The sequence below is a fragment of the Haemorhous mexicanus genome, chromosome 1, assembly GCF_027477595.1.
Source record: "Haemorhous mexicanus isolate bHaeMex1 chromosome 1, bHaeMex1.pri, whole genome shotgun sequence".
Classification (NCBI taxonomy): Eukaryota; Metazoa; Chordata; class Aves; order Passeriformes; family Fringillidae; genus Haemorhous; species Haemorhous mexicanus.
The window spans coordinates 158,818,419-158,955,227 of NC_082341.1; the positions used below are offsets into that span (position 1 = coordinate 158,818,419).

The following is a 136,809-nucleotide window of genomic DNA, read 5'->3' on the forward strand; positions in this document are numbered from 1 at the left end:
TCCACTCCAGCTCCCTTTCCCGGTACCGGCTCCGGTTCCTGGCACCTGCTCTGGTTCCCACTGGCTCCAGCTCCTGGTACCAGCTCCTGTTGCTGGCACCAGCTCCTGTTCCTGGTACCAGCTCCAGCTCCTGGTACCAGCTCCTGTTGCTGGCAGCTGCTCCTGTTCCTGGTTCCAGCTCCAACTCTCGGCACCAGCTCCGGCACCTGGCAGCTGCTCTGGTTCCCAGCACCAGCTCTGGATCAAGGCACCGGTTTTCAGAACCGGTCCCCGGCCCTGGCCCCAGCCCCAGTTCCCGGCCCTGACCCCCGTCCCCAATCCCATCTCCCCTCAGGGGATCCCCGGCTCCCCAGCCTCCCCAGCCGCCAGACCAGACGTTCTGCTGCAGCGCTGGTGGCTGGAGCCGTGCTCTGTTTCCCGGCCAGAAGAGAAGCTGGTGGCCGGCAGGGTGTGAGCACCGCGCCGGAGCCGTGCCAGAGCCGTGCCGGGGCCGTGCCAGGGCTCCCATCCCACCCCTCCGCCACCGCGCTCCCCTGGGCTCTGAATGCGGCAGCCGGCAGGGGCCCGTGCCACCGTCAGACGTGCCGGTGATGCGGCCGCGCTGGGCCGGTGCTGGGCCGGTGCTGGGCCGGTGCTGGGCCCACAAGGGAGCGCCCAGCCGGGGCGGGCAGTGCCGAGCGGCTGCGGGACTTCCCTGCGGGAGCGCGGGGCGGGACCGGCTGGGCTGGGAGCGCTGGGCGGGGTTCACCCTCTCCACACTGGTTGCAGTGGTGAGGATTAACCCTCTCCGTATTCGGTGTACTGGTTACAGCTACCCTCTCCGGACTGGGTGTACTGGGTGTACTGGTCAGTTAACCCCTGCCTGCTCGGTGTACTGGGAGCACTGGTCAGGGTTAACCCTCTCCATACTGGATGTACTGGAGAAAGTTAATCCTCTGCGGATTGGGTGTACAGGGGAGGGTTAACCTGCTCCGTACGGAGTGTACTGGGTGCGCTGGTCACAGTTAACCCGTGCCATGCTGGGTGTACTGGGAGCACTGGTCAGGGCTGGCCCCTGGTTCCGGCTGTACTGGGAGCACTGGTCAGGGCTGGCCCCTGGTTCCGGCTGTACTGGGAGCACTGGTCAGGGTTGGCCCCTGGTGCTGGCTGTACTGGGAGCACTGGTCAGGGTTGGCCCCTGGTTCCGGCTGTACTGGGAGCACTGGTCAGGGTTGGCCCCTGGTTCCGGCTGTACTGGGAGCACTGGTCAGGGTTGGCCCCTGGCTCTGGCTGGACTAGGAGCACTGTTCGGGGCTGGCCGCTGGTTCTGGCTGGACTGGGAGCACTGGTCAGGGCTGGCCCCTGGTGCCGGCTGTACTGGGAGCACTGGTCAGGGTTGGCCCCTGGCTCTGGCTGTACTGGGAGCACTGGTCGGCGTTAATCCTTCCCGCGCCGGGTGCCCGGGGGTGCCTCCCCCGCGGGGTGCGCCGGTTGTGGAGGGTGGGGCGGTGAGATAAGGCGCCCCCCGCTGCCCGCCCCCCGCCCCGCCCCTGCCGCGAAGCCGGAGCCGGTGCCGGTGCCGGTGCGGGCGGAGCCCCCGGGGCCATTTTCCCCCGGAGCCCCCGCAGTACCGGTGCCGGTGCTCCCCGCCGGTGCCGCATCCCCTCCGGAGCCCTCCCGGTGCCGGCGCCGTTTCTCCCCCCGGTCATGCCCCCCCGTCGCGTCTTGGCGGACATCGTGGCGCTCGGTGAGTCCCCGCGCGTGGGACCCCCCTCGCCCACCCTCCCGTGGAGCCGGGAGCGGCGGGGGTGGGGGCTTGGAGGACGCTGCGGGGCTGCCGCAGGGCTGGGGTGGGGGGGGCTGCGGCGTGGAGGGGTGGTGCGGGAGGGCTCTGCTGGGGGTGCAAGGGGTGTTTGGGTGCTGAGACCCGAGTCTGGGGGCAGGGGGGTCTCTGCGACCCCCCCGCTGTGGTGGGGGGAGGCGGTGTCAGGCCTGGGGTGGAGGGGCTGCTCGGGGGACGTGGGCGATGAAGTCGGTGACTCAGGCTTGGCACCGCGCTGTCCCCCACGCCCGCCCCCCGCCTGCTCCCCCTCACTTAGCCCCCCTACTCCCGCCCCCCAGCTGTTCCCCACGCCCACCCTCGCTGTCACCCCACTGCGGGGGGTGCCGGTGATGCCCGTGGGTCTGGGGGTGCCGGTGATGCCCGTGGGTCTGGGGGTGCCGGTGATGTCGGTGGGTCTGGGGGTGCCGGTGATGTCGGTCACGCCGGGGTCTAGGGCGCCGGGATGGCCGAGCGCTGTGGTTTCGGTGATGCCGGTGGGTCCCGGTGCCGGGCCCGGTGGTGCCGGGCCCGATGACTTTCCTGGGTTCGGAGCTTCTGCAAATGGCGCCTCGGCCGCGGCAAACGCCCGGTGCTGCCGGCTCCCCGGGGAACGAGCCCGAGCCCGTGTCAGGGCTGCGGTAGCGCCGGGGCGGAGGTGGGATGGCCGAGGTGCCGGGATCGCGGAGGTGTCGGGATGCTGGGGGCAGGATCACGGAGATGCCGGGAGAGCGGAGGCAGCGGGATGGCGGAGGTGCCGGGATGGCGGGGGCGGGATCACGGAGGTGCCGGGATGATGGAGGCGGGATGGCGGAGGTGCCGGGATGGAGGGGGCAGGATCACGGAGGTGCCGGCATCACAGAGTCATCGCTACCGGCAGCCTCCGTCCCACTCCCCTGGGAGCACTCCCGGCACCGAGGTGCTGCAACCGGCACCGACCCCGCGGGCCGCCCGAACCCCGGCCGAACCCCGCAGCCGCTCCGAGACACGGAGCAGCCTGACCGCTGCCCCGGTGCGGTTTTGTCTCCCACGCCTTCGGTCCGGCTGTTCTTCCCGTGCGCTCCCCGGCTGCGGCGGCACCGCGGGCGATCCCACGGGCTCGTTCCCGGTGCCGGACCAGCCATCATCGCGGCTCCCTGCCCATCCCTTCGCCGCGGTGGCCCCGTGGGGACCGTGTCCCTAGCGACACCGCCCTGCACGGCCCGGCCCGGCACGGACCCCGCTTCCCCGGGGCTGTTCCGCGGGGTTCCGGTACCTCCGGGCGCTCCGTGATTCCCCCGTGGGCTGCACCGGGCGGTGCCGGTGCTGCGGTCCCGGTGCCCGGTGTCCCTGGCACCGCCTCTGTGCCGCAGCAGACGGGGTCGGCGGTGCCGGGGGTCCCTGAAGAGAGAGGGGGGCAGTGGTTGTGCCGGGGCCCCTGGTGCCCCGATGCCTGGGGTCCTGAAGGGAGGGGGGGGGGGCAGTGGTGGTGCCGGGGGGTCCCCTGTGCCCTGGTACCGAGGGTCCCTGAGGTGAGAAGGAAGGAGGTGGCGATGCTGGGGGTCCCTGGTGCCCGGTGACGGGGATCCTTGAAGTGAGAGGGGGGGCAGTGGTGGTGCCGGGGGTCCCTGGTGCCCGGTGACGGGGATCCTTGAAGTGAGAGGGGGGGCAGTGGTGGTGCCGAGGGTCCCTGGTGCTCCGGTGCCGGGGGGTCCCTGAAGGGAGGGGGAGGGCAGTGGTAAAGCCGGGGGTCCCTGATGCCCGGGGCCGGGGGTCGCGGTTCCCGGTGCCGGGGTCCCTGAAGCGAGAAGGAAGGAGGTGGCGATGCCGGAGGTCTCTGGTGTCCGGTGCTGGGGGTCCCTGAAGCGAGAGGGGGGCAGTGGTGGTGCTGGGGGTCCCTGGTGCCCTGGTACCGGGCGTCCCTGAAGCGAGAGGGCGGGCAGTGATGGTGCCGGGGGTCCCTGGTGGCCAGTACCGGGGGTCCCTAGCGTTCGAATGCGATGATCCCGATACCGGGGGTCCCTGACGCCGTCCCTCTGTCGCAGGAGCCGGGGTCGGCGGCGATGGCGGAGGAGAGCTCGAGTGGCAGCAGCGGCTCGCCTGGCGCCGGGGACACGCTGCCCTGGAACCTGGGCAAACACCAGCGATCCCAGCGCGCCAAGGCGGCCGCGGGCAACGGGACGGTGCTGGACCCCGCCGAGAGAGCCGTCATCCGCATCGCAGGTACGGCCCGGGGGACGGGAAGGCGTCCGGGGAGCCGGGATGTGACAGGGGAGCCGGGGCCTGTCTGGGGGGCTCGGCATGAGCCGCTGTGGGGGGGTGGGGGTCGGGATGTGTCCGGGGGTCTGAGACGTGACCCGGGGGACTCGGCGTGCGCGGGAGGATGGAGGGGTCGGCCGTGTCTGGAGGCCCGTGGGGCGATGCCGTGGAAGTCCCACGGGGCACCGAGGGGTGACACAGCGCTGTGTCGAGGTCGGGGCAGTGAAGCCGCGATGAGGGCTGCCGAGCTGCGCCGTGCCGTGCCGTGCCGAGCCGTGCCGTGCTGATCCGTACAGCTGCCAGTTCGTCCCCATAAATTCTCAGCGTTCCCCCCCATAGAGCACTCAACCCCCCCGCGGCACAGAACCCTCCCCTCGGCTATTTCCGTTACACCTCCCTGTCCTTTCCCGCCTCCCTCCCTCCCTCCCCGCCCCCCTCACCCCCCCCGGCGCTATCCCCGCTCGAGTTTCGGGGCATTAATGTCTATTTTTAGGGATGACGATTCTCCGTCTCATGGGGCCGGTGTGTGTCCCCCCCCCCCAGCTCGCCCACGGCCGGGACTGGGTCCGAGGGGGGGTTGTTGGGGGCCGCGGTGGGGCCCCCTCTGTGCCCCTCAGGTGGCACCGGGAGACGGAGCAGTAAAAATCCCTCGGTGCTCGTGGGGCTGCCGGGGGAGTCCCGGGGGGCGCGACGTCCCTGTCCCCACCAGCCGGAGGGGACGAGGGGGTCTCTGTGAGGGGCTGAGCACTCACCAGGGGAGGGGGGCGTAGGGTCTGCCCCTCTAGCGAGGGTGGGGAAGTCGGGGTGCGAATTGGGGGGGGGTCACTGCGCCGGCTGTGGGATGCACCAAGGACCCCCCACCCCATCCTTTACCACCTGCGACCCCAGCCCCACACTGTCCCCTATCACCTACCACCCCTGTCCCTTATCACCCACCCCTCGCGCTCCTCTGGGCACCTGTGGGTGTCCCGCGGACAGGACCAGCGGTATCGGGGTTCGGGCAGTGCCACATCCCCAGCACCGAGTGACCACTTTGGGGGGCGTGGAGGACTTTCCTTGCTCCGTGCCCCACAGGGTGCCCTGACCCGTGGGGTGCCCTGCCCCACAGTGCCGTGCCCGTGGGTCGGGGCCGTGCCCGTGGGTCGGTGCCGTGCCCGTGGGTCGGTGCCGTGTCCGTGGGTGCCGTTTCCGCGCTTCGGGGCGGTGTCCGGCGGTTCCTTTAAAGGGCTGGGCGGGGGCACGTCCCGTCCCCAGTCCCGTCCCCTGTCCCGTCCCCTGTCCCGTCCCGTGCCCCTGCCCAGCCGCGGGGTGCGGGGCCGCCGAGACGCCGGACACGCCGGACACACCGGGCACGCCGGACCCCGGCCCCGGCCCCCGCCCTCCCCCCCCCAAATCCGCCCCCCGCCGCCATGGCCGCCGCCGGCCCCCCTCCCGAGCCCGAAGAGCAGGACTTCATCCAGGCCTACGAGGACGTGCGGGAGCGCTACAAGGGTACGGGACCCCCGCCCCAGCTCGGGCCGGCCGGGGGGCGCCGTGGGGCGCCGGCCGCGGGGGGGCCGCGGGGGAGCGCGGCCGCTCATTCCCATAATTGGGCACGACGGGCACCGCCAGCCCCGGCACGGCCGGGGGGGGGCGGGCCGGGGGGGCCGGGGGGGCCGGGGGACACGGCCCGGCACCGCCGACCCCGCGGGGAGCCCCCCGGGCCGCTGCCCTCGCCGGGGCTCGGTGCCCGCGGGCGGCTGGGGGGGGCTGTGCCCGCGCCCCCCGGAGCGACCGGAGGGGTCGGTGGCGGCGTGGTGGGGCGGGGGGTCCCTCCGAATGTTCTGGGGACAGAGGGGCTGCCGGGTGGCTGGGGGCAGCGCGGAGGGGGCACGGGCGGTGAGAGTGCGGCGGCGGGGGGGCGGTGGAGCGCCGGGGCTCGGCGGTGGCATTGGTGGCATCGGTGGCATTGGTGACATGGGTGGCATCTCGAGGCACGAGCCCCGCGCAGGGTGGTGGGTCTGGCCTCGGTGGTTCCCGCAGTGCCCCCGGTGCCTGCCCGTGGCCGAGGGCGCCCCGGTGTCGCGGAGTGGGGCGGCAGCGGCCGCGGCCATGCCCTTACATGGGAGCGGGTGCTGCCTGCGGGGGGAGCCCCCCCGGGCCCACGCCGGGGGTCCCAGCTGTCCCCGCTGCGGGGTCCCGGCCATCGGGGGGTCTGGCTGCTCCCACCAGAGAGGCACCCCGGTGTCGGCGTGGTGAGAACGGCCTGTGGTCCCGCCTTGTGCCACCAGCAGTTGTGGCACTGTCGCCGTGTCCCCCGGCTGAGGGACCCTGGGGCACTTGGTGCTTTCAGGAGCAGCTCGGCTCGTCTGAGCCTGGCAGATCTCGGCACGGCCCGGGTGCCACCGGCAGGGGTGGCACAGGGTTCGGCAGCTGCTGGCAGGGGTCCATTGTCACCGTGCTGTCCCACCTCCCTGGATGTTGGCAGGTGTTCATTGTCACCGTGCTGTCCCACCTCTCCAGGCACTGGCAAGTGTTCATTGTCACCGTGCTGTCCCATTTTGCCAGGTGCTGCCAGGTATTCGTTGACACCGTGCTGTCCCACCTCTCCAGGTGTTGGCAGGTGTTCATTGTCACCGTGCTGTCCCACCTCTCCAGGCACTGGCAGGTGTCCATTGTCACCGTGCTGTCCCATATTGCTAGGTGCTGCCAGGTGTTCATTGTCACCGTGCTGTCCCACCTCCCTGGGTGCCACCAGCAGGTATTCATTGTCACCGTGCTGTCCCACCTCACTGGGTGCTGGCAAGTGTTCATTGACACCGTGCTGTCCCACCTCACTGGGTGCTGCCAGGTGTCTATTGTCACCGTGCTGTCCCACCTCTCTGGGTGTTGGCAGGTGTTCATTGTCACCGTGCTGTCCCACCTCCCTGGATGTTGGCAGGTGTCCATTGTCACCGTGCTGTCCCACCTCTCCAGGTGCTGGCAGGAGTTCATTGTCACCGTGCTGTCCCACCTCCCTGGGTGCTGGCAGGTGTTCATTGTCACCGTGCTGTCCCACCTCTAGAGATGCTGCTGGGTTTGGTTTTGTGGCTCCTGATGTGGGAGTTTTTTGTGGCTCCTGATGTCATTCTGCTCCCACCTCACCATGTCCTGGCAGGTTCATTGTCACACTGTGGTCCCACCTCCCCAGGTGCTGGCAGTTTCAGTGCTGTAGGTCCTGGGCCAGGTGTTTGGCGTCACCGTGTCACCTCACCTCGCCAGGTGCTGGCAGTTTGGTACCACCTTGCTCCGTGCCAGGGTTTGGTGCTCTTGGACACGGGCTGGGCCTGGTGTCACTCCTCAGTGGGTGGCAGAGGGTTTGGTGTCACTGCACAGAGGGTTTGGTGTCACTGCACAGTCCCACTTCACTGGGTGGCCCTGGGTGGGGGACTGAGATTTGGGGTTCCTGTCACCCCTTGCCAGGTGCTGCCAGGTTTGGTATCACCGTGTGACTCCACCTTGCTCGGTGCCAGGGTTTGGACACAGGCTGGGCTTGGTGTCACTGCTCAGTGGGTGGCAGAGGGTTTGGTGTCACTGCACAGAGGGTTTGGTGTCACTGCACAGTCCCACCTCACGGGGTGCCCCTGGGTGGAGGACCGAGATTTGGGGTTCCTGTCACCCTTTGTCAGGTGCTGCCAGGTTTGGTATCACCGTGTGACCCCACCTGGCTCGGTGCCGGGGTTTGGACACAGGCTGGGCTCAGTGTCACTGCTCAGTGAGTGGCAGAGGGTTTGATGTCACTGCATAGAGGGTTTGGTGTCACTCTGCAGTCCCACCTCACTGGGTGCCAGCAGGGGACCAAGAGTGGGGGTTCCTGTCCCCCCTTGCCAGGTGCTGGCAGGTTTGGTATCACCGTGTGACCCCACCTGGTTCCGTGCCAGGGTTTGGTGCTGTTGGACACGGGCTGGGCTCGGTGTCACTGCTCAGTGAGTGGCAGAGGGTTTGGTGTCACTGCACAGTCCCACCTCACTGGGTGCCCCTGGGTGGGGGACTGAGATTTGGGGTTCCTGTCACCCCTTGTCAGGTGCTGGCAGGTTTGGTATCACCGTGTGACCCCACCTGGCTCCGTGCCGGGGTTTGGTGCTGTTGGACACGGGCTGGGCTCGGTGTCACTGCTCAGTGAGTGGCAGAGGGTTTGGTGTCACTGCACAGTGCCACCTCACTGCCTGCCACAGGGGCACCAAGTTTGGGGGTCCCTGTCCCCCCTTGCCAGGTGCTGCCAGGTGTGTTGCCCTGGCCACGGGCTGGGTGTGGATGCTCCGAGGGGCCGGAGGGCACTTTGTCTGGAGGGCTGGTGATGTCAGGGCTGAGCCAGCACAGCCGGGCAGGGTGACACAGTGGCGGTGGGCACAGAGCCCATCGGGGCTGGTGATCCCTGCCAGCACGGCTGGCACGTGCCATCCCTGCGGCTCAGAGCCCAGGGGACCCAACACCCGCTCTGCCAGGGACTCTGCCGCGCGTGGGGCAGGGCTGGAGGAGCCCGTGGTGGCCCGGGCGTGGGGCTGGGGACACCGAGGGGACTGGGATCCCCAAGTGAGATGGGTGCTGGGCACCTCGTGCCCTCTCTGTTCGAGCCATTCATGTGGCACAGGGCCTGGTGGGCACTGAAGCCAGGCTGGAGGACACCGTCACCACTGCCACCATCACCACTGTCATTGTCACTGTGGCAGCCAGGCCCCAGGCCTGGCACAGTGTTCATCTTCTGTCACCTGTGAGGGACAGCTGGGTCCCCAGGACACCCCAGCCCTTCACCAGGGTTGTGGGGTGGGGACCGTGCCAGGGTCCCTGCCAGGGTCCCTGGAAATGGCTGGGGGTCACAGTGGCCACAGTGCAGTGGGAGTGGAGAGTGGCCCAGTGGCTGCACTATGGTGACTATGCCACAGTCCCTCCTGGTGCCCCTGGGGCTAGGGGGCTGGCTGGTGTCCCTCCTGGTGTCCCTCCTGGTGTCCCTGGGCCTTGGATGGAGGCCAGCATCCTCAGCGTGGTGGCCAGCAGCTATGGTGACTACAGCGTGGTGGCCTCTTGGTGTCCCCAGGGCTGGCTGGTGGCCACAGTGTGGTGGCCATGCCACAGCCCTTCCTGATGTCCCCAGGGCTGGCTGGTGGCCACAGTACAGTGGCCATGCCACAGCCCCTCCTGATGTCCCCAGGGCTGGCTGGTGGCCACAATGTGGTGGCTGTTCTGGTTCCTTCTGGATGTCCCCAGGGTTGGATAGTGGCCACAGTGTGGTGGCTGTGCTGGGTCCTTCCTGACGTCCCCAGGGATGGCTGGTGGCTGTTCTACAATCTCTCCTCAGAGGCTGGATGGTGGCTGCAGTGGTCAGGGTGTGGTGGCAGTGTCAGGGTCCTTCTCAGTGTCCCCTGGGCTCGGGGGTGGCTGTGCTGTGGTGACCAGTGGCTGGTGGCTGTGCTGGGTCTCTGCTGGTGTCCCTGGGGCTCAGGTGGAGGGGCTGTGCTGTGTCCCACCCAATGTCCCCAGGGCTGGCCAGTGACGACAGCACGGTGGCCATGCCACAGTCCTTGGTGTCCCCAGGTCTGGCTGGTGACTGGTGGCCATAATGTGGTGGCCATGCCACAGTCCCTCCTGATGTCCCCAGGGCTGGCTGGTGGCCACAGTGTGGTGGCTCTGATGGGTCCCTCCTGATGTCCCCAGGGCTGCTGGTGACCACAGTGTGGTGGCCATGCCACAGCCCCACCTGATGTCCCCAGGGCTGGCTGGTGGCCACAGTGAGGTGGCTGTGCTGGGTCCCTCTTGGTGTCCTCAAATCTGGCTGGTGGCCACAGTGAGGTGGCCACTCCTGGCTGGCTTCGGGGTGGTGTGGCCATGCAGAGCTGAGCCTGAGGCCTGGCACCACTGGCTGGCAGCATGCTGGGGCTCCTGCCAGCCCCCCAGATGGTGGGGCCAGTGCCAGAGGGGCCAGCTGGGGGGGCCCCCTGCCCCCCTCAGGGACAGACACCCACCCAGCACTGCTGACAGGGCAGGACTGAGGCCCCACACCCTGGGGATCCACTGGGGGGGAACTGGGGGGGCTGTACTGGAATGGGGGGGTGGGGCTGGGCATGGGGAGCACTGTGTGTGCTGGGTGGGAGGGGGTCTGTGCTGGGGGGGGTCTGGGAGGTGGGAGCACACTGGTGGGGGGGCTGTGCCGTGCTCGTGGGGGGCAGGGGTCTGTGCTGGGGGGGGGGTTGTGCTGTTGTTGATGGGGAGGGGGTCTCTGCTGTGCCGGGGGTCGGGGAGGGCCACGCTGCCGGGACTCTGTGCCGTGCCCTGCCGGGGGGTCTGCGGGGCCGGTCCCATCCGCCGGGGGATGGGGGGGCGGTGTCGGTGCCGCAGGGGCGGGGGGCTGCGGCGGTGGGGCGGGGCGGGGCGGGGCCGCGGCCGGGGGGGCGGGACGGACCCGCCCCGGGGCTGCGGGACCGGCCGGCAGCGTGCGGGAGTGCGGGCGGCCATGGAGGGGGCGCGGGGCATCCACCACGAGATCGCCTCCCTCAAAGGTACCGGGGGAGGGGGCACCGGGAGGGCTCCCGGGGCCAGGCCCACGGGCACCGGCGGGAATTCCGCGTCCCGGGGAGGGCTCCGCGTCCCGCGGGGGGGGGACGCGTCCCGGGGAGCTCCAGCCGCGCCGCATCTCTCCTGTGCCAATGTCGCAGCGCAGGGAGGAGGGCGGGGGTCACCGGGGACGCCCCGGCATCACTCGGAGTTACTCGGTGCCGCCAGGCCCCTGGCAGGCTCCGCCGTGGCGGTGCCGAGTTACCGAGCCGCGCTGCAGAGCCGGAGCGCTGGGGCGTGAGTAACGGGCGCCGGCGGATGCCGGTCACGGGGCTGCTGGCGGCCACCGGCCCCTGTGTCACCGCAGCGGGCAGAGAGCCACGGCAGTGAGCCGCCGGGCCGGGGTCGGGCTGGAACGGAACCCGGCCAGGGTCGGCGTGGACCCGGCCAGAGATGGCGTGGACGCCGGGAAAGTCGGGATGGAGCCCGGGAGCCTCAGGGTGAAGTCAGAGAGGGTCGGGATGGGATGGACACCGGCGGGGGTCCTGATGGACCTCGGGCGGGTGGGGATGGGGTGGACCTCGGGCGGGTGGGGGTGATCCCGGCATGGTTCGGGATGGACCCCGGCAGGGCCAGGGCGCACAGCAGCTGCGGCGATGCCGCAGGCCCCAGCGAGGGGATCCCGGGTCGTGTCCCCTCCGGCAGAGCCCGGGCTGCGGCGAGGCTGATTTACGGTGAGAAACGTCCCAGGGACCTCGCCGGCGCCGGGACTCCCGCTGGCTCCGGGACCCCTGCCGACATCGGCCTCATTATGAGCCGGCCTCTGGCCGCGGTGCCCTCCGCAAACAGCCGCGGCTTTGTTCCGCTGGGCACGGGGAGCCCGGCGGCCCCTCCAGACCCCAGCACTGGCACCGGCACCGGCGCTGGCACCGGCACCGGGACGGCAGCGCCGGGCCCGTGGCCAGAAGCCGCTGCCGCAAGCGCTGCCCGCCCCACATTTGGGGGGCTGCCCGAAGGCTCCATGGGGTGAGGGGAGCATGGGGTGCGCAGGACCGGGATTCGGGGGGTGCCCCCAACCCCCCGTGCTGCTCCCGGCCCGCCCCGAGATGCGATGCGGCGAGCGGAGCTGCGGGGCCGGTGCGGGAGGGCTCTTCCCGGTGGGTGCGGGGAGGTGGCGGCGCCCTGCCCAGCGCGGGGCAGCGGCGGGACGCTGGCGGTGGCCCCGCTGTCACATCGCGTTGGATCACGGCGGGCGGCGGGCGCTGACGCGGCACTTCCCGGAGAGAGGGAGCCGCCGGCGCGGCCGTGACCCCGCTGCGGGCCGGGGGTGCGGGGCCGCGGCTGGGGGGGGACACGCTCCTGCTGTCCCCATCGGTACCGCGGTCGCTGCCCCCATCACTTCCCTATAGATGCCCCCAGTGCTTCCTCCATCGCAGGCACCATCACTCCCCCACGGCTGCTCCCCATTTCTCATCTCTGCCCCCCTTTGTCCCCATCCCTGCCCCCCATCACTCCCCCTCCCTCCACCCCCAGCCGCTGCCCCCCTCGCTCCTGCCCTCTATCCCACCTCTCTGGGGTTCTGGGGTGCTGTGGGGCTCTGACAGGCACGGATGCTCTCCCAAGGGGTTCCCTGTGAGGGGGTCTGGGCGCCCCAGTGCTCCCAGGGCTCCCAGGTTTGGGGCTCCCAGTGCCGCTGCACCAGCTGTGCTGGGGCCACAGTGCCGGGAGCTCTCGCAATGCCCCACTCTGCCACCGCGCTCTGCCCTCGGGGATGGGGAAGTTGTGCAAGTTCTGGTGGGGCCCCTGGAGACGCCAGTGCGTGCACATCAGCCCCCGCGGGTTCGGGATCCCCGGGGCCCGGCAGCTCTGGGGCGGGCACCCCGCAGGCAGCAGCCCCCCATGCCCGGGGCTGCTCCCCACCAGTAAATCCCAGTAAATCCCATCGGTAGGGACCAGGGGTGCTGTGGGGGTGTCTCTCCATTCCCCCAAGGCTGCCGGGGGGGCTCCTCCTGCAGCCTCGCAGCATCCCTGTGCCCCGACCTCACTGTGCCTGGCTCGGGGTGCTGAGAGATCCCTGGGGGGGTTCCTCCCCTTTTGGGGTCTGTGAGCCTGGGACGCCCCCGGCGTGGGGGACAGCCTGGCCCCCCAGCTCGTCCCACACAGTTCCTGCTGCTCTGTGATGGGGGTGCCACCCCCACAGCCCCTCATACGGGACCCGGAGAGCGGGGTCGCCGGTGCCGGGGCTCTCCCACCCCCACGGTTGTGCTGGGGGTCCCGCTGCTGTGCCGGGGGTCATGCGGGGGTCCCCGCGGTGCCGGTGCTGCTTGTTGGGCGGTGCTCGGTGCCGGGGGGCTCGGGGGAGTGGCAGCTGCCTCTCGTTCGTCCCCACCTGCCACCCGGAGGGCGTGGCGTGGCACAGCTGTGCCACCGCCGGGGCTGTGCCACTGCCGGGGGGTCCCCCTGGGGACGCCGGGACAAACAGGGGCAGGAGCAGAGCAAATATTGACGTGGCAGGATGTGGCTGCCAGCCCTGCCCGTGCCCCTGCCCCTGCCCGCACCCATGCCCGTGCACCTGCTCGTCCCCCTGGCCGTGGCTTTGCCTGCAGCCCGGGATGCCCGGCGAGCCGGGAGGGGCCGTGCCCGGCTCAGGGTCTCCCCCCTCCCGGGGACCCCAGGCTCACGGTCCTTTCCGAGTTCGGGGACAGCCGCGGCTCAGGGTCCCTCCCCAAGCTCAGGGTGCCCCTCCCACGCACAGAGACCCCCGCAGCTCGGTGTCCCCCTCCCGCTGGGCTCCAGGATCCCCGCCATTCAGGGACACCCCTCCGGCTCAGGGTCCCCCGGGGCACTCCACGGGGCCGGTCCCGGGGCGGGGCGGGACCCGCGGGGGTTCCCACGCAGGAACCGGCCGGGTGGGTCGGGGCGGGGGGTGGGGAAGGGGAAGGCGGGTCCGGCCGTGCACCCCCCGGGCGGGAGCCGGGGCCGGGGAGGGGCCGGTGGTGAGTCAGGGCTGGGCCTGGGGCCCCCCCTGACCCCCCCGGCCGGGGGTGGAGCCGCAGCCGCTCCCGCCGTGCCGGCAGCCAGCGCCGCTCCGTGTCGGATCGCGCCGGGACGTGCCGGGCCATACGGGGCTGTACTGGACCGCGCTGGGCTGTGCCAGGCCATACCGGGCCGAACTGGACCGTATTGGGCTGGGCTGGAGCACCCGAGCCGTGTGGGACCGTGCTGGGCTGTACTGGACCATAGTGAGCTGGGCTGTGCCGGGCCATACTGGGCTGTGCTGGGCCATACTGGGCGGTGCTGGAGCAGCCTGTGCTGTGCCATACGGAGCGGTGCTGGACTCTGCTGAGCTGTGACCGAGCCCTGCGGGCCGTGCCCTGCGCCGTGCTGCCCAGCCATGGTGGCGGGGATGCTGATGCCGCTGGAGCGGCTCCGCTCCATCCTGGAGCTGCTGTTTCGCGAGGGTGTCCTGGTCGGGGAGAGGGACGGCTGCCCCCGGCGCACCCACCCGCAGCTGCCTGGCGTGGCCAACGTGGAGGTGCGGCGCGCCATGGCCTCGCTGCGCTCCCGCGGCCTCGTGCGCCAAACGGCGGCCTGGAGACACCTCTACTGGTACCTGACGGACGCCGGGGTCGCCCACCTGCGCCAGTACCTGCGGCTGCCGCCGGACGTGGTGCCGCGCTCCCTGCAGCGCGTCCCGCGCCCCGCCGTCCCCCGGCCCGAGGCGCGGCGTGCCGCTGCCCCGGCCGGCGCTGGCACCCAGCGGGCGCGTCCTGCCGGCGGTGACCGCCTCTACCGAAGGAAGGACGAGGCCGAGGGGCACGTGGAAGCCGCCGCCGTCACCGCAGGGCAGAGGGTGTGCCAGCCGCCCCCCCAGCCCAGCCCGGCCGCAGGTACCAACCAGCGCCCCGGGCTGCTCTCGTGGGTGGGGGGCACCCGAGCCCCGCTGCTGCCAGGGGAGGTCTGGGACAAGGACAAGTCCTTAAGGTCCCCTAAACCCCCCACTTCCCAGCCAAGGATGGGTGGGGGGTACCTGCAGGCCCCTGCGCTGTCTGGGGAGGGAGGAGGGCGCTGGGGGCTCCTCGCCGTGCCCCCCTGACCCCGCGGGGATGCTCTGGGCTGGAGTGGTCGCTGGGGGATCACGGGGGCTCGGGGTGCAGTGAGGTGGCTTCCCGGAGTCCCGAGAGGCTGGTGCGGTGACAGGACCCGGGGAGCTGCAGGGGTGGCATTGCTGCCGCCCTCCCGGGCTCCACCGTGGTGGGGAGGCCACTGTGCCGGGTCGGGCTGTGCTGGAGGGTGATGAGCCGTGGGGTGTCCGTGCCGTGGGGAGCAGCGCTTCAGGAGGGCCATGGCGGGGGGGGTGGCCATTTTGCGCCCCGAGGTCCCCACGGGGCCTGGGGTGGGTCGGACAGACGGCGGCAGCTGGGGAGGGCAGTGCTGCTGGGTAGGGGGCTGCGTTTGCGGGGGGGGGGGGGGGTCCCCAACCCCGCCTCCCCGGCGACACGCGATCCCGACACACGATCGGCGGCAGCTGGACCCGGCGGGGGTGCGGGGCGTCCGGTGTCCCACCCCCCCGGGCGGGGCAGCTGTGGTGTCGCTCCGAGGCGGCGGTGAGGGCCCCCCCGATCCCCCCGGGCTGTGAGTCAGCCCGTGGCCGTGGGCAGCCGCCTCCGGTCCAAGTTTCCAGCCTGGAGGCGCCGAGCCCGGTCCCTGCCAGCGCCGTGAGTCACCGGCCGGCGGGGGGGCCGGGCCCGCGGCGCTGCTGCCCCGTGGGTGCGGGTCCTGCGCGGGCGGCACTCACGTCCCGTGGGGACGGGAGGGGTTCCCCCGAGCTCTGCTCGGGGGTCGCATCTCGCGCTGGGCTCCGGGGCTGCGATCTACCCCGACCATCCCGTGGGACGCGATCGCGGAGCCCCGGCCGTCCCGTCCAGTCCCGCCGTGCCAGGGTATCCGGCTCCAGGCTTTCCCTCCGCCCCGAGAGCCGCTGCCGGAAAACCCGGCCTGGAATATCGACTTGCGGGAACGGGGTCGCTCAGGCGGCGGGGGATTGCGGGGTCCTCGCGGGGCGGAGGGGGTCCCGGTACCCCCCAGCGGCCCCATTTTCCCCCTGTCTGGGGGGGCGGCCTCCTTCAGCCGCGGGGCCGTGCCGGAGCTCTTAATCTTGATGTCTAGGCGACCCCCGAGGTGACGGTCACCACCCGCCCCGGTGCCGTGGGGTCCGGGGGTCCTGGGGCGCCGCCGCGGTCGCCCCGTCCCGCCCCCGCCCGTGTCATGTTCTAACTCGGGCTCGGTGACGGGCCCCGGTTATTTATATCGACACCCGCTCCCTGCCCGCCCCCCCCCCAGCCCCCGCCGCCACCGGCGGAGCCGCGCTGCGCCCTCGCTCCGCGCTCCGCACCTGTCCGCACCCTGCCCGCACCTGCCCGCACCCTGCCTGCCCATGAAGGTCGTACCGGGTGGGTGAGACCGGTGGGGCTGCGGAAAGGACGGGAACGGGGCGGGGGGGGGCTGGCGCCACCGGGGCGCGTTGTCCCGGGATATAAAAAGCCGGGATGAAGGGGACACTCCGGGGGGGGGGACGACGACGCGGAATGGGGGGGACACGGGGGGGCCCTGCCGGTGCGGCGGGCAGGAGGCGTCTCCGCGGCGCGGTTCGGGAGGGGTTAAGGCGGAGAGGGCGCTGCCCCGTGGGGGCGGGCGCTGGTTCGTCCCTGACCCGCCGAGCCCGGCCGGTGCCGAGCCCGTCCCGTGCCCCTCATGGAGGACACCGGGTCCCTGTTCCCATCGCTGGTGGCGGCGGGGCACGCGGCATCCCTCGCCCTGGTCTGGTACTGGCGGCGGCAGCGGGACGAGCCGGGGGGCACCGGTGAGTTGGGCTCCGCTCGGCCCCCCCGCGCCGCGCTCGGCTCGGCCCCTCGCCCCGCCCACCGGCCCCGGGGAAGGGGGGAGCCACACGACACCTGCACCTCGCCGGGTCCCGAGTGGGTGGGTGGGGGTCCTGCGGGGATCTGGGGGGACCCACCCACGGTAGGGTGGGGGATAAGGGGAGAGACGTGCTGCCCTGGGGGGCGTCACCTGCCGTGGGGGAGCATCCCGGTGGGAGTGGTACCCAAACGGGGGGGGGGTGATGGTACCCAAGGGTGACTCAGCACGGACAGTGTGCCCCCCCCCGTGCCTCCGGCCCGTGCCCACCCCGTCCCCTCTGGCACTTTTTCTGGTGGGGGTCCCGCCAGGAGCTTCCCGGCACTGGGCTGGCTGCCCAAACCCTTCCGCAGCATCCCCATCCCGAGGCACGGAGGTGCCAAATGCTTTTGGGGACGGGTATCTGGTGACACAGGGGGCCGGGGAGGGCCGAGAGCGTGCCGATGTCTGGGGGTCCTGTGAGACCCCCACACGCACCCCCGCAGCCGCCTGCATCCGAGCTGCGGGGGCTCTGCCGGCGGCCCCTTCCCTCCCCCCCGGCGCTTTCCAGGGCGTTGGCCGCGGCTTCCGTCGGTCTGTGTGTGGCACCGGGCACCGTCACGCGGCCGCCGCCGCTTCGGGATGGCTCCGCTCCCGCGGCCGCCGCGCTGGGAATCCACCGCCGAGCCCGCGGCCGGTGCGAGCCGCGGCGGCCGCTGCCGGTGCCGGTGCCGGTGCAGGTGCCAGATAAGGCGGGCAGGGCACCTTGGCCGGGCCGGAGCCCCCGCCGGAGGGGACACCGGGGGTGGGCCGCTGTCCCTGGCGCGGGTCCAGCCCGAAGGACACCCCCAAGGTCGCACCTGCCGGGGCCCATCACGGCGCCGCGACCGCCCCGCGCTGGGAGCTCCCGGGGGGCTCCGGCAGCATCGGCTGCGCTGGGCGGTGCTGAGGGCCCCGGTCCTGCCGTCCCGCGGGGCTCGGGGGGTACTCCTGGTGCTCCCGGTGGTGCCCTGTGCCCCCGGTGGTGCCCACTCTCGGCTGCGCCAGGCCGGGGCAGGGGTTTTGGTTTAGAGCGCTGATCGTGAAACCCTTGTAGGGGGGAGAGGGGCGCTGCCCGGTGCCCACAAGGGGCTGCCCGGTGTCCGTGGTGGGTTTCTCGGTGCCCACAAAAGGGCTGCCCGGTACCAACAAGGGGCTTCCCGGTGCCCATGAAGAAGCTACCCAGTGCCCACGAAGGGGCTACCCGGGTTCCTCGAAGGGGCTGCCCGCAGGGGATTGCCCGGTGCCCGCGGTGGGTTTCCCGGTGCCCACAAAGGGAGTACCCGGTGCCCATAAAAGGGCTGCCCGGTGCCCGCGGTGTGTTTCCCGGTGCCCGCAAAGGGGCTGCCCGGTGCCCACGAAGGGGCTGCCCGGTGCCCACGAGGGGCTGTACCATCTGCCCTCGTGGCACAGTGCCAAGGCAGGTGTTTTCGGGGAACCGAAAAACTCAACCGGAACACCTGTCCGGGTGTGCATGCCCATGCCCGCGGGGCTGGGAGGCAGAGGGCTGCAGGGCAGAAGGCTGGGGAAGCTCGGGCGGGCGAGGCAGAGCTTGGCAGCCTGGTGGCGGCGCCGGCTGGTTTTGGCAGCAGGATGCCGCTGTTTGTTTGGCTCCGCTCCGGTTTCCAAGGCTGCCAGAGACGTGGCGGCAGTGGGCGGGTGGGGGCCCCAGAGGTTTGGGAACCCCCCCGTGTCCCCCTTTCCGCTCCACTCAGCTTTTCCACCGCGCTGGCGGCTCTGGCTGTGCCAGGCCGGGAGCGTTGCTGGATGTTGCTTCTGGCCGCAACAGTGACTCACCAGCCTCGAGGGGCCGTGGCTGGCAACCACCGGCATCCCCGGCGCGGCCCCCCCAGACACGGCCTCCGCCCCCCGGCACTGCCTCCGGCGGCCATGGGGAAGCTCTTCCCTCCGCTGTCCCACGTCCTCCGCGGTGCAGCCGTGGGAAGCGTCCCGGAGCCGTGGGAAGCGTCCCGAAGCCGTGGGAAGCGTGGCGGAGCCCTGGCAGCGTGCGGGAAGCGTGGCGGGCGTGGCGGGCGCATCCCACGGGACACGTGTCCCGTTCCAGGCGGTGTTCCCCGTTTGCAGGCTGCTATCGCCCCGGCTCGGCCCCCCCGCCCCCCCTGCTCCTTATCTCCGCAGCACAGATGCGACGCTGCCGCTGCCGTGGGGCTGTGCCGTGGCTCGGCACCGTGCCATGCCGTGCCGTGCCGTGCCGTGCCCAGCCCCCACTCCTGGGCCTTGCTTCTGGCCTGGTTCATCCTGGCCGGCTTGTGCCATGTTGGGTTTTAACGCTAGACCCCCCCCAGGTCCCCTGAGACCCCTCAAGACCCCCGTGCTCCCAGCAGCAGGGATGTGCCTTGCTCCCCCAGCCCCTTCAATACCCAGGGTGCTGGCACGGGCTGTAGTCGACCTCAAACCACTTCAGTGCCTCCCTGACCGAGGGTCTTGTGCCATGCCATGCCGTGCCATGCCATGGCATGCCATGCCTGTGCCCATGCCTGGTGGTTCCAGCCCCTCCAGCTGTGTGCCAGCTGCTTGCTGCGCTCTGCCCACAGCCCTGCGGGGCTGGGGGGATCCCAGCAGAGCGGCCGGGGCTGGGCTCCGCGCTGCCCAGGAGCAGGAGGAGCCGGGCTGGCGGAGGCCGTGGGCTGTGTGAGTCACTGGCCGCGCTCTGGCCGCGCTCCGGGCGCGGATTCCGCTACACTCCCACCAGACGCGGCCGGACGCCGAGCGGGGCGGGGGGCGCCGGGCCGGGACGCGCGATGGGCTTCTCGCTCTGCTGCTGTTGCTGCTGCGGGCCTGGAGAAGGTGACCTGCGGGCCGGGGGGTTGGGGGCATCGGGATGCCGTGGCATCCCCCAGGACCCCCGTCCCCGCCGCAGACCCCTTCCCAGCACAAAGAGGTCCGGCCCTGCGGTGCTGCCGGGCTCGTCCGACCGGGGGCGGGGGCACAGGGGGTCCCGGCAGCTTGGGGGGCGCAGGTGGTGAAAACCCCCCCGGAAAACACGGTGAGGGCTGCCCTTGGCACAGGGAGTCCTGCGGGGAGAGGAAGCCGGGAGGAATGGGTGCTGGAGTCAGTGGTTCGTGCCGGGGGGGGGCACAAGCTGCCCCCACCCCCGGGAGCTCTGTGTGGGGAGGGGTCGGGACGCGGGTGCTGGAGCTGTCGGGGTGCGCCATGACTGCGGTACCGGGTGGTCCTGGGGGCTCCGGGCGGGGGGAAAGGGGAGTGCAGGGCGCCGAGTGCGGGGTGCAGGGTCCCAGCACGGGGGTCCTGAGTGCGGGAGGGAGTGTCCCGTCCGGACATCACCCCGGGGTGTGCGATGGAGTTTTCCCCGGGTTGCAGGGACGGGGTGTTCCCCCCGGATCCCTCCGGTTTCCCCGGGTGCTGCGGGCGGTGGCGCAGCCGGGCCCGCTGAGGGGAGGGCGGGGCAGAGCGGGGCGGGTCCCGCCCGTTTCCCCCCCCCCCCCCGCCCGTCCCGTCCGCCCGGTGCCGCTGGTCGGTCCCGGCCGTGGGTCCGTCCGTCGGTCGGTGGATGGTGGGTCCCGTCCAGTCCCGTCCGGTGGAGCGGCGCGGCCATGTCTGGTCCCGGTGGGGACTGGCTGAGCGGCGGCTCCGGGCCCGAGCGGCGGCGGTACCTGAGCGCCCGGCTCTGCTGCACCGGTGACCGAGGGGAGCGGGGCCGGGGGGGCGCGGGGCAGCGAGCGGGGGGGTCCCGGAGCGGGAGGGGAGCGCGGGGGGGGGGGTTGCGGGAGCAGGGGTGCGGGAGCGGCGGGACGGGGGGACCCGGGAGCGGCGGGAGGGCGGGGGGACACGGGGAAGGGCGGGGAGTGCGCGGATCCCCCCCCTCGGGCAACGCCCCCTCTGTGACCCCGCCCTGAGGCCAGGCTGGGCTGCGCTGAGTTTGGGGCGGGCTCTGCTGGGAAAGGGTGATTGTGTAAATGTGTGTTTGTGTGTATGTGTGTGTGTGTGTGTGTGTCTCTGTGTGTGTGTGTGTGTGTGTGTGTGCACGCACATGGTGTCCTGGTGTGTGTGTGTACAGATGTGTCACATGCAGTGGCACACAGATGTATTGTCTGTGTGTGTGTGTCTGTGTGTGTGTGTGTGTGTGCGTGCGTGTGTGCGTCTCTGTGTGTGAGCACATGTGTCTGTGCCTGTGCACACGTGTGTGAGAGCATGTGCACACCTGTGCGGGCCACTGCGGGTGTGTCTCAGCATGCACGAGTGTGTGTGCGTGTGTGCACATGGTGTCCTGGTATGTGTGTACAGATGTGTCACAGGCAATGGCACACGGATGTATTGTGTGTGTGTGTGTGTGTGTGTGTGTGTGCGCACATGGTGTCCAGGTGTGTGTGTGTGTACAAATGTGTCACGCACAGTGTCACACAGATGTGTTCTGTGTGTTCTCTGTGTGTGTGTGCGTGCATGAGTGTCCTGGTGTGTGTGTGCACAGATGTGTCACATGCAGTGGCACACAGATGTATTGTCTGTGTGTGTGTGTCTCTGTGTGTGTGTGTGTGTGTGTGTGTATGCACACACTGGTGTCCTGGTGGGTGTGTGTGCACAGATGTGTCACACGCAGTGGCACACAGATGTATTGTCTGTGTGTATGTGTGCACATGGGTGTCCTCGTGTGTGTGTGTACAAATGTGTCACACACAGTGTCACACACAAGTGTGTCCTCTGTGGTGTGTGTGTCCCTGCACACCCACGTGTGTGCGTGTCTGCACCGGTGTGTGCACACCCTGTGTGCGTGTGCCGGTGTCTGTCTGTGTGTCTGTGTGTCTGTCTGTGTGTGCACGCCGTGTGTCCATGTGTCCGTGTCTCTACGTGTCCATGTGTCTGTGTGTCCGTGTGTCTGTGTGTCCGTGTGTCTGTGTGTCCATGTCTGTGTGTCTGTGTGTCTGTCTGTGTGTGCACGCCATGTGTCCATGTGTCCGTGTGTCGACGTGTCCATGTGTCTGTGTGTCTGTGTGTCTGTGTGTCTACGCGTCCATGTGTCTGTGTGTCTGTGTGTGCATGCTGTGTGTGTGTGTGTCCGTGTGTCTGTGTGTGCATGCTGTGTGTCTGTGTGTCTGTGTGTCTGTGTGTGCATGCCGCGTGTCCGTGTGTCTGTGTGTGCATGCTGTGTGTGTGTGTGTCCGTGTGTCTGTGTGTCGTGTGTCTGTGTGTCTGTGTGTCCATGTGTCTGTGTGTCTGTGTGTGCATGCTGCGTGTCCACCATGTGTCTGTGTGTCTGTGTGTGCATGCTGCGTGTCCATGTGTCTGTGTGTGCATGCTGTGTGTCTGTGTGTGTGTCTGTGTGTGCATGCCGCGTGTCCATGTGTCTGTGTGTGCATGCTGTGTGTGTGTGTGTCCGTGTGTCTGTGTGGCGTGTGTCTGTGTGTCTATGTGTCCATGTGTCTGTGTGTCTGTGTGTGCATGCTGCGTGTCCACCATGTGTCTGTGTGTCTACATGTCCACGTGTCTGTGTGTCTGTGTGTCTGTGTGTGCATGCCGTGTGTCCGTGTGTTTGTGTGTCAGCATGTCCATGTGTCTGTGTGTCTGTGTGTGCATGCCGCGTGTCCGTGTGTCTGTGGGTCCGTGTGTCTGTGTGCACACTGTGTGTTTGTGTGTCTGTGTATCCGTGTGTCTGTGTGTCTGCGTGTCCATGTGTCTGTATGTCTGTGTGTGCACGCTGTGTGTCCATGGGTCTGTGTGTCTGTGTGTCTGTGTGTCTGTGTGTGTGCATGCTGTGTGTCCATGGGTCTGTGTGTCTGTGTGTCTGTGTGTCTCTGTGTGCATGCCGTGTATCCGTGTGTCTGTGGGTCCGTGTGTCTGTGTACGCATGCTGTGTGTCTGTCTGTGTGTCCATGTGTGTATGCCGCGTGTCCGTGTGTCTGTGTATCTGTGTGTCCATGTGTGTATGCCGCGTGTCCGTGTGTCTGTGTGTCTGTGTGTCCATGTGTGCATGCCATGTATCTGTGTGTCCCTGTGTCTGTCTGTCCGTGGTGCAGGCCGTGTGTCTGTCCCAGCTCATGTCCCAGTGCCCACCCACCCTGCCGTGCTCCCTCGGTGCCCCATGTGCCCATCCTGCCGTGGCAGGTCCCCCTGTGTGTGTCACCACGGGGACCCCCTGGTGCTGACCCCCTCCCGGTGTTGTCCACTGGCGCTGACCCCCTCCCAGTGTTGTCCCCACGCCCCTGGGCCCTGACACACCCCTGGTACCAATCCCTGCCCGCTGCTGACCCCCTCAGACCCCGGGATGCCTCCTGGCACTCCCTGGCATGGAGCTCGAGGTCTCCCCCAGCCCCCGTGCTCTGCTGCCGCGTTGTCCCGGCCCGGTGCGTGGCAGTGTCACCCGGGTGTCACCACGGTGCTGCCTGCAGCCCCGGTGGCGGCAGCTCCCGTTCCGTGCCCACGGGTGCCGCAGGGTGCGGGTGCCTGGCGCGGTGTCGAGGTGGGGGCGGCTCGGCCGCTCCCGGGGGTTCCCCCGGAGCCCCGAGGGTGGGAGACGCCGTGGGAGGGAGCCGGGCCGGCCCGGTGGCGTCGGCACCCGCGGGCGAGACTGAGGCGCTCCTGCCCGGCCGGCCCGGCTGGCCCGGGAGCCGCCGGAGCCGGGAGCTGCCAGGGCCGGGAGCCGGGCGCCGCCTGCCCCGGGAGCCGCCGGGGACGGTGCCAGGAGCCGCCCCGTCAGGTCTTCAAAGCGCCCGCTCTGACGCCGCCGCCGCCGCGTCCTCCCGGCCGGTACCTGGCGGTGCCGGGGGGTGCCGGTGCTGGGGGTGCCGGTTCTGGGGGTGCCGGTGCTGGGGGTGCCGGTTCTGGGGGTGCCGTTCCGCCCCTCATCCCGCAGCGATCCTGTCGGAACCCAGGAAATTCCTCTGGCTGCCTTGAAGGTCTCCGAGCCCCCTGTCAGGGTCCGAGTCCTGCAGGGCAGCCAGAGGAATTTCCTGGGTTCCGACACGATCCCAGGCTCTCCGTCTCGGCTCAGAACCCTCTGGCCCTGGTGCCGAGGTTCGGCCCGTGTGAGCGCGGCGCCAGAGCGCAGCGGTGCCAGCCTTGTGACCGCCCTGGCAGTGTCACCGCGGTGTCCCTCTCTCTCTGCTCCGGTGGCACCTTCGGCCGTGTCGCGGTAGCCGCGGCTCCGGGGTGTCCCTGCCTCCCCCGACGTGCGTCAGCAGGGCTCCCACCGCGCTCCGGGCGCCAGATGTGCCTGTGCCAGATGTGTCTGTGCCAGATGTGCCTGTGCCAGATGCGCTCTCGGCGGAAAAATGTGCGTGCCGGGGCCGGGGCCGGGCCGGTGCCGCCCGCATTCCGCGGCGGCCGCGCTGGCTCCGTCCCAGCGGGCATCGGCCCGGCCGCGGCTGCCGCTCCCTGACGGGCCCCCGCTCCCGCAGGGTGTCACGGGTGGGTGTCGGGCTGCGTGTCACGGGTGGGCGGCGGCCGGCGGGGCTCCCCGGGGCGCCGTCGGTGCGCGGTTGGACCGTGAGTCAGGGCAGGACGATGCCACGGCCCCGCGTCCTTTGGACTCCGCACCGGGGACGGGCAGTGCCCGCCGCTGCAGAACGGGGGTGCAGACATGGATATTGGGGGGCAGACATGGATATTGGGGGGCAGACATGGATATTGGGGGCAGACATGGATATTGGGGTGCAGACATGGATATTGGGGGCAGACATGGATATTGGGGGGCAGACGGATATTGGGGTGAAGACACCGGTTTTGGTGTGCAGACATGGATAATGGGGTGCATACACGGGTTTTGGGGTGCAGACATGGATATTGGGGTGAAGACACTGGTTTTGGGGTGCAGACATGGATAATGGGGTGCAGACATGGGTTTTGGGGTGCAGACACGGGTATTGGGGTGCAGGAAGTGGGTCTTGTGCCACTGACGTGTGTGTTGGGGTGCAGACCTAGGTATTGGGGTGTTGGCTATGCCAGGCTGGCAGCGCCCAGGGCACCCACAGCTGCACTTTCCTCAGCAGCTGCCACCACCCCTGTCGTGGATGACGTGGGTGACGTTGGTGACGTTGGTGACATGGGTGCTGCCGTGGGCAGGACTGGCAGCTCCGTGTCACCCCCAGGGGCTGGGGATTCTCAGCCACCTGGGGGTCCCCGGGGATGGACATCTCGGGGGGTGCAGCACCCAGTGAGGCACAAGCCCTGAACTTACCCTATGGTCCCCTCAGCTGACGTTGTCACCCATTGGGGCAGGGTGGTGGGTGATGAATCCCTGGGGAGGGGGATTCCTACACTGCTGGCAATGCCCCCACCCCATGTGAGGGTCCGTGGGTGCTGTGGGGCACAGGGCAGGGTGTGGGGTGCTGTCCTGAGGTGTTGTTGGGAGGGGAGCTGCTGGTGGGGTTGGTGTGTGAGTGGGGGCACCCGGGGGAGTCTGTGGGGCTCAGTCCCCCATCCTGGGGATCCTCCAACCCAGAGGGTTGTGACCCTGAACCCCTCAAGAGGGGCCCCAGGGATATGAGCCCCTCAAATGTGGGACCTGGGACTGGGGCTGGTGAACCTGGGGGCTTGAGCCCCAGGATGGGGGAGGAGGGGTTCTACAGCTCCAGGGTGTGTGCTGGGGGTTCTGGGGTGGTCCCTGGGCTGTGGGACTGGGTGGTGCCAAAACCCCCGCAGGGACTGAAGGTCCCATCTGGGCCTGGGGTGCTGGGGAACTCCTGACCATGGGGCCAGGGGTCTCTGAGGACCCTCTGTGAGGGGCAAGGAGGGTCTTGACCTGGAAACCTGGGGGACCTGAGGCTCCAGAACTTGGAAACCTGGTGTTGCTGAGGTGTGGTGTCCAGGGGTCCAACAGCTCCAGGCTGTGGGTGCCACCCCCCACAGACTTGTGCTCCTGAGGGTCCCGAGGGCCTGAGGTGTGGGGCAGGGGATCTGGCCGCCCTGGGTGAGGGGTGAAGGGTTTCTGAGCCCCCCGATCTTCAGGAACGAGGGTCTCACTCCCCACGCTTGCAGATCCGGGGGTCTCGGGCCCCGTGTGTGGGGCTGGGGGTGCCAGTTCCCCGTGGAGCGTCCCATGGCCGCTCCGTGGGTCCCATCCCGCCTGCAGGCGCAGGGAGGGAAGGGTTAAAGCTCAGGAGTTTCCTGTGGGCAGGGTCGGGGCGTGGGGCGTGGGGCTTGGGGCGGGGGGAGAGAGCCCCGTCTCCTCCCCGGGCCGCCCCACTCGCGGCGGCACCGGCGTCGGAGCGGGAAGGGAGAGCAGCTGTGTCGGGGCTCAGCATGTCCCGGCCGCGCCGCAGCTCGGAGGAGGCTCCGGCCGTGGCCGCCCGAACGGGCTCAGAGGACAACCTGTACCTGGCCGTGCTGCGGGCGGCCGAGGGCCGCAAAGGTACCGAGCCTGGGGGGGCCTGGAGGGCCGCCCACCATCGCATCCCCACCCGGGGCGGTGCCCCCAGGGCAGGCTGCGGGGCAGACCCCCACACCAGCCCGGGGTCCCTGGGGTTCACCCCCATGCTGGGTCCGTGTTCCCGGGGCTGTGGGCCCCCAGGCAGGCCGTGGAGCCACCCCCCCCACCAGAGCGGTGTCCCCCATGCCGGGGCGGTGTCCCCAGGTTGGTGCACCCAGGGCGGGCTGTGCGGCAGACCCCCACGCCGGGGGATATCTCCGGCCGGGCTGTGGGGCAGAACCCCGCGCTGGGGCGGTGTCTGCGGGGCGGGCTGTGGGGCAGAGCGCTGCAGACCCCTCGCCGCCGCCCAGCTCCATCCCCGGTGCCCTCGGTCGCTTCCTGCCACGCCCTGCCCGGCCGCCCCGGCCTGGCCGCGGCTCTCCTTGTGCCGCCGCCGGGGGGTGGGCGCCGCTCCGGGGACCCCTTGGGTGTCAACGTTGTGGGCGCGGGTGCCGGGGAATGGTGTCGGTGCCCCCCGCTCGGCGCGCACTGTGCCCCACGTTTCCTTCCTTCCTTCCTTCCTTCCTTCCTTTCTTCCTCTCGTACTGTGGCCACTCCTGGCCCGGCACGCCCTGGCTGTGCCGCTGAGCGCCCGCGGGGCGATTCGGGCCGTGCAGCACCCCGGGGTGCTCTGCCGGCGGGGAGCGCTGGCTGTGGGGCGCTGGGTGCCGCGTGGGCAGATCCCGGCACGCTGCAGCAGGGCAAGACCCAGCACGCAGCGCCCGGCTCGCCACGGCGAGGGCAGGGGGGCGGTGCGCCTGCCGAGGCACCGGTGGCATCGCCCCGTGTGAATGGGGTGTCACTTGTGGCCTCCAACCCCTCTTGGGCATCGGGCTGGGTGTGGCGCTGGCGGTGACACTGGGGACGCAGGGGACAGGAGAACGGGTGCTGGCAGTGGGGTGCTGGGGGGTTAGCGGGGTTCTGGGGGGTTGAGGGGGTGCTGTGGGGTGGGTCCTGTGCCATCCCGGGTTCCCATCCCAGTGCGTCACCATTCCCATGCCATCCCCTAATGACAGGGCAGCGGTCAGGGAGCGCCGTGACTCACTGCAGCCCTGACTGGCCCTGTGCCCACAGAGAAGGGTGTCCTGGGGATGTGGGGGTGTCCTGGGGTGTCCCAGGGCTCTGGCTGTGCAGATGGTGCGTGGGCTCATCTCGATCCTGCACGTGTCCCACCAGGGCCCTGCCTCTGGGGCTGGAACGGTGCCAGGGTGGTGCCAGGACAAGCACCCCATGGCCCTGTGTCCGTGCCCTACCCAAACCTCTCAGTCAGTGCTCCCTGAGCCCAGGGCAGGGCTGGGGCTCCTCACAGCAGTGCAGAGAGCTCGGGGTTGGGTGGGCACCCCCAGCAGTCACAGAGGCACAGAGTATTCAGAGTAGAAAGGAGCTCCACTGGGATCACCAAGTCCAACTCTTAATTTGCCCGTACCGGGGTTGAACCTGCAACCTTGGCGTTATTAGCACCACGCTCTGGCCAACTGATCTAATCTCAGTGTTCACTTTGAGGCGCTGGTGGGTGCTGGCATGGTGCTGGCACGGTGCTGGCACGCCGGGGCCGGTCCCCGTTAGCTGTTTCCTCTCCCCACACCCCCGTGAGTCACCGTGGTTCCCCAGAGCAGTTGGATCATCGTTTCCTGTGCCAGCCGTGCCCTGCGGTGCCACCGGCGGGGCCTGGTTTTTGCTGTGCCCAGACCCGGCTGCCGCTGGCTCACCTGTGCCTCTCCTCTCTTGCAGATGAGCGAGATCGTGTCCAGAAGAAAACCTTCACCAAATGGGTCAACAAGCACCTTATCAAGGTATGGGCACTGCCAGTCCAGCAGGCACCAGTGCCCCAGCTGTCCCCTGCCCCAAATCACCCCCAGCCACAGCCCTGTGTGCTGCTATGGCCGAGGACATGGCCATGGAGGGTCCCCGGTGCCAGTGCTGGTGCTCCTGTGCCACACCTCTGGCCAAGGCCTCTCCGCTGCCTCCATGGTGGGGGTCTGCCCTCCAGGTGGGATCTGCCCTCCTGCTGCCCTCCCACTATGCCAGGAGGGAGCGGTGCCCTTGGCGCCTGGGGATGTGTCCTGTGCTCTGACGCCCTCAGTCCTGTCCCACCCCTCCAGTCCCCATTCCCTGCCACAGGCAGAGCCCCCCCTTGGTGCCTGGCACGCCCTGGGACATGGCCCAGCCCCCCCAATGTGTCTCCACGTGTCCCTGACCCTGCAGTGCCATCGTGGTGCCACCACGCTCTGCCCATCCTGGGTCCCCTCTCAGCTCTCTCCTAACTGCTCTCTTCTCTCTGCCCTGCGCAGCACTGGCGACCAGAGGTAGGTCCTTCCTCTCTTTCTGTCCGTCCCACTGCGCTCTTCCTCTTTGCACACCCTCCTTTCCCCTGGGGCTGCCACTGTGGTAGGCAGTGGGTCCAACCCCTTCACGGTGGGTGGGGGGTCTGACCCCTTCACAGTGGGTCTCTGCATGCCAGAGCGATGCCAGAGTGGTGCCAGAATGATGCCAGATCCATCCTGGCACAGGGGGAGCTGCTGTGTGTGTCTGGGGGGGGTCATGGCACTGGGGACACCAGCTGCACTTGGGGCTGTGTGTGTGAGCACCCACTGCACTGGGGGGGTCACAGGGCACCCACCCGGGTGTTGGCTGGCAGGGGTGGGGGGTGCTCAGCTGCCCCCCGGCCCCCCTGGCAGGGGTGGGGGGTGCTCAGCTGCCCTCAGTCCCCCTGGGAGGGGTGGGGGTGCTCAGCTGCCCTCAGTCCCCCTGGTAGGGGTGGGGGTGCTCAGCTGCCCTCAGTCCCCCTGGCAGGGGTGGGGGTGCTCAGCTGCCCTCAGTCCCCCTGGCAGGGGTGGGGGTGCTCAGCTGCCCCCAGCCCCCCTGGGAGGGGTGGGGCTGCTCAGCTGCCCCCCAGCCCCCCTGACACCGTCGCTGTCCCCACAGGCGCAGCGCCATGTCAACGACCTGTACGAGGACCTGCGGGACGGGCACAACCTCATCTCGCTGCTGGAGGTGCTGTCGGGTGACACACTGGTAGGTGCCACTCTGCCCTGCCACACGCTGTCCCCCAGTCCCCGCCAGGCGCCGGCACCCCTCCGCCGGCTGTCCTCGTCCTCATCCTGGTCCTCGTCCTCACCCTCGCTGCCTGCCTCTGTTCCCTCTCTTCCTGCTTGGCCGTCGGTCCGTCCCGGTGACCCCGGAGTGCCCGCGCCCCCCGCCCCCGCCTCTAACCTGTCTTTGCTTTGGTGCCCTCTCTGCTTCCTGGCGCCGGCCCCCGGCCCACCGCCGCCTTTGCCTCCTCCTCCTCCTTCCTCTCTCTGCTCCTCTCCGCTCGGCTCGGCTCGGCTCGGCTCGGCCGGGGCAGCCCCGGGAGCGCGACGTCCTGCGGACCTTGCGGTTGGTGAGTGGTTCAGCCGTCAGCTCTCGGCACGGCCCCGCACGGCCACCGGCGGCACCAGCGCTGTGACAGCGGCACGGAGCGGTGCCGAGCATGTCCCAGGACGGTCTGCATGCCGTGCGCCGCGTGCCGTGCCTGTGCCGGTGCCGCCCCAGTGCTCTCTGCTGCATGCTTTGCCTGTCCTGGTGCCCCCCGATGCCCAGAGCTGTGGGGGTGGGTTTCCCTGAGCCAGAACTCGGCGGCAGCAGCAAGAGAGAAAAGTCATCTTCCACCATCAGCATCCCTGGGAGCGATCCCACCCTGCTGGGTGTCAGGCAGGAGCTGGACTCTGGCTCCTGGCACTGCAGCTGGATGTGCTGCTGGCTCTGTGGGATGGCTGGCAAGGGGGGTGGCACGTGGGCACCAACTCCCAGGGTCTCACCCTAGGGTTGGCCCTGGCCCCGAGCGGCTGCGGGTCCATGGTGGCCCCTTTCTGTGGGACAGGAGCGACCCTGCTCCGTTCCTGAGTGGCACCAGGGGGTTCGTGGAGTCCCCAGCTCTGCCGGCAGCCAAAGCTGGGCTTAGCTGGTGGAATGTCGGCATTGCCGTGCGGCAGCAATGTGTGGGGCAGGACCCAGGGAACCCTGGACCTCGGGACCCACAGGTGTGGGGGGCTCACCCAGCTTGGCAGTTCCCGGTCCTGCTGAGGGGACACTGGAGCGTGCTGGGGAGCTGCATGGCGAGGGACCACGGTGGCCACAGGGGCCGCAGCGCTGTCAGGGCCGTGGCGCGCTGGCACTGAGGCCAGTCCTGCCCGGGCAGTGGCTGCTGTGCCACCGGGGCCCTCGGCTCCCCTCGGGACGGCTCTGATGGTCCCGGGCGGGGCGTGGGAACAGCCTGTGCCGCCGGGTTCGCGGGGGGAGCACGGGGAGCGTCCCCACCCCTGCAGGGGCAAAGTGCGAGGGCGGGTGCCATCGGCATGTGCGGCGCTGGGAGGGGCCGGATGGCGCCGGGGGTGGGGCGGCCGCGATGGCAGGACGGTGTGGTGGCATCGCGGCGCGGCCGGGGGCGTGTCGTGGCGTCACGGGGGGGCTGCGGTGGCAGGACACAGCAGGGCTGTGTCCGGCGTGGCCGCACTCACCGCCCTCCTCTCCTCTCCCCCAGCCCCGGGAGAAGGGCCGGATGCGCTTCCACAAGCTGCAGAATGTCCAGATTGCCCTCAACTACCTGAAGCATCGGCAGGTGAGAATGGGGAGGGACCCCCGGGATGCCCATAACCCCCGGGGCTGTGCCGGGCTGCCCCGTGCCTGAGCCGCGTGTGTCCCGTGCTGCAGGTGAAGCTGGTGAACATCCGGAACGATGACATCGCCGACGGCAACCCCAAACTGACACTGGGGCTCATCTGGACCATCATCCTCCACTTCCAGGTGAGCCTGGCAGGGTGGGGAGGGGACAGTGGGACCGAGGGGCCAGGATTCTGTGGGGCTGTGGGCCTCCCCGGGCCGGTCTGGTCCCCAGTGGGGCAGGAGTGGTGTCCCTGGCAGCTGCCATGCAGCGAGTGTCACTGTGCCAGTGCCAGTTTCCAGGTAACACCTGTGTCCTGGCAGATCTCAGACATCCAGGTGACGGGGCAGTCGGAGGACATGACAGCCAAGGAGAAGCTGCTGCTGTGGTCGCAGCGGATGGTGGAGGACTACCAGGGCCTCCGCTGCGACAACTTCACCACCAGCTGGCGGGACGGGCGCCTCTTCAACGCCATCATCCACCGGCACAGGTGGGTGCCGTGGTGGTGCCGTGTGATCCATGGGTGTGATCCACACCATGGGCAGGCGTGTGCTCATGGGGTGGCCGTGCTGACCCCATGCTCACCAGGGTGGCCGTGCTGATCCTGTGCTCGTGGGGCAGCCGTGCCTGTGCTCATGGGGCAGCTGTGCTGATCCTGTGCTCATGGAGCAGCTGTGCCTGTGCTCATGGGGCAGCCGTGCCTGTGCTCATGGGGTGGCTCTGCTGATCCTGTGCTCGTGGGGCAGCTGTGCCTGTGCTCATGGGGCAGTTGTGCTGATCCTGTGCTCATAGGGTGGCTCTGCTGATCCTGTGCTCATGGGGTGGGTGTGCCAATCCTGTGCTCATGGGGCAGCTGATCCTGTGCTTATGGGGCAGCCGTGCCTGTGCTCATGGGGTGGCTCTGTCAATCCTGTGCTCATGGGGCAGCTGTGCTGATCCTATGCTCATGGGGTGGCTCTGCTGATCCTGTGCTCACCAGGACAGATGTGCTGATCCCGTGCTCACCAGTACAGCTGTGCTGATCCTGTGCTCATGGGGCAGCCCTGCTGATCCTGTGCTCATGGGGCAGCCGTGGCTGTGCTCATGGGGCAGCTGTGCTGATCGTGTTTGGGGCAATGTGAGCACGTGCTCCTGACGAGTCCCGGCCCATCGGCCGTGCCGGCAGTGCCGTGCCCGCTGTTGGCGTGCCGGGGCCGTGGCAGGCAGGTCCCCACGGGTCCTGCTGGGACCTCTGCATGCTTTTGGGGAGAGCAAATATGTGCAGGCCTGTGCCAGATGGGGGGAGGCATCTGCACTGTGCCATGTGCCAGCTGTGCCATGTCACAGCTGTGCCGTGCTCTGCACCGCAGCACTGCCACCCTGAGGTTGGCCCCACCATGGAGCCCCAAGGGGGGCCCAAGGTGTCAGCCCCACAGGGGACAGGGGCGTCAGCCCCACGGGGGACTGGGGTGTCAGCCCCACAGGGGACAGGAGTGCCAGGCCCACAGGGGACAGGGGTGTCAGCCCCACGGGGGACTGGGGCATCAGCCCCACATGGGATTGGGGTGTCAGCCCCACGTGGGACAGGCGTGTCAGCCCCACATGGGATTGGGATGCAAGCCCCACATGGGACAGGGGTGTCAGCCCCATGTGGGGTCTGTAGTGCCAGCCCCACAGGGGACAGGAGTGCCAGCCCCACAGGGACTGGGGTGTCAGCCCCACAGGGTATTTAGGTGTCAGCCCCACATGGGATTGGGGTGTCAGCCCCACAGGGGACTGGGGTGCCAGCCCCACATGGGATTGGGGTGTCAGCCCCACGTGGGACAGGGGTGTCAGCCCCATGTGGGATTGGGGTGCCAGCCCCACAGGGGACTGGGGTGTCAGCCCCACGTGGGACTGGGGTGTCAGCTCCACGGGGGATTGGGGTGTCAGCCCCATGTGGGACGGGGGTGTCATAACATAAAAAACAAGAAAGTGAAAAAAGAAAACAGCCCCACAGGGGTCTGTGGTGCCAGCCCCACATGGGATTGGGGTGTCAGCCCCACAGGGGACAGGGGTGTCAGCCCCACAGGGGCCAGGGGTGTCAGCCCCACATGGGACAGGGGTGCCAGCCCCACAGGGGTCTGTGGTGTCAGCCCCACGGGGGACTGGGGTGTCAGGCCCACATGGGACAGGGGTGTCAGCCCCATGCAATGTTGGGGTGCTCAGTTCTCAGGGCATGTGGGCTCTGACTGTGCCAGGGTTCCCACTGGGGACTGTTTGTGTCCCCAGCCCCTCCTGTCCCTGTGCTGGCTCTGGGGGTCTCCCCTGCCACTAGTGCCCCTGGTGTGGGGTGTGGGATGGCCTGGCAGGATTACAGGCAGAGGAGGCAGGCCCCAGAAAGGGGGGACTTGCCCTCGTCGGGATTTTGGGGTCCCCACAGCCCCAGTGACCCCTGCTGCCCCCCACCCACAGGCCGATGCTGATCGACATGAGCCGGGTGTACCGCCAGAGCAACCTGGAGAACCTGGACCAGGCCTTCACCGTGGCCGAGCGGGATCTGGGGGTGACGCGGCTGCTGGACCCCGAAGGTACAGGCTGGGGTGACCTGGGGGGGTCCCTCTGCAGAGCCCCCTCCCTCCCCACCACGGGGTCCCCCACCTGACCCCCTCCCTCCCGCAGATGTGGATGTGGCACAGCCAGATGAGAAGTCCATCATCACCTACGTGTCCTCGCTGTACGACGCCATGCCGCGTGTGCCCGAGGTGCAGGACGGCGTCAAGGCCAACGTGAGTTTGGGGTGCTGGGGGTCACCGCTGCTGCCACCCCCTGCCGTGTCACACCCAGCCCCACACGTGTCCCCCTCCCCAGGAGCTGCAGCTGCGCTGGCAGGAGTACTACGAGGTGGTGACAGGGCTGCTGCAGTGGAGCAGGCAGCACTCGGCGCTCTTCGAGGAGCGTCGCCTCCCTGCCAGCTACGAGGAGATCGAGGTGAGGCCGCCGGGGACAGGAGCAGTGCTGCTGGCCTGGCATAGGCACGGGGATGGGCACAAAGACAGGGACAGGGACTGCCACAGGGGTGGCCGACCCTGGGAGCCACTGGTAGCTGATGCAGTGTGTGGCAGAATGCTACTGTGGCCCCACCGTGGGTGGCTCATGCCCACTGAGGGGTGCCAGCCGTCCACAGCCCCACTGTGGGTGGCTCATGCCCACTGAGGGGTGCCAGCCAGCCACAGCCCCACCAAGGGTAGCTCATGCCCACTGAGGGGTGCCAGCCAGCCACAGCCCCACTGTGGGTGGCTCATGCCCACTGAGGGGTGCCAGCCGGCCAGCAGCCCCACTGTGGGTGGCTCATACCCAGTGAGGGGTGCCAGCCAGCCACAGCCCCACTGTGAGTGGCTCATGCCCAGTGAGGGGTGCCAGCCAGCCAGCAGCCCCACTGTGGGTGGCTCATGCCCACTGAGGGGTGCCAGCCGGCCAGGAGCCCCACTGTGGGTGGCTCATGCCCAGTGAGGAGTGCCAGCCAGCCAGCAGCCCCACTGTGGGTAGCTCATACCCAGTGAGGGGTGCCAGCCATCCACAGCCCCACTGTGGGTAGCTCATACCCAGTGAGGGGTGCCAGCCGTCCACAGCCCCACTGTGGGTGGCTCATGCCCAGTGAGGGGTGCCAGCCGTCCACAGCCCCACCAAGGGTGGCTCATGCCCACTGAGGGGTGCCAGCCGGCCACAGCCCCACCAAGGGTGGCTCATGCCCAGTGTGGCAGCTCCCACGGCAGCACAGGGCCAGCTGTGCCATGCCATGAGTCACCACAAGAGCTGGGTGTGGCTGTGGCACTGAGCCCCCTCTGGTGCCAGTCTGGGGGTCTGCAGGGTTTGGGGACTCAGAGCTCTGACAGAGCCGGGTGTCCCATGAGGGGGGGGCCCAGTGACTCACCCTGCCTGGCTCTGCCGTGAGTCACCGCTGGCAAAGCCCCGCACGGCCACTTCCTTCCCGCCGGCCCTGCACACATGGAAAATTGCAGGCTGGGCAGGGCGGATGCTTGGGGAGGGGGCAGCAGCAGCTGGGGGTCCCCGCTCAGCTGCACCCTCCATCCCCCTCCTGTCAGATCCTCTGGCGCCAGTTCCTCAAGTTCAAGGAGACGGAGCTGCCGGCTCGGGAGGCCGACAAGAACCGCTCCAAAGCCATCTTCCAGGCGCTGGAGGTACCGGCCAAGGGCTGGGACGGGGCTTGGAGGGGCTGTGGGGTGGCCGTCCTTGGTGCTTGGGGTCCCAAGGAGTGGGGGGCCTGAGGGGGTGACCCTGGGGATCTCGGGTCCTGAGGGGTGGGGGTCCCGGTGGCCAGGGGTCTCAAGAAGCTGGGGATGTGTCCCAAGGGGATGATGGTCCTGCGGGGCTGGGGAGCTCTGGGTGGGTCCCAAGGGGATAATGGTCCTTCGGGTTGGGGGGCTCTGGGTGGGTCCCGAGAGGATGATGGTCCCAGGGGCTGTGGGTCCCGGGGTGTCAGGGGTCTTGGGGGTGTGGGGTGGGTCCCAAGGGGATGATGGTCCCAGGGTGCCGGGGGTCCCGCGGCAGTGCCCAGCACGCCCCCTCGGGCAGTGTGTGACATTCGGGGTGTGCAGGGCGCGGTGCAGTCGGGACAGCTGAAGGTGCCCCCCGGGTACCACCCACTGGACGTGGAGAAGGAGTGGGGGCGGCTGCACGTCGCTGTGCTGGAGCGGGAGAAGCTGCTGCGGGCAGAGTTCGAGAGGCGAGTTCGGGGGGGGGTTCTGGGGGCCGGGCAGGGCCGCGCTGGCATCCACACCCCCCTCCCGCTGCCAAACCACGGGGCTGGGCCGGGGTGGGGTGTCCCGGCCCCCCCGAGGGGGAACCACAGGGCTGTGAGTCACCGCTCCTGCTGGGAAAGCTCTGTGGCCTGGAGCACAGCACGGCACGGCACGGCACGGCAGCAGAGGGTTGGGGGCAGGACTGGGGACAGTGGGGATGGGGGGGATTGGGAATGGGATGGGGTAGGACGGGGATTGAAATGGAATGGGATGTGGGGGATTGGGGTTGAGGTTGGAAGTGGGATGGGGATGGGGAAAGGAGGATGGGGGTGTGGGGGGATCGGGAGCAGGACAGGGAGCAGGATGCAGCACAGGACAGGACCCATGCCGTGCACGGCCAGGACAGCTGTCCCTGGGCAGGACCCATCTGTGCTGACCGTGTCCCTCTGTGTCCCCCCGTGTCCCCGCAGGCTGGAGCGGCTGCAGCGTGTGGTCACCAAGCTGCAGATGGAGTCAGGGCTCTGTGAGGAGCAGCTGAACCAGGCGGATGCTCTGCTGCAGGCAGTGAGTGCCGGTGGCAGCGGGGCGGGGGGAACAACGCCGGCCATGCCCCTCCCCGTGGCCTTACTGTCCCTCCCCCGCAGGACGTGCGGCTGCTGGCGGCCGGGAAGGCACCACAGAAGGCGGCAGAGGTGGAGAGGGACCTGGACAAGGCGGATGCCATGATCCGGCTGCTCTTCAACGACGTCCAGACCCTCAAGGACGGGCGGCACCCCCAGGGCGAGCAGATGTACCGTCGGTACGGGCACCGTGGGTGTCCCCACGGCTTGTCCCCATGGCCCTGTGCCCCCAAAGCCCTCCACATCCTCCTTGTCCTCCCTGCTCCCCAAAGCCCTTCGTGTCCTCTGTGTCCCCCACGTCCCCTGTGTCCTCCATGCTGCCCATGCCCCATACCCCCCCATGCTCCCTGCACCCCCAGCCACCCCTATGCCCCCAAAACCCTGCAAAGCTTCCTTTGGCCCCCATGTCCCCCATGCTCCCTGCACCCCCAGCCACCCCCATGTCCCCTATGCCCCCCAAAACCCTGCAAAGCCTCCTGTGAACCCCGTGCCCCCCATGTCCCCCTCAAAGCCCCCCATACTCTCTGCAGCCCTTGCACCCCCAAAAGCCCCCTGTGACCCCTGTGCACCCCAAAGCTCCTCATGTCCCCAAAGCCTCCTGTGTCCCCAAGCTCCCCATGTTCCCTGTACCCCCTTACAACCCCTGTACACCCCAAAGCTCCTCATGACCCCAAAGCCTCCTGTGTCCCCGAACCCCCCATGTTCCCTGTACCCTGTCGCAACCCCTGTGCACCCCAAATCTTCTCATGCCCCCAAAGCCTCTCATATTCCCAAACTCCTCATGTTCCCTGTACACTCCTGCAACCCCTGTGCACCCCAAAGCTCCTCATGCCCCCAAAACACTCTCATGTCCCCAAACCCCCCATGTTTGCTGCATCCCCTTGCAACCACTGTACACCCCAAACTCCCCGTGTTCCCTGTACCCCGTTGCAACCCCTGTGCACCCCAAAGCTCCTCATGCCGCCAAAGCCTCCTGTGTCCCCAAACTCCCCATGTTCATTGCACCCCTTTCCAAACCCCAGCCACCCCATAACCTCTCATGTCTCCAAACTCCCCATGTTCCCTGTACCCCCTTACAACCCCTGTGCACCCCAAAGCTCCTCATGCCCCCAAAACACTCTCATGTCCCCAAACCCCCCATGTTTGCTGCACCCCCTTGCAACCACTGTGCACTCCAAATCTCCCCACGTTGTCAACGCCTCCCGTGTCCCCAGACTCCCCATGTTCCCTGCATCCCTTTACAACCCCTGCGCACCCCAAATCTTCTCATGCCCCCAAAGCCTCCTGTGTCCCCAAACTCCCCATGTTCTCTGTACCCCTTTACAACCCCTGTGCACCCCATAACCTCTCATGTCTCCAAACTCCCTATGTTCCCTGCACCCCTTTACAACCCCTCTTCACCCCAAAGCCTCCTGTGTCCCCAAACTCCCCATGTTCCCTGCACCCCTTTACAACCCCTCTGCACCCCAAAGCCTCCCGTGTCCCCAAACTCCCCATGTTCCCTGTACCCCTTTACAACCCCTGTGCACCCCAAATCTTCTCATGCCCCCAAAGCCTCCCGGGTCCCCAGACTCCCCAGGTTCCCTGCACCTCTTACAACCCCTGTGTGCCCCAAATCTCCGCCTGCCCCCAGAGCTCCCCACGGCCCCTGTGCCCTGCTGACAGCTCCCTCCCCGCAGCGTGTACCGCCTGCACGAGCGCCTGGTGTCCATCCGCACCGAGTACAACCTGCGGCTCAAGTCGGGGGCGCCGGTGACAGCGGTGACAGCCGTGTCGGTGACGTCGGCGCAGCGGCGGCCGGAGCCGGACGAGGCTCCCCTGCGCTACCTGCAGGAGCTGCTGGCCTGGGTGGAGGAGAACCAGCGGCGTGTGGCCACGGCCGAGTGGGGCGCCGACCTGCCCACCGTGGAGACCCACCTGGGTGCCCACCGCGGGCTGCACCGTGCCATCGAGGAGTTCCGTGCCAAGGTGGAGCGGGCACGGGCTGATGAGGTGAGACCCCTGGGTGCTGGGGACACGCCGGTCCTGGGGGTGACAGGGTGAGACCCCTGGGTGCTGGGGATCTCCAGGTCCTGGGGGTGACAGGGTGAGACCCCTGGGTGCTGGGGGCACCCTGGTCCTGGGGGTGACAGGGTGAGACCCCTGGGTGCTGGGGACACGCCGGTCCTGGGGGTGACAGGGAGACCCCTGGGTGCTGGGGACACCCTGGTTCTGGGGGTGACAGGGTGAGACCCCTGGGTGCTGGGGACACTCTGGTTCTGGGGGTGACAGGGTGAGACCCCGGGGTGCTGGGGACACCCTGGTTCTGGGGGTAACAGGGTGAGACCCCGGGGTGCTGCCGACACCCTGGTCCTGGGGGTGACAGGGTGAGACCCTGCAGGGTGCTGGGGATCCCCAGTCCTGGGGGTGACAGGGTGAGACCCCGGGGTGCTGGGGATCTCCAGGTCCTGGGGGTGACAGGGTGAGACCCTGCAGGGTGCTGGGGATCCCCAGTCCTGGGGGTGACAGGGTGAGACCCCGGGGTGCTGGGGACACCCTGGTTCTGGGGGTGACAGGGTGAGACCCTTGGGTGCTGGGGACACCCCGGTCCTGGGGGTGACAGGATGAGACCCTGCAGGGTGCTGGGGATCCCCAGGTCCTATGGGTCCTCTGGGGCTGTCCCCACCTCTGCTTCAAGGGGTCCCCCCAGTGCTGTCCCCTCCCCTGCTCCTGAGCATTTCCTGTGGGGCTGCCTTTGCTCTGTGCCTCGGGGTCCCTGAAGCACCATGGCCACCCCTCTTTCTGCTCTCCAAAGCCCCTAGGGCTCACCCACCTCTGCTCCTGGGGCTGTGCACAACCTGGTGGGGGGTGGTCTGGGGAGAGCGGCCCATCCTGGCCCCCACAGCCTCTGCCCCCAGCTGTGCCCTGGCTCTGGATCCCCCTGGGCCCCAGGGTACCCCGGGAGGGTGGGGGGCACAATGCCCTGAGGGCATCCCCCGCAGCCCCTGCCCCCCTGGTGCCCTGCCCTCCCCTTGAGTCCCCGCTGCTGCTCCCCTTGTGGGGTGCAGGGGGGTATCTGGGGTGGGGGTCCTGGGCTGATGGTGTCTCCTGCAGACCCAGCTGGCCCCTGGCCCCAGCGGCGCCTACCGGGAGTGCCTGGGCAAGCTGGAGCTGCAGTACGCCAAGCTGTTGGTGAGCCCAGAGGGGTGGGCGGGGATGGGGGCAGATGTGGGGGACATGTGACCTGGGGGGTCGGAGGGGTGTGACATGAGGGGACCTGCTGGGGACATGTGACCTGGGGGGGTCGGGTGGGTGTGTGACATGAGGGGACCTGCTGGGGACATGTGACCTGGGGGGTCAGGGGGGTGGCAGACATGAGGGGACCTGCTGGGGACGTGTGACCTGGGGGGTCAGGAGGGTGTGTGACATGAGGGGACCTGCTGGGGACGTGTGACCTGGGGGGTCAGAGGGTGGTGTGACATGAAGGGACCTGCTGGGGACGTGCGACCTGGGGGGTCAGGGGGGTGGCAGACATGAGGGGACCTGCTGGGGACATGTGGCCTGGGGGGTCAGGGGGGTGGCAGACATGAGGGGGCCTGCTGGGGAGGGGGTGTGTACCATATGGGGGCCCTGCTGCTGGGGTGTGAGATGGGGGGGACCTGGCATGAGTGTGTGACCTGATGGAGGAGAGTGTGACAGGAGGGGGGACAATGGTGGCGGGGTTGTGCTGGGGGTTGGTGTGGGGGGGCTGTGGGGAGGAAGATGCAGGACATGGGGGGAAGTGTGGAGGAGGATAAGAGGGGTCAGAGGTTGTGCAGGGGGCAGCCCTGTGGGGTGAGGCCGTGCAGGGTGAGGATGCAGCTGCAAACCATCCCCTGTGCCTCCCCAGAACTCCTCCAAGTCACGGCTGCGGCACCTGGAGAGTCTCCACGGCTTCGTCAGCGCTGCCACCAAAGAGCTGCTGTGGCTGAGCGAGCGCGAGGAGGAGGAGGTGGCCTTCGACTGGAGCCACAACAACCCTGCCATGGCTGCCAAGAAGGAGAGTTACTCGGTACGGGCATGGCGGGTGACACGTGGGCACCGGCACGGGCACGGATATGGGCACAAGGATGGGAATGGACACAGGGACGGACATGGGGATGGGCATGGACATGGACATGGGGATGGGCACAGACACAACATGGTGATGGGCGTGGCCATGGGGATGAGCATGGACATGGACACGGGGATGGACACGGACAGAACACGGACACAGGGACGGACATGGGGATGGGCATGGACACAGAGATGAACATAGGGATGGGCATGGACATGGGGATGGGCACAGACACAACATGGTGATGGGCATGGACATGGGGATAGGCATGGACATGGACAGAACATGGGCACAGGCAAGGACACGGGCATGGGGATGGGCACAGACATAGGCACAAGGATGGGCATGGACACAGGGACGGACACGGGGATGGGCATGGACATGGGCCCAGACACAACATGGTGATGGGCATGGCCATGGGGATGAGCATGGACATGGACATGGGGATGGACACGGACAGAACAAGGGCACAGGGATGGGCATGGACATGGACATGGGCATGGACATGGGCATGGACATGGACATGGAGATGGACACAGACAGAACACGGGCACAGGCATGGGGATGGACACGGGCAGAACACGGGCACAGGGATGGGCATGGACATGGACACGGAGATGTACACGGACAGAACATGGGCACAGGCATGGGCACGGACATGGGCATGGGGATGGGCACGGACATAGGCACAAAGATGGGCATGGACACGGACATAGGCATGGACACAGGGACAGACACGGGGATGGGCATGGACATGGAGATGGGCATGGACATGACGTGGGCACAGGGATGGGTGTGGACACGGACACAGGGATGGGTGTGGACATGGACATGACACGGACACAGGGATGGGCATGGACATGACATGGACACAGGGATGGGCAAAGGGATGACATGGGCATGGGGATGGACACAGGCACGGGTACAGGGATGGGCATGGCCATGGCCACAGACATGAGCATGGCCATGGCATGGATATGCACGTGAGCAGACACGCACGGAGGACACAGCTGCTCCACATGGACACACCCACGCACGCACACACACACACGTGCCATCCCCACACACAGACAAGCACACAGCTGTGTCCTGTGGTCCCTTCCTGCTCTGCAGCACTGAGCCCCCATATGCCCCCCACACCCAGAACCCCCATAACCCTCCAAGCACCCCCAGAGCCCCCCTTGCACACACAGCCCCAGATGTAACCATACACACAGAGCTGTGCACACGTGTGTGACCCCTGCCTCCCTGCCCCCTGGCCTTACACACGTGTGTGAGCCTTGACTGAACTCCCTGGCCTTGCACACGAGTGTGAGCCCTGACCCCTCCCCAGGCGCTGATGCGGGAGCTGGAGCTGCGGGAGCGGCGGATCCAGGAGCTGCAAACCTCGGGCGAGCGGCTGCTGCGTGAGGAGCACCCCGGGGCGCAGACACTGGAGGTGGGTGTGGGGCTGGGGCAAATGGTGGGGCATAAGAGGGACTGGGGGGCTGCAGGGGCTGGGGCAAATGGTGGGGCATGAGAAGGGCTGGGGGGGCTGCAGGGAAGGGGGGTTTTGGGGGTTGTAGGGAATCTGGAGGGGGCCTGGGGGGGTCTCAGTGACCTTAAGGGAACTGAAGGGGCTAGGAGAATCTGAGGGGCACCTTGGAGTCTTGGTGGGTTGTGGAGGGGGTTCAGGAGGGTCTGGGCATTGGAGGTCACTGGTGTGGGGTGCAGTGGGCACTGGGGATCAGCGGTGTGGGGTGAAGTGGGCACTGGTGTGGGGTGCAGCAAGCACTGGGGGTCACTGGTGTGGGGAGCAGTGGGCACTGGTGTGGGTGCAGTTGTCATTAGGGGTCAGCAGTGTGAGGTGCAGTGGTCACTGGGGGTCACTGGTGTGGGGTGCAGCAGGTACTGGGGGTCACTGGTGTGGGGTGCAGTGGTCACTGGGGGTCAGCGGTGTGGGGTGCAGTAGTCACTGGGGGTCAGCAGTGTGGGGTGCAGTGGTCACTGGGGGTCAGCAGTGTGGGGTGCAGTGGTCACTCGGAGTCAATGGTGTGGCTGCCTGTAGCAGTGTGAGTGCAGGTGTGGGTACAGGTCAGGTGTGGGCACAGGTGTGGGCGCAGGTGTGGGCGCAGGTCAGGTGAGGGTGCAGGCACCTGTGGTGGTGCAGGTGCCCTTGGTGCCAGCCCCGGTGTCCCCCCGCTCCCCCCAGGCGTTCCTGGCAGCGCTGCAGACCCAGTGGAGCTGGATGCTCCAGCTCTGCTGCTGCATCGAGACCCACCTGAAGGAGAACACCAACTACTTCCAGGTACGGGGGGTTGCCAGGGTGGGGCTGGGAGTGGGAGGGAGGGCGTGACCCCCAACACTGACCCCTGGCTCCCGTAGTTCTTTGCCGAGGTGCGGGAGGCCGAGGAGCTGCTGCGGAAGACGGAGGAGACGATGCGGCGCAAGTTCAGCTGCGACCGCGGCACCACGGCCACGCGCCTCGAGGACCTGCTGCAGGATCTCGCGGTGAGGGCACCCCCAAGAACCCCCAGGGAGACCCCCAGACCCTGGGGGGACCCCACAGTGACCCCCAGGGTGACCTCCCCAGATCTCCAGGGTGACCCTGCTGCATGACCTTGTAGCGAGGGAGGTGGGAGCCCAGGGGGACTGCCCAAGTGGATCCCCCCACGATCCTCAGGGTGACTCCTCCAGGGTGACCCCAGCCCCATTGCAACCCCAGGCTGATGCCACGTGCAGGGTGACCCCAGCCCCTGGCGACTCTGAGGTGGCAGCCCCCAGGATGGCCGCCAAAATCAGAGTCCCTCTGCAGCCCCTGGGGTGACCCCAACACGCCCATTGCTGCAACAGACCGGGGTGACCCCCCTGCCTCATATTCCTGACCCCTCCCCAAACTCCCGTGACCCCCCCCCCCAAAATCCCAAGAGCTCCCAAAACCTTTGGGACCTCCTGATATTTCTGAGCTCCCTCAAAATAGCTGGTACCTCCCTAAAGTTCTGATGCCCCTCAACACCACGGGTCACCCCAAATCCTGAGGTGTCCCAACCCTGCCCCCACAGGAGCAGAAGGAGCAGCTGGCGGAGTTGGGGGCGCAGCTGGGGGGTCTCTCCCGCCGTGCCAGGACCATCGTGCAGCTGAAGCCACGCAGCCCCTCGACACCCCTGCAGGGCCGCCCCCCGATCCAGGCCGTCTGCGACTACAAGCAAATGGAGGTGAGGGGTACACGAGGGTTGGATCGGGGTTGGTCCCCCTGGGGAGGCTCTGGGGGGATGTGGGGCAATATGGGGGGACATGGTGGGTCCAGCACCCTGGTCTGATGCTGCCTCAGCCCTGTGGGGGGGACACAGGAGGAGCCCCCTCTGGTCTGACACCACCTGGGGGGACAAGGGGACACAGGAGGAGCCCCCTCTGGTCTGACACCACCCTGGGTGACAAGGGGACATATGGGGGACCTCCCACCTCTCTCTCATGCTGCCCCAGCCCCATGGAGGGACACAAGGGGCCTCCCACCCAGACTGAGACCACACCAGGCCCATAGGGAAATGTGGGGGCACACTGGGGAATTTGGGGGCACACTGGGGAATATCAGGGGGGACACTGGGGAATATGGGGGCACACTGGGGAATATCGGGGGGGGACACTGGGGAATATGAGAGAGGCACAGGTGGACGCTAGGGCCCACATCCTACCCTGACCCTCTGCCCCTCAGGTGACAGTGCACAAGAACGACACCTGTGCCTTGGTGAACCACACGCAGCCACAGCAGTGGCGGGTGCTGAGCGCCGCTGGCAGCGAGGCCGTCGTCCCCTCCGTCTGCTTCCTCCTGCCACCCCCCAACAAGGAGGCTCTGGACGCCGTGCACAGGTGGGGACAGTGACCCTGCACCCCACCCAGGCTCCCCCCGTGTCCCCCCTCTAACTCCACGTCCCCACAGGCTGGAGACCACCCACCAGCAGCTGCTGGGGCTGTGGCAGCAGCTGCACCAGGACCTGCGCAGCCTCCGCGCCTGGCAGTACCTGACCCGGGACATCCAGCAGATCCACTCCTGGACACACATCACGGTGAGTTCCTGGGGGTCCCGGAGCCCCACAGGGGTCCCAGAGGTCCCAGCAGGGGCTGACGTGGCCATGCCCCCCCCCAGTTCCGCACGCTGCCGGCCGAGGAGGTGCGTCAGGTGCTGTCCAGCCTGGAGAGGCACTACCAGGAGTTCCTGCGGGACAGCCAGGACTCGCAGAGCTTCCAGCCCGACGACCGGCTGCAGGTGGAGCGTGACTACAACGCCTGCACTCACAAATACGAGCTGCTGCTGCGTAGCCAGGAGAAAGGTGGGTGTGCCCTCTCTGCCCCCTCTCAAGGCTGGGGGTCCCCAGGGCCTCCCCAGGTCCTTAGGGTGACCTGCAGGTCCTTGTGGTGTTCCTGGGGTATCACCATGGTGCTGAGCAGTCCCAGTCTCCCCCCTCCTCACATTGGCTCCTGGGGTGTCCCCAGGGTGCTGAGCCATCCCTGCATCCCCCCTTCCTACCATGGGTCCCCGTGTTGTCCCCACAGTCTGAGCCATCTCTGTGTCCCCTCTCACTGCCGTGGGTCCCCATGTTGTCCCCTCAGTCTGAGCCATCCCTGTGTCCCCTCTCCCTGCTGTGGGTCTCCAGGGTGTCCCCATGGTGCTGATCCATCCCTGTGTCCCCTCTCCCTGCTGTGGACCCCTGTGTTGTCCCCTCAGTCTGAGCCATCTCTGTGTCCCCTCTCCCTGCTGTGGGTCCCCATGTTGTCCCCACAGTCTGAGCCATCTCTGTGTCCCCTCTCCCTGCTGTGGATCCCCAGGGTGTCCCCAGGGTGCTGATCCATCCCTGTGTCCCCTCTCCCTGCTGTGGATCCCCAGGGTGTCCCCAGGGTGCTGATCCATCCCTGTGTCCCCTCTTCCTTCTGTGAGTCCCCAGGGTGGCCCCACAGTCTGATCCATCTCTGTGTCCCCTCTCCCTGCTGTGGATCCCCGTGTTGTCCCCTTAGTCTGATTCATCCCTGTGTCCCCTCTCACTGCTGTGGGTCCCCAGGGTGTCCCCATGGTGCTGATCCATCCCTGTGTCCCCTCTCCCTGCTGTGGGTCCCCATGGTGCTGATCCATCCTTGTGTCCCCTCTCCCTGCTGTGGGTCCCCAGAGTGCTGAACCATCCCGGTGTCACTGCGGGTCCCCACGGTGTCCCCGTGGTGTCCCAGGGCACTGAGCCGCCCCGCTGTCCCCACAGGAGAGCAGGACGAGTCTCTGTGCAAGAGCTACATCTCGCAGCTGAAGGACATCCGGCTGCAGCTGGAGAGCTGCGAGAACCGCACCGTGCACCGCCTGCGCCTGCCCCTCAAGGCCGACCCCCTGCGCGAGTGCGCCCAGCGCCAGGCGGAGCAGCAGGTGTGGGACACGCGTCCATCCCAGGGGACTGCCCTAGGGCATCCCCCCAAGATCCTCAGGGTGACACCTCCAGGGTGATCCCAGCCCCATGGCAACCCCAGGCTGACCCCAGCCCTGTGACACGCCTGTGACACGTGTAGTGTGCACAGATGGGGACCTCAGTGCCAGGATGGGCCTGAAGGAATGGTTTGGGTTGCAAAAGCCCTCAGAGCCCATTGAGTCCACCCAAGGCCACCCCTGAGCAAGTCCCCAAGTGATCCACACGGCTGTAAAATCTCCCCAGGTGTGGCACTCTGGCCCTGCCCTGGGCAGCTGTGCCAGGGCTGAACAACCCCTCCAGAAGGAGTTTTCCCAAAATCCCTCCTACATCTCCCCGTCCACTTGGCTGCAGAGCCTTCCCCTGCTTCTCTCCTCCTCGGATCCAAGAGAAGGGGAGCATTTGTTTGGGGTTTGGGACTGAGGGCCTCCTTCCCTGCAGCAAACACACCTGGAGCTAGAGGGCATCCAGAAGAACCTGGCCAAAGTCAGTGAGAAGACGGAGCAGGTGCTGGCGCAGCCGGAGCAGGCGGGCTCGGCCCCTGTGCTGCGCTCCGAGCTGGAGGTCACCCTGCGGAAGATGGAGCAGGTGTACAGCCTCTCCAGCATCTACCTGGAGAAGTGAGTCAGCCCTGGGACCCTCACTCAACAGCTCCTCGGCCCCTGGGCTGGAAACGAGCCTGGGCAGCTGGGAGGCCGTGGGGAGTCAGGGGACAGCCAGCATGCCTTTCCCTTTCTTTTCCTTCCCTCTTCTCTTCTTCCTTTTGTTTCTCTTTTCCTGTTTTTTCCTTTTTCCTTTTTTCCCCTTTTTTCTTTTTTCCCTGTTTCCCCTTTTTTCTTTTTCTCTTTTTTTTCCTTTTTCCTTTTTTCCCCTTTTTCTTCCTTTTTCCCCTTTTCCTTTTCCCTTTTTTCCTTTTTTTCCTCTTTTTCCTTTTTTCCTTTTCCCTTTTTTCCTTTTTTCCCTCTTTTTCCTTTTTTCTTTTTTCCCTTTTTTCCTTTTTCCCTTTTTTCCTATTCCCTTTTTTTCCTATTTCCTTTTTTCCTTTTTTCCTTTTTTTCTTTTTTCCTTTTTTTTCCTTTTTTTTCCTTTTTCCTTTTGTCCTTTTTTCCCTTTCCCCCTTTTTTTCCCCTTTTTTTCCCCTTTTTTCCCCTTTTTTCCCCTTTTTTCCCTTTTCCCCCCTTTTTTTCCTTTTTCTTCTTTTTCTCCTTTTCCCCTTTTTTCCCTTTCCCTTCCCTCCTGGGTCTGCGGCGCTGCTCTTGCTGAGCTGCCCACTCCCAGCCCGATCCCGACTAATTCATGCCGCTCCCATCCCACTCCCACCCCGCTCCCACCCCGATCCCGCTCCCCGCTGATCCCGGCTGATCGGTTCCGCTTCCGACTGATCCCGGTTAATCCATCCCACTCCCACCCCGATCCCGCTCCTGGCTGATCCCGGCTATTCCATCCCACTCCCACCCCGATCCCGCTCCCATCCCACTCCCACCCCTCTCCCGCTCCCTGCTGATCCCGGCTGATCGGTCTCGCTCCCGGCTGATCCCGGCTAATCCATCCCATTCCCATCCCGATCCCGCTCGCGGCTAAACCCGGCTAATCCATCCCATTCCCATCCTGCTCCCGTCCCGCTCCCGTCCCGCTTCCACCCCGCTCCCACCCCGCTCCCGTTCCCCGCTGATCCCGGTTGATCGGTCCCGCTCCTGGCTGATCCCGGCTAATCCATCCCACTCCCATCCTGCTCCTGTCCTGCTCCCGGCTGATCCCACCCCTCTGCCGCAGGCTGAAGACCATCGGGCTGGTGATCCGGAGCACGCAGGGGGCTGAGGAGCTGCTCCGCAAGTACGAGGAGCAGCTGAAGGACGTGCAGGCAGTGCCGGCCGACCTGGCTGAGCTGGAGGCCAGCAAGGCTGAGCTTAAGGTACCAGGGGGGCTCTGGGGGTGCCAAGGGGAGCTGGGGGGTGGCTGGGGACACCGCGGCTGGCCCTGACCAGTGCCCATCTGCCACAGCGGCTGCGGGCACAGGCCGAGGGGCACCAGCCCTTCTTCAGCACGCTGGAGACCGACCTGGGCAAGGCCAAGGACGTCAACGAGCGGATGGTCCGCGGCCACAGCGAGCGGGACGTGGACCTGGAGCGGTACCGGGAGCGGGTGCAGCAGCTGCTGGAGCGCTGGCAGGCCGTGCTGGGCCAGGCTGACCTGCGCCAGCGCGAGCTGGACCAGCTGGGCCGCCAGCTGGGCTACTACCGGCAGAGCTGCGATGCGCTGCGCCAGTGGATCCGCGACGCCCGGCAGCGCCAGGAGGCCATCCAGGCCGTGCCCATCACCGACAGCCAGACTGTGCGCGAGCAGCTGCTGCAGGAGAAGGTAGGGCTGGCTGTGGGGCAAGGGGGGCTCCCGGGCATCCCCAATGGGGTGAAAGGTGCTCCTGGGCATCCCCAATGGGGCAAGGGGTGCTCCTGGGCATCACCAGAATGGTGAGGGGTGCTCCTGGGCATCCCCAGCAGGGTGAGGGGTGCTCCTGAGCATCCCCAATGGGGCAAGGGGTGCTCCTGGGCATCACCAGAAGGGTGAGGGGTGTGCCTGACCATCCCCAGCAGGGTGAGGGATGCTCCTGGGCATCCCCAGCAGGGTGAGGGGTGCTCCTGGCCATCCCCAGTGGGGCAAGGTGTGTTCCTGGGCATCCCCAGTGGGGTGAAAGGTGCTCCTGGCCATCCCCAGCAGGGTGAGGGGTGTGCCTGGACCTCCCCAGCAGGGTGAGGGATGTGCCTGACCATCCCCAGCAGGGTGAGGGGTGCTCCTGGGCATCCCCAGCAGGATGAGGGGTGTGCCTGGCCATCCCCAATGGGGTGAGGGGTGCTCCTGGGCATTCCACAGCAGGATGAGGGGTGATCTCAGCTATCCCTGGCCATGGCATGGCAAGGGATTCACCTGGCCATCCCCAGCAGGGATTCACCTGGCCATCCCCAGACAGATCTGCCCATCTCTGTCTGTGGCACAGTGAGGGTAGTGCCCAGCTGTATCCAGCCATGGCACGTTGAGTGTTGTTCTTGGGTGGCTGCAGCAGGAGGGGGACCATCCCTGGCCATGGCACGTGGTGGGTGGGTGCTCTCAGCCATCCCCAGTAGGATGGAGGGGTGCTCCTAACCATTCTTGGCTGCAGCAGGCTGAGGGGTGCTCCCGGCCATTTCCAGCCATGGCAGGGCAAGGGGTGCTCTTGGCCATCCCTGGCCATGGTGGGGTGAGGTGTGCTCTTGGGTGGCCGTGGGGTGCCTGGGCTCACCCCCACATGTCTCCCCAGAAACTGCTGGAGGAGTGTGAGCAGCACAAGGAGAAGGTGGAGGAGTGCCAGCGCTATGCCAAGCAGTACATCGATGCCATCAAGGTGGGTCTGGGGGGCTGGGGAGGCAGCACAGTGTCCTGCAGGGGGGTGGGCTCACAGCACCGTGGCCAGGGGTAGCAGAGCTTTGATCACTCTCTCCTCATCAGGACTACGAGCTGCAGCTGGTGAGCTTCAAGGCACAGGTGGAGCCGGTGGCATCACCAGCCAAGAAGCCCAAAGTGCAGTCAGCATCTGACAGCATCATCCAGGAGGTGAGGGAGGGGTCTCTGCCACTGGCTGGGGATGTCCTGCAGCTCCTGGGGCGTGGCTGCTCACTGGGGTGACCTCGTGAGGAAGGGGTAGATTTGGGGGTGGGGCACGTGGTCATGCAGCCCCATCATTGCTGGGGTACCGGTGGGCTATGGGCAAGCCCCCTCTCTCGTGCTGACCCCCTGTCTCCACAGTACGTGGACCTGCGGACACAGTACAGTGAGCTGACCACGCTCACCACCCAGTACATCAAGTTCATCACCGAGACACTGCGGCGGCTGGAGGACGAGGAGGTAGGGAGCGGTGCAGGGCAGCATGGCCAGCTGTGTAACCAAAAGGAGTGCAGTTCATGGGGTCCCGGCCCCATCACTAACACCAGCCCACGGCCATGACTCCAGCCCTTTCACTGATGGTAGCTCACATCCATGACTCTGGCCCCATCACTAACGCCAGCCTATGGCCGTGACTCCAGCCCCATCACTAACACTGGCCCATGGCTGTGACTCCAGCCCCAGCCCCATCACTAACACTGGCCCCTGGCTGTGACTGCAGCCCCAGCCCCATCACTAACACTGGCCCATGGCTGTGACTGCAGCCCCAGCCCCATCACTAACACTGGCCCATGGCTGTGACTCCAGCCCTGGCCCCATCACTAACACTGGCCGGTGGCTGTGACTCCAGCCCTGGCCCCATCACTAACACTGGCCAATGGCTGTGACTCCAGCCCCAGCACCATCACTAACACTGGCCCCTGGCTGTGACTCCAGCCCTGGCCCCATCACTAACACTGGCCAATGGCTGTGACTCCAGCCCCAGCCCCATCACTAACACTGGCCCATGGCTGTGACTGCAGCCCTGGCCCCATCACTAACACTGGCCCCTGGCTGTGACTCCAGCCCCAGCCCCATCACTAACACTGGCCGGTGGCTGTGACTCCAGCCCTGGCCCCATCACTAACACTGGCCCCTGGCTGTGACTGCAGCCCCAGCCCCATCACTAACACTGGCCAATGTCTGTGACTCCAGCCCCAGCCCCATCACTAACACTGGCCCATGGCTGTGACTCCAGCCCTGGCCCCATCACTAACACTGGCCCCTGGCTGTGACTGCAGCCCCAGCCCCATCACTAACACTGGCCCATGGCTGTGACTCCAGCCCCAGCCCCATCACTAACACTGGCCCCTGGCTGTGACTCCAGCCCTGGCCCCATCACTAACACTGGCCAATGTCTGTGACTCCAGCCCCAGCCCCATCACTAACACTGGCCCCTGGCTGTGACTCCAGCCCCAGCCCCATCACTAACACTGGCCCATGGCTGTGACTGCAGCCCCGGCCCCATCACTAACACTGGCCCCTGGCTGTGACTCCAGCCCTGGCCCCATCACTAACACTGGCCCATGGCTGTGACTCCAGCCCTGGCCCCATCACTAACACTGGCCAATGGCTGTGACTCCAGCCCCAGCCCCATCACTAACACTGGCCCCTGGCTGTGACTCCAGCCCTGGCCCCATCACTAACACTGGCCCATGGCTGTGACTCCAGCCCTGGCCCCATCACTAACACTGGCCAATGGCTGTGACTCCAGCCCTGGCCCCATCCCTAACAGCAGCCCATGACTGTGACTCCAGCCTTGGCCCCATCACTAACACTGGCCCATGGCTGTGGTTCCAGACCCATGACTATTACTGGCCCACGGCCATGACTCCAGACCTATCACTAATACTGGCCCACGGCCTCTAACTCCTGCTCCCTGCTGGGCTCCTGGGAGCAAGGCTGCTGGCTCTGCGTACAGGGGGTCTCTGAGCCAAGCTGGCTCTGGGCACTGGGGGCTCTGGTGTGACTGGTGGTAAGAGGCACTTCCCAGATACACGTAGTGCAGTCAGCACCTGCCTGCGCATGCTGCTGTGCTGGGCGCTGGCCCGCGGGGTCTGGCGCAGGGTAACCTCTCTAACTCTTGGTTTCTGCCCTTGGAGCCACTTTGCCAGTGCTTTTTCTTGGGGAATATTTGTGTTGGTGGGGATCTAATGGAGGGTAATAAACCAGGATGACTCTGGCAGCCGTGCACCAGGTACTCACTCTGCGCATGCCCTCTCCCCGCGGCACCCTCCACCTGCCCCACGGCTCACCCTCTCCTCCTCACCCTCCTCCACGTCTGTGCTGCTCCAGGACCAGGGGTCCGGTGTGGGGTCTGGCTCCCCTGCATGTGCTGCCTGTGCCCGGGCCCTGCGGAGTGTGTGGCTGCCTTGCTCAAGGTGCATGTGGTGCGCCTGCTGCGGCATGGCCCCAAGCCAGGCACCAGCTGCATTGGCCCTTTGGCAGACCCTGCTCCCAGTTGCCTGGAGAGGGCTGGGAGGGGTTTGAACCAGCTGAACGGCTCTCTCCTGTTGAGGCTTTCCCAGCAGGGAAGGCTCTGCTGGCACCGCCCTCGCACCGCTCCCCTCTCTTCTGCTCCCAGTGCTCCGGCCGTCTCTCTCCTTTCCCCACGGCAGGGGCTGTCTCTGCCAGCCCCCTTGCAGGGGGAGCCAGGGTGGTGATGTGCACGCTGCTCGCATCGTCTTCATCGCTTGGGCTCCGCTCGCTCTCTGTCCCTTCTCTCTGGAGCGTGGCTTCCTGCGCTGCTCTCTGGCTCCTGTTGCCTGTCTGCCTGTGCTGTCGTGTGTCCCTTGTCGTGCCACACAACTTCTGGAAGCTGGCGTCACCGGCTCGTGTGGTGGCCCAGGGGCCGAAGCCATTCCACGCGCATCTGCCACCCCTCCGCTGTCTCGGCAGTGTGCGGCTGGGCCAGCATCGATTCCACGGCGCGATCGCATCCCTTGTGATTTGTCTCTCTCTCCCCTCTCTGTCCCCTGCACCCTCTTTCCCCTCCAGAAAGCCGCCGAGAAGCTGAAAGAGGAGGAGAGGAAGCGGCTGGCGGAGGTGGAGGCGCAGCTGGAGAAGCAGCGGCAGCTGGCCGAGGCCCACGCCAAAGCCAAGGCACAGGCGGAGGCGGAGGCACGGGAGCTGCAGCTCCGCATGCAGGAGGAGGTCACCCGGCGGGAGGTGGTGGCCGTGGATGCCGAGCAGCAGAAGCAGAACATCCAGCAGGAGCTGATGCAGCTGCGGCAGAACTCGGACCACCAGATCAAGTCCAAGGTGAAGCTGATCGAGGAGGCTGAGTACAACCGCAAGAAAGTGGAGGAGGAGATCCGCCTCATCCGCCTGCAGCTGGAGAGCACCGAGAAGCAGCGGGAGAGCGCAGAGACCGAGCTGCAGGAGCTGCGGGCACGTGCTGAAGATGCTGAGAGGCAGAAGCGGCAGGCACAGGAGGAGGCCGAGCGCCTGCGCCGGCAGGTGAAGGAGGAGAGCCAGAAGAAGCGGGAGGCGGAGGAGGAGCTGAAGCGCAAGGTGCAGGCTGAGCGCGAAGCAGCACGGGAGAAGCAGAAGGCAGTGGCAGACCTGGAGCAGCTGCGGCTGCAGGCAGAGGAGGCTGAGCGACGCATGCGGCAGGCGGAGGCTGAGAAGGATCGGCAGATCCAGGTGGCCCAGGAGGTGGCCCAGCGCAGCGCTGAGGCCGAGCTGCAGAGCAAGAGGCTCTCTTTTGCCGAGAAGACAGCGCAGCTGGAGCTGTCACTGCAGCAGGAGCATGATGTGGTGGCCCAGCTGCAGGAGGAGGCCGAGCGGCTGAAGAGGCAGCAGCTGGAGGCCGAGCGCTCACGGGAGGAGGCTGAGAAGGAGCTGGAGCGCTGGCGGCAGAAGGCCAACGAGGCGCTGCGCTTGCGGTTGCAGGCTGAAGAGGTGGCCCACAAGAAATCACTGGCGCAGGAGGAGGCCGAGAAGCAGAAGGAGGATGCAGAGCGCGAGGCCCGCAAGCGCGCCAAGGCAGAGGAGGTGGCCGTGCGGCAGAAGGAGCTGGCTGAGGAAGAGCTGGAAAAGCAGCGGGAGCTGGCAGAGGGCACAGCCCAGCAGAAGCTGGCGGCGGAGCAGGAGCTGATCCGGCTGAAGGCGGAGATGGAGAACGGGGAGCAGCAGCGCCTGCTCCTGGAAGAAGAGCTCTCACGGTTGAAGGGCGAGGTAAACGAGGCCATCCAGAGGAGGAAAGAGCTGGAGGAGGAGCTGGCCAAGCTGCGGGCAGAGATGGAGGTCCTGCTGGAGAGCAAGGCCAAGACAGAGGAGGAGTCGCGCTCCAGCAGCGAGAAGTCCAAGCAGCGGCTGGAGGCGGAGGCCAATAAGCTGCGGGAGCTGGCCGAGGAGGCCGCCCGCCTGCGCGCCCTCTCCGAGGAGGCCAAGCGGCAGCGGCAACTGGCAGAGGACGAGGCCACCCGGCAACGGGCCGAGGCCGAGCGCATCCTGAAGGAGAAGCTGGCGGCCATCAACGAGGCCTCACGGCTGAAAGCAGAGGCGGAGATCGCACTGAAGGAGAAGGAGGCTGAGAACGAGCGGCTGCGGCGGCTGGCAGAGGATGAGGCCTACCAGCGCAAGCTGCTGGAGGAGCAGGCAGCCCAACACAAACAGGACATCGAGGAGAAGATTGCCCTGCTGAAGCGCTCCTCAGAGAGCGAGCTGGAGAGGCAGAAGGGTCTTGTGGAGGATACGCTGCGGCAGCGGCGACAGGTGGAGGAGGAGATCCGTGCCCTCAAGGCCAGCTTCGAGAGGGCCTCAGCTGGCAAGAGCGAGCTGGAGCGGGAGCTGAACCGCATCCGTGGGGAGGCAGAGGAGGTGCAGCGCAGCCGGGAGCAGGCGGAGCGGGAGGCTGAGCGGCAGCGGGCACTGGCACTGGAGGAGGAGGGCCGCCGGCGCGAGGCCGAAGAGAAGGTGCAGGCCATCCTGGCAGCCGAGGAGGAGGCCGGGCGGCAGCGGCGACTGGCCCTGGAGGAGGTGGAGCGGCTGCGGGCCATGGTGGAGGAGGCACGGCGGCAGAAGGAACTGGCGGAGAAGGAGTCGGAGCGGCAGATCCAGCTGGCACGGGAGGCAGCGCAGAAGCGGATTGCAGCAGAGGAGAAGGCGCACCTGGCTGCCGTGCAGCAGAAGGAGCAGGAGCTGCTGCAGACGCGCCAGCAGGAGCAGAGCCTCCTGGACCGGCTGCGCGAGGAGGCTGAGCGGGCCCGGCGGGTGGCTGAGGAGGCTGAGTTTGCCCGTGGCAAGGCCGAGCAGGACGCCAGCTTGTCCCGGCAGCGCGTGGAGGAGGCTGAGCGGCTGAAGCAGCGGGCAGAGGAGGAGGCGCAGGCCAAGGCACAGGCACAGGCAGACGCAGAGAAGCTGCGGAAGGAGGCCGAGCTGGAGGCAGCAAAACGGGCACAGGCAGAGCAGGCGGCCCTGCGGCAGAAGCAGTTGGCCGATGCCGAGATGGAGAAGCACAAGAAGTTTGCCGAGCAGACACTGCGGCAGAAGGCACAGGTGGAGCAGGAGCTGACCAAGGTGAAGCTGCAGCTGGATGAGACAGACCACCAGAAGGGCATCCTGGATGAGGAGCTGCAGCGGCTTAAGGAGGAGGTGACAGACGCTGTCCGGCAGAAGGCCCAGGTGGAGGAGGAACTCTTCAAGGTGCGGGTGCAGATGGAGGAGCTGGCCAAGCTGAAGAGCCGCATCGAGGAGGAGAACAAGGCACTGATCCTCAAGGACAAGGACAACACGCAGAAGTTCCTGGCGGAGGAGGCAGAGAAGATGAAGCAGGTGGCTGAGGAGGTGGCCCGGCTGAGCGTGGAGGCGCAGGAGGCCGCCCGCATGCGGCAGCTGGCTGAGGATGACCTGGCGCAGCAGCGGGCCCTGGCAGAGAAGATGCTGAAGGAGAAGATGCAGGCGGTGCAGGAGGCCACGCGGCTGCGGGCCGAGGCTGAAATGCTGCAGAAGCAGAAGGATCTGGCACAGGAACACGCCAAGAAGCTGCAGGAGGACAAGGAGCAGATGCAGCAGCGCCTGGCTGAGGAGACTGAAGGCTTCCAGAAGACGCTGGAGGCCGAGCGCCGGCGGCAGCTGGACATCACAGCTGAGGCTGAGCGCCTCAAGCTGCAAGTGGCAGAGATGAGCATGGCCCAGGCCAAGGCTGAGGAGGAAGCCAAGCGGTTCAAAAAGCAGGCAGAGGAGATCAGTGAGAGGCTGCATGAGACTGAGCTGGCCACACAGGAGAAGATGACAATGGTGCACACCCTGGAGATCCAGCGGCACCAGAGCGATGAGGATGCCGAAAAGCTGCGGAAGGCCATCGCTGACCTGGAGAAGGAGAAGGAGAAGCTGAAACAGGAGGCAGCACTGCTGCAGCAGAAGGCAGAGGAGGTACTGGGCTGCGGGTCCCCCTTAGTGGTGGTGGTGGTACACAGGGAGGCTGCCCCTCTTCCCAGCCAGCCCATGCCATCCCTGGACCGGTCCCCAGGGACCATCACTGGGGATGGTGGGGCTGGACCCTCTGTGCAGGTCAGGGATGTGCATAGAGTTGTAGGCCGTGGAGCAAACCCCTCAGGCAGCGTCGGAGCAGGACCCCGAACCCCTGGAGCCATGGAGGTGGAATCCCCACCTCCTGGGCTGGCTCTTCCACCCTGTGGCACGTCCTGCCGTGATCCTCTCTGTGCCCAGCTCCCAGTCTTGGTGCTGGGGTTTCCCTTGTGTCCTTCCCCTGGTCATCCTGGCTCATGTTGTGTGTGGCTCCCTAACCCCAGCTCTGCTCCTTAGCTCTTACCTGTTGTAGAGATTGTGTGGGTAACTCTGTGCCTCCGTGCCACCCCTGCTGCCCGACCCCCTGCCTCAGCCCACCATCAGTTCGCCACTGCCCTCCTGAGTGTCTGACTGCACTGTTCTCTCTCCCACCCCAGATGCAGGTGGCCCAGCAGGCTCAGCTCCGTCAGGAGACCCAGCTCCTGCAGCAGAGCTTCCTGACGGAGAAAGATGCCCTGCTGCAGAAGGAGAAGTTCATTGAGGAGGAGAAATCGAAGCTGGAGAAACTCTTTAAGGATGAGGTGAACAAAGCCCAGAACCTGAAGGCAGAGCAGGAGCGGCAGCAGCGGGAGATGGAGCAGGAGAAGCAGCAGTTGAAAGCTATGTTAGACGAAGCCAAGAAGCATCAGAAGGAAGCTGAGGAAAACGTCCGGCACAAGCAGGAGGAGCTACAGCAGCTGGAGAGGCAGCGACAGCAGCAGGAGAAACTTCTGGAAGAAGAGAACCAGAAGCTGAGGGAGAGGCTCGAGCAGATGCAGGAGGAGTACAAGGCTGCCCTAGCCCAGAGACGGGAGATCATGATCCAGACAGATGACCTGCCTGGGGAGGCGGTTACGACAACGCAGCTGCTGGACGTCAAGGCTGTGCCCAACGGCCGGGATGCAATGGATGGCTTAGCCCAGAATGGGGAGCCGGAGTTCGCCTTTGACGGCATCCGGCAGAAGGTGTCAGCAGAGAAGCTGGCTGATGCTGGCATTCTGAGCAGGGAGAACTTGGACAAGTTGGCGAAGGGTGTTGTGAGTGTGGGCGAGCTCTCTCAGAGGGAGGATGTCAAGAAGTACCTGCAGGGCAAGAGCAGCATTGCTGGTTTGCTGATCAAACCCTCCAACCAGAAGATGAGCATCTATGAAGCCATGAAGAAGAAGCTTCTCAGCCCAGGCACAGCGCTGGTGCTCCTGGAGGCACAGGCTGCTTCTGGCTTCATCATTGACCCTGTGAGGAATGCAAGGCTCTCGGTGAACGAAGCGGTGCGAGAGGGAGTGATCGGGCCAGAGCTGCACAACAAGATGCTGTCGGCTGAGCGGGCTGTCACTGGCTATAAGGATCCGTACACAGGTGACAAGATCTCCCTGTTCCAGGCCATGCAGAAGGATCTCATTGTCAGGGACCACGGCATCCGCCTGCTCGAGGCCCAGATTGCCACTGGTGGCATCATCGATCCTGTCAACAGCCACCGTCTGCCTGTGGAAGCCGCCTACAAGCGCGGCTACTTTGATGAGGAGATGAATCAGGTCCTGTCTGACCCCACTGATGACACCAAGGGCTTCTTCGATCCCAACACTCAGGAGAACCTCACCTACCTGCAGCTCATGGAGCGCTGTGTGACTGACCCGGACACAGGGCTGTGCCTCCTGCCACTCACTGACCAAGCAGCCAAAGCCAGAGAGCTGGTCTACACCGACAAGGAAGCCAAGGATGTCTTCAAGAAGGCCACAGTGACAGCACCATTTGGCAAGTTCCAAGGGAAGACGATGACCATCTGGGAGCTCATCAACTCTGAATACTTCACTGAGGACCAAAGGCGGGACCTGATCCAGCAGTACAGGACTGGAAAGATCACAGTGGAGAAGATCATCAAGATCGTCATCACGGTTGTGGAGGAAAGTGAGAAGAAGAGCCAGATGTGCTTTGAGGGCCTGCGGGGCCCCGTGCCTGCTGCTGAGCTGCTGGAGAGCAAGATCATCAACAAGGACCTCTACAACCAGCTGCACCAGGGCAAGAAGTCCGTAAAGGATGTGGCAGAGATGGAGTCCGTACGGCAGTACCTGAAGGGCACAGATGCCATCGCTGGTGTCTTAGTGGAGTCTACGGGCCAGAAGCTCACCTTCTACGAGGCCCTGAAGAGAAACCTGCTGAAGCCAGAGGTTGCCCTGTCCCTGCTGGAGGCACAAGCTGCCACTGGCTACATCATTGACCCTGTGGGTAACAAGTTCTTCTCCGTGGATGAGGCAGTGAAGGCCGAGGTGGTGGGGCCAGAGTTCCATGAGAAGCTGCTGTCGGCAGAGAAGGCGGTGACTGGCTACAAGGATCCCTACACAGGTCAGACGGTTTCCCTCTACCAAGCACTCCAGAAGGGCCTCATCCCCAGCGACACTGGGCTCCGGCTGCTCGATGTCCAGCTTGCCACTGGTGGCATCATCGACCCTGTCAACAGCCACCGGCTCCCGCTTGAGGTTGCCTACAAGCGTGGCTACTTCGACTCAGAGATAAACAAGGCTCTGACTGAGTTCCAAGATGAAGCCAAGGCTTTCTACTGTCCCAACACCCAGGAGCACCTCACCTATGCTCAGCTGCAGAAGAGTTGCCACCGCGACAAGCAGACTGGCCTGTGCCTGCTGCCCCTGTCTGACAAGGCAATCCAGTCACAGCAGGAGGAGGTCTACACCGACAGCCAGGCCAAGGAGTGCTTCGACAAAGCAACCATCGAGGTCCCGGTGGGCAGCATGAAGGGCCGGACAATGACCATCTGGGAACTGATCCACTCTGAATACTTCACAGAGGAGCACAGGCGGGAGCTGCTCCGACAGTACAAGACTGGCAAAGTGACAATCGAGAAGATCATCAAGATTGTGATCACCATCATTGAAGAGGCAGAGACCAAAAAGCAGGAGAAACTGACATTCAGTGGTCTGCGGGCTCCGGTGCCAGCCAGCGAGCTGCTGGAGTCCTGCATCATCAGCAAAACCCAGTATGAGCAGTTGCAGGAAGGCAAGAAATCAGTGAAGGACCTCTCGGAGACAGATGCGGTGAGGAGATTCCTGCATGGCAGCGACTGCATTGCCGGTGTCTATGTGGAGGCCACCAAGGAGAAGCTGAACATCTATGAGGCCATGAGGAGGAACCTGCTGAGACCCAGCACTGCTGTGGTCCTCCTGGAGGCCCAGGCAGCCACTGGGTTCTTGATCGACCCCGTGAAGAACCGTAAACTGTACGTCAACGAGGCGGTGAAGGCTGGCATTGTCGGGCCTGAGCTGCATGAGAAGCTGCTGTCAGCTGAGAAGGCTGTCACGGGCTACAAGGATCCCTACTCAGGCGATACCATCTCCCTGTTCCAGGCCATGAAGAAGGGGCTTATTGTCAAGGAGCACGGCATCCGTCTGCTCGAGGCCCAGATCGCCACGGGCGGCATCATCGACCCTGTGCACAGCCACCGCCTGCCCGTGGAGGTGGCCTACAAGCGTGGCTACTTCGATGAGGAGATGAACCGGACCCTCTCCGACCCCACTGATGACACCAAGGGCTTCTTTGACCCCAACACTCAGGAGAACCTCACCTATGTGCAGCTGAAGGAGAGGTGCATCGAGGATCCCGAGACGGGCCTATACCTGCTGCCTCTGCGGGAGCCTGAGAAGCCAAAGGTGGTAGAAACCACTCACGTGTACACAGAAGCAGAGACACGGAAGGTGTTTGAGGAGACCCAAGTGGACATCCCTGTGGGCAGCCGGGCAGGCTCCTCCATGTCACTGTGGGATGTCATGCACTCGGACCTGCTGCCCGAGGAGCAGCGTAAGCATCTCATGGAGGAGTTCCAGTCGGGCCGCGTGTCCAAGGAGCGCATGATCATCATTATCATCGAGATCATCGAGAAGACTGAGATCATCCGGCAGCAGAATCTCACATCCTATGACTATGTCCGGCGCCGCATCACAGCCGAGGACCTCTTTGAGGCCAAGATCATCACACAGGACATCTACAACCTGCTGAAACAGGGCTCCAAAACCTTCCGGGAGCTCCTGGATGTGGAGACTGTCTGGAAGTACCTTTACGGGTCGGGCTGCGTGGCTGGCATCTACATCCCCTCCTCCAAGCAGACGCTCAGTGTCTACCAAGCGCTGAAGAAGGGGCTGATCAATTCCGAAGTGGCCCGCTCCCTCCTGGAGGCGCAGGCAGCCACCGGCTTCATGATCGACCCCACGAAGAACGAAATGTTGACTGTTGATGAGGCAGTCAGGAAGGGCGTGGTGGGGCCAGAGATCCACGACCGGCTCCTGTCTGCAGAGAGGGCTGTGACCGGCTACAGAGACCCCTACAGTGAACAGAAGATTTCCCTCTTCCAGGCCATGAAGAAGGATCTCATTCCCAGCGAAGAGGCCCTCAAGCTCCTAGACGCCCAGATCGCCACCGGCGGCATAATTGACCCTCACTTGGGCTTCCACCTGCCCCTGGAGGTGGCCCTGCAGCGGGGCTTCATCAACAAGGAGACGTACGACATGCTGTCGGAGCCCAGCGAGGTGCGCAGCTATGTGGACCCCTCCACAGATGAGAAGCTCAGCTACACGCAGCTGCTGAGGCGGTGCCGGAAGGACGAGAACTCCAGGCTCCTCCTGCTCCCGCTCTGCGACACACGGAAGCTCACCTTCCGGGGCCTGAGGAAGCAGATCACTGTGGAGGAGCTGGTCCTTTCGCAGGTGATGGACGAAGCCACAGCCCAGCGCCTCCAGGAGGGTCTCACCTCTGTCGAGGAGGTCTCTAAGAACCTGAAGAAGTTCCTGGAGGGCACCAGCTGCATCGCTGGTGTCTTTGTGGACTCCACAAAGGAGCGTCTGTCCATCTACCAGGCCATGAAGAAGGGGATCATCCGGCCTGGCACTGCCTTTGAGCTCTTGGAGGCACAGGCAGCCACGGGCTATGTGATTGACCCCATCAAGGGCCTGAAGCTGACAGTGGAGGAAGCTGTGCGCATGGGCATTGTGGGCCCCGAGTTCAAGGACAAGCTGCTCTCTGCCGAGCGAGCCGTCACCGGCTACCGGGACCCCTACACCGGAAAGCTCATCTCCCTCTTCCAGGCTATGAAGAAGGGTCTGATCCTGAAGGACCACGGGATCCGCCTGCTGGAGGCACAGATCGCCACAGGAGGCATCATTGACCCTGAGGAGAGCCACCGCCTGCCTGTGGAGGTGGCCTACAAAAGGGGCCTCTTTGACGAGGAGATGAACGAGATCCTGCTGGACCCTAGTGATGACACCAAGGGCTTCTTCGACCCCAACACAGAGGAGAACCTCACCTACCTGCAGCTCATGGAGCGGTGCATCACGGATCCAGAGACTGGCCTCTGCCTCCTGCCTCTGAAGGAGAAGAAGCGGGAGAGGAAGACCTCCTCCAAGTCCTCCGTCCGCAAGCGCCGGGTGGTGATCGTTGACCCAGAGACCGGCAAGGAGATGTCCGTGTATGAAGCCTATCGCAAGGGCCTCATTGACCACCAGACTTACCTGGAGCTGTCAGAGCAGGAGTGCGAGTGGGAGGAGATCACCACCTCCTCCTCCGATGGCGTGGTGAAGTCAATGATCATCGACAGGCGCTCAGGGCGCCAGTATGACATCGATGATGCCATTGGCAAGGGTCTGATTGACCAGTCAGCCCTGGACCAGTACCGCTCAGGCACCCTCTCCATCACCGAGTTTGCTGACATGCTCTCTGGCAATATGGGTGGCTTCCGGTCACGGTCGTCCTCAGTTGGATCCTCCTCCTCCTACACTGTCAGCCCAGCCCTGTCACGGACCCAGATCTCCATGTGGACTGACCCAACCGAAGAGACTGGGCCAGTGGCAGGCATCCTGGACACGGACACTCTGGAGAAGGTGTCCATCACGGAGGCGATGCGCCGCAACCTGGTGGACAACATCACAGGGCAGCGGCTGCTGGAAGCCCAGGCCTGCACCGGGGGCATCATTGACCCCAACACCGGTGACAAATGCACCGTTGCCGATGCGGTCACCAAGGGCCTGGTTGACAAGATCATGGTGGACCGCATCAACCTGGCGCAGAAGGCCTTCTACGGCTTTGAGGACCCGCGGACCAAGACAAAGATGTCGGCGGCGCAGGCCCTGAAGAAGGGCTGGCTGTACTACGAGGCCGGGCAGCGGTTCCTGGAGGTGCAGTACTTGACAGGGGGCCTGATCGAGCCCGATGCCCCAGGCCGTGTCTCCCTGGATGATGCGCTGCAGAAGGGCACCATTGATGCGCGGACTGCCCAGAAGCTGCGGGATGTTAACACCTATTCCAAGTACCTCACCTGCCCCAAGACCAAGCTCAAGATCTCCTACAAGGACGCCATGGACCGGAGCATGATCGAGGATGGGACCGGCCTGCGGCTGCTGGAGGCCTCCTCTCAGTCCAGCAAGGGCTACTACAGTCCCTACAACATCAGCAGCGCCGGCTCCACCTCCGGATCGCGCTCGGGCTCTCGCACCGGCTCCCGCTCAGGCTCCCGGCGCGGCAGTTTCGATGCCACTGGCTCCAGCTTCTCCATGACCTTCTCTTCCTCCTCCTACTCCTCCTCAAGTTTTGGGCGCAGATACACGGCGGGTACCCAGGGCATCGTGGAGGAGGCTGCCCTTGCCCTCGCCCTGGCCGCATCCAGAAGCTGCGGGTGGGAGGCGAGCAGGGAGTGCCCCGGGGTGTCTGGGCCCCTGCTCCACGTGGCCTGAGACCTGCCAGCCCCCCGAGGTGCCGCCTCACCCGCTCCGCATGTGGCAACGCTGCTGGCTAATCACTAGTATTTTTTTTAATTTTGAACCTCCACTCTTCTCCCAAAGCAGTGCCTCAAGTTTAACCAAAAAGACAAGACTAATAAATTAATATATGCGAATGTGCTGACAGTGTTTGTATATTAAGAGACAAGAGAGAATACACACTACCCTCCCCACCCTGCGCCCCAGGAGCCGGACACTGTTCCTGCTCCTGGCTGCGCCAATCCCGCCGCTGCTCGCACACGGCGCGGCCGAGCCGGACACCAAGAAAACAGTTCCCCGTTTGGATCTAACCACTTAGCACTCTTTTGTAATTAACCTGCCGGCTTCAGCCCCTGCACCCCAAAGGAGGAGACTGCCTTGGCCCTGTGGTGCACCCCATTGCAACCAATGTGCCAGAGGAGGACATCACCAGCTCCTCGGCACTGGACAGCCAGACACACCACACCAGCCCTGAAGCTGCTGCCTGGACCCCTTCCACGCGCCCTCAGTGCAGCGAGGAGGGGGCTCTGCACCCCAGCCCCCCGAGCTGCCCCATCTCCCTGCCTTGGCCTCCTGGCACGTCCCCACCACCCCGCCGCAGAGCCGGTGCCCTGACCGTAAGTGCCGCGCTGGCGCTGCCCGGTGCTTCCGCGCCGTGTGGGGGGACCTGCCTCCGCTCGCCACTTCGCCCGCCGAGGGGCTTCGCTGCGTGCCTGCCTCCGCCAGCCCACCCGCTCACCCGTCCTCCGGGACGCGCCCGCCGCGGTCGGCCGGTCTGTCAGTCTCTCCGTGTATCTGGGAAGTGCTTCTGCTCGAGGTTGATTTCCTCACACTCCTGTGGCTCCGTGACCCATTGGCAGGTGTCTGCCAGAGCCCGCACCCCAGCCTGGGTCTGCGCAGCTCCTGCCCCCAGAATGCCCCAGAGCCGTGGGGGTTTTCCTGACCCTCACTAAGGGTATGAGGGCCATGGGACCCCTGCAGCACAGGGTGGGCCATGGGATGCTGTAGCAGCCTGGCACACACTCTTGTTAGAAATAGGCAGATTTCTGTAAAAACAGCTTCCTTTTCCTTCTTCGCGGTAATTCCGTCTCCCTGGTTCATCCCCATGCCGGCGCTAACGCGCTCTCTCTCTGGCAGACGTCTTTTTCCAGTCCCAACAAAGACCTCCCAGTGCCGCTGGGTGAGCTCCTGAGCTGGGTCTCCGACATCAGCAGGTCGTGGATGGGCTCGAGGGGAGCCCCAGAGGCGGCAGCTGCTCGGCCGTGCCCACCTGCACAGGTAACGCTGACCTCCCTGGTCTGTCCCGGTCCCACAGCAGGCGCTGACAGCCGGGCTTGGTGGCTTCATTTCATGGATTGTTCTCCCAGTCTCATCCCATCTTTTCTGTTCGCTTTGTTGTAGTGTGGCTGGATGTCCATACCACTTCCCCTCATCGCCGCCATGGAGCCCGTCCCCCGCCCTGAGGCCGGTGGGACTGCACCTGAGGACACAGGGACGTTCTCCCTCACCCTTTGCACTTGCCAGAGTCCCCTGCCAGAGACTGAGGCCATGGTGCCCGAGCAGCCAATGGCCCAAGAAGCACCCACAGGGTCACCCGGCCCCCACTCGCCCCACACACTCCTTCCTCCCTGGGGATGGCCTCCTGGTGTGGTGTCGGGCTCACTGCGGATCTCCAAAACATCTCCTCCTCCTCCCCTGCTCTCATCTACCACCTGTAAATCCTGTCATGTTACCCTCTGCCTCTGGTGTCATTATTGCTCTCATGACCCCCTTTGGCTTTGCATGAGGTGCCACTGCACGCAGCTCCAGGACCGTCCCCACTCCCAGGGCCTCCCACACCCCGACCATCACTCATCGGGACAGTGGGGGTCCATGGATTACCCAAACACATCTCTTTTTGGGGGCAAAACACTAAACTTGTACATACCACGAAGTGTCTGTAAAAGGAGCAGTGCGGACCCAGGGCTCCCCTGCAAGGGCAGTAAAAGAGAATCCTCTGAAACCAGCCAGCAGCTCTGCGTGATCTGTTTGCCCCTTGGCCTTGCCACCCTGACGGTGGGCTCCCTTTGCCTCCTGCAGCTTCATGCCACGGGCTGTATGGGCTGCTGCAGGTCGTGGTGAAGTGTGTCAGGGTGCCAGGGGTCTGACCAGCTCCTGGGCCTGGGTGTACCCATGGTGCTGCCAGGCACAGAGCAGGGCCTCGGGGTCATCCCCAGAGCTGGTGGCACAGCTAAAATTGCTGGGAGGTCAACGTGGGTGCAGCTGGTGCTGTGGGGGCTTCTGAGCATGGCTTGTATGAGGACAGACATGTCCTTTCATCAGTGGGGCTCTGGATTGGGTAGGGACGCTGTCCTCCATGGCACTGTTCCCATGTGTGCTGCTACCACTGCCGGTGCCATGGCCTCTGCCCGGTGTGGGCTGTGCTGTGGGCACTCTCTTTGGGCAGTGGGGGCTGTTGGGGGTGGATGGCAGCGGCCAGCTATGGGGCTGAGGGGCTTTAGGGGGTTTAGGATGTGATGGCCTGGCAACTGTTGGTAGGACAGCAGCATTCAGAAGGGAAAGCCTGGCAAACCTGGAGACGTCAATGCAGCCACTGGCATGGGTGTCTCAGGGGGTCTGTCCAGCCCAGTGAGGCAGGTGCCACTGGACAGCTCAGACTGGGACTCCTTGAGCACCAGGGTCATCCCACAGCAGTGCCAGGAGCATCAGGCACTGTGCCAGGGCTGCCAGAGCTGTCAGGACCTTGCAGGGCCCCTGCAATGTCCGGGGGCTGGTGGGGTCTCAACTGTGCCAGGACCAGCCAAGCATGTCAGCAGCCCCGGGTGGGGCTGGCCAGGACAGATGGCGGTGGCTGGGCAGGACGTTAATTGCATTGTCCATCAGCAATTAACCGCAGCGTCCGTCTGTCCCCACCAGCAGTGGGATGAGGCCGTTAGGCACAACCAGGCCAGGGGGACTCAGGGGGGCTGCAGGCTGCTGCAGCCATTGGGGGGTTCAGGAAAGGCCCCAGAACAGCAAGGCATTGCCACAAGCTACTTGGGGCCCTGCCCCACCTCACTGGCCTCCCAGGTATTTCCTTGTGTCCCCCAAATATTCCCTGCTCCCCCAGATATTCCTTGCTTACTCCCCAACATCCTGACTCCTCTCCCATGGCTCAGTCTCATGTCATGGCCTGGAAGCCCCTCACGCCCCCCACCCCCGACACTGGTGGGGTCCAGCTCTGTTTCCTGGTGAGAAATACCCCAGCTCCCAGGCCCAGCTTTGGGACTCACATCCATGTGCCAAGGGAGGAACCCTTTCCCCCACACCCCTTCTACCACGTGCCAGGGACCCTCCCTGGCGTGCCTGAGGCAGTGGGATCCCCCTGCAGTGGCTGGCAAAGGAGGGTGAGGAGGGGCGATGCCCCGAGATCCAGGCTGCCTGCTCCTGGGGTGAGCCGCCCTCTTCCCCCACGCAGCACACTGTCCCCTGTCCACGGACACTCTTCATCACCTTGTGTTGCTCCATGTCACCTCCTGCCCCACCGATACTCCCTGTCCCTCCCACAGTCCCTTCAACACCGAGCGCCGGCAGTGACCCGGCCAAACTCGTCACCATGGAGAACTCCACGATATTCCCCATTTTAATGCCCTGCATGTCATCCTGCCCTGCTGCTGCGGAGGCTGGAGCTAACCCTCCCCGCCCCCCGGCTTAAACCATCCCTCAGCGCTGCGGTGGCACGGGAGGCACCCAGTGCCTCCCCGGCCCTGGTGGGGTCCCTCGCCCCGCTTTGGGCCGTGAGTGGCAGCACCGCCCCGTCCTGGCTGTGCTCCGTCGGGTGGGACCCGTGGCCGCTGTCCCGAGCGTGGCTGTGGCCACCGGCTCGGCCCTGCTGGCACGGAGCAGCTGCCAGCTCCCTGTGCCCACCGCCCCGGGCGCTGCTGGCTCGGCCCCCGCCGCGCCGGGAACGCTCTGTACAGCTTCTCCACAAAGACTGGCCGGCCTCTCCCACGCCCCCCCCCTCGCCGGGGCGCTGAACCTCCTCATGGCCAGGGACCCCCAGACCCCCCCGGCCGTGCCGCTGAGGCTCGGAGCCCGGCTGCGCCGGCCAAGGGCGGCTGTGCCCCGTGTGAAGCTCTGCCGCTCTGTGCCCCTGAGCCGGGGCCGCTGTTGGCTGGAGCGGAGACCCCCCTGTCCCCGGGGCAGCGGGGATGGTGCTGCCCCAGCGCTGCAGCCGCCACGTCCTGCCGGGCACCAGGCAGCCCCCAGACCCCAGGGCGGGTCGGACGCGGTGGTGCGGTGTGGGCAGCGCGGGGCGGGACCGGGAGCCGGTGCCAGGCAGCTCCAGAGCTGTTTGTTCCGGCTGTCACGCTCCCGGTGCTCGGGCGGCCCGCGGTGTCCGGTGTCCGAGCCGGGCCTGGGGGCCGCTCTGAACCAGCCCCCGCAGCCTGCCGAGGCTGGGGGCTGCTGTGGGACCCTCACAGGCGTGAGGGCACCCAGCAGGTCCCAGCACCCGTTTGGGGTTCGCTGCTCCTCGCAGTCCCGTGTCTCTTGGCACGTCCCGACTGGAGCAGCCGGTGCAGCCGTGCTGGCACCGTGTCTGGGGCAGGCTGGCAGTGATCATCAGAGCTCCAGCTCCAGCTCTAGCCCCAGTCCCAGCTGTCCCGGCTGAGTTTGGGCTGGAAGAGCTTTTCACAGTGCACACGCTGCTATCCTTTACCCACCTGAGGAGATAAAACTGATGCTGCTGAGGCAGCACCCTCCACCTGCCTGGTTCCCTGTGCCCAACCTCTGGCAGCAGGGCTGGCATTGTCACACTGCAGTCCTGCCCCGGCATGGGGGCACACAGGATCAGGGACCACCAGTGTGGAGCAGGAGGGCTGTGGGACCACCTGTGACTGCACTGGAGCTGGCACAACCCACGGTGGCCCCAGCTGTGCCATCCTGCTCCCTCCCTGGACACTGACCCTGGGCAGGGGGAAGCAGGGTGCTGCTGGTGGCTTCTCCAGCTGGTGGGTGGCACTGGTGCCCGTGCTGGGGCAGGTGCCACACTGCGGGTGTGTGGGTTGGTTGGGGCCCTGCTGATGGCATCGTGACAGCAGTGCCTGCTGTGAGCACACGTCCCCAGAGTGTACCCAATGGGACTGAGCCCTGCTGGCACTCCGACCACGAGGAGCAGCTGCAGCACCAGCACCCAGCACCTGTCTGATGCCTCTTCCCCTCATCCAGGGAATTCACAGCTGCTGCTGGTGGGGCTCCAGACCAGACCCTGGCTGAGGTTCCTCCTGCAGCAGACATATCCCAGGCCCTCCCAGCCCCTAGTGCTGCAGATCCTGCTCAGCTCCCTTATGTCACCTTCCCCAGGTCCATCCATGGCAGCAGTGCCACGTCCCTCCTGCACCACGGGGGTTTTATCTCCCGTTTATCCAGCCCACACTCCCTGTCTGTTTCCCCTGGTGCCTTATCTTGGAGATGTGGTCGTGTCCTTGCTGAGGTGTTGGGCCCATCACCATCTTCGTGGCATTGCTGTGGCTGTGCCCCGTTTCCCTCACAGTGGTGTCCCCCCCTCCTTGTGCTCAGCCAGGTGACCTGGCTTAATTAATCAGCGTTAGTGATCAGTTAATTACAGGGTTGTGGGAGCAGCATCACCCTCAGCCTTTGGGTCCAGGCTTGGTGTGATCCCTCCTGCCAGTCCCACTGGGCCATGAAGTAACTGCTGCCTGTTCACGCCCCGTGCCCATGCCAGGGCATTGCTGGTTTGCCAATTTCAGTGTTTGCCTGGCATCTTCTCCCGAGTGTTTTGGCAAAGTGGCTGGGCTGGCAGCACCTGAGGAGCATCTGGTCTGAGACAGCACTGCTCCGTGCCAGAGCAGGGGGTTTTCCATGGGCCAGTTGGTAATTCTTTGCTGGGGGTCAGTTTGCCATGGCTTGGTTTGGGCTCAGCCAGCAGCTCTGCAGTGCACAGAGCAGGTGAAGGGACACCAGGGACCAGATGTACTCCCAGAGGCCTCAGGGTGAGATCTGGGAGTGATCCCAGCTGAAAAAGGTTGGGAAAAGGAGGTGCACCACAGGAATTCAGAGGAGCTGGAGCCAAGCCAAAACCTGCAGGTACCGGTGATGGCTGGAGCACAGGACAGATGGGGGATCCTGGCCAGGGAGCTCTGTCCCAGCTGGTGGGGATGGGCTGTCCCTGGGGAGACACAGCAACACTCCAGACCTCCACAGTTGGAGCCTTGTCCCCTGCCAGGACCTGGTGCCCCGTGCCCACCGTCCCTCTGCTCTCCCTGCAGGTGCACCGCGCTGCGGGAGACACCGGAGATGGCGTGGAGGGCTCACCGTGGGACAGGGAGGAGGTGGAGAGGTACGGGCACCGCTGGGCGCTGCCAGGCGGGCCGTGCCGGGAGCTGCGGGCGTGCCCGCGTGTCTGCACCCTGACGGGGGAGCTGCTGAACCCTTCACGGGAGCCTGGGCCAGCGCTGCGGTGGGGAGGGCGTGGGCTGGCTGTGCTGGGGCCAGCAGGGTGGGAGCGAGCTCCGCCGTCAGCACAGGTGTGGCTGTGACGCATCTGGTGCAGGTGGGCAGCGAGCCCGGACTTCGGGGCGGTGCGGGGAGGGTGGGGAGGGGGGGACAGTGGCCATGTCCCCCGCAGCCCGGTGTGTCTGTGCTCTCTCCCCAGAGCCTGCCTGCGGTCCGAGCAGAGGCTGGAGGTGCAGGAGCAGCTGCTTGCCCTGCGGCACTGGCTGGACGCCGTGGAGAAGCGGCTGCTGGCGCTGCCAGAGCCCGGCACGGCCCTGCAGGTAACGCCTGGCCCTGGGTGTGACTGGGCCGTGCAGAGCCGGGCGGGACCAGCCCACGGCTGCACCGAGGCTGGTGAGGTCTTGGTCCTCGCAAGGGAGGAAGGCATCTGGCCACAGCTGGCTGGGAGACCCTTCAGCAGAGCCCTGCAGCTGTCCGGGGTCAGGTCCCCTGTGTCTGGCTCCCTCTCCCCAACCCAAGGGTGCTGCTGGCTTGGAGGGAGCCCCATGGCCCTGGCGGTGCTCAGGGTACCACTGCCTTGGAGCCCTGCTGGCCACAGGGCCACCACCTGCACTGGTGGCACAGCCACAGCTCGTGGCACTGTTACCTGGGCATGGGGAGAGTGGCCAAACACCAGGGGTGTACAGCTGGGCACAGGGGGTGTGAGGCTGTGTGAGGGGTGTACAGCCAGGCACAGGGGGTGTGAGGCTGTGTGAGGGGTGTACAGCCAGGCACAGGGGATGTGAGGCTGTGTGAGGGGTGTACAGCCGGGCACAGGGGGTGTGAGGCTGTGTGAGGGGTGTACAGCCAGGCACAGGGGGTGTGAGGCTGTGCACAGGGTGTACAGCCAGGCACAGGGGGTGTGAGGCTGTGTGACGGGTGTACATCCAGGCAGAGGGGGTGTGAGGCTGTGTGAGGGGTGTACAGCGAGGCACAGGGGGTGTGAGGCTGTGTGAGGGGTGTACAGCCGGGCACAGGGGCTGTGAGGCTGTGCACAGGGTGTACAGCCGGGCACAGGAGGTGTGCCCCTGTCAGGGCAGGGCAGGTCAGATGTGTGCCCACTCACTGGCTGCACAGCCGTGTGCTGCTGTGCCCCCTGCCCAGGCGTGGAGCCGCAGCGGGAGCAGCGCAGTGGGGGCTGCCGGCAGCCCCCTCCTCGCCGCCCCTCGCCGGCTCCTTTTGTTCGAGGCCTGGCCGGCACACGGGCTCCCTCGGCACACATGACGGCACAAACTGAAAGGGCCATTCATCCCGGCCCCGGCGCAGACAAAGCCGAGGCCGCACAGAAACCCACCCGGCTCCCGGGATCTGAGGCTGTGGATTCCAGCCGACCGCTCCCGCCCGGTGCCCCGCGCCGGGCTCCCCTGCCCGGGGCGCCCGTGCCACCCCGAGCCCGGTACCTGGGGCTGCGGAGCGTGCCGGGCGAGCTGCCGGCGGGCGCGTGGGACGGAGGTGGCGAGTGGCTCCGAGGGAAGAGCTGCATCCTCACCCCCTGCCCAGCTTCTGCCTGGCAGGTCCCGGCTGGGCTCTGCGGGCGCTGTGGGGTGCCCGGAGTACCGTGGGGCTCAGACCCCGCCGGCTGCCCAGCACGTCGGTGCCAGCAGCCGAAGGCTCCAGAGCCGCGTGGGGAGGATGATGCCGAGCTGCTGCAGGACGGTGCGGAGCCACCGAGGCCCTGGCAGATGCTAATTCCCGGCAGCGTCTCTGGCAGCAGACAAAGCCCCCGGCCCCGCCGCCCGCCGCTCCCAGGAGACCCCAGGGAGCCCCATCCATCAGCGTGGCCGACGCGCCTGCAGCGGCCCCCCTGCTCCCGGGGCCCAGCAAGGGGCACCCATGCGGCTCTGGGGGGCAGGATCCAGTCCTGGGGGGCTCTCAGCGGCTGGGAGGGCGAGCCAGGGCAGGATGGGGATGGCGCTCACACCACGGGCAGGAGCAGCCCCCGGCGGGGTACCTCCCACTGCCCCTGGTCCCTCCAGCACCCAGGGTGGCAGCGAGGGGGTTCTGGAGACCCAGGCCCGCAGCACCCTGGCTCTCAGGGTGGGATTCAGTTTAACATCTCAGGAGCCTGGCCTGCCCCCCCAGGCCCAGCCCTGCCCCACTGAGCCCCCCCAGGCCTCTGGCTGAGGGGTCCCCGCACCCTAAGAGCCCCAGAGAGCAGGGCCAAGCCCCTCAGTGACTGCAGCTGCCACTGCCTGAGGGGCTAGAGCCAGGGCGGGGGGCTGCTACCCCAGAGCGGGAGGGGCTGGGGGGCTGTGACAACGTGGGGCTGTGACACCGTGGGGCTGTGACACCGAGGGGCTATGCTGTCCTGGGGCTCACGGTGAGGCAGCACAGTCTGGCCCGGTTCCGGTGCAGGTGCCAGTGCCGGTGTCGGTGTGGTTGCCGGTACCGGAGCAGTTGCTGGTGCCGGTGCAGGTGCTGAGGCAGGTGCAGGGGCAGCAGCAGGTGCCGGTGAGAGTGCGGTGCCGGAGCAGGTGCCGGTGTTAGTGCTGGTGCCGGTGGCGATACAGGTGCCGGGGGCAGTGCGGGGTGCGGGCTCTCGCCCCCCCGGGCGGCGCGGGGCGGGCGGTGGGCCGGCACCGCCCCTCCCCCGCGGGATGGCTGCGGGGCCCCGGGGGTTTCCCCGGTAACGGCGGCGATCGGCTCCCGGAGGGTTAACGGGGGCGGCGGTGTGTCCGAGGTCAGACCAGCCCCGCCGAGCCCCGCCGCTGCCGGTGTGAGGGTCTCCGCCCGGTGCCCCCTGCGCCCCGCGCTCCCCCCGCGCCGCGGGCGCGGCGCACAAAGGCGGAGGGACCGGGGCGGCGGTAACGGGGACCGAGTCTCCCCCCGCCGCCTCCGCCCCGCTCCCCCGCACAGGCCGGGCCCCCCCGGAGCGGTAACGGCGGCGGCGGCGCCCCCGGCCCGGCCCCATGGACCCCCGAAGTCGCCGAGGGGTGAGTGCGGGGCGGGGGCTCCGGGGCTGCGGCGTGCGCGGGGCCGGGCGGGGTCCGTGTCCCGCCGCCCCACGGGGCGGGGGGCGCGGGTCGGGGTCTCCCCGGGTCACCCCGCGCCGTGGCCCACGCACCCGCTCAGTCCCCAGACACACGGGGTGGTGCGGTGGGGGGTGGGAGCGCGATGCCCCGCGGGGCTGCACCCACCGGGGTGGCGCCTCGGGACCCCGCCGTGGGTGTGTGTGCCGGGACCGCGCACGGGGGTCGTGCCCGTGGCGTGCCCCACGGGGGGGTTGGGACGAGCGGGGGGGCTCAGGGTACCCCGGTACCCACGCCGGGGGCACGGCCAGGGTGGGTATGTGTGGGCACACGTGTGCTCCCCACGCGTGTGCGGGGCTGCTACAGGTGTGTCTCATGTCACGGCTGATGCAGGCGTGGGGGTCCTGTCGCTAACCCCCCCACCCCGAGCAGGGGTGCGAGCGTGGGGTCTGCCTGTCGGGGGTGTGTGCACACCCGTGGGAGTGAGTGTGTGTGGGTGTGGGGTGAGCGTGTTCGCACACGCGGATGGTGTGGGTGCGTGTGTTTGCACACGTGTGTGGTGTGTGTGCGTGTGTTTGCACACGTGTGTTTGTGTGTACACACGTGCACAGGGGCGTGTGCCCAGGGCCGGGTGTGGGGCCGGGGGTAGCAGCACTGCGGCTGAGGCGGGGGGGCTGCCGGGGGAGGGTCTTGCCGGGTCACGCCGGGGATTTATGGCTGCGGCAGGGCTTGAAGGCTGGGGAGGCCACCTGCCTGTCCCCCGCTTGGTGCCCCCGCCGCCCCCAGCCCCCCGTTCCCCGGGCAGATGCTCCTCTCTCGCGGCTCCTCGTTAATCCAACGGCGCAGGGCGATGCCGGGCGGGAGCATCTGCCTCTCCCCAGCGCCTGGCGCTGCTGCCGCTGCCGCGTCCTCTGCCGAGACACCCAGGACAGGCACCCTGGGCACCGCCTCGGGGTCCCCTGCCTCCGCCAGGCCCTGGTGACAGCCAGTGTCCCATCTCCCTGCCCCGGTACCCTGGCTCTTGACAGCCCTTTGCTGAGGGCCCGGTACCCCCAAGACCGGAGGGCGAGGTCAGGCAGCTCCGGCAGCGCCGTGGAGTGAGGGGGTCGAGCCGAGCGCAGGCCGGCGGCATCTGGGGGTCCCGCGGTGGCCCCGGTAACGCGCATCCCCTGGCTCATTGCAGGCCGGGATTTGAGGCGGGGGCCCGGCGCCCGCGCCATGGGGAACTCGGTGAGCCGGCCCAGCTGCCTGGGCGAGAAGAGCCGGCGGCCGGAGGAGCTCCTGCGGGAGCCGGGGCTGGACGCGGGGCAGCCACCCGCCGGAGGCGTCACGGAGGCCTGGCCGGGGCTGCTGGAGAAGGCGCCGGTGCCGGTGGAGAATGGCTGGAGCCCGGTGCCCGGCGCCACCCGGAGCCGGCCGGGCAGCCCGGTGCTGAGGCGCAGCCAGTCCGAGGTGGCGGTGCAGAACGGGGGCGCGGCTGCGGTGAGGGGGCAGGCGGGGGGCGCAGCCTGGACCCCTCCCCGGGCCAGCGCTCCCCGCGGCACCTGGTCCTGGAAGCCCGTCACCACCCGGGAGGTGACGGAGGTGACGGAGGTGACTGAGACCATCGTGACAGAGATCGTGGAGGTGACCGAGTACCCGGCGGGTGAGAAGGGTGGCGAGCCCGTGGTCACCCGGACGGTCACCGTGCTGACGGAGTGCGTGGGGGAGCTCACTGCTGCTGGCTGCGCCGGACCCACGGATGCCACCGAGGTGACCGACGGACAGAGAGCCTTGCTGGGAGGACTCTGTGCCAAGCCCTGTGCTGCAGGGCTGCCCTCCAGCATGGTTTTCTCCACAGCGAGTCCTTACCTTGGGCTCGTGTGGAGTCGCTGTCTGTGCCCTGGTGTGGGCTGGGCTGGTGGCACCACTCATGCTGGGCACCCAGCCTGGTACTGTAGGACAGGGAGCTCCCTTCCCTCAGCTCTGGCTGGAGAGGGCCATGGGTCTGGAGGGATCCAAACAGCGCTGGGCACGCAGCCCCTGCCTTGGGGAGCCCTGCAAAGGATACCGAGGAGGACCCCACGGGCTGGACAGGGTCCCACTGCCACTGGTGTCACCTCGGGGAGAGGGCATGGTGTGGGGCTGCTGCCCAGCCCCATGGCTGCCCTCCACCTGCCCACACGGGCGGCTCAGCCACCTCTCCCCACAGGTGTCCTCACGGGCTGTGCCTGTCCCAGAGGAGGCAGCGGAGCGGGGCCAGGAGACGCTGGAGCGGCTGCTGGCCTGGGTGGCCGACATGGAGGAGCTGGTGAGCAACCAGAAGCCGCCGTCGGCGGAGGCGAAGGTGGTGAAGGCGCAGCTGGAGGAGCAGAAGGTCAGCAGGGCCAGCCGGCGTGTCCCGCCCACGCGTGCCCGTGCGGGGATTAGGGGGCCGGGGTTTGAGCCCAGGGCTGTGCCGGGGTGGGAGGGGTGCACAGGAGTCCCCAGCACAGCGTGGTGTCCCCCGTCCTGCAGCTCCTGAAGCGCCTGCTGGAGGAACGGAGGCCGCGTGTGGAGCTCGTCCTGCAGGACAGACTGACGGCGCAGGGCTCGGGCACGGCGGCGCCCGAGGGCAGTGCCGGCCTCTTCAGCCTCGGGGAGAGGTGGGACAAGCTGATGCAGGAGGCTGAAGCCAGGTGGGTCAGGGGCCAGGCCTTCCTCACTGGGCTGGCATCCCCATCCCGCTGGCACAGGCTCTGCCCTCTGGTGTCCCCCACACAGAGTCTCTGTGACACCCTGATGTCCCTGTGCTCTGCCCCACTGGCACTGGGCCACCACGATGGAGGGACTGTCCCTGTCACATGTGCTGGGGCTGCAGAGGAGCAGCTGCTCCAGGGCTGCATGGACAGTCTGTCACATAGCCCTTCCCCCTGGCCCCTCTGTGGGGACACTGGCCTTGCTGTGTCCCTCACTTCATGGCAGCACAGGGCGTGGGCACCCTGGTGTAGGAGAGAGGGGGCTTTGCTGGCCCAGGGACTGTCACTGCCCAGCTCACCAGCCCTCCTGGCACAGGTATGGCTGCCTGGAGCGGATCCTGCCGGCAGCCCAGGGCTTCCAGGAGGCCGTAGACGCCTTCCAGGAGTGGCTCGGTGCCACAGAGCGGCAGCTGGCCCAGCTCTGGCGTGCCGATGGCTGTGTCGGCCGCGTGCAGGACGCCCACCAGCAGACCCAGGTGGGCACAGCTTGGGCACAGGGTGGGCACAGGGTGGATACGGGCACCTGTGTCATCACTGGTTGCTGCTACAGGCCCTCTGTGAGGAGATCCGCGGGCGGCTGGGAGAGCTGGATGGCGCCCTGGAGAGCGGGCAGCGCGTCCTGGAGCTGGTGACAGGCGAGTGGCAATGGCTGGGAGTGGTGGCCACAGGGTCAGGACCAGGGGACTTGGGATGGGATGAGCACAGACAGCGGCTGCCCAGGCCAGCAAGGGGGCCCCTGGGCACTGGGGGTCTTTGGGGCATGGTGCTCCCCACCAGGAGCAGTGGCATGGTGTGAGGGGGCAGCAGCACCTCAGGGGATGCAGAGGGGACAGGGCAGAGCCTGTGGGTCAGAGCTGGGGTGGGACAGAGTTCAGTGGTGAGGTGGGTCTTGCTGGCAGAAGGATGAGAGGCCCCAGCTGGGTCTGGGAGCAGGAGGAGCAGAGGTAGGAGAGGGAAAAGGTCAGGATAGAGTGATTGTCATGTGGCTGGAAGTTTTCGGTGTGGCCAGTTCCATGTCCAGGGATGCCAGTGTGGTGGCACTGATGGTGGTGTCACGCTGCCACAGGGGAGGAGGCCCAGCTGACACAGGAGAAGATGGAGTCGCTGAGGATGCGGTACCTCATCGTGGGCCAGAGCAGTGCTGACACCGCTCACCGGCTGGGACAGACCCTGGAGGCCTCGTCTCGCCTGGGCACGGCCCCTGAGGACCTGGCACTGTGGCTGAGCCGCATGGAGAAGGAGCTGGGCGAGCAGGAGAGCCAGCAGGAAGGCCAGGAGCCCTCAGTCACTGCCAGTGACAGGGAGAAGGTGTGGAACGCTGGCCCTCAGGGTGGGATTCAGTTTAACATCTCACCCTGAGAGATGTTAAACTGGGCTCCCTGAGCCCCTCACCATTCCCAGCATTGGTCCTGGTGCATTCACACCGTCCCTGGCTGACATCTGTTCCCCTGCTGCAGTTTGAGCAGGTCCTGGAGTCCCAGCTCAGCCGTGTGGCTGGGCTGGGCGAGCGGCTGGAGGAGATCGGCCGCGTGCAGCTGGATGCTGAGGCTCTCCGCTCGCAGCTCTCCGAGCAGAAGGTGGGTCCATGGCAGTTCCCAGGAGCCACTGGGCTCGGCATCCCCAACCCACCAGCTCCTGCCAGGACCTGGCACCCACCTGTGGCTCCATTCCAGCTGCTCTCCGCTGAGATCCTGCATTGCCGGGGCCTGGTTGAGCGTCTGCTGGGGTTCTCGGAGCCGCTGCTGCGCTGCTGCCCCGAGCCCCTGCGGCAGCGCCTTCAGGTGAGCTGGGAGGGTGCCAAGGGACATTGCCAGCACCCAGAGATGGCTGTACCCTGGCCATGTGGTGACTCCCTGTCTCTGCAGCCGTCGGTGCAGGCGCTGCGGGAGCGCACGGAGCAGCTGTCCCTGCGCAGCGGCGCCTGTGCCGTGCAGCTGGAGCATGCCCAGTCCCTGCTCACCCAGTTCTCCGAGGCCCTCGAGGAGCTGCTGCCCTGGCTGGAGGAGACACAGGCCCTGGGGGTGCAGCTCTCGCCTAACGCCATCAGCTACGAGGCCTTCAAGGAGCAGCAGGCGCTGCTGCAGGTGTGGGCAGGGCAGGGGCAAAAGGGACTCGCTCTGCCACCCCGCAGGTGGGAGTGGAGAGGTGATGGGATGGGGGTGGCAACGCCATGGGGACCATCGGGCTGGGACACCCAGCGAACAGGAGTCCTCTGGGAGCAGCACTGGGTGCAGCAGCACATCCCTATGGCGTGAACCCCACGGAGCACATCCCACCCCAATGTACCCCCACGGCTCTTCCCCGCTGCCAGAGCCTGCGAGAGGCCATCGCCGAGCACCGGCCGCTGGTGGGGAAGCTGCAGCGCGTGTCAGCGCAGCTGCTGGAGCTGAGCCCAGAGCAGGGAGCCCCGTTCCAGCGGCGCTGGCAGGAGCTGGAGGAGCAGTACGGCCACATCCGCGAGCGCGTGCGCCAGGCGGCGGCTCTGCTGGAGGACGCCCTGCCGCGATACAGCCAGGTATGCACACCACTGCCCTGGTGGGGCACGTCCCTGGGGCTGTACCGTCGAGTCACTGGGCTGGTCTGCAGCTGTCGGAGCGCATGGACCTGATGCTGGAGTGCCTGGAGCGGCTGCAGAGCCGGCTGCAGAGCCAGCCCCCTGTCCGCGGCGACGCGGCCCACTTGAGGGAGCAGATCCGGGAGAACAGCCTGGCCCTGGGCGAGCTGGAGAAGCTCGGGGTGGCTCTGGAGGGCATCCGTGCACAGGGCGAGGAGCTGCTGGCCACCATGCAGGCGGTCAGCTCCGACGCCGCGGACAGAGGTACCAGCACGGAGGTGTGGGCACGGCCTGGCCGGCAGGAGATCCGTGTCCCTGTCAGGGCCGTGTGTGGGTGCTGGGGCCCTGGCAGCACCCCAATCCCCGACCCACTGTGCCCTGCAGGCATCCAGGAGCGCACGGCACAGCTGCTGTCACAGTGGGGCTGCCTGCGCGGCCGCTGCCAAGAGCAGGAGCGGTGGCTTCGGGAGCTGCTGGCACTGGCTGAGCGCTTCTGGCATGGCCTGTCTGAGCTGGCCGTGGCACTAAGTGACACCCAGCAGCTGGTGCTGGGGCTGGAGGAAGCTGGTGGCGAGCCCGAGGCCATCCGCACGCGGCTGCGCACCATGCAGGTGCGGCTGGGCGGGGGCTTGGTGGGCAGTGCCCTGGGCAGCCCCTGGTGTGGGCAGTGCCCTGGGCAGCCCCTGGTGTGGGCAGCCCTGAGCCCCGTGCCCCACACAGGCACTGCGGGAGGAGATCGACGCACTGCAGGGTGAGCTGGACACGCTGGGCAGCCTGGGCGTGGAGCTGATGGCGTCCTGCGGGGACCCCGACAAGCCCGATGTCACCAAGAGCCTGGACGATGTGAGTGTCCTTGGGGCTGGGTTCAGGGAGGGACACATCCTGGGGGTGTGGGGATGCTGCTTGTGGGGGTGGCGTGTCCCTGATCCCCAGCAGTGCCACTGACCCCCGCACCCCAGACTCCCACTCAGTGCCACTGACCCCCACAAAACTCCTGTGCCCCAGAACTCCCATGGTGTCTCCAGGCCTAGATGTCTGTGTGGTGCCACCCCTGTGCCCCGGCTGCCTCCCTGGCACTAGTGACCCCCACACCCTGTACCCCAGGGCACTGCTGACCCCTGTGCCCTGTCCACCCTGTGCCCCACGTCCCGTCCCCCTGTGCCCCGGCCCTGCTGTGGCACCATTGACCCCTCTGCCCTATCCACCCTGTCTCCCATGTCCCATCCCCCTGTGCCCCAGCCCTGCTCTGGCACCACTGACCCCCGTGCCCTGTCCACCCTGTCCCCCATGTCCCGTCCCCCTGTGCCCGAGCCCTGCTGTGGCACCTCTGACCCCTGTGCCCTGTCCACCTTGTCCCCCATGGCCTGTGCCCCTGTGCCCCTGCCCTGCTCTGGCACCTCTGACCCCTGTGCCCTCTCCACCTTGTCCCCCATGGCCTGTGCCCCTGTGCCCCGGCCCTGCTCTGGCACCACTGACCCCCATGCCCTGTCTACCCTGTCCCCCACGGCCTGTCCCCCTGTGCCCCTGCCCTGCTCTGGCACCTCTGACCCCCGTGCCCTGTCCACCCTGTCCCATGTGTCCCATCCCCCTGTGCCCCTGCCCTGCTGTGGCACCTCTGACTCCTGTGCCCTGTTCACCCTGTCCCCCATGTCCTGTCCCCCTGTGCCCCAGCCCTGCTGTGGCACCTCTGACCCCTGTGCCCTCTCCACCCTGTCCCATGTGTTCTGTCCCCCTGTGCCCCTGCCCTGCTGTGGCACCTCTGACCCCTGTGCCCTGTCCACCCTGTCCCATGTGTCCTGTCCCCCTGTGCCCCTGCCCTGCTGTGGCACCTCTGACCCCTGTGCCCTGTCCACCCTGTCCCCCACATCCCATCCCCCTGTGCCCCTGCCCTGCTGTGGCACCTCTGACCCCTGTGCCCGCCGCAGCTCTACTCCTCCTGGCACAGCCTGAGCCGCGTGTGGACGGAGCGGAACGGGCGCCTCGAGGAGCAGCTCCAGGCCGCCCTCAGCTACCAGGACACCATGCAGGTGGGTGTGGGGGCCTCAGGCAGATCCCCCACAGAAGATCACCCTCCTGTCCCCACTCAGGGGTCTGAGGGACCGTGGGGCCACCACGGGGTCCCCCAAGCCCGCGTGTTCCCTCTCCCCAGCGGCTGCTGGAGTGGCTGGATGCAGCCGAGCTGCGCATCGCCGAGGAGTTCCTGGTGGGCGGCGACCTGGACATGGTGCAGCAGCAGCTGGCGGAGCTCAAGGTGCCGAGATGTTCCACACCGGGCCGTGCTGTGCCGTGCCAAACTGTGCTGTGCCATGCCATGCCCTGATCCCTGGGGGCCGGCAGGGGCAGGGAGGGCAGTGGGTGCTCCAGGCGGAGGTGGGATGGATTGGGACGGCACCTTGGACAGTGCCAGTGCCCCAGTGCACTGGGTGGCCAAGTCCTGCCTGGGGTGGCCAGGTGCTGTCCCCCACGAGTCCCTGAGGTGGTTGGGCACCCCCACAGGAGCAGCTCAGGGCCCTGGTGCCTGTGCTGTGCCGTGTGGTGCCACGGGGTCGGGCAGACCCTGTCACCAACCGGTGCCACCTCCCAGGAGTTCAAGCGGGAGCTGTACCAGTGCAAGGTGGACGTGGAGAGCCTGCGGCACCAGGGGGGCACGGGGCAGGGGGAGACCCCGGCCACACTCAGCGACTTCCGCCAGCGCTGGGACCACCTGGAGGAGGAGATCGTCAGCCGACAGGTGGGGAGGGGCACAGGGGGCACAGGGCCGGGCTGGCAGGACAGGGGGTGTGCCATGAATGTGCTGGGTGGGCACATCCTGTGGGTGCTGGGTGTGTGGTGCTGGGTCAGTGGGGGGGGTTGCAAGCAGGCACTGTGTGGGTGCCCAGGGCTGTTTGGGGACTGGGTGGGCACTGGTTGGGCCTGGGTGGGTGCCCAGGGCCATGTGGGCACTGGGGGGGTGATGGGTGGGTGTCCAGGGCCATATGGGCACTGGGGGGGTGATGGGTGGGTGTCCAGGGCCATATGGGCACTGGCTGTGTGCTGGGTACTCTGTGGGTGTCCAGGGCCATATGGGCACTGGGGGGGTGATGGGTACTCTGTGGGTGTCCAGGGCCATGTGGGCACTGCTTGGGCACTGAATGGGTGTCCAGGGATGTGTGGGCGCTGGGTGGGCACTGGGTGGGTGTCCAGGGCCATGTGGGCATTAGGTGGGCACTGGGTGTGGGTGTGCAGGACTGGGTGGGTACGGGGTGGGTGCTCCAGGCCGTGTGGGCACTGGGTGGGTGCTGGGTGGATACTCAGGGCTGTGTGGGCACCGGGTGGGCACCAGGTGGGCACCCTGGGTGGGTGGCTGTCCAGGGCCATGTGGGCACTGCTTGGGCAGTGGGTCAGTGCTCAGGGCTGTGTGGGCACTTGGTGGGTGACCAGGGCCGTGTGGGCACTGGGTGGACGTTGGGTGGGTGCCCAGGGCTGGGTGGGCACTGGATGGGCACTGGGTGGGTGCCCAGGGCTGTGTGGGCATTGGTTGGGCACTAGGTGGGCACTGCATGGGCACTGGGTGGATGTCGAGGGCTGTGTGGGCACTGAGTTGGCACTGGGTGGGTGCCCAGGACTGGGTAGGTGCTGGGTGGGCACTGGGTGGGTGTCCAGGGCCATGTGGGCACAGATTGGGCACTGGGTGGGTGCTGGGTGCTCTGTGGGCACCCAGGGCCATGTCGGCTGCCCTTGCTTCCCCCAACATCGTGGCTCCCTCCTGGCAGCACCAGCTGGAGGCGGCGCTGCTGGGGCTGGGGCAGTTCCAGCACCAGCTGGCCGAGCTGCTGCAGTGGCTGAGCCGCACCGGGGAGCAGCTGCGCGGCCCTGCGCCCCTGCGCCCCGACCTGCAGAGCTGCGAGATCGAGCTGGCCAAGCACAAGGTGAGGCTGCACGGTGGCCCGAGGGACACGTGGCCACAGCCATAGTCACACTGTCAGGGTGTGTGTCCTGGGAGCCCTGGATGTGGTGGCACCCCCAGGGTGGGTGTCCTGGCTGTGGTGGCACCCCCAGGGTGGGTGTCCTGGCTGTGGTGGCACCCACAGGGTGGGTGTCCTGGCCCTGGTGGCACTCCAGGGTGGGTGTCCTGGTCAGGGTGGCACCCCAGGGTGGGTGTCCTGGCCGTGGTGGCACCCCCAGGGTGTGTGTCCTGGCTGTGGTGGCACCCCAGCGTGGGTGTCCTGGTCAGGGTGTGTGTCCTGGCCATGGTGGCATCCTAGGGTGTGTGTCCTGGCTGTGGGGGCACCCCAGGGTGGGTGTCCTGGCCGTGGTGGCACCCCCAGGGTGTGTGTCCTGGCTGTGGGGGCACCCCAGCGTGGGTGTCCTGGTCAGGGTGGGTGTCCTGGCCATGGTGGCATCCTAGGGTGTGTGTCCTGGCTGTGGGGGCACCCTCAAGATGAGTGTCCTGGTCAGGGTAGGAGTCCTGGTCATGGTGGCACCCCAGGGTGTGTGTTCTGGCTGTGATAGCACCCTCAGGGTGGGTGTCCTGGCTGTGATGGCACCCCCAGGGTGTGTGTCCTGGCTGTGGTTGCACCCCCAGGATGGGTGTCCTGGCTGTGGTTGCATCCCCAGGGTTGGTGTCCTGGCCGTGGTGGCACCCCCAGGATGGGTGTCCTGGTCAGGGTGGGTGTCCTGGCCATGGTGGCACCCCAGGGTGTGTGTCCTGGCTGTGATAGCACCCTCAGGGTGGGTGTCCTGGCTGTGGTTGCACCCCCAGCATGGGTGTCCTGGCTGTGGTTACATCCCCAGGGTTGGTGTCCTGGCCATGATGGCACCCCCAGGATGGGTGTCCTGGTCAGGGTGACACCTCAGGGTGTGTGTCCTGGCCGTGGTGGCACCCCCAGGATGGGTGTCCTGGTCAGGGTGGCACCCCCAGGATGGGTGTTCTGCTCAGGGTGGCACCTCAGGGTGTGTGTCCTGGCCATGGTGGCACACCCAGGATGGGTGTCCTGCTCAGGGTGGCACCTCAGGGTGTGCGTCCTGGCTGTGGTTGCACCCCCAGGATGGGTGTCCTGGTCAGGGTGGCACCCACAGGATGGGTGTCCTGCTCAGGGTGGTACCTCAGGGTGTGTGTCCTGGCTGTGGTTGCACCCCCAGGATGGGTGTCCTGGCTGTGGTTGCACCCCCAGGATGGGTGTCCTGGTCAGGGTGGCACCTCAGGGTGTGTGTCCTGGCTGTGGTTGCACCCCCAGGATGGGTGTCCTGGTCAGGGTGGCACCCCAGGATGGGTGTCCTGGCCCTGGTGGCACCCCAGGCTGGGTGTCCTCGCCACAGGGTACTGCCTGGCCCCTCCTCGGGTGCTGCGGCAGCAGGGCCGGGCAGGCTGCAGCGCAGGGACGCGTCCCCTCCCGCGGTGACACCACGGGAGGAATGAGCTGTCTCAGTGCCGGCCCCGTGCCACAGCCCCTTGCCCGGGCACGCTCCTGACGTGCCTGACGCGGGCGAGGCTGCGAGGGCCGGGCTGTCCCCGCACCGGGGGAGGGGGGCCGTGCAAGGGGTACCTGTCCCCTCTGCGCCTGTCTCGGCCACCCCGCTGCCACGGATCGGCAAATCGTGTGCCTCGGCCCTGCTCCGCACCCTGCTGAGATCAAGAGCCCTGGCACCACTTGGAGGCACCCATGGGTGCCATCCCTGCCCAGCGTGGCACCCCCAGTCCCCAGTGGTGTGGTGGCAGCGGTGCTGGGGGCAGCAGAGGTGTCTCGGGGCGAGGGGCTTTAGGAATGCAGAGTGTGGGTGCCCCCGCCCCGGTCCCAGCCGTGACCCCGCCGCTCCCTCCCCAGGTGCTGCGCACCGACGTGATGTCCCACGCCCGCACGGTGCAGTCGGTGACGGAGGCTGGCCAGGGGCTGCTGCTCTCCAGCCTGGGCGAGAGCGTGGAGGGGCTGCAGCGCAGCCTGCAGCAGCTGGAGCAGCACTGGGACCTGGTGCGCAGCGAGACCGAGAGCCGGCAGCTGGAGCTGGAGAACAACCTCAGCCAGGTACGGCCGCGGCACCGCGGCGCTGCCGGGCGGCGCGGCCGGCGCTGAGCCCCGCCTCGCCCCCAGGTGCAGGACATCACGCTGGAGATCACGGAGCTGCTGCAGTGGCTGGAGCAGGTGGAGCTGCAGCTCTTCTGCTCCAAGCCGGCCTGGGGCCATCCGGATGCCACCAAAGAGAAGCTCAACGCACACCTGGTGAGAGCCAGCGCCAGCCTGGGCCCTGCTGCAGGACCGGCCCCTGCGGTCTGTTGGTCTCTTGGGGGGATGTGTGATCCAGGTCCACCCTTCTCCACACTGCTGGGCCGGGATCCTTCTCTGCTGCCTCCTCCCCGAAGCCAGGCAGAGCCTGGTACCACTCCCTCAGCCACTCCAGCTCCTTAAGACAGAGCAGGAGCCATCCTTGTCCTTGTCCCTTGCCCTGAACCTGTTCCTGTCTCCATCCACTCCCTGTCTTCATCCCCTCTCCCTGTTCACTGTGGCTGTCCCCATTGTCCCCATCCTCTGTCCCCATCCTCATCCCTATCCCTTGTCTGCTTTACCTGACCTCTCTACATCCCCATCCCTGTTCCCATTCCCATCTCCATCCCTGTCTCCAGCCCTTTTGCCATCCCTGCTCCCAGCCCCGTTCCCATCCCTCTCCCTGTACCTGTCACTCTGCCTGCCCCATCCACATCCCCTTTCCCATTCCCATCCCTGCTCCCATTCCCGTTCCCATCCCCGTCCCTGTCCCCACCCCATCCCCGTTCCCATCCCCATCCCTGTTCCCATTCCCGTTCCCATCCCTGCTCCCATTCCCATTCCCATTCCCGTTCCCATCCCTGTTCCCATTCCCATCTCCATCCCTGTCCCCAGCCCTTTTCCCACCCGCACTCCCAGCCCCGTTCCCATCCCTCTCCCTGTACCTGTCACTCTGCCTGCCCCATCCACATCCCCATCCCTGTCCCCACCCCATCCCCATCCCAATTCCCATCCCTGCTCCCATTCCCATCCCTGTTCCCGTTCCCATCCCCGTCCCTGTCCCCATCCCCATTCCCATCCCCATGCCTGTCCCCTCCTCCCCCTGCCCGCTGTCCCGCTGTCCCGCCGCTGACGCCGCTGTCCCCCCGTCCCGGCAGGAGCTGTGCCGGGAGCTGGAGGCGCGGGCCGGGACCTACCGGGGGCTGCGGGAGCGGCTGCAGCGGCTGCTGGACTCGTGCCGCGCCGGCCGGCCCTGCAGCACCGAGCACAGCCTGCGCCTCCTGGAGCAGAAGTGGGAGAGCGTCCAGGCCGAGGCCCAGGAGAGGAAGGTGTGCGAGGGGCTGCGGGGGGCTGCGACCCCCGGGGGGCTCACGCTGACCGGGCCGGGTCAGGAGCAGGGGAGCCCGTGCCCACCGGTGCCCGTCACCACCCGCAGGAGCGCCTGGCCGAGGGGCTGACGGTCAGCACCGAGTTCCACGGCTCGGCGCAGGAGCTGCTGCGCTGGGTGGCCCACGCCGAGGAGCTGCTGGGGTCCCCCGCGCCGCCCAGCTTCGTCCTGGACACCGTCACCGCCCAGATCCAGGAGCACAAGGCAAGAGCGACACCCTCGGGGCCGGTTTGTGGGGCTGAGGTCTGCCCACCCCTGCGGGGTGCCTGGGGCGAGTGGCACGTGTGTCCCTGTCGCAATACGACAAGAAATGAACGATGCTTAGACGCTGAGATGTCTGAGGCAAAAAAAGGCGCGTTTATTTCCAGACCTCGATACTGACAGAATTCCAAAAGCGACCATGGATTGGAGGATGAAATTGCCTCCTCCTGGCAGTGCCATTATGGACCTGGGACAGGCCCTGGTGGTGCCCTTATGGATAGGGACAGGCCCTGCATGTCCTGGCAGTGCCACAATGGACAGGGACAGGTCCTGAGGGTCCTCTCCAACCACGCTGGTCAAGCCAACACTCCATCGATTCTCTCCTCCTCCAGAAAGGAGTTAACAAAACAATAATTATTTGCACAAAAAGTGCGTGAGCAACTCCATTAGAGGTGTGTAAACATCAGAAGGCTTAGAGGAGCTCTAGAAGAACAGGGTGCCATGTCCCCACCGCAGCAGAGCCAACGTGCTCTGTTATTGGAATTTACCAATATTGCAGATGGAACATGCCTTGGCTTGTCTGGCCCTTGCTGCTGAACCGAACATGGGCCACAGTGGGGTTTCACCCCAGAGACACTTTTGGCCATGGGTGTTTCACCCCAGAGACACTTTTGGCTGGCTGGGTGTGTGGTGTTTCACCCACAGACACTTTTGGCCATGGCTGTGTGGTGTTTCACCCCACAGACACTTTTGGCCATGGCTGTGTGGTGTTTCACCCCACAGACACTTTTGGCCATGGGTGTGTGGTGTTTCACCCCAGGGACACTTTTGGCCATGGCTGTGTGGTGTTTCACCCCAGGGACACTTTTGGCCATGGCTGTGTGGTGTTTCACCCCACAGACACCTTTGGCCATGGCTGTGTGGTGTTTCACCCCACAGACACTTTTGGCCATGGGTGTGTGGTGTTTCACCCCAGGGACACTTTTGGCCATGGCTGTGTGGTGTTTCACCCCACAGACACTTTTGGCCATGGCTGTGTGGTGTTTCACCCCACAGACACTTTTGGCCCTGGCTGTGTGGTGTTTCACCCCAGGGACACTTTTGGCCATGGCTGTGTGGTGTTTCACCCCAGGGACACTTTTGGCCATGGCTGTGTGGTGTTTCACCCCACAGACACTTTTGGCCATGGGTGTGTGGTGTTTCACCCCAGAAACACTTTTGGCCATGGCTGTGTGGTGTTTCACCCCACAGACACTTTTGGCTGGCTGGGTGCTGGCATGTGGGGACAAGTCCAGGCATGCCAGGGCTCCGGTGGTGGTGAGATGGAGCTTCCTCCTGTGGAGGGGCTGCTCCTCAGGTTTCCGTCTTTGGAGAAGCATTAAGGTGATGGGGAAGGAAAGGAGTCGGTTCTGATGGAGGGTTTGGATCAGAGCTTTGTTCTGGCCCACAGCCTCTGAACCCAGCCCCAGCTCCAGCAGAACTCCTGACCCCATGGGTGCTGCTCCTTTTAACCCCGGAGAGAGGGTAGGGAAGGGGTAGGGAGCCACCAGCCAGGTACAGGAGGGGAGGTCTCAAGGGACAAAGGACACCTGGATGGCCCAATGCCCCCCCCCAGGGGTAGAGAGCATCCTTTGAATCTGCCAATCACTCCACGCCCTTCTGGAATTCCAGGATTGACAGGCAGTGCTCAGCAGGGGTCAGGGAGGGGAAAGGAGAAGTGATGGACGCACCTGGGAGGGAATCTTCAGGGGAGGGAATCTTCAGATTCTGGGGTAATCCTTGAAATCACACCGCGACACTCTGTGCCCCGTCCCAGCCCGTGCTTGGTGCTCCACGTGCCATCCTGGCACGGGCTGCGTCCGGGGGCTCCTCACCCACCCCAGGACCCCCCACACTGAGCTGCCCCCTCCCCACAGGCCCTGGTGAAGGAGGCAAACGCCCACGGGGAGAAGCTGGGCGGCCTGGAGGCCGTGGCGGCGCGCCTGAAGGATTTCAGTCGGAAGCAGGACGGGGCCGTCATCCAGAACCTCGTGCTGGCGGCCCGGGAGCGGCTGGGCAAGGTCTTGCAGCGGGCAGCAGAGAGGGGGGCGGTGCTGGAGGAGGCTCGAAAACGCAGCAAGCAGGTACCAGGACACAGCCTGGGCTGGGGAGGGGGCTCTGCCCCTTGGTTGGCTTTGGTCATGGGCCTGGAGGAATAGGACAAGGGGGAATGGCTTCCCAGTGCCAGGGGGCGGGGATGGATGGGATCTTGGGAAGAAGTTCTTCCCTGGGAGGGAGGTCTCCCAGAGAAGCTGTGTCTGCCTCATCCTCGGACATGTCCAAGGCCATGTTGGACGGGACTTGGAACAGCCTGGTCCTGTGGAAGGTATCCCTGCCCATAGCACGGGGGTGGAACTGGATGGACCTTAAGGTCCTTCCAGCCCAAACCATCCCGGGACTGTTGATTCCATGCCATGGGTCCTGCTGGGAGCTGTGCCAGGAAGGGACCACGAGGCTCTGGTGCTGTCACTGTGCTGTCCTGGCCCGTGGTTTGTCCCGTGCTGGTGGCCAGGCCGTGCCGCTCCCTTGTGCGGCCCCATGGCTCCTGTTTGGGCGGCCCCAGATCCGCTTTGCCCCCGCGTCCCCCCCTCAGCCCCCTCAGCCCCCTCAGCCCTCCCCTCCACTGCAGTTCAGCGAGTCCCGGCGGCTGCTCCTGGACTGGATGGACGAGGTGGAGCAGAGCCTGGAGGTGCCTCAGGACACTGCCACCAGCCAGGAGGAGATCAAGTGCCAGCTGGCTGAGCACAAGGTGGGGCTGCCCCTCGTGCTCCTCGGCATGGGGGGGTGCAGAACCGGGCTTCTGGGGGCTCCCCAGCTCCCAGGGGGAACACCCAGCACCAGGAGGGTTGGACAACTCCCCAGGACCATCCTGCAGCGTTGGGAGAGCTGGGGGGGCGTGCTGGGCCGAGGGATGTTGGGCATGTAGGGCATCCCACCTGCCCCAGAGCCCTTGGGGGAGGAGGGAGTCTCTCCCCACATCTGGGGGACCCAGCACCCACCTGTGGGGTGCGTGGGGCCCCTGCAGGCATTCCAGAAGGTGCTGCGGGCAAAGCGTCCGGTGTACGAGGCGACGCTGCGGAGCGGGCGGGCGCTGCGGGAGGGGGCGCGGCTGCCCCAGGACCTGCAGCCGCTGGAGGAGCTGCTGGGGGAGCTGAAGGAGCGCTGGGATGCGCTGTGCAGCCACGCTGCAGAGAGGTGGGAGCGGCGCGGGAGGGACTGGGATGGGGTGGGGATGGGATAGGGATGGGATGGGGATGGGATAGGGAAGGCGTTGGGATGCAGGTGGGATGAGAATAGGCATAGAAATGGTCTGGGATGGCACAATCTGTTCTCTGCTTGCTCTGCGGGTCCCGGGCGGGCACATGGAACTGCCCTTCCTCCCTGAGCATCCTCCTCTGGGACCCCACTGCCGGCATGGCTGAGCCCCTGGGGTGCAGCTGGGCCCCATCTCTGTCCATAATGGCACTGCCAGGACCTCTTCCTGTCCATTATGGCACCACCAGGACCTGTCCATGTCCATAATGGCACTGCCAGGGCCTCTCCCTGTCCATTATGGCACCACCAGGACCTGTCCATGTCCATAAAGCCACTGCCAGGACCTGTCCCTGCCCATAATGGCATCGCCAGGAGCTGTTCCTGTCCATAATGATGCCACCAGGACCTGTCCCCGTCCATAATGGTGCCACCAGGACCTGTCCCCGTCCATAATGATGCCACCAGGACCTGTCCCTGTCCTTAATGGCCCTGCCAGCTCTGTGTGGTAACTCTGGGGTGACCCCACAGGATGCCCCCCAAGTGCCCACACTGCCCTGTGTGCATGGCAGGCAGCACAAGCTGGAGGAGAGCCTGCTCAGGATCCATCCCAGTCCATAACGGCACTGCTAGGACCCATCCATGTCCATAACGACACTGCCAGGACCTGTCCCGGTCCATAATGGCCCTGCCAGGACCTGTCCCTGCCCATGATGGCCCTGCCAGCTCTGTGTGGTGGCTCTGGGGTGCCCCCCAAGTGCCCACACTGCCCTGTGCCCTGGCAGGCAGCACAAGCTGGAGGAGAACCTGTTCAGGATCCATCCCAGTCCATAACAGCACTGCCAGGACCCATCCATGTCTATAAAGGAACTGCCAGGACCTGTCCCTGTCCATAATGGTGCTACCAGGACCTTTCCCAGTCCATAATGACACTGCCAGGACCCATCCATGCCCATTATGGCACTGCCAGGACCTGTCCCTGTCCATAATGGCACTGCCAGGACCTGTCCCTGTCCATAATGGTGCTACCAGGACCTTTCCCAGTCCATAATGGCCCTGCCAGGACCTGTCCCTGTCCATAATGGTGCTACCAGGACCTTTCCCAGTCCATAATGGCCCTGCCAGGACCTGTCCCTGTCCATAATGGTGCTACCAGGACCTTTCCCAGTCCATAATGACACTGCCAGGACCCATCCATGCCCATTATGGCACCACTAGGACCCATCCCAGTCCATAATGTCACTGCCAGGACCCATCCATGCCCATTATGGCACCACTAGGACCCATCCCTGTCCATTATGGCACTGCCAGGACCTGTCCCTGCCCATGATGGCCCTGCCAGCTGTGTGTGGTGGCTCTGGGGTGCCCCCCGAGTGCCCACACTGCCCTGTGCCCTGGCAGGCAGCACAAGCTGGAGGAGAACCTGTTCAGGATCCGTCCCAGTCCATAACAGCACTGCCAGGACCCATCCATGTCTATAAAGGAACTGTCAGGACCTGTCCCTGTCCATAATGGTGCTACCAGGACCTTTCCCAGTCCATAATGACACTGCCAGGACCCATCCATGCCCATTATGGCACCACTAGGACCCATCCATGTCCATTACAGCCCTGCCAGGACCCGTCCCAGTCCATAACAGCACTGCCAGGACCCATCCATGTCTATAAAGGAACTGCTCAGGATCCGTCCCTGTCCATAACTGTGCCACCAGGACCCATCCATGCCCATTACGGCCCTGCCAGGACCTGTCCCTGTCCATAATGGTGCTACCAGGACCTTTCCCAGTCCATAATGACACTGCCAGGACCCATCCATGCCCATTACGGCCCTGCCAGGACCTGTCCCTGTCCATAATGGTGCTACCAGGACCTTTCCCTGTCCATAATGACACTGCCAGGACCCGTCCATGCCCATTATGGCACTGCCAGGACCTGTCCCTGTCCATAATGGTGCTACCAGGACCTTTCCCAGTCCATAATGACACTGCCAGGACCCGTCCATGCCCATTATGGCACCACTAGGACCCATCCATGTCCATTACAGCCCTGCCAGGACCCGTCCCAGTCCATAATGGCCCTGCCAGGACCTGTCCCTGTCCATAATGGTGCTACCAGGACCTTTCCCAGTCCATAATGACACTGCCAGGACCCATCCATGCCCATTATGGCACCACTAGGACCCATCCCTGTCCATTATGGCCCTGCCAGGACCTGTCCCTGCCCATGATGGCCCTGCCAGCTGTGTGTGGTGGCTCTGGGGTGCCCCCCGAGTGCCCACACTGCCCCGTGCCCGGCAGGCAGCACAAGCTGGAGGAGAGCCTGCTCAGGATCCGTCCCAGTCCATTACGACCCTGCCAGGACCCATCCATGTCTATAAAGGCATTGTCAGGACCTGTCCCTGTCGATAATGGTGCTACCAGGACCCATCCATGTCCATTACGGCCCTGCCAGGACCCGTCCCGGTCCATAATGGCCCTGTCAGGACTTGTCCCTGTCCATAATGATGCCACCAGGACCCATCCATGTCCATAATGGCCCTGTCAGGACCTGTCCCTGTCCATAATGGTGCTACCAGGACCTTTCCCAGTCCATAATGGCCCTACCAGGACCTGTCCCTGTCCATAATGGTGCTACCAGGACCTTTCCCAGTCCATAATGGCCCTACCAGGACCTGTCCCTGTCCATAATGGTGCTACCAGGACCTTTCCCAGTCCATAATGGCCCTGCCAGGACCTGTCCCTGTCCATAATGGTGCTACCAGGAACCTGTCCCAGTCCATAATGGCCCTGTCAGGACCTGTCCCTGTCCATAATGGTGCTACCAGGACCTTTCCCAGTCCATAATGACACTGCCAGGACCCATCCATGCCCATTATGGCACCACTAGGACCCATCCCAGTCCATAATGTCACTGCCAGGACCCATCCATGCCCATTATGGCACCACTAGGACCCATCCCTGTCCATTATGGCCCTGCCAGGACCTGTCCCTGCCCATGATGGCCCTGCCAGCTGTGTGTGGTGGCTCTGGGGTGCCCCCCGAGTGCCCACACTGCCCCGTGCCCGGCAGGCAGCACAAGCTGGAGGAGAACCTGCTCAGGATTCATCCCAGTCCATAACAGCACTGCCAGGACCCATCCATGTCTATAAAGGAACAACTCAGGATCCGTCCCAGTCCATAACTGTGCCACCAGGACCCATCCATGCCCATTACGGCCCTGCCAGGACCTGTCCCTGTCCATAATGGTGCTACCAGGACCTTTCCCAGTCCATAATGACACTGCCAGGACCCATCCATGTCCATAATGGCCCTGTCAGGACCTGTCCCTGTCCATAATGGTGCTACCAGGACCTGTTCCAGTCCATAATGGCCCTGCCAGGACCTGTCCCTGCCCATAATGGTGCTACCAGGACCTTTCCCAGTCCATAATGGCCCTGCCAGGACCTTTCCCTGTCCATAATGACACTGCCAGGACCCATCCCTGTCCATTATGGCACCGCCAGGACCTGTCCCTGCCCATGATGGCCCTGCCAGCTGTGTGTGGTGGCTCTGGGGTGCCCCCCGAGTGCCCACACTGCCCCGTGCCCGGCAGGCAGCACAAGCTGGAGGAGAGCCTGCTCTTCTCGGGCAAGTTCACGGACGCGCTGCAGGCGCTCATGGACTGGCTGTACCGCGCCGAGCCGCAGCTCAGCGAGGACGCGCCCGTCGGCGGGGACCGCGACCTGGTCGGGGACCTCATGGACAAGCACAAGGTGGGTGGCCTTGGGGAGGGGGCTGCAGGGCCCCCCGGGAGCCCCGGGCTGTGCAGCATCTCCTTGTGGGGCAGCGCGGGGCATTGCCCGCTGGAGAGACCCCGGCTTGACCCAAGTTTGGGGTACCCTCACCCTGGTATTGGGGGGCACTGTGTGCCCCAGAGCTGGGAAGGGTTTGGGGTGTAGGAGAGTTCTCTTCCCATTTCTGTGAGAGTTTGGGGTGCACAGGAACCCTGTGAGGGTTTGGGGTGCAGGAGAGCACTGTGAGGGTTTGGGGTGCACAGGAACCCTGTGCTCACTTCTGTGAGGGTTTGGGGTGCAGGAGAACTCTGTGAGGGTTTGGGGTGCACAGGAACACTGTGCCTACTGAGCTGGGGGTTTGGGGTGCGGGAGAGCCCTGTGGGGATTTGGGGTGCACAGGAACTCTGTGAGGGTTTGGGGTGCGGGAGAGCCCTGTGAGGGTTTGGGGTGCACAGGAACCCTGTGCCTACTGAGCTGGGGGTTTGGGGTGCGGGAGAGCCCTGTGAGGGTTTGGGGTGCACAGGTTCAGTGAGGGTTTGGGGGACAGGAGAGCCCTGTGAGGGTTTGGGGTGCACAGGAACACTGTGCTCACTTCTGTGAGGGTTTGGGGTGCAGGAGAGCCCTGTGGGGGTTTGGGGTGCACAGGAACACTGTGCCCTCTTCTGTGAGGGTTTGGGGTGCAGGAGAGCCCTGTGCCCACTGCTGTGAGGATTTGGGGTGCGGAGGAACCCTATTCCCACTACTCTGAGGGTTTGGGGTGCAGGAGAACCCTGTGAGGGTTTGGGGTGCACAGGTTCTGTGAGGGTTTGGGGAGCAGGAGAGTCATGTGCCCACTGCTGTGAGGATTTGGGGTGCTGAGCAATGCTGTGAGGGTTTGGGGTACGGGAAACTCCGTGCCCGTTGCTGAGAGGGTTTGGGGTGCAGGGGAGCCATGTGCCCACTGCTGAGAGCGTTTGGGGTGCACAGGAACCCTGTGCCCACTGCTGCGAGGTTTTGGGGTGCAGGGCAACCCTGGGAGGGTTTGGGGTGCGCAGGAACACTGTGCCCACTGCTGTGAGGGTTTGGGGAGCAGGGCAACCCTGTGCACACTGCTGGGAGGGTTTGGGGTGCACAGGAACCCTGTGAGGGTTTGGGGTGCACAGGAACACTGTGCCCTCTTCTGTGAGGGTTTGGGGTGCAGGGCAACCCTGTGCACACTGCTGGGAGGGTTTGGGGTGCACAGGAACCCTGTGAGGGTTTGGGGTGCGCAGGAACCCTGTGCCCACTGCTGTGAGGTTTTGGGGTGCAGGGGAACCCTGTGGCGGTTTGGGGTGCACAGGAACACTGTGCCCTCTTCTGTGAGGGTTTGGGGTGCAGGGGAACCCTGTGAGGGTTTGGGGTGCGCAGGAACCCTGCTCCCACTGCCCTGAGGGTTTGGGGTGCAGGGCAACCCCGTGCCCACTGCTGTCAGGGTTTGGGGTGTAGGGAGCTCTGTGCACATTTCTGTGAGATTTTGGGGTGCAGGGGAACCCTGTGAGGGTTTGGGGTGCACAGGAACACCATTCCCACTGCTGTGAGGGTTTGGGGTGCAGGGGAACCCTGTGAGGGTTTGGGGTGCACAGGAACACCATTCCCACTGCTGTGAGGGTTTGTGGTTCAGGGCAACCCTGTTCTCTCTTCTGTGAGGTTTTGGGGTGCAGGGGAACCCTGTTCCCACTGCCCTGAGGGTTTGGGGTGCAGGGCACCCCTGCCCAGCAGTGGGGTCCCTGTCCCACCCTCCCTCCGGGCCCCCAGGTGTTCCAGAAGGAGCTGGGCAAGCGTGCCAGCTGCATCAAGACGCTGAAGCGCTCGGTGCGGGACCTGACGCGCGGCAGCAGCAGCGTGGACTCGCAGTGGCTGCAGCGGCAGGTGGAGGAGCTCAGCAGCCGCTGGGACCTGGTCTGCAAACTCTCCCTGTCCAAGCAGGCCCGGCTGGAGGCGGCGCTGCGGCAGGTGAGGGCTGGGGGCAACAGGGGGAGCCCACGGGGCTGGGGGCAACAGGGGGAGCCCACGGGGCTGGGGGCAGCGGGGGAGCCCACGGGGCTGGGGGCAGCGGGGCAGCCCACGGGGCTGGGGGCAGCGGGGGAGCCCACGGGGCTGGGGGGCAGCGGGGGAGCCCACGGGGCTGGGGGCAACAGGGGAGCCCACGGGGCTGGGGGCAGCGGGGCAGCCCACGGGGCTGGGGGGCAACAGGGGGAGCCCACGGGACTGGGGGGCAGCGGGGGAGCCCACGGGGCTGGGGGGCAGCGGGGGAGCCCACGGGGCTGGAGGGCAGCGGGGGAGCCCACGGGGCTGGGGGGCAGCGGGGGAGCCCACGGGGCTGGGGGCAGCGGGGGAGCCCACGGGGCTGAGGGGCAACGGGGGAGCCCACGGGGCTGGGGGGCAGCGGGGGAGCCCACGGGGCTGGGGGGCAACAGGGGGAGCCCACGGGGCTGGGGGCAGCGGGGGAGCCCACGGGGCTGGGGGGCAACAGGGGGAGCCCACGGGGCTGGGGGGCAACAGGGGGAGCCCACGGGGCTGGGGGGCAGCGGGGGAGCCCACGGGGCTGAGGGGCAGCGGGGGAGCCCACGGGGCTGGGGGGCAGCGGAGCAGCCCACGGGGCTGGGGGCAGCGGGGGAGCCCACGGGGCTGGGGGCAGCGGGGGAACCGCCGGGGTTGCAGCTGGAGCAGCTGTGTGGGGAGGCTGAGATGGACATGGGGGTGTGGGGTGCTCTGTGGGGTGGTGGGTGGCCATGTTTTGGGGGTGGTCTGTGGGGTGGTGGGCGGCTGTGTTTTGGGGGGTGCTCAGGTGGTGGATGGCTGTGTTTTGGGGGTGCTCTGTGGGGTGGTGGGTGGCCATGTTTTGGGGGTGGTCTGTGGGGTGGTGGGCGGCTGTGTTTTGGGGGTGCTCGGGGGATGGGTGGCCATGGGGGTGTGGGGCGCTCAGGTGGTGGGTGGCCGTGTTTTGGGGGGTGCTCTGTGGGGTGGTGGGTGGCTGTGTTTTGGGGGGTGTTTGAGTGGTGGGTGGCTGTGTTTTGGGGGGTGCTCGGGGGATGGGTGGCTGTGTTTTGGGGGGTGTTTGGGTGGTGGGTGGCTGTGTTTTGGGGGGTGTTTGGGTGGTGGGTGGCTGTGTTTTGGGGGGTGTTCAGGGGGTGGGTGGCTGTGTTTTGGGGGGTGTTTGGGTGGTGGGTGGCTGTGTTTTGGGGGGTGCTCGGGGGATGGATGGCTGTGTTTTGGGGGGTGCTCTGGTGCTGGCTGGCCGTGCTTTGGGGGGTGTTTGGGTGGTGGGTGGCTGTGTTTTGGGGGGTGCTCAGGTGGTGGATGGCTGTGTTTTGGGAGGTGTTTGGGTGGTGTCTGGCCGTGCTTTGTGGGGTGCTCAGGTGGTAGATGGCCGTGTTTTGGGAGTGGTCTGTGGGGTGGTGGATGGCTGTGTTTTGGGGGGTGCTCGGGGGATGGGTGGCTGTGTTTTGGGGGGTGCTCTGTGGGGTGGTGGGTGGCTGTGTTTTGGGGGGTGTTCATGGGGGTGGATGGCTGTGTTTTGGGGGTGTTTGAGTGGTGGGTGGCCATGTTTTGGGGGTGTTTGAGTGGTGGATGGCTGTGTTTTGGGGGGTGCTCAGGTGGTGGGCGGCTGTGTTTTGGGGGGTGTTTGGGTGGTGGGTGGCCGTGCTTTGTGGGGTGCTCTGGTGCTGGCTGGCCGTGCTTTGTGGGGTGCTCAGGTGGTGGATGGCCGTGTTTTGGGAGTGGTCTGTGGGGTGGTGGATGGCTGTGTTTTGGGGGGTGCTCAGGTGGTGGGCGGCTGTGTTTTGGGGGTGTTTGGGTGGTGGGTGGCTGTGTTTTGGGGGGTGCTCTGGTGCTGGCTGGCCGTGCTTTGGGGGGTGTTTGGGTGGTGGGTGGCCGTGTTTTGGGGGTGGTCTGTGGGGTGGTGGGTGGCTGTGTTTTGGGGGGTGCTCGGGGGATGGGCGGCTGTGTTTTGGGGGTGCTCGGGGGATGGGTGGCTGTGTTTTGGGGGTGCTCGGGGGATGGGTGGCTGTGTTTTGGGGGGTGCTCATGGGGGTGGGTGGCTGTGTTTTGGGGGGTGTTTTGGTGGTGGGTGGATGTGTTTTGGGGGGTGCTCTGTGGGGTGGGTGGCTGTGCTTTGGGGGGTGCTCTGGTGCTGGCTGGCCATGGGGGTGTGGGGTGCTCAGGTGGTGGATGGCTGTGTTTTGGGGGGTGCTCATGGGGGTGGGTGGATGTGTTTTGGGGGGTGCTCTGTGGGGTTGTGGGTGGCCATGTTTTGGGGGGTGTTCAGGGGGTGGGTGGCTGTGTTTTGGGGGGTGTTTGGGTGGTGGGTGGCTGTGTTTTGGGGGTGCTCTGTGGGGTGGTGGGTGGCTGTGCATTTGGGGGGTATTTGGCTGGTGGGTGGCTGTGTTTTTTTGGGGGTGTTTGGGTGGTGGGTGGCTGTGTTTTGGGGGTGCTCTGTGGGGTGGTGGGTGGCTGTGCATTTGGGGGGTGTTTGGGTGGTGGGTGGCCGTGCTTTGGGGGGTGCTCAGGTGGTGGGTGGCCATGGGGGTGTGGGGTGCTCGGGTGGTGGGTGGCCATGGGGGTGTGGGGTGCTCGGGTGGTGGGTGGCTGTGCATTTGGGGGGTGTTTGCGTGGTGGGTGGGTGTGCTTTGGGGGGTGCTCTGTGGGCTGCTTGGCTGGTGGGTGGCTGCACATCTGGGGAGGTCTCCCAGGCTACCTGGGTGGTGTTGGGGCTGTGCCTTTTGGGGTTCTCTGTGGGGTACCTGGGCTCGGGGTGTGGTGCTGCGTGGGGCTGTGAGGTTCTGTCGCAAGGTGCCATGGCCAGGTGCCAGGCTGGCTGCTGCCTGTTACAGGTGTGAGTGCATGCAGAGTGCCCGGGGCAGGTGGCTGGGTGGCACAGGGAGGCTCAGAGGAAATTGTGTCCCGGTGTAGAGCTGGCTGTGGGGTCTCCCCTCGATCCCACTGTGGGGTTGGAGCGGGGCTGACAGCAGCTCTCCCTTGGCACAGCGTGCAGCCAGTGCCTGTGCCAGGGGCTTCTCCACCCAGCAGGGCTCAGGGGCTGGCCAAGGGGTTCAGGGGGCTCAGGGGTGGGAGCTGGGGCTGCAGGGTGGGTGCTGAGCAGGTCCCCACTGTGGTGGCAGGCGGAGGAGTTCCACAGCCTGGTGCACTCCTTCCTGGGGCGCCTGACTGAGTCGGAGAAGACCCTCAAGTACGGAGTGTTCCCCGAGGAGGAGGCGGCTGTGCAGGAGTGCCAGGCCCAGCTGCAGGTGGGTGCCAGCCCCCACTGGCCCCCACCGGCCCCCACCGGCCCCCAGCAGCCCCCAGGCTGGCTCCAGCTTTGCCCCAGGACCTCCATCACTGGGGTCAGCCAGCCCCAGCTGGGCTGTGGGATCCCCACAGCAAGATGTGGGATGTTGGGTGCCACCACTGAGAGATTTGGGATGTTGGGTGCCACCACACCAAGCACACGGGGTTTGGCACCCCAAATGTCCTGAGGTGGGGAGATTTGGGCAGCCCCACCCTAATCCCCCAATCCCTGTGCTGCAGGGGGGTGTGGTGCTGTCTGGAGGGCTGGGGCCTGACAGTGCCGTGTCCCTGTTCCTCCAGGAGCTGATGCAGTCCTTGCAGTGCCAGCAGCTGGAGCTGGAGTGCATCACCTCGCTGGGGGAGGAGATCCTCACCACCTGCCACCCCGACTCTGTCATCACCATCAAATCCTGGGTCACGGTCACCAAGAGCCGCTTCCAGGAGGTGAGACAGGTGCCCCGTCCCCATCCCTGCCCGGGGGGGCAGAGTGGCACCCACACCTGGGGAAAGCACGGCCCCATACCTGTCCCACTGCCCCACACCTCTCCCACCACCAGGGACTGCCAGGTGCAGCCCCCCAGCCAGAGCATTGCAGGATCTGGGGGTGCTTGGCCCCAGGGGGTCTTGGCCTTGCCAGTTTCACCCCACAGTCCCCCACGCTGTGGCCTCACGGGGTCACCTGGGGCCTCCACAGCCCCCTTGGAGGGTGGTGGCTCATTCCTGTGCAATGGTGGCCACCACACTGAGGCAGGGAAGCGTGGGAGCAGTGTCCTGGGACCCTCACCCCAGACCAGGCTCCCACAGTGGCCCAGAGCCTCCCTGAGTTGCTCTGGATTTGCAGGTAAGAGGCTCCTGGCGCTCCTGGGACTGGTCTGGCGAGTTCAGCCGATCCCACACAAAGCCCTTGTTGAGCAGAGAGCTGCAGGATCCGCTCTGGATCTGCTCTGGGGCTGCCCCCTCACCCCACGCACCCCAAAACGGGAGAGCAGCCGGCATGGCCACACAGCACAGACCTGGGGACCCTCGGCACGTGGGGGCAGCACCCCCAGCCCTGCCTCAGCTGCCCAGCAGGAGCATGGTGCTGCCCAGTGTCCCTGCCCAGTGTCCCTGCCCAGTGTCCCTGCCCCATATCCCTGCCCCGTGTCCCTGCCTGGGGTCCCTGCCCCCTATCCCTGCCTGGGGTCCCAGCCCCATGTCCCTGCCCCGTGTCCCTGCCCAATATCCCTGCCCAGTGTCCCCGCCTGGTGTCCCTGCCCCGTGTCCCTGCCCAATATCCCTGTCCCATGTCCCTGCCTGGTGTCCCTGCTCAGTGTCCCAGCCTGGGGTCCCAGCCCCATGTCCCTGCCCCATATCCATGTCTCTGTCCCATGTCCCAGCCCAGCGTCCCTGCCTGGGGTCCCAGCCCCGTGTCCCAGCCCCATATCTGTGTCCCTGCCCCATGTCCCAGCCCAGTGTCCCTGCCTGGGGTCCCTGCCCCATGTCCCAGCCCCATATCCTTGCCCCCATATCCATAACCCATGTCCCTGCCCCATCATCACTGGGGCTGTTGGGGCAGGGGAAGGTCCCTGGGGGTCCCCAGGGCAGCCCTGGCTCCTGGGGCTGGCTTGTTCCCCCCAAAGCAATGGCCCAGTGGCACCTGCCCCTGGCAGGAGACCTTGGGGTGTGCAGCAGGTTGCCATCCCTGCCCCATATCCCTGCCCCACACTCACTACAGCTGCTGGCCGGGGATCCGTGTCCCTGCCCCACAGTCCTGGCGGGCTGTGAGCTCCCCACATCCCTCCCTATCATCACTGGGGCTGTTGGGGGGTCCCTGGGGGTCCCCAGGGTGGCTGTGGCCCCAGTGCCAGCTTGTTCCCCCCAAAGCCATGGCCCTGTGGCACCTGCTGCAGGCAGAGGACCTTGGGGTGTGTAGTGGGGTGCCATCCTTGCCCAGTGTCCCTGCCCCATGTCCCTGCCCCATATCCCTGCCCCATGTCCCAGCCCAGTGTCCCTGCCCCATATATGTGTCCCTGCCCCATGTCCCTCCCCCATATCTGTGTCCCAGCCCCATATCTGTGTCCCTGCCCCATGTCCCAGCCCCATGTCCCTGCCCTATATACCAGGCCGGGGGACCTTGGGGTGCTCAGTGGGGTGCCCTCCCTGTCCCCATCTCCCAGCCCAGTGTCCCAGTCCCACGTCCCAGCCGGGGGACCTTGGGGTGCTCAGCGGGGTGCCATCCCCGTGTCCCCCGAGCCCCACCGGCCCCGGCCGCCCCGCAGGTGCTGAGCTGGGCGCAGCAGCAGGGTGAGTGGCTGCGGGCGCAGGCGGCCGCGCTGGCGGCCGAGCGGGAGGACACGGAGCAGCTGCTGGACTGGATCACGGCGGCCGAGGAGGCGCTGGGGCTGCGGGACCAGGAGCCGCTGCCCGAGGAGGCCGAGCAGCTGGAGGAGCTCAGCGCCCAGCACGCGGTGAGGGACCCCGAGCCCGGCTGGCCACGGGGACAGCGGGACCCCCCTGGCACACCCTGACTGACCATGGGGACAGCAGGACCTCCCTGACACACCCCGGCTGGCCTTGGGGACTGCGGGACCCTTCTGACACACCCTGACTGACCGTGGGGATGGCAGCACCCCCCGGGCACACCCCGGCTGGCCTTGGGGATGGCAGGACTCCCCGGGCACACCCTGGGTGGCCATGGGGACAGCGGGACCCCCCTGGCACACCCTGACTGACCATGGGGACAGCAGCACCCCTCTGACACACCCCGGCTGGCCATGGGGACCGCGGGACCCCCCTGGCACACCCCGGGTGGCCTTGGGGACAGCAGGACCTCCCTGACACACCCCAGCTGGCCACAGGGACCCCGGAACCCCCCTGACACACCCCGACCAGCCCTGAGCCAGCAGCTGGCCTGACCGAGGGCTTTGGGGGGCACGGGGCTCGTGGGTGGTGCTGCTTGGGCACAGGGGGGCTGTGGATTATGGGGGGCTGGGGATTATGGGGGGCTGTGGAATATGGGGGGCTGTGGAGCTCGGGGGGCTGTAGAGCATGGAGGGGCTGTGGAATATGGGGGGCTGGGGAGCACGGGGGGATGTGGAGCACGGGGGGCTGGGGGGCTCTGGAGCACGGGGGGCTGTGGAATATGGGTGGCTCTGGAGCACGAGGGGCTGTGCCGGCCCGCGCTCAGCGCCAGCGCCCCTCCCCAGGTGTTCATGGAGGAGCTGAACCGCAAGCAGCCCGACGTGGAGAAGGTCACCAAGAGCTGCAAGCGGAAGCTGGCGGTGGATCTGGGCCCCCCGGCCACCCGCCGACTGGCCACACGTAAGGAAGCCCATCATCACCCCCCTCCCACGCCCCGGACCCCCGGCCGCCCCCTCACCCCACTCTCCGCAGGTCGCCGCAGCGGCGGGAAGGCGCAGGGCACGGCGGCAGTGCCGCTCGGGGCGCTGGAGCCCCAGACGCCCCTGATGGCCCAGCTCCTGCACCGCTGGCAGCAGCTCTGGCTGCTGGCCCTGGACCGCCAGTACCGGCTGGAGACGGCCCTGCAGCGCCTGCGGGAGGTAGGGCTGGCACCCGGGGGTGCCCCTGCCCTGGGGGTCCTGAGTAGCTCCTCTCATCTCCTGCCCGTGGGCCCCCCCCCGGCCAAGTCAGATGCAGGTGGGGTCAGCAGCCCCAGACCCTGTCCCTGTCCCTCCTTTCACTGTCCCTGTCCCTCCCATGGGTGCACCTTGACATCCCAGAGGGGCTGCTGGAGCCCCGTGCACCACAGGGGGGGGTCCTGGGCAGAGACCCCCCCCCGTGCAGCCCTGTCGGGGCCAGGGCTGGGAGCAGCCAGGCTGTGGAGCTGAGGCTGACCGCGGGCACAGCGTGGTGACCCGGGGGGTGTCAGGGGGGCGTGAGGGGGTCCTGCTGTCCTGTTCATCCCCTCTGTGCCCCTCCCAGCTGGAGGAGTTCGCGCACTTTGACTTCGGGGTCTGGAGGAAGCGCTACATGCAGTGGATCAGCCAGATGAAGTCCCGCGTCCTGGACGTGTTCCGCGGCATCGACAGGGACCAGGACGGGCGCATCAGCCAGCGGGAATTCATCGAGAGCGTCCTCGCCTCCAGTGCGTGCCTGGGGAAGGCTGGAGGAGGCTGAGGGGCTGGCACGGGGGGCTGATGGTCTCTGTACCCCCCCAGAGTTCCCCACCAACATCCTGGAGATGAACGCCGTGGCCACCATCTTCGACATGAACGGCGACGGCTTCATCGACTACTACGAGTTCGTCAGCGCCCTGCACCCCAACCGGGACCCACTGCGCCGCTCCGCTGACGCCGATCAGATCCAGGATGAGGTGTGGGGCGGGGCAGCGCAGGTGGGGGGCGGCTGGAAGGGTGGGGACCCCGCCTGGGGCTGAGCTGAGCGTGGTCCTGCAGGTGAACCGGCAAGTAGCCCAGTGCAACTGCGCCAAGCGCTTCCAGGTGGAGCAGATCAGCGCCAACAGGTACCGGGTAAGTGCCGAGCCGGGCTTCCGGCTTGCTCTGACACCTGTGCCCAGCCCTGCGCCCCGCACAGGTGTCCTGCAGTGCCCGTGTGCCAGGGCAGGGAGGGGGCACATCCCTGTGCCCCGCACAGGTGTCCTGCAGTGCCCGTGTGCCACGGCAGGGAGGGGGCACATCCCTGTGCCCTGTGCGGGGGTCCTGCAGTGCCCGTGTGCCAGGGCAGGGAGGGGGCACATCCCTGTGCCCCGTGCGGGGGTCCTGCAGTGCCCGTGTGCCAGGGCAGGGAGGGGGCACATCCCCGTGCCCCGTGCGGGGGTCCTGCAGTGCCCATGTGCTGGGGCAGGGAGGGGGCACATCCCCGTGCCCCGTGCGGGGGTCCTGCAGTGCCCGTGTGCCAGGGCAGGGAGGGGGCACATCCCCGTGCCCCGTGCGGGGGTCCTGCAGTGCCCGTGTGCCAGGGCAGGGAGGGGGCACATCCCCGTGCTCCATGCAGGTGTCCTGCAGTGCCCGTGTGCCAGGGCAACGAGGGGGCACATCCCCGTGCCCCAAGCAGCCTGGCCCCAGTGGGAGGGCAGTGCCAGTGGGGCCGGAGGGGCCGCAGGGAGGGGCAGGTCTGGGTGCTGCCACCTGCTCTGGCGCCCCTTCCCAACGCCCAGCCCTGCCAGAGCCCCCACCTTGCCCCAGCGTCCCTCTCCCCGCAGTTCGGGGAGTCCCAGCAGCTGCGGATGGTGCGGATCCTGCGCAGCACCCTCATGGTGCGGGTGGGCGGCGGCTGGATCGCCCTGGACGAGTTCCTGGTGAAGAACGACCCCTGCAGAGGTGGGTGTGGGGGTCCCACAGTGGGCATTCGTGCAGCGGGGTCCCCCCGTGCCTGGGGCGGTGCCTGCGGGGCAGTGGGGGCCGTGGGGGGCACAGCACTCCCCAGGGTCTCGCACTGCTGGCACCCCATCACTCGCCTCCGCCGTTGTCCCCAGTGAAGGGAAGGACCAACCTGAAGATCAACGAGAAGTACCTGTCCTCCGACGTCTTCGGAGCCGCCGCCAGGTGTGCCGGGAACCAGTCGGCCTCCTCCTCCAAAGTGCTGTCCCCGAGCCGCTCCAACTCCAGCCTCAGCCTCTACAGCAGCGCCTCGGCCCCCAGCAGCCCCCTGGCCAGGAAGGTACGGGCCCCCTGAAGTCCCGAGCCCCCCAACCCACCCGCCGCGGGCCCTGACCCTCACCCTCACCCTCCCCAGTCGGTGCTGCGGAGGACGCGCTCCGGCGACCGCTGTCCGCGCTCCCGGGGCTCGGGGCTGCCCGACGGAGCCGAGCTGCAGTTCACCGCGGCTGAGGAGAGCCTGGCTGTGGCCCCCCCAGGTGAGCGCCGTGGGGCTGGGGGGCACCGGGGAGCCGGGCTCGGTGTGCGCTGTGCCGCAGAGCGGCGGGGCTGTCCCCCCGTCCCTCTCCCCACGGGAGAGCTCCGCGCTCCAGCCCGTCCGTGCCCTCGCAGAGCCGCCCGAAGGGTCCCCTCCGGAGCGCTGCAGCCCCTGCCGCTGACCCCCGCGCCCGCCCTGCGCCCAGCACCCTCGGCCGGCCCCACTCAGGACCCTCCTCCACGGGGCTGGAGGGCGGCTAAGCCGCGGCCGCGCCCCCCGCGGGTCTCCGGCCCGGCGCTGCGGCCCCCCGAGCGGGGCTGAGCTGTACGGCCGTCACCGATCCCGCCGCCCGGGCCCGTTCCAGAGGATATGCAAGTATCTCCCGACACCCAGCGAGCCCCCGAGCTCCGGTCTCCCGCCCCGCGGCTCCAGCGGGCAGCGCGGGGGGGGTCTGAGCCCCGGTGCCCCGCTCCGAGCGCCCGGGACTGCGGGACCAGCCGGGCACCCCCTGCCCTTCTCCCGCGCTGCCAGCTCGGGGTGGCTGCGGCACCCCCGGCACTGGGCCTTGCTCACGGGGGTCCCCATCGTGCCTCCCACGCCCCGGCGGGAGGCGGCCGGGCTCGGTAGCCGGGCACCGGGACCCCCCGGGCGGATGCCGAGCCCCGTTTCTGGTGCTAACCCTCACCCCTCGGCCTTCGGTGTGCGCGCACGGGCCCCCGGCTCCGGCCGCCCCCTGCCCCGGGGGTCCCGCGCCGCCGCGGGGCTGCGCTCCCGTCCCACCGGCGGCACCGGGGGCAGCGGGACCCCCGCCCCGCTGCCGCATGCCCGCGCCACCCCGCTAACCGGAGAGCAGTAGAGCTGAATGTAACCCCGGCCGGGCCCGCCCGCCGCCACAATAAACTGTAGTGAGGTTCCTTTTTCTACGAGCGCCCCGTCTGTCCGTCCGTCCGTCCGTCTGCGCGGGGAGGGGCTTCGCGCCATCCCTCGGTCTGCTTGCCCCTCTGCCCAACGACGGGTCCGTCGGTCTGTCTGTCTGTGTGCTTGTGCTCAGGACAAGGGGCTGCAGTCCGTCGGTCTGTCTGTGTGGACAAGGGGCGGGAGGCTGCGCTCTGTCTGGCTTGTGGGCTCACCCCACTGTCAGGATGGGGAGCTGCAGTCCATCAGTCTGTCAGTCTGCTCAGGACAAGGGGCTGCAGTCCGTCTGTCCATCTGCTCAAGGGACAAGGGGCTGCAGTCCGTCAGTCTGTCTGTGTGTTCAGGACAAGAAGCTGCAGTCCATCAGTCTGTCTGTGTGTTCAGGACAAGGGGCTGCAGTCCATCAGTCTGTCCATCTGACCAGGACAAGCGGTTGCTGCCCGTCAGTCTGTCTGCCTGTCTGGACAAGGCGCTGCAGTCCATCAGTCTGTCCATCTGACCAGGACAAGGGGCTGCAGTCCGTCAGTCTGTCCATCTGACCAGGACAAGGGGCTGCAGTCCGTCAGTCTGTCCACCCCTCCCTGTGCTCTCAGGACAGGTGGTGTCCCCTCACCACAGCAAGTGCACACCCACGCGGTGGCACCTGGTGGCCGGGCAGGGCCGGGTGTGCCCCAGCCGGTGGCACCGGAGCCGCGGCTGCCAAGCCCCGGGCGCTGCAGCGGTGCCAGCGCCGCGTCCCCTCCTTTCCAAGGAAGGCATTGCTGGCATTCCTGCCGGCATTCCTGCTGGCACCAGCGCCCACCGTGGGCAGCGTGGGGCGAGGCCAGGTCCCTGTCCCTGGGTGCTGGCTGCTTTCCGGGCACCCCACAGCCCTGAGGGCACCGGGCCTGTCCATGTCCAGCACGGTCCTGGCAGCTGTGCATCCATCACCTGCCTGTCCCCAGCCAGCACGGTCCTGGCAGCTGTGCATCCATCACCTGCCTGTCCCCAGCCAGCACGGTCCTGGCAGCTGTGCATCCATCACCTGCCTGTCCATGTCCAGCACGGTCCTGGCAGCTGTGCATCCATCACCTGCCTGTCCATGTAAAGCACGGTCCTGGCAGCTGTGCATCCATCACCTGCCTGTCCATGTCCGGCACGGTCCTGGCAGCTGTGCATCCATCACCTGCCTGTCCCCGGACAGCACAGTCCTGGCAGCTGTGCATCCATCACCTGCGTGTCCCCAGCCAGCATGGTCCTGGCAGCTGTGCATCCATCACCTGCCTGTCCATGTCCAGCATAGTCCTGGCAGCTGTGCATCCATCACCTGTGTGTCCATGTCCACCACGGTCCTGGCAGCTGTGCATCCATCACCTGCGTGTCCCCAGCCAGCACGGTCCTGGCAGCTGTGCATCCATCACCTGCCTGTCCCCAGCCAGCACGGTCCTGGCAGCTGTGCATCCATCACCTGCGTGTCCATGTCCACCACGGTCCTGGCAGCTGTGCATCCATCACCTGCGTGTCCCCAGCCAGCACGGTCCTGGCAGCTGTGCATCCATCACCTGCGTGTCCATGTCCAGCACAGTCCTGGCAGCTGTGCATCCATCACCTGCGTGTGCATGTCCAGCACAGTCCTGGCAGCTGTGCATCCATCACCTGCCTGTCCCCAGCCAGCACGGTCCTGGCAGCTGTGCATCCATCACCTGCGTGTGCATGTCCAGCACAGTCCTGGCAGCTGTGCATCCATCACCTGCGTGTCCCCAGCCAGCACGGTCCTGGCAGTTGTGCATCCATCACCTGCCTGTCCCCAGCCAGCACGGTCCTGGCAGCTGTGCATCCATCACCTGCGTGTCCATGTCCACCACGGTCCTGGCAGCTGTGCATCCATCACCTGCGTGTCCCCAGCCAGCACGGTCCTGGCAGCTGTGCATCCATCACCTGCGTGTCCCTGGCCAGCACAGTCCTGGCAGCTGTGCATCCGTCACCTGCGTGTCCCCAGCCAGCACGGTCCTGGCAGCTGTGCATCCATCACCTGCGTGTCCATGTCCACCACAGTCCTGGCAGTTGTGCATCCATCACCTGCCTGTCCCCGGACAGCACGGTCCTGGCAGCTGTGCATCCATCACCTGCGTGTCCATGTCCACCACGGTCCTGGCAGCTGTGCATCCATCACCTGCGTGTCCATGTCCACCACGGTCCTGGCAGCTGTGCATCCATCACCTGCGTGTCCATGTCCAGCACAGTCCTGGCAGCTGTGCATCCATCACCTGCATGTCCATGTCCAGCACAGTCCTGGCAGCTGTGCATCCATCACCTGCCTGTCCCCGGCCAGCACGGTCCTGGCAGTTGTGCATCCATCACCTGCGTGTCCATGTCCAGCACAGTCCTGGCAGCTGTGCATCCATCACCTGCGTGTCCCGTCCCTGCTGGGATGGGCCCTGCTGCCTGACAGGATGGGATGGGGTGTCTGGAGGCTCTGGTTTGTGTCCCCACTCCGACAGGTGAGCATGGGGACTGTCCTCAGGCATTGCAGCACCACGACCCTCACCTGGCACCTTGGGGGAGTCCCAGACCCCGCACAGGAGGGCTGTGGCTGCTCTCTTTGATCCCCCACCAGCACTGCCTGGCTGTCCCCTCCCAATCCCCTTGGTCACCTGGCCATGTCCTCATGGCTTCCAGCTCTGTTTTTGCACTGTCTCACCCTCAAACCCTCTCTCCACTATTTCTTTTCTAAATAAGCACGGAGCCAAAGTGTCCAGGACTGGAATTGTGCCTGTGCTGGGCACGGAGAAGCCTCTGGCACAGGTCAGGAGCCATTGCCACAAGAGCAGGGCTGAGCCCAGGGCTCTCGGTGCCACATCTGCCAACACATCCCGGGCTGGAGCCGCCAGCGCGAGTTGCGTTGCACATTCCTGTGTCCATGGAAATCTCACCCACATTCCTGTGCCCATGGAAATCTCACCCACCACTCCCAGCTGGGGCAACGTGCCTGGCACCACCGGCAGCACCGGCAGCACGGCTGTGCCAGCCGCATCCCGAGCCCCAGGCAGCGGCGCTGGCTTGGGAAGCGCAGGCAGCAGGCACGGCGTGGCGGGGCCCACACCAAACTGCTTTGTGTTTTGGCTGCGGCGCAGCCCCGGGCAGGAGACACGAGCTGTTGTTGGCTGCCAGCGAGGCTGGCAGTGATACAATGGATGGCACACCCACACGGAGCACGGGGATGGGCACACGGGAACCTCACCCGCTTGGAAATTCAGCGTGCTCAGGGAGAGGGGTGGGGAGGCGGGATGTCCTGGGAGAGCCCCTGTGGCTCTCCGGGGTTGGTGCTGAGTTTGAGGTGCCAGGGCAGCAGGTGAGCAGATGGGGGGTGGAGCTCCAGGTGGGACCATCAGCCCCAGGTGAGCCCATCAGCCCCAGATAGGACCATCAGACCCAGACAGGACCATCAGCCCCAGGTGAGCCCATCAGCCCCAGATAGGACCATAAAACCCAGAGAGGACCATCAGCCCCATGGTGGAGCCATCAGCTCCATGGTGGGACCATCAGCCCCATGGTGGGACCATCAGACCCAGACAGGACCGTCAGCCCCAGATAGGACCATCAGCCCCATGGTGGGACCATCAGCCCCATGGTGGGGCCATCAGCCCCATGGTGGGGCCATCAGCCCCATGGTGGGACCATCAGCCCCAGACAGGACCATCAGCCCCCGTTGGGACCGTCAGCCCCAGACAAGACCTCCCTGGCTGTAGGAACCCTGGGAGGAGGACGTGGCCTGCCTGATGTCCCACCCCACACAGCCACCTCAGACCTGACTGGAGCCCCATGCAGAGCCTGGGTGCACCGTGAGGGTGGGTGGCCGTGCCCCAGGGCTGGGGGCTGGCAAAGGGGAGAGCACTCAGGTCCTCCCAGACCCCTCCTCTCCTCTCTGGGATGTGAGGAGAGCTGGGAGAGCCAGGGCAGCTCCCCCAGGACTGGGAGGCACAGCCCAGCTGTGTCCCAGGCTGCTCCTGGCTTTTCCTCAGCCCAGCTGTGTCCCAGGCTGCTCCTGGCTTTTCCTCAGCCCAGCTGTGTCCCAGGCTGCTCCTGGCTTTTCCTCAGCCCAGCTGTGTCCCAGGCTGCTCCTGGCTTTTCCTCAGCCCAGCTGTGTCCGAGGCTGCTGCTGGCTTTTCCTCAGCCCAGCTGTGTCCCAGGCTGCTGCTCCATCTCCCACCTGGCTCCCACGGGTCTCTCCGGCCGGCCTGGCCACATCCTGGGCCAAGCCTTTCACAGCACCTTGGCATAGTGTGGATGGGGAAGGCACAAGAGCCTGGAGCCCCTGGGGCCACCATCCTGCCCCACAGAACCCCCATCCTGGCCCATGGAAACCCCATCCTGCCCCATGGAAACCCCATCCTGCCCCATGGAAATCACCATCCTGCCCCACAGAAACCCCATCCTGCCCCACGGAAACCACCATCCTGCCCCACAGAAACCACCATCCTGCCCCACAGATCCACCATCCTACCCCTTGGAAACCCCATCCTGCCCCATGAAAACTCCATCCTGCCCCATGCAAACCTCCATCCTGCCCCACGGAAGCCCCATCGTGCCCCACAGAACCACCATCCTGCCCCACAGAAACACTATCCTGCCCCATGGAAATCCCATCCTGCCCCATGCAAACACCATCCTGCCCCACAGAAACACCATCCTGCCCCACAGAACCACCATCCTGCCCCATGCAAACCCCATCCTGCCCCATGGAAACCCCATCCTGTCCCATGCAAACCCCATCCTGCCCCATAGAAACTTCCATCCTTCCCCTTGGAAACCCCATCCTGCCCCACAGAAACACCATCCTGCCCCATGCAAACCACCATCCTTCCCCTCAGAAACCCCATCCTGCCCCACAGAAACCCCATCCTGCCCCATGGAAACCCCATCCTGCCCCACAGAAACCACCATCCCGCCCCACAGAAATCACCATCCCGCCCCACAGAAATCACCATCCCGCTCTCCATTCTCAGTTCGGTCAAAGAAAGAACAGAGATAATCTCTCCCATTGGAGAGAAGAGTTTCGAGTCAAAGAAAGAACAGAGATAATCTCTCCCGTTGGATGAGTTGGGCTGAGCCTGGGAATCTCGGAGAAAAAGACTTCAAGCCATTATTATCTCTTTCTGTACCCATTGTTTACAGCTGTGGCTCTCCTCGGTGTGTTATTCACAGCCAATGTGAGACGTTTCTCCTTTGAGACCAACCAAGTCTCACCTCAGCGAGTCACATCGTAAAAGACCCGCTACTCTCATTAAAAGCTTTTGCCTTCTGATCCACCTGAAGACCGGAGCCTTTCTTTCCATCCCTGACTCAACAGCGTCAGCCCGGAGGGGCGGGGAGGGTGGCTGCTCACAGCCAAGCTGGCCTGGCCCCCAGGGCTGCCCCCCGCAGCTCCGAGCCCCCCAGAAATGGGGACAGTGCTCTCTGCTGCTGGTCCTTGGGCTGTCCGTGAGGCTGGACTGACAGCAGCTGGGACACACGGACACAGCACAGGGTGTGGTGGTGTTTGTGGACGAGGGAAGAGATGAGGATCTTGACTCCGTGTTTCAGAAGGCTGATTTGTTATTTTATGAGATATATTATATTAAAAATGCTATGCTAAAACTACACTAAAGAAAGAAGAAAGGATTTCATCAGACGGCTAGAAAAGAATGATAAAATCTCTTGCAGACTTAGAGAGTCCGACACAGCTGGCTGTTATTGGCCATCAATTAAAAACAATTCACATGCAACCAATCAAAGGTTCTCCTGTTGGTAAACCACCTCCAGACCACATTCCACAGCCACCAGAGAGTTTTTGTTTACATTTATTTTCTGACGCTTCTCAGCTCCCCAGGAGAAAAATCCTGAAAGGATTTTCATAAAATATGTCAGTGACAGGAGGGGGCTTGTGCTGCCCGCGGGGCGGCGAGGGGCTGCACTGGGGGCACTGGGTGGGATCTCCCTGGATGTGGGAGCTCGGCCAGTGGCAGCGGTTGGTGGGGGGTGGAGTGACCCCCCTCTGTGGCTCTGCCAGCTCAGCCCAAGCTCCCTCTGCTCCTGCTGGGACCCAGCGCCCTCCCCACAGCCCCTGTGGGGGGCCGGGCACGGCAACTCTGCCAGTGAGCCCGTGGCACCCACCCTGGCACGGCACCCGCCCTGGCTGGCCGCCAGCCCGCCCAGGCGGGGTTCCTGCTGCGGGACAGCTCCTCCAGCTCAGCGTGACCCTACCCCAGCCCCTCTGGGCTCTGCGGCCCCTCAGCTTGGCTGGCACGGCAGGAGTGTCACCGAGGGTGTCACCAAGGCTGTCAGCGAGGCCCCTCAGCTTGGCTGGCACGGCACGGGTGTCACCGAGGGTGCCACCGAGGCCCCTCAGCTTGGCTGGCACGGCACGGGTGTCACCGAGGGTGTCACCGAGGCCCCTCATCTTGGCTGGCACGGCACGGGTGTCACCGAGGGTGTCACCGAGGCCCCTCATCTTGGCTGGCACGGCACGGGTGTCACCGAGGGTGTCACCGAGGCCCCTCAGCTTGGCTGGCACGGCAGGGGTGTCACCGAGCTCCCGCAGCCGCAGCCGGGGGAGAGGTGCCCAGGCCGGTCGCTCCTCGTCCTTGCCTCGTCCTCGGCTGCAGGCAAGGACGAGGAGCTTTGATGAAGCCGCCCGTGCTTGGTCGGATTTGCCCAAATGGCAGCTGCTCATTACGGGTAATTAACGCCACAGCCCCTTCGCGCCCCGCGGGCGGCAGCAGCAGCCGCCCTGCCCTGGCGGGGGGAGTGTGGCAGGCTCAGCACGGCCCGGTACGGCCCAGAACAGCCCAGCACGGCCCAGCACAGTGCACCAGTGTGTGCACAGCTGTGTGCCCCGACTGGGAGCTGAGATCCCCTCCCGCCTGTCCCTGTAGCCCGGCAGGGAGGCAGTGCCCCCACCCCGACCGTGCCCATCTGCCCGGTCACCGGCCACCATGTCCATGCCCGGTGCCACCGCAGCCCCGGGGCTCTCTGAACGCCCGGCGTGGGTCACAGGGCCCCGGGGCAGCTGCCGAGACGCAGCAGGAAGCTCTGTGGGGCTGGAGCTGAGCACTCATCTCTGTTTGCCCATGGATTAAGGCTCTCTGCACCTTCCGTGAGCGACACCTCCGCCACCGCCCGGGCAGGCGTCAGAAACCTGCACTGGTTTCTGGGACACAGCTGCCATCCCTGCAGGAGCCGGGATGGGCTCTGCAGCCACAACCCTGGCAGGGAGGATGCAGCCCCTGGCCCTCTCACTGGCCCCACTGGGGCTGCCCCTGCTCAGGCATCGCCCCACGAGTCCAGGGCGTTGTGCCAGCCAGTGCCTCTCCTGAGTCTGCAGCTCCAGGTGACCCTGCCCAGGTTCCTCTCTCAGATCTGCAGCTCCAGGTGACCCTGCCCAGGTTCCCCTCTCAGATCTGCAGCTCCAGGTGACCCTGCCCAGGTTCCTCTCTCAGATCTGCAGCTCCAGGTGACCCTGCCCAGGTTCCTCTCTCAGATCTGCAGCTCCAGGTGACCCTGCCCATGTTCCCCTCTCAGATCTGCAGCTCCAGGTGACCCTGCCCAGGTTCCACTCTCAGATCTGCAGCTCCAGGTGACCCTGCCCTGGTTCCTCTCTCAGATCTGCAGCACCAGGTGACCCTGCCCAGGTTCCTCTCTCAGATCTGCAGCTCCAGGTGACCCTGCCCTGGTTCTCCTCTCAGATCTGCAGCTCCAGGTGACCCTGCCCAGGTTCCTCTCTCAGATCTGCAGCTCCAGGTGACCCTGCCCTGGTTCTGCAGCTCCAGGTGACCCTGCCCTGGTTCTCCTCTCAGATCTGCAGCTCCAGGTGACCCTGCCCTGGTTCTGCAGCTCCAGGTGACCCTGCCCTGGTTCTCCTCTCAGATCTGCAGCTCCAGGTGACCCTGCCCTGGTTCTCCTCTCAGATCTGCAGCTCCAGGTGACCCTGCCCTGGTTCTCCTCTCAGATCTGCAGCTCCAGGTGGCCCTGCCCTGGTTCCACTCTCAGATCTGCAGCTCCAGGTGACCCTGCCCTGGTTCCTCTCTCAGATCTGCAGCTCCAGGTGACCCTGCCCTGGTTCCCCTCTCAGATCTGCAGCTCCAGGTGACCCTGCCCTGGTTCTCCTCTCAGATCTGCAGCTCCAGGTGACCCTGCCCTGGTTCTCCTCTCAGATCTGCAGCTCCAGGTGACCCTGCCCAGGTTCCTCTCTCAGATCTGCAGCTCCAGGTGACCCTGCCCAGGTTCTCCTTTCAGATCTGCAGCTCCAGGTGACCCTGCCCTGGTTCTCCTCTCAGATCTGCAGCTCCAGGTGACCCTGCCCTGGTTCCTCTGCCCTTCTGGACCACCAGCATGGCACTGCCCAAGCAGCAGACACGGGGGCCCACCCTGCCCAGGTGTTCAGTGCCATTCCAATGGGAAGGGATGGCACCACAGCAGGCTCCAGGGCTCTGTGCCCGTGGGCTCAGCCAGCCAGCCCGTGCCTGGATACCGGCACCTCTCCAGACAACACACTCCCACGCACCATAAACACCTTGCCCAAGCGCCGCATCCTCCCCGCAGCGCCTCGCCCCAAGGAGGCTGTGGCATGACCCCCCTGCCCGGTGGCCCCAAAGCCTCTTTGCCCCTCTTTGTGGTACCTGCTGCTCCTACAGGGCCCACCGAGCAGCTGTGGCCCTGGGGAGAGGGCTCGGGGTGCTCAGGGGCAGCAGGAGCAGGCGGTGGGGCTGGCTGCAGGGTCTGGAGAGAGGGTGTGGAGCTGCTGATGGAGGCAGGGCAGGGACGTTCGGGTGACTCAAGCAGCAACAGGATGGTTTGGGCATGTTTTGGGCAATTCAGCCTTTATGTACATCCAGGGGTGTGGGCAAGGCTGGGGGGAGCAGGGAAGGGTCCCCCTCTCTACCCCAGCTGCCAGGTTGGGCCTACATTGGGGTTTTGTGAGCCCTGCACCTGCAGCCCGGGGTCCAGCCACTGCAACGAGGCACGGGGGCACTGCTGGCAGCAGGGAGGGTTTGGGGGGTGATGGAGAGAAGGATGAGGAGCTGCTGGGGATGAAGACAGGGCTGACCCTGCGGTGGAAGGTCTCTGCCCTTTGCTCTCCCTCCTCTGTGGAGGGCACAGCCCACCGGGACGGGGCCACCTCCTGCACCGCAGCCCTTTCGGGAACCCCTGCAAGGAGGGACCCCAGCTCCCCGAGGGAGCCGTGGGGAGGGCTGGCCCGCGAGTTTCTGCAAGGGCTGGGCCGGTGTGTCATCCCCAGGGGCGGGGAAGGGCCAGGTTTTAAACGTGCTCTGCTCCGGGGCAGGAAGCAGCGGCAAGGCGGTGGAACGCCGGGCACCTGCCAGGGGAGCCCGTGGTGTGAGCACCGTGCGCAGGTAGGAGACCCGGGCGGGGAGGGCCCCGGCTGGGCACCGCGGGCCGTGCCGGGGGCTGCGGGGCACAGAGGCGCTCTGGCGATCCCCGGAATGGCCGGAATGCGGCAGCGCTCCCGGTGCCGGGGTGGGACCGCGGGCGCAGGGCAGCCGCCGCACGGGGCTGCGGCACCCTGGGCACTACCTGGGGCACAGGGGGAGGATGGCGGTCCCAGCACGTCCCAGGAGCAGGGCAGGATGGCTGCCCGGGCAGGATAGCTCCGGGAAAAGCCTCGAGGTTCCGATGGCACGGGCGCTGAGGAGGGGGCGGGTAGTGGGACAGGGCAGGGGGAGAACTGGCTGCACCCTCCCAGGTGAGGAGGATCCGCGGTGCGGTGGGGTTGTCCTGAGGACAGGGTGCGAGTTCATCCTACAGCAGCCCCCTTCGGGCACCGGGCACGACCCCGGCACTGCGGACCCTGCGCCGGGGGGGCCGGGCAGGCAGCGCTGCCTGGGAAGGGGGGCTGAGCTGTCCCCAGCCCGCTCAGAGCAGGGCCCCCTCGGCTGCCCTTCCCTTTCCCATCACTCTCCGTCACTGCCCCAGAAAATTCCCTGCTGCTCTCCCTCCCCCGAAACACCTCCGGCCTCAGCCTGCCCTACGGGACACCACCCTGCAGGCGCTCCCACCCCCAGCCCCAGCCTCTCCCAGCACTCTGCAGTCCCTGCCCCAGCAAACAACTCCTCCGCCACCCTCTCCCGACACCGTGTCCCGCACTCTGCCAGTAAAACCTGCCCCTGCTCCCGGTCCCTCCCCAGGGGCCCTCCTCCCCAGCCGGTGACGGTGTCCGGGGACTCTCTGCGGGTGCAGAGGTGCGGATTGTCCCTCGGGGCTTCCGTGGGTGGCGGTGGGTGCGCGGCGGCTCCCGTGGGTGGCGGTGGGTGAGAGAGGGCTCCCGTGGGTGCTCACACCGGTGCCAGCGCGTTCCCTGACGCAGCCGGCAGCGAAAGCCGCGGAGCAGCCGCTGCGGCTGCCAGGGAGCGCTGCCCGCGTCGGGGAGAGACCGTGGCCCCAGGGAGGGTGGCAGGTGCCAACACCTCTGCCAGGAATCTCCCTGCCTTCGTCGGCAGAGTCGGTTACTCAAAGTTTCCGATGGGGCTGACGCCTTCTGACGAAAGGGAGCGGAGCCCTTCCCCGGCTGCGCGCCCACCGCCGCCCCCTGCCCGGGGAGGGCCGGGGGGCAGCACCTTCGCTTCCCCAGCCGCTTGCAGGCTTCCACAGGTGTGGGTGGCCGTGCCCAGATTCCGTCTGCCCTGCGGTGCCGGTGGCCCGTTCGGTTCTGGGAACGTGTGGGGACCTGCCTGGGGCTCTCAGGATGCTGGAACCACACCGGAGCGGGAGTCCACGGCCGCCTCAGCTCCGGGGCGTGCAGGGACCTGCCCGGGGCTCTCCAGACACCGGAGCCACCCCGGCGCTGCTGTGCCCGCCTCACGGCAGGGCTGAGCGCAGCTCCTTCCGAGGGCAGCGCAGCCGGTGCCAGCCAGCCCGGCTCGGCCCTGCCAAGAGCGGGCTGCGGGGCCAGCCACAGCCTTCCCGGGCCGGGGAGCGGGCGGGCAGAGCCGGTGGGAGGCGCTGCCGGCCCCGCAGGTGTTTTGCATGAGCCTGGCACCGGGATCCCCCGTGGGCGTGGGCAGCCGGGGTGAGCCCGTGGGGCCGAGGAGAGAGCCCTGCGAGCCGGGGAAGCGCCTGGCCGGCGGCACACCGCAACTGTCCGGGCTCTCAGCCCGCAGCCGGACCCCTGGCCCACCCCCGCAGGGCCCCCTGGCCCCCGGGCAGGGACCCCCGAGTGCTCCTGCCCTCCGCAGTCCCTCCCGGAGGCCGGCGCAGCCCCGGGGCCTCCCGGCCGTGCCCAGCTCTCGGCGCCGGAGCCGGGCGCGATCGCGATCCTGCGAACACAAACAGCATTGCCTGGGCAGATCCGAGCCGCGCTGACATCACCGGGCGGGGGGAGCCGGCTCCTGCCGAGACCTTTCCCCGGGCCGGGCAGCGAGCCCGGAGCGCGGCTGGGACAGAGGAGCACGCCTAAGGAGGAGGTGCTGGAGTGCCCGAGGGGCACGGAGTGAGCTGGAGGGACACGTGGGGACGAAGCCGGGTGCACGGATCCCCTTTGGAGAGGCTGCGGCTGGGATGGGCACAGCCCCGGCGCCGTCAGGGCGCTTTTCGCTCCCAGCTCTTGTTTGCACGGGTGGAGCCGGGGAGGAGATGGGTCTGTGAGCTCCAGGCGATGAGACAGAGCTGCTCCGCGCTGTCCCCACTCGAAGTGACCTCTGCGGGAGGGTCAGCGTGGCGCAGAACACTGGGGCTCCGTGTGGGGGACACCTCGAGGCAGCCCTGCCCTGGCTGTGCTCTTGCAGCCGGGTCCAGCCATGCCGGTGGGCAGCACCGCGACCCCCGTGCTCGGCAGCAGGAGCTGTGCCAGCCGCGGCTCCTTGGTGCCCGCAGCGCTCGGTGCTTGGCCCGTGGGCTCCTCCGCCGCTGTGGGGCCAGTCCAGCCCTGACAGACCCCGCTGGGCACCGGGGGATGGCGTTCCCCAGGGAATCAGCCATCCCACCTGCCCTCCCGCTCCTCCAGCCCGCTCCAGCCCCGCCGCCTCCTCCTGCCGGCGGCTGGCACCGAGGCTGCGGGCAGGGAGGCTCCCGAGCCGCCGTGTGCCTCGGCCGCAGCCCGGGGGCCGTGGCTGACCGCAGCTCCCAGGGCTCGGCACGCCCCTGCTCGGCCACGGGCTCCCTCCGACCTCCCGGTGCTCACGGCGCCGCGGCCGGGGCAGATCCAGGCGGTCAGGATCCGGTTATTAAGGTTATTAGGGATGCCTCTGCCCCAATTAAGGTGCAAACGAAACCCTGTGCCAAAGTCATTAGTATGGGTTTTATCTGACTGTAAACATGTGAGAAGGAGAGGGAGAAAGAAAATAGAGAAGAGAGTGACAGAGGCAGAATAAAGAAAAATAAAGAAAATATAGAATAAAATACAGAATAGAGAAAATATAGAATAAAGAAAATATCACCACCCGCGGACCCCAGCGATGCTCTGCTGCTCCCCTCTCCAGCTGGTCTGTGTGGTGAAGGTCCCCCTGGAAAGCAGGGGTGGGTTAATGCACTCAGGCCAGGTAGGACCCACCCTGGGCAGTGCCACTGTCTCTGACAACACACTCCGTGTGTGTCACATGCAGTCCCGGGCTGCAAGGCTTCGGGAGTGACTCTGGGGGGCACTCGGGGGTCTGTGATGGATGAAGGCACCCCTCAGCTGCCTCTGGGCTCGCTGCCCCGAGCAGAGGTGACAGCACACCGAAACTTCCTGCCCCCACCTGGACCGGGGGGGAATCTGTGCAAACCTGCTCCCAGCACAGGGCTCTGTGGGCTGCGGCCTCACCCACCCCAAAGCCAGCCAGAGATGGTTCTCAGCTGCTGGGCTTGGCTCGCATTCTTTTCCTTGTTTACTTGTTTACTTCTCCCCTGAGGAATGGGTTTCCCTTTATCTAATCTCGCAGTTGGGCTTTCAGTCCCAAGTTCCAGCCAGGCATTCCTTAGGGGGGGGTGGGCTTCGTCAGTGAAACTATAGCGGTGTTTGAGGCACGAACTGCTTCAGTCTCTGACACAGTGCATCCCTCAGCTTTGCCAGCAGGAGGGCGGGTTTGGAGCGGGTGCAATCTCACCCCGAGGTAGCCCTGGAGGTGGCCTGGTGGCCACTGCCCGCTGAGATGGAGCCTCTGCCTTCCTGGCGTTGCTTGGGCAGGGTGAGAAGGGGGGGAGGGTCGTGCAGCAGCCCTGTGGGAGCACACGGACCTGCATGCCAGCCCCCCCAGAGTCACAGAGTCATGGAGGGGTTTGGGTGGAGAGGGACCTCAAAGCCCATCCCGTCCCACCCTGTGGCATGGCAGGGACACCTCCCACGGGACCAGGCTGCTCCCAGACCCATCCAGCCCGGCCTGGAAAACTTCCAGGGATCCAGGGGCAGCCACAGCTGCTCTGGGCTCCCTGTGCCAGGGCCTGCCCACCCTGACAGGGAAGGATTTCTTCCCAAAATCCCATCCATCACTGCCCTAGGGAGCCATTTGCCCTTGTCCTGTCGCTCCATGCCTTGTCCCCAGTCCCTCTCCAGCTCTCCTGGAGCCCCTTCAGGGCTTGCAAGGGGCTCTGAGCTCTCCTTGGACCTTCCCTTCTCCAGGGGAACATTCCCAGCTCTCCCAGCCTGGCTCCAGAGCAGAGGGGCTCCAGCCCTGGAGCAGCTCCGGGGCCTCCTCTGGGCTCTCTCCAGCAGCTCCAGGTCCTCCTGCTGTTGGCCCCAGGGCTGGGGCAGCTCTGCAGGTGGGCTCTCACCTGAGCACAGGGGCAGATCCCCTGCTGCTCACACATGGGGATCAGCCCATGGGGGTTTTGGGGTTCCGGTGCACATGGCCAGGGCATGTGGAGCTCCTCAACCACTGTCTCCTTGAGTTTGGCCAGAACCCTCAGGGTGGCACACCAGGTTTGGACATGCCCAGCCTCTGGCTGTCACTTCCTCCTGCCTGAGAGTATTTATGTTTCTGATTTCCCTGTATTTGACAGGCAAACCATGAAGAAGTTGATTTTCTCACCGAGCTTTCCCTCTCTTCCCCCTCTCTGCAGAGTCCTGGGAGCTGAGGAAGGAGTGCAGCAGGAGGATGGAGAGCAAGCCAGCAGTGAATGGCCAGGCTGTTCCTGGCTCTCCTGGGGAAGACGTGTCAGGCACAAACCACTTGTGCCAGGACGTGATGCCGTGCAAGCAGCAAAAGGCAGCTGGCAGGGATGCGGGGCCGGATGCTCCCGGGGAGCCCTCGGAGACAGCTGGCAGCATTGCAGGCGTCTATGTAGAGGCTTCAAAGAGGATAATGAGCTTTTATGAGGCCACCAGAGAGCATCTGCTGAGCCTGGATTCGGCCCTGTGCCTCCTGGAGGCGCAGGCAGCCACGGGCTCCATCTCCGACCCGCTGGGGAGCCGTCGTGTGCCCGTGGCCGAAGCCGTGCGGATGGGGCTGGTGGGGCTGGAGCTGAAGGAGAGGCTGCTCTCGGCTGACAGAGCTGCTACTGGCTTCCTGGACCCCTACACAGAAGAGAAAATCTCCCTCTACCAGGCCATCCAGAAGGAGCTGGTGGGGAGGGAGCAGGGCATCCGCCTCCTCCAGGCCCAGGTGGCGACGGGAGGCGTCATCGACCCGGCCACCGGCGGCCGGCTCCCGGCAGGTGTGGCCTGTGAGAGGGGGTATCTGGATGAGGAGATGAGCCAGCTCACCTCTGACCCCGGCAATGAGGACAGCAAGGTGTTCCTTGACCCCAGCACGATGGAGAAGGTCACTTACTCGGAGCTGAGGAAGAGGTGTGTCATGGATCCGGCCTCAGGCTTCCTCCTCTTGCCGCTGCAAATCACATTCCCGGGGCTGCGAGGGAGGGTGAGCAGCAGGGACCTGATGGACTCTGGCATCATCAGCTCTGACGTGTTCCGAGGCCTCGAGGAGGGAAGAGTTTCTGCCCAGGAGCTGGCAGAGAATGACATTGTTCAGCACTTCCTGCGTGGGACGAGGAGCGTGGCTGGTGTTGTCCTGCCTTCCGGAGAGCAGAAGAGCCTTTACCAGGCACTGAGGGAGCATCTCCTGGTGCCCGGTGCTGCTCTCATGCTCCTGCAAGTCCAGGCCTCCACCGGCAGCCTGACAGACCCCCTGAAGAACAAAAGCTACTCCGTGGATGAGGCTGTCAGGGTTGGTCTCGTTGGCCCAGAGCTTTATGAGAAGCTGTCTTCAGCTGAGAAAGCCATCACTGGATACAGGGACCCGTCCACCGGAGGAATGCTCTCCCTGTTCCAAGCCATCAGGAAGGGCTTTGTTCCCAGGGATCATGGCCTTTGCCTCCTGGAGGCTCAGCTGGCCACGGGGGGTGTCATCGCCCCAGGCAGGCACCTCCGTGTCCCCATGGAGACAGCCTGCGAGTGGGGGTACCTGGACGAGGCCACCAGGCAGCTCCTGTCCAGCCCTCCTGATGACATGAAGGGGTTCTTCGACCCCGGCTCCAAGGAGAAGCTGAGCTATGCAGAGCTGCTCCAGCGCTGCGTCACCGACCCCAGCACGGGGCTCCTGCTGCTGCCGCTCCCTGGGGACGGCAGCGAAGGGTCCCAGGGGACACTCAGCTTCTTTGACCACAGGACCCAGACCGCTCTGGAAAACATTGAGGTGCCCGTCTCTGTGGGGAAATTCAAGGGCAAGTCGGTGTCTCTGTGGAAGCTGCTCTTCTCTGACTCCATCCAGGGTGAGCAAAGAGCCGCGCTGGCTCAGCAGTTCCTGGCCGGAATGCTCTCCCTGCAAGGGCTGGGAGAGGCCGTCAGAGCCGCCGTTGAGGAACAGGCTGCCACTGCCAACGTCACCTTCAAGGGCCTGAGGGAGCAGGTGACAGCTGACCAGCTCCTGAACTCAGAAATCATCAACAAAGACTTGTTCAAGAAACTCAAGGAGGGAGAAACGTCGGCCAAAGAGGTGGTCGGCATGGACACCGTCAGGAAGTACCTGCAGGGCACGGGAAGCATCGGGGGGCTGCTGCTCCCCGATTCCCAGGAGAAGATCAGCATCTACCAGGCAAAGCGGAAGGGACTCCTCAGGCCGGGAACGTCTCTGATTCTCCTGGAGGCACAGGCTGCCACGGGGTTCGTCATCGACCCCGCTGCCAACAAGAGGTACTCCGTGGACGAGGCTTTACGAGCAAACGTCATCGGCCCGGACGTGTACGACAAGCTGCTGGCGGCGGAGAAATCTGTCACTGGCTACCGAGATCCTTACTCAGGGGGTAAGATCTCCCTCTTCCAGGCCATGCAGAAGGAGCTGATCGTCAGGGACCACGGCATCCGCCTGCTGGAGGCCCAGATCGCCACCGGTGGCATCATCGACCCCGTCAACAGCCACCGCATCCCCGTGGAGGTGGCCTACAAGCGTGGCTACTTCGACAAGAAGATGAATTTAATCCTCTCCGACCCCAGCGATGACACCAAGGGCTTCTTCGACCCCAACACCCACGAGAACCTGACCTACCTGCAGCTGAAGGAGAAATGCATCACCGAGCCCTCCACGGGGCTCTGCCTCCTCCCTCTGAACAGCAGGAAGAGGCAGTTCGTGGACGAGGCCACCAGGCAGGTGTTCAGGAGCTCCTGGCTGCCCGTCAGGTTCGGGCGCTTACGGGGGGAGAAGGTCTCCGTGTGGGACCTGCTGAACTCCGAGTACTTCAGCGAGGGGAGGCGCCGGGAGATTTTCAACCACTTCCAGCTGAGGAAGATCGGCCTGGAGCAAATCCGGCTCATGCTGGAGGAGGAGATGAAGAAATGGGCCCCCATCAAGTTCCCGGCCATGAGAGGCAATGTCAGCGCTTATCACCTGATGGAAACCGGTGTCATCGACAGGGCCCTGTTTGAGCAGGTGCTGGAGGGGTCCGTCACCCCAGAACAAGTCCTGCACATGGACTCTGTCAGGAAGTACCTCTACGGCTCGGGCAGCATCGGGGGGATTGTGCTCCAGCCATCCAACCAGAGAATGAGCATTTACGAGGCCATGAAGCAGAACATCGTGGTGCCAGGAGTGGCCCTGCCCCTGCTGGAGGCCCAGGCTGCCACGGGCTTCATTATTGACCCCGTGAACAACCAGAAGCTCTGCGTGGATGAGGCCGTCAAGGAGGGAGTCATCGGGCCAGATGTCCACGAGAAGCTGCAGCAGGCGGAAGGGGCCGTGACGGGCTATAAAGACCCTTTCACGGGCAAGAAGATCCCCCTTTTCCAGGCGATGAAGAAGGGCCTGATCGCGGACAAGCAGGCCATGCAGCTGATGGAGGTGCAGATGGCCACAGGAGGCATCATCGACCCAACGTGCGGCCACCACATCCCCCTGGAGTCGGCCCAGCAGCGAGGCTGCCTGGATGAGGACACCAGCAAGGCCCTCTCCAAGCCCAGCGATGACCACAGAGTGTTCTGCCTCCCGGACAGCAAAGAGAGCGTGACCTACGCCGAGCTCATCCAGCACTGCCAGAAGGACGACGTCTCTGGCTTCCACTTGCTGCCTCTGGCACAGACAGCTGCTCCTGCCTACACCGATGAGCAAATCCAACAGATTTTCAAGGAAACCTTGGTGAAGGAAAAAGGAGTCTCCCTCTGGGAGCTCATGCACTCGGGGTATTTCACTGAGGAGCAGAGGAGTGACTTCGTGGAGAGGTTCCGCTCAGAGGAGCTGTCGCTGGAGCAGCTGGTGGCTCTGGTGCTCAGGCTGGTGGGGGAGATGGAGATGAAAGCCAAGACCCAGATCTCCCTGGAAGGCCTGAGGGGCAGTGTCCCTGTGGTCTGGCTGCTGGACACGGGCATCATTTCCCAGAAGACGTTTGAAGAACTGGCTCAGGGTGTAAGAACTCCCCAAGAAGTGGCTGCAATGGAGAGCGTAAAGAGGTACTTGAAGGGCACAGGCAGCATTGCTGGGGTCTTCATAGAGGCATCCAAACAGAAGATGAGCTTCTATGATGCCATGAAAAACAACCTCCTCCTCCCTGGGACTGCTCTGAGGCTGCTCGAGGCTCAGGCAGCCACAGGGTACCTGACTGACCCTGCCACAAACCAGAGGCTCAGCGTGAGGGACGCCGTGAGGGCGGCTGTTGTTGGAGAGGAGCTGTCTGAGAAACTCCTTCTGGCTGAGAGGGCTGTGACAGGCTACACAGACCCCTACACCGGGGGCTCCATCTCCCTGTGCCAAGCGCTCAGGAAGGAGCTCATCCCCCTGGCAGAGGCTGTGCCCTTGCTGGAGGCCCAGCTGGCCACGGGAGGGGTGGTTGATCCCATCCACCACCTCCACCTGCCTCTCCAGGCTGCCTGCAGGTACGGCTTCTATGACGAGGACCTGAAGCAAACCCTCTCTCAGCTGGATGACAGCACCAAGACCTTTTTTGACCCAAACACCAAGGAGAACGTGACTTACCAGCAGCTGAAGGACCGGTGCATTTGCGAGGCCGAGTCGGGTCTGTGGCTCCTCCCTCTGTCAGAAAACGCGATGTTCTGCGTGGACGAACAGACCATGAAGGTGCTGAAATCTGTGACTGTTTGTGTCAATGTGGGGCGGTTCAAAGGACAGACCGTGTCTGTCTGGGACCTCCTCAACTCTGAATACTTCTCAGACAGCCAGAGAAGAGAGCTGGTGCAAAAGTACAAAGATGAGAAGGCTGAAGTGCTGCAGGAAATCACAACAATTATCACCACAATCATCCAAGAGACTGAGGCACAGGGCAAGAAGTTTGCCTTCAAGGGCCTGAGGAAAAGAGTTTCTGCCAGTGACCTCTTCCAGTCCCAGCTGATCGACAAAAAAACCCTCGATGAGCTCAACCAGGGGAAGAAAACAGTCGAAGAAGTGACTGAGATGGAGTCTGTGCGCAGGTACCTGGAGGGCAGTAATTTCATAGCAGGGGTCCTTATCCAGCCAAGCAATGAGAAGATGAGCATCTACAAGGCCATGTGGAAGGGCATCCTGAGGCCAGGGACCGCCCTGGTGCTGCTGGAGGCACAGGCAGCCACCGGCTACATCATCGACCCTGAGAAAAACAAGAAGTTTTCGGTGGAGGAAGCGTTAGAGGTGGGTCTGATTGGAGGGGAGATTTTTGAAAAGCTGCTCTGTGCAGAGAGAGCCGTGACGGGCTACACTGACCCCTACACCAAAGCCCCAATGTCCCTGTTTGAAGCCATGAACCAAGGGCTGATTGTGAAGAGCCACGGCATCCGCCTGCTGGAGGCCCAGATCGCCACGGGCGGCATCATCGACCCCGTGCACAGCCACCGTGTCCCCGTGGAGGTGGCCTACAAGCGTGGCTACTTCAACCAGGAGATGAACCAGATCCTCTCGGACCCCAGTGATGACACCAAGGGCTTCTTCGACCCCAACACCCACGAGAACCTGACCTATATGCAGCTCCTGGAGAGATGTGTCCAAGACCCGGACACGGGGCTGTACATGCTGCAGGTTGTAAAGGAGGGAGGAAAGTACTTCTACATTGATGAGTCCACAAAGCAGGCTTTGCGCTCAAAGCTCCTTCAAGTGAAAGTTGGAAAGTTTAAGGACCAAACCGTTTCTGTCTGGGAAGTCCTCTGCTCTCACTACATCTCAGAGCAGAAAAGAAAAGAGCTGGTGATGCAGTACAAAAGCAAAAACCTAGCACTGGAAGAGCTGATATCCCTCATTTTAAAAATCATCGAGGACACAGAGCGAAGAGGAGAAGCCCTCAAGGTCAGAGGACTGCGGGGCGAGGTGTCGGTATCAGAATTGTTCAACTCTGAGATAATTGACAAGAAAACTCTGGATCAGCTGCAGGACGGGAGCCTCCCACTTGTCAGCCTCACAAAGAGGGACACCATCCAAAGGTACCTGGACGGCACTGGGTGCATCGCTGGGGTTCTCCTCCCGCTGAGGAAAGAGGTGATGAGCATCTACCAGGCGCTGAAGAAAGGCCTCCTCACTGAGCAATGTGCCCTGGGGCTGCTGGAGGCACAGGCGGCCACCGGCTTCCTCCTTGACCCCCGGAACCACCAGAAGCTCTCTGTGGACGAGGCCGTGTCCTCCGGGCTGGTAGGCAGCGAGCTGCACGAGCAGCTGCTGTCAGCAGAGAAAGCCGTGACGGGATACATAGACCCTCAAACAGGAAGAAAAATATCTCTCTTCCAGGCTGTGAGACAGAAGGTAATAGTCAGGGATCACGGCATCCGCCTGCTCGAGGCCCAGCTCGCCACTGGTGGCATCGTTGACCCCTGGCATGGCCACCGCCTGCCCCTGGAGGTGGCCTACAAGCGCGGGCACCTGGACGAGGACATGTTCCTGCTGCTTTCGGATCCAGATCACGGCAGCAAAGGCTTTATAGATCCAAATACTCATGAGAAGATCAGTTACAGCCAGCTCCTGCAGCGGTGTGCCAAAGACAGGGAGAGCGGCTTGTACCTGCTGCAGGTCCTGGAAAAGGAAGGCGACTATTTCTACATTGATGAGCAAACCAAAAACGCCCTGTTGTGCACAAAGGTCCAGGTGCCTGTGGGGAAATACAAGGGACAGGTGTTATCGCTGTGGGAGCTTCTCTGCTCCGAGTACATCACAGAGGAGAAGAGAAAAGAACTGGTGAAAAAGTACAAAGCGGAATCCCAACACATTGTGCAAGGAATCATTGAGACAATACTGAAGATCATCAGGGAAAAAGAAGAGGACAGAAGCGATGTCTGGTTCCAGGGAATCCGACAGCAAATTACAGCATCAGAACTACTCAGTGCGCAAATAATTACAGAGGAAACAATAGAAAAACTCCATGAAGGAAAAGAGACGGCACAAGAAATAGCAAAAATGGAGAGTGTGAGGAGGTACCTTGAGGGAACTGGAAGCATTGCTGGTGTGCTGGTGCCCTCCAAGGCCAAGCCGGGCAAGATGGAGAAGATGAGCATCTACCAGGCCATGTGGAAGGGCATCCTGAGGCAGGGCACGGCCCTGGTGCTGCTGGAGGCCCAGGCGGCCACGGGTTTCATCACTGATCCAGTGAAGAACCAGAAGCTCTCTGTGGACGAGGCTGTGTCCTCTGGGCTGGTGGGCAGTGAACTGAAAAACAAACTTCTAAGTGCCGAGAGAGCTGTGACGGGCTACACCCACCCGTACACCGGACAAAAAATGTCCCTGTTCCAGGCCATGAAACAGGATCTCATCGTCAGGGACCACGGCATCCGCCTGCTGGAGGCCCAGATCGCCACGGGCGGCATCATCGACCCCGTGCACAGCCACCGCCTGCCCGTGGAGGTGGCCTACAAGCGTGGCTACTTTGACCAGGAGATGAGCCAGATCCTCTCAGACCCTGGCGATGACACCAAGGGCTTCTTCGACCCCAACACCCACGAGAACCTGACCTACCTGCAGCTGCTGCGCCGCTGCGTGCCCGACCCGGACACGGGGCTGCTGATGCTGCAGCTGATGGACAAGGGCTCCGTGCTCTACCAGCTGAGCGAGGATGCCCGCAAAGCCCTGCAGACCGCCCGCACCTCGCTGGCTGTGGGGCTCTTCCAGGGCCAGAGCGTCACCGTCTGGGAGCTCCTCTTCTCCCGCTACGTCCCTGAGCACCGGCGCCAGGACCTCCTGCGCCGGTACAAGGCAGGGACAGTCACCGTTGCACAGATGATCGACATCCTCGTGGACATCATCGCCAGGGCTGAAGCCCAAGGCAACGGTGCCAACGGAGTCCCCAAGGCCACAGAAAAGGAGGTCCTGCCTGAACCAACCCAGAACGGCAGTGCCTCAAACTCTCAGAAGGAACAGGAAGAGAAAAAGGAACGGGAGCAGGAGCTGGAGCTGGAGCGGTCCCTCAAGTCCCACACGGTCGAGGTCTCGGCAGGTGGCTTCCACGGCAGGAAGGTGTCCCTGTGGGAGCTGCTCTTCTCCAAGTTTGTGTCAGAGGCCAAGCGTCAGGAGCTGCTGGGGCGGCTGCGGGCCGGGAGCCTGGCGCTGGCCGAGCTGGCCACGCTGCTCACCCTGCTGGTGGAGGAGGCGGCGCAGCGCAGCAGCAGCGTGAAATTCACGGGCCTCAGGAGGCAGGTGAGCGCCTCGGACCTGCTGGACTCGGGCATCATCGACACGGGCACGCTGGCCGACCTGGTGCAGGGCGCCAGGACGGTGCAGGAGGTGACGCAGATGGCCTCGGTCAAGCGCTACCTGGACGGCACGGGCGTCATCGCCGGCGTGCTGGTGCCCTCCAAGGCCGAGCCAAGCAAGATGGAGAAGATGAGCATCTACCAGGCCATGTGGAAGGGCATCCTGAGGCAGGGCACGGCCCTGGTGCTGCTGGAGGCCCAGGCGGCCACGGGCTTCCTGGTGGACCCGGTCAAGAACCAGAAGCTCTCTGTGGACGAGGCCGTGTCCTCTGGGCTGGTGGGCAGCGAGCTGCACGAGAAGCTGCTGTCGGCCGAGCGGGCCGTGACGGGCTACTCGGACCCCTACACGGGCGACAAGATCTCCCTGTTCCAGGCCATGAAGAAGGAGCTGATCGTCAGGGACCACGGCATCCGCCTGCTGGAGGCCCAGATCGCCACGGGCGGCATCATCGACCCCGTGCACAGCCACCGTGTCCCTGTCGAGGTGGCCTACAAGCGTGGCTACTTTGACCAGGAGATGAGCCAGATCCTCTCAGACCCTGGCGACGACACCAAGGGCTTCTTCGACCCCAACACCCACGAGAACCTGACCTACCTGCAGCTGCTGCGCCGCTGCGTGCCCGACCCGGACACGGGGCTGCTGATGCTGCAGCTGATGGACAAGGGCTCCGTGCTCTACCAGCTGAGCGAGGATGCCCGCAAAGCCCTGCAGGCCACCCGCACCTCGCTGGCTGTGGGGCTCTTCCAGGGCCAGAGCGTCACCGTCTGGGAGCTCCTCTTCTCCCGCTACGTCCCTGAGCACCGGCGCCAGGACCTCCTGCGTCGGTACAAGGCAGGGACAGTCACCGTTGCACAGATGATCGACATCCTCGTGGACATCATTGAAAGAGCTGAGGCCCAGGGCCACGGTGCCAACGGAGTCCCCAAGGCCACAGAAAAGGAGGTCCTGCCTGAACCAACCCAGAACGGCAGTGCCTCAGACTCGCAGAAGGAAGAGGAAGAGAAAAAGGAACGGGAGCAGGAGCTGGAGCTGGAGCGGTCCCTCAAGTCCCACACGGTCGAGGTCTCGGCAGGTGGCTTCCACGGCAGGAAGGTGTCCCTGTGGGAGCTGCTCTTCTCCAAGTTTGTGTCAGAGGCCAAGCGTCAGGAGCTGCTGGGGCGGCTGCGGGCCGGGAGCCTGGCGCTGGCCGAGCTGGCCACGCTGCTCACCCTGCTGGTGGAGGAGGCGGCGCAGCGCAGCAGCAGCGTGAAATTCACGGGCCTCAGGAGGCAGGTGAGCGCCTCGGACCTGCTGGACTCGGGCATCATCGACACGGGCACGCTGGCCGACCTGGTGCAGGGCGCCAGGACGGTGCAGGAGGTGACGCAGATGGCCTCGGTCAAGCGCTACCTGGACGGCACGGGCATCATCGCCGGCGTGCTGGTGCCCTCCAAGGCCGAGCCAAGCAAGATGGAGAAGATGAGCATCTACCAGGCCATGTGGAAGGGCATCCTGAGGCAGGGCACGGCCCTGGTGCTGCTGGAGGCCCAGGCGGCCACGGGCTTCCTGGTGGACCCGGTCAAGAACCAGAAGCTCTCAGTGGACGAGGCTGTGTCCTCTGGGCTGGTGGGCAGCGAGCTGCACGAGAAGCTGCTGTCGGCCGAGCGGGCCGTGACGGGCTACTCGGACCCCTACACGGGCGACAAGATCTCCCTGTTCCAGGCCATGAAGAAGGAGCTGATCGTCAGGGACCACGGCATCCGCCTGCTGGAGGCCCAGATCGCCACGGGCGGCATCATCGACCCCGTGCACAGCCACCGTGTCCCTGTCGAGGTGGCCTACAAGCGTGGCTACTTTGACCAGGAGATGAGCCAGATCCTCTCAGACCCTGGTGACGACACCAAGGGCTTCTTCGACCCCAACACCCACGAGAACCTGACCTACCTGCAGCTGCTGCGCCGCTGCGTGCCCGACCCGGACACGGGGCTGCTGATGCTGCAGCTGATGGACAAGGGCTCCGTGCTCTACCAGCTGAGCGAGGATGCCCGCAAAGCCCTGCAGGCCACCCGCACCTCGCTGGCTGTGGGGCTCTTCCAGGGCCAGAGCGTCACCGTCTGGGAGCTCCTCTTCTCCCGCTACGTCCCTGAGCACCGGCGCCAGGACCTCCTGCGCCGGTACAAGGCGGGGACAGTCACCGTTGCACAGATGATCGACATCCTCGTGGACATCGTTGAAAGAGCTGAGGCCCAGGGCCACGGTGCCAACGGAGTCCCCAAGTCCACAGAAAAGGAGGTCCTGCCTGAACCAACCCAGAACGGCAGTGCCTCAGACTCCCAGAAGGAACAGGAAGAGAAAAAGGAACGGGAGCAGGAGCTGGAGCTGGAGCGGTCCCTCAAGTCCCACACGGTCGAGGTCTCGGCAGGTGGCTTCCACGGCAGGAAGGTGTCCCTGTGGGAGCTGCTCTTCTCCAAGTTTGTGTCACAGGCCAAGCGTCAGGAGCTGCTGGGGCGGCTGCGGGCCGGGAGCCTGGCGCTGGCCGAGCTGGCCACGCTGCTCACCCTGCTGGTGGAGGAGGCGGCGCAGCGCAGCAGCAGCGTGAAATTCACGGGCCTCAGGAGGCAGGTGAGCGCCTCGGACCTGCTGGACTCGGGCATCATCGACACGGGCACGCTGGCCGACCTGGTGCAGGGCGCCAGGACGGTGCAGGAGGTGAGGCAGATGGCCTCGGTCAAGCGCTACCTGGACGGCACGGGCGTCATCGCCGGCGTGCTGGTGCCCTCCAAGGCCGAGCCAAGCAAGATGGAGAAGATGAGCATCTACCAGGCCATGTGGAAGGGCATCCTGAGGCAGGGCACGGCCCTGGTGCTGCTGGAGGCCCAGGCGGCCACGGGCTTCCTGGTGGACCCGGTCAAGAACCAGAAGCTCTCTGTGGACGAGGCTGTGTCCTCTGGGCTGGTGGGCAGCGAGCTGCACGAGAAGCTGCTGTCGGCCGAGCGGGCCGTGACGGGCTACTCGGACCCCTACACGGGCGACAAGATCTCCCTGTTCCAGGCCATGAAGAAGGAGCTGATCGTCAGGGACCACGGCATCCGCCTGCTGGAGGCCCAGATCGCCACGGGCGGCATCATCGACCCCGTGCACAGCCACCGTGTCCCTGTGGAGGTGGCCTACAAGCGTGGCTACTTTGACCAGGAGATGAGCCAGATCCTCTCAGACCCTGGTGACGACACCAAGGGCTTCTTCGACCCCAACACCCACGAGAACCTGACCTACCTGCAGCTGCTGCGCCGCTGCGTGCCCGACCCGGACACGGGGCTGCTGATGCTGCAGCTGATGGACAAGGGCTCCGTGCTCTACCAGCTGAGCGAGGATGCCCGCAAAGCCCTGCAGGCCACCCGCACCTCGCTGGCTGTGGGGCTCTTCCAGGGCCAGAGCGTCACCGTCTGGGAGCTCCTCTTCTCCCGCTACGTCCCTGAGCACCGGCGCCAGGACCTCCTGCGCCGGTACAAGGCGGGGACAGTCACCGTTGCACAGATGATCGACATCCTCGTGGACATCGTTGAAAGAGCTGAGGCCCAGGGCCACGGTGCCAAGGGAGTCCCCAAGGCCACAGAAAAGGAGGTCCTGCCTGAACCAACCCAGAACGGCAGTGCCTCAGACTCCCAGAAGGAACAGGAAGAGAAAAAGGAACGGGAGCAGGAGCTGGAGCTGGAGCGGTCCCTCAAGTCCCACACGGTCGAGGTCTCGGCAGGTGGCTTCCACGGCAGGAAGGTGTCCCTGTGGGAGCTGCTCTTCTCCAAGTTTGTGTCACAGGCCAAGCGTCAGGAGCTGCTGGGGCGGCTGCGGGCCGGGAGCCTGGCGCTGGCCGAGCTGGCCACGCTGCTCACCCTGCTGGTGGAGGAGGCGGCGCAGCGCAGCAGCAGCGTGAAATTCACGGGCCTCAGGAGGCAGGTGAGCGCCTCGGACCTGCTGGACTCGGGCATCATCGACACGGGCACGCTGGCCGACCTGGTGCAGGGCGCCAGGACGGTGCAGGAGGTGAGGCAGATGGCCTCGGTCAAGCGCTACCTGGACGGCACGGGCGTCATCGCCGGCGTGCTGGTGCCCTCCAAGGCCGAGCCAAGCAAGATGGAGAAGATGAGCATCTACCAGGCCATGTGGAAGGGCATCCTGAGGCAGGGCACGGCCCTGGTGCTGCTGGAGGCCCAGGCGGCCACGGGCTTCCTGGTGGACCCGGTCAAGAACCAGAAGCTCTCTGTGGACGAGGCTGTGTCCTCTGGGCTGGTGGGCAGCGAGCTGCACGAGAAGCTGCTGTCGGCCGAGCGGGCCGTGACGGGCTACTCGGACCCCTACACGGGCGACAAGATCTCCCTGTTCCAGGCCATGAAGAAGGAGCTGATCGTCAGGGACCACGGCATCCGCCTGCTGGAGGCCCAGATCGCCACGGGCGGCATCATCGACCCCGTGCACAGCCACCGTGTCCCTGTGGAGGTGGCCTACAAGCGTGGCTACTTTGACCAGGAGATGAGCCAGATCCTCTCAGACCCTGGCGACGACACCAAGGGCTTCTTCGACCCCAACACCCACGAGAACCTGACCTACCTGCAGCTGCTGCGCCGCTGCGTGCCCGACCCGGACACGGGGCTGCTGATGCTGCAGCTGATGGACAAGGGCTCCGTGCTCTACCAGCTGAGCGAGGATGCCCGCAAAGCCCTGCAGGCCACCCGCACCTCGCTGGCTGTGGGGCTCTTCCAGGGCCAGAGCGTCACCGTCTGGGAGCTCCTCTTCTCCCGCTACGTCCCTGAGCACCGGCGCCAGGACCTCCTGCGCCGGTACAAGGCGGGGACAGTCACCGTTGCACAGATGATCGACATCCTCGTGGACATCGTTGAAAGAGCTGAGGCCCAGGGCCACGGTGCCAAGGGAGTCCCCAAGGCCACAGAAAAGGAGGTCCTGCCTGAACCAACCCAGAACGGCAGTGCCTCAGACTCCCAGAAGGAACAGGAAGAGAAAAAGGAACGGGAGCAGGAGCTGGAGCTGGAGCGGTCCCTCAAGTCCCACACGGTCGAGGTCTCGGCAGGTGGCTTCCACGGCAGGAAGGTGTCCCTGTGGGAGCTGCTCTTCTCCAAGTTTGTGTCACAGGCCAAGCGTCAGGAGCTGCTGGGGCGGCTGCGGGCCGGGAGCCTGGCGCTGGCCGAGCTGGCCACGCTGCTCACCCTGCTGGTGGAGGAGGCGGCGCAGCGCAGCAGCAGCGTGAAATTCACGGGCCTCAGGAGGCAGGTGAGCGCCTCGGACCTGCTGGACTCGGGCATCATCGACACGGGCACGCTGGCCGACCTGGTGCAGGGCGCCAGGACGGTGCAGGAGGTGACGCAGATGGCCTCGGTCAAGCGCTACCTGGACGGCACGGGCGTCATCGCCGGCGTGCTGGTGCCCTCCAAGGCCGAGCCAAGCAAGATGGAGAAGATGAGCATCTACCAGGCCATGTGGAAGGGCATCCTGAGGCAGGGCACGGCCCTGGTGCTGCTGGAGGCCCAGGCGGCCACGGGCTTCCTGGTGGACCCGGTCAAGAACCAGAAGCTCTCTGTGGACGAGGCTGTGTCCTCTGGGCTGGTGGGCAGCGAGCTGCACGAGAAGCTGCTGTCGGCCGAGCGGGCCGTGACGGGCTACTCGGACCCCTACACGGGCGACAAGATCTCCCTGTTCCAGGCCATGAAGAAGGAGCTGATCGTCAGGGACCACGGCATCCGCCTGCTGGAGGCCCAGATCGCCACGGGCGGCATCATCGACCCTGTGCACAGCCACCGCCTGCCCGTGGAGGTGGCCTACAAGCGTGGCTACTTTGACCAGGAGATGAACCAGATCCTCTCAGACCCTGGCGATGACACCAAGGGCTTCTTCGACCCCAACACCCACGAGAACCTGACCTACCTGCAGCTGCTGCGCCGCTGCGTGCCCGACCCGGACACGGGGCTGCTCATGCTGCAGCTGATGGACAAGGGCTCCGTGCTCTACCAGCTGAGCGAGGATGCCCGCAAAGCCCTGCAGGCCACCCGCACCTCGCTGGCTGTGGGGCTCTTCCAGGGCCAGAGCGTCACCGTCTGGGAGCTCCTCTTCTCCCGCTACGTCCCTGAGCACCGGCGCCAGGACCTCCTGCGCCGGTACAAGGCGGGGACAGTCACCGTTGCACAGATGATCGACATCCTCGTGGACATCGTTGAAAGAGCTGAGGCCCAGGGCCACGGTGCCAACGGAGTCCCCAAGTCCCCAGAAAAGGAGGTCCTGCCTGAACCAACCCAGAACGGCAGTGCCTCAAACTCCCAGAAGGAACAGGAACAGAAAAAGGAACGGGAGCAGGAGCTGGAGCTGGAGCGGTCCCTCAAGTCCCACACGGTCGAGGTCTCGGCAGGTGGCTTCCACGGCAGGAAGGTGTCCCTGTGGGAGCTGCTCTTCTCCAAGTTTGTGTCAGAGGCCAAGCGTCAGGAGCTGCTGGGGCGGCTGCAGGCCGGGAGCCTGGCGCTGGCCGAGCTGGCCACGCTGCTCACCCTGCTGGTGGAGGAGGCGGCGCAGCGCAGCAGCAGCGTGAAATTCACGGGCCTCAGGAGGCAGGTGAGCGCCTCGGACCTGCTGGACTCGGGCATCATCGACACGGGCACGCTGGCCGACCTGGTGCAGGGCGCCAGGACGGTGCAGGAGGTGAGGCAGATGGCCTCGGTCAAGCGCTACCTGGACGGCACGGGCGTCATCGCCGGCGTGCTGGTGCCCTCCAAGGCCGAGCCAAGCAAGATGGAGAAGATGAGCATCTACCAGGCCATGTGGAAGGGCATCCTGAGGCAGGGCACGGCCCTGGTGCTGCTGGAGGCCCAGGCGGCCACGGGCTTCCTGGTGGACCCGGTCAAGAACCAGAAGCTCTCAGTGGACGAGGCTGTGTCCTCTGGGCTGGTGGGCAGCGAGCTGCAGGAGAAGCTGCTGTCGGCCGAGCGGGCCGTGACGGGCTACTCGGACCCCTACACGGGCGACAAGATCTCCCTGTTCCAGGCCATGAAGAAGGAGCTGATCGTCAGGGACCACGGCATCCGCCTGCTGGAGGCCCAGATCGCCACGGGCGGCATCATCGACCCCGTGCACAGCCACCGTGTCCCCGTCGAGGTGGCCTACAAGCGTGGCTACTTTGACCAGGAGATGAGCCAGATCCTCTCAGACCCTGGTGACGACACCAAGGGCTTCTTCGACCCCAACACCCACGAGAACCTGACCTACCTGCAGCTGCTGCGCCGCTGCGTGCCCGACCCGGACACGGGGCTTTATTTCCTCAATATTTCTGGAAAATAATTGCAAAACCTTTTTATTTTTTTCCTTATTTTTGCCTTGGGGAAGAATGTTGCTATTGTGAATAATTCTTTTGCTGCTGGTGTTTGTCTTTCTTTTTCTTAATATGTTTTTACCATTTATGATCCCAGTGAGGAAATTTCCTTCCTGATCTCTTTTCTTTACCACCACCCACCCACATCAGGTGCACCTTTGAAGTGCCTCCCCCTGAGCAGTGTGTTGCATTGCATTGTTCATCTTTCTTTGGTTGCCTTTCAGGAACTCTGGAGGCAGCCTGGGTTATCTCAGGTCATTTTGTTGATGTGTGTCATCCTCATTTTCCTCGCACTGGTTTAACTGCAGGTCTTTGTTCCCTATGGGTGCTGCTGTGAGTGGTATTTTTATTCTCTGCCTCTCTTTTCCTGCATATGCCAGCTATTTTCCCCAGAAGCTTTGCAGGATGACATTCAGGCTGCAGGTTTTCAAGCCAGGACAGCGCGGAGAGCAGATTTCTGCGTGGGCAGGATGCCAGGTTTGCGTTGGGTGTCACTGGCGTGGGACACCTCATGTGTTTGCTCTCCATGCCCCAGCCTGTCCTGCCTTCCGGGGGTGTCTGGAGCACAAACAGCCTCAGCCCAGCGTGGTTTGGTCTCTCACTGTGCTTTCCCTCCCTCTGTGGGGATGGGTCCTCACAGGAGCTGGGTGTGGACGTGGCTGTGCTGTACTTTCAGTCTGTCCATGCCCGGTGGAGCCTCTGTTCCCTCCTGCTCCTTTTGCCCTCCTGTGTCCCGAGCTGACTCAGCCGCATGCCACAGCAGAGGAACAGCCCTGGAGCCACTCTTCCGTGCAGTTCAGGGATGAATAATTCTACTGCTGTTTAATGGAAACAAACTTACCCTCCTCAAATGTGCAGCCTTGGGGTGTTTGCCTTAATTAACCGGGTAATGTCCTGGAAAATGGACTTTTGGCCACAAGCTTGTACAGCTGATACCTGGGAACAAGCGTAGAGGAGCTGTGGGGCCCAGGGAATTGCAGGAGCTCAGAAAAGGAGGGGAAAAATTAATGGGAGAAAAGTCATGGAACCATGGAATGGTTTGGGTGGCAAGGGGCCTCATGTGCCACCCCCTGCCAGGGCAGGGACACCTTCCACTAGCCCAGGCTGCTCCAAGCCCTGTCTAGCCTGGCTCTGGACACTGCCAGGGATCCAGGGGCAGCCCCAGCTGCTCTGGGCACCTGTGCCAGGGCCTGCCCACCCTCACAGGGAACAATTCCTTCCAATATCTAACCCACACCTACATTCTTCCAATTTGAAGCCATTCCCTGACGCTGTTGAGTCAGAGATGGAAAGAAAGGCTCCAGTCTTCAGGTAGAAGGCTCAGGAAGAATCTTTGTTAGCAAGAAGCAGCGAGTGTTATAGTCTCACTATAGAAAACATCTCCCCTTATTGGTGACTATGAATAGCACACTGTGAAGAACCATGACTATAAACAGTGGTTACAGAAAGAGAGATCAGAATTGTTTGAATTTTTTCGTCTAAGATTCCCAGGCTCAGCCTGGGAGAAATTGTTTCTGTTCTTTCTTCGACTGCACTGAGAATCTCCACAATTCCCCCCTGTCCTGTCCCTCCAGGCCTTCATCCCAAATCTCTCTCCAGCCCCCTTATAGCCCCCTAAAGCTGCTGGAAATCCACAATGACATCTCCCTGGAGTTTTCTCATCCTGGAAATCCAATTCTCCCTTCCACAGAGGCAAAGAGGAGCAGGGGGCGCCGGGTCCCGGGGCTGTGTCTGTAACGTCCCTCTGTGCCGGTGCCAGCGCGGTGTCCCCGCGGCTGCTGCGCTGAGACACGGTCTGGGGCACTCTCAAGGGCAGGGAACGAGCCCCCCTGGGCTCTGGTAGCCCCCGGGGCTGGGCCTGGGCTGGGCAGTGCTGGGCTGAGACCAGGACATTAAACGCCAGCCAGGAGTGCCAGCCCTGCCTGCCTGCGGAGCCCTGGACCTTGTCCTCTGTGCCACACTGCCACCTCCCTCCCCACGGGATCGTTTGGGTTGGGAGGGCCCGGTGAGACCATGGAATGTGGCTGCTCCCCCAGAGAGAGAGAGAGAGAGAGAGAGAGAGAGAGAGAGAGAAGGAAAGAGAGAAAGAAAGAGAGAAAGACAGAGAGAGAGAGAAAAGAAAAAGAGAGAAAGAGAGAGAGAGAGAGAAGAAAAAGAGAGAAAGAAAGAGAGAAAGACAGAGAGAGAGAGAAAAGAAAAAGAGAGAAAGAGAAAGAGAGAGAGAAAAGGAGAGAAAGAGAGAGAGAGAAAGAGAGAGAGAGAAAAGAAAGAGAGAAAGAAAGAGAGAAAGAGATAGAGAGAGAAAGAGAGAAAGAAAGAAAGAGAGAGAAAGAAAGAGAGAGAAAGAAGGAAAGAGAAAGAGGGAAAGAAAGAAAGAAGAAAGAAAGAAAGAGAAAAAGAAAGAAAGAGAGAAAGAAATAGAAAAAAAAGAAAGAAAGAAAGAAAGAAAGAAAGAAAGAAAGAAAGAAAGAAAGAAAGAAAGAAAGAAAGAAAGAAAGAAAGAAAGAAAGAAAGAAAGAAAGAAAGAAAGAAAGAAAGAAAGAAAAAAAAAATGGAGAGGAAAGGTATCACCACCCATTACCCTCCATTGGGGGTAGGAGCCCACAAAACAAGAATCCAGAGGGTCACTTCTAACCCATGTCCCCAGATGTCACAGCCACACGTTTATTGAGCTCTTCCAGGCGTGGGGACTCCCCCCTGCCCGGGGCAGCTGTGCCAGGGCTGCACAGCCCTTTCCAGGAGGGATTTCCCCAGGATCCCACCCTGAGCTCCCCTGGCCCAGCCTGGGGCTGTTCCCCCTCCTCCAGTCCCTGTTCCCCGGGTCAGATCCCAAATCCCCCTGGATGTGCCCCCCTGGCAGGGGCTGTGCAGAGCCACAAGGGCCCCCTGAGCCTTCTTTCTTCCAGGCTGAGCCCCTTCCCAGCTCCCCCAACCTCTCCTGACCCTTCCCCAGCTCTGTTCCCATCTCTGGACACACAGGCAGCACCAGGGCTGGGGAGAGCAGGGACCAGAGCATCTCTGAGGGAGCTGGGCCTGCTCTGCCCTGAGCAGAGACAGCTGAGAGGGGACCTGGGCATGAAGGGAGGGGTCAAACCAGGCTTTGCTCCGTGGTGGCAGCCACCAGGGCACGGGGCAGTGGGCAGGAACTGATGCCCAGCAAGCTCCAGCAGGGCATGGGGCAGTGGGCAGGAAATGATGTCCAGCAAGCTCCACCTGAACATGAGGAAGAACATTTTGCCTGTGAGCACCGGAGCAGAGATCAGAGAGGGTGTGGGGTGTCCCTCACCAGGGATATTCCAGAGCCCTCTGGACACAATCCTGTGCCATGTGGTCTGTGAGGACCCTTCCTGAGGAACCCCACCATGGCTCCTTCCAGCCTGACCCACCCTGGCATTCTGTGACTCTGGGGGTTTGTACCCCCACCCGTGCCCAGCCCAACCCCCAGCCCCTCAGCCTGACCCACCCTGGCATTCTGTGACTCTGGGGGTTTGTACCCCCACCCTAAACCCAATCCAACCCCCAGCCCCTCAGCCTGACCCACCCTGGCATTCTAAATCTGGGGGTTTGTACCCCCCCCATGCCCAACCCAACCCCCAGCCCCTCAGACTGACCCACCCTGGCATTCTGTGACTCTGGGGGTTCTGTACCCCCACCCTAAACCCAATCCCACCCCCAGCCCCTCAGCCTGACCCACCCTGGCATTCTGTGACTCTGGGGGTCTGTACCATCCCCCCCGTGCCCAATCCCACCCCCAGCCCCTCAGCCTGACCCACCCTGGCATTCTGTAACTGGGGGTTTGTACCCCCACCCTAAACCCAATCCCACCCCCAGCCCCTCGGTGCCCCGGGGCCCGTTTGAGGCTCGGCTGTGGCCATCTGGAAGTGGAAAACACGAGTCCCAAAGGCTGTGCTGAGGCACAGGAAGGGGCTCAGCTCTGCCCCTGCCTGCAGCCCAAAGCTGAGCTGCTGGGGAAGCCCTGGTCCCTTTTGGTGGGGTG

The 136,809-nt window shown here is 65.6% G+C and overlaps 3 protein-coding genes across 3 annotated transcripts; all 3 read left to right on the forward strand.

The window, feature by feature from the left end:
• The first annotated feature begins 13,628 nt into the window (after window positions 1-13,628).
• PLEC (plectin) lies at window positions 13,629-103,447 on the forward strand. The gene is made up of 76 exons (XM_059850921.1): window positions 13,629-14,433; window positions 27,594-27,655; window positions 28,788-28,877; window positions 30,385-30,462; window positions 30,555-30,647; window positions 30,828-30,994; window positions 32,938-33,053; window positions 33,145-33,251; window positions 33,334-33,453; window positions 34,569-34,664; window positions 35,082-35,209; window positions 35,696-35,789; window positions 35,870-36,024; window positions 37,525-37,837; window positions 38,939-39,016; window positions 39,714-39,875; window positions 41,254-41,358; window positions 42,112-42,207; window positions 42,285-42,410; window positions 42,962-43,114; window positions 43,612-43,766; window positions 43,837-43,963; window positions 44,044-44,227; window positions 45,146-45,303; window positions 45,782-45,960; window positions 47,114-47,252; window positions 47,342-47,698; window positions 48,633-48,716; window positions 48,821-48,925; window positions 49,118-49,216; window positions 51,791-55,171; window positions 55,705-62,028; window positions 62,409-62,675; window positions 63,196-63,336; window positions 63,460-63,772; window positions 64,138-64,190; window positions 65,765-66,523; window positions 68,109-68,398; window positions 68,714-68,834; window positions 73,714-73,878; window positions 74,019-74,179; window positions 74,556-74,715; window positions 74,790-74,874; window positions 75,306-75,547; window positions 75,697-75,816; window positions 75,913-76,020; window positions 76,105-76,323; window positions 76,551-76,754; window positions 76,826-77,057; window positions 77,178-77,404; window positions 77,514-77,636; window positions 78,719-78,820; window positions 78,943-79,044; window positions 79,378-79,524; window positions 80,546-80,701; window positions 82,598-82,795; window positions 82,862-82,990; window positions 83,911-84,081; window positions 84,189-84,344; window positions 86,258-86,464; window positions 87,010-87,129; window positions 87,406-87,575; window positions 91,223-91,382; window positions 93,177-93,374; window positions 96,542-96,667; window positions 97,008-97,151; window positions 98,966-99,154; window positions 99,893-100,007; window positions 100,080-100,246; window positions 100,629-100,791; window positions 100,865-101,019; window positions 101,102-101,176; window positions 101,869-101,986; window positions 102,142-102,326; window positions 102,402-102,522; window positions 102,656-103,447. Exons 1-76 carry the CDS (start codon window positions 13,938-13,940, stop codon window positions 102,700-102,702), a joined length of 21,738 nt encoding a protein of 7,245 aa, XP_059706904.1. The 5' UTR covers window positions 13,629-13,937; the 3' UTR covers window positions 102,703-103,447.
• Window positions 62,038-64,194, forward strand: LOC132339040 (uncharacterized). Its single transcript, XM_059869089.1, has 2 exons — window positions 62,038-63,336; window positions 63,460-64,194. Exons 1-2 carry the CDS (start codon window positions 63,280-63,282, stop codon window positions 64,177-64,179), a joined length of 777 nt encoding a protein of 258 aa, XP_059725072.1. The 5' UTR covers window positions 62,038-63,279; the 3' UTR covers window positions 64,180-64,194.
• A 9,267-nt stretch (window positions 103,448-112,714) lies between the features above and the next one.
• EPPK1 (epiplakin 1) lies at window positions 112,715-134,264 on the forward strand. The gene is made up of 2 exons (XM_059869098.1): window positions 112,715-112,807; window positions 117,447-134,264. The coding sequence occupies exon 2, from the start codon at window positions 117,482-117,484 to the stop codon at window positions 132,779-132,781; it is 15,300 nt and encodes a 5,099-aa protein (XP_059725081.1). The 5' UTR covers window positions 112,715-112,807; window positions 117,447-117,481; the 3' UTR covers window positions 132,782-134,264.
• The last annotated feature ends 2,545 nt before the right edge of the window (window positions 134,265-136,809 follow it).

Coding starts and splice junctions, on each gene's coding strand:
- PLEC (XM_059850921.1), top strand. CDS start 13,938: ATGGTGGCGGGGATGCTGATGCCGCTGGAGCGGCTCCGCTCCATCCTG. Junction 27,656..28,787: donor TCAACAAGCACCTTATCAAG/GTATGGGCACTG, acceptor CTGTCCCCACAG/GCGCAGCGCCATGTCAACGA. Junction 66,524..68,108: donor GCTGTGGGACCCTCACAGGC/GTGAGGGCACCC, acceptor GGTGCACCACAG/GAATTCAGAGGAGCTGGAGC.
- EPPK1 (XM_059869098.1), top strand. CDS start 117,482: ATGGAGAGCAAGCCAGCAGTGAATGGCCAGGCTGTTCCTGGCTCTCCT.
- LOC132339040 (XM_059869089.1), top strand. CDS start 63,280: ATGGGCTCGAGGGGAGCCCCAGAGGCGGCAGCTGCTCGGCCGTGCCCA. Junction 63,337..63,459: donor GGCCGTGCCCACCTGCACAG/GTAACGCTGACC, acceptor GCTTTGTTGTAG/TGTGGCTGGATGTCCATACC.